The sequence below is a fragment of the Zonotrichia leucophrys genome, chromosome 1A (genome assembly GCF_028769735.1).
Source record: "Zonotrichia leucophrys gambelii isolate GWCS_2022_RI chromosome 1A, RI_Zleu_2.0, whole genome shotgun sequence".
NCBI lineage: Eukaryota > Metazoa > Chordata > Aves > Passeriformes > Passerellidae > Zonotrichia > Zonotrichia leucophrys.
The window spans coordinates 28,652,196-28,792,949 of NC_088170.1; the positions used below are offsets into that span (position 1 = coordinate 28,652,196).

The 140,754-nt window shown below is 37.6% G+C and overlaps 2 protein-coding genes across 4 annotated transcripts; one reads left to right on the plus strand and one right to left on the minus strand.

The window, feature by feature from the left end:
- Positions 1-61,658: 61,658 nt before the first annotated feature.
- On the minus strand, positions 61,659-66,986 carry CCDC59 (coiled-coil domain containing 59). The gene is made up of 4 exons (XM_064731526.1): positions 66,848-66,986; positions 65,341-65,563; positions 64,495-64,594; positions 61,659-61,896 (listed from the first exon to the last, which is right to left on the minus strand). The coding sequence occupies exons 1-4, from the start codon at positions 66,978-66,980 to the stop codon at positions 61,735-61,737; spliced, it is 618 nt and encodes a 205-aa protein (XP_064587596.1). The 5' UTR covers positions 66,981-66,986; the 3' UTR covers positions 61,659-61,734.
- A 63-nt stretch (positions 66,987-67,049) lies between these two features.
- On the plus strand, positions 67,050-112,920 carry METTL25 (methyltransferase like 25). 3 transcript variants are annotated; one of them, XM_064702011.1, is made up of 12 exons: positions 67,050-67,302; positions 71,084-71,248; positions 75,803-75,903; positions 81,553-82,185; positions 84,441-84,585; positions 93,839-93,933; positions 96,389-96,418; positions 97,507-97,580; positions 99,708-99,801; positions 110,321-110,395; positions 111,019-111,090; positions 112,664-112,920. In XM_064702011.1, the coding sequence occupies exons 1-12, from the start codon at positions 67,050-67,052 to the stop codon at positions 112,760-112,762; spliced, it is 1,836 nt and encodes a 611-aa protein (XP_064558081.1). In that variant the 3' UTR covers positions 112,763-112,920. The 3 variants fall into 3 exon arrangements, with proteins under 3 accessions (XP_064558081.1, XP_064558082.1, XP_064558083.1); XM_064702013.1 differs by lacking the exon at positions 67,050-67,302 and adding an exon at positions 68,360-68,411; XM_064702012.1 differs by lacking the exons at positions 110,321-110,395; positions 111,019-111,090; positions 112,664-112,920 and adding an exon at positions 109,494-110,064.
- Positions 112,921-140,754: the final 27,834 nt, after the last annotated feature.

Consider the following 140,754-nt stretch of genomic DNA (forward strand, 5'->3'; position numbering starts at 1 on the left):
TGTTTAGTTCTGACAGTGCACTGCAATTTTTATCTTAAAAAAATCTTGATTTAATATTTTGAAGGGGTGTAAACTTTACTGCCAAAATTTTTGTTTCCCTGCTGTGAAATGTTATAGCAATTCATTCTGGTTTAGAAGAAGAAAAAGGTCATAAACTGCAGTTTCTCTGCAACAAATTTGTTAAATGAAACTAATATAAAATAAGTACAATTAGCTAAAAGCTTTAAATCAAATTCCAGAATTTGGCAGACATCCCATTACCCAAAAACAAGTGCTGAACTCAGAAGAATTCATTACAAAATCTGACAAGAACCTCAAACTGGTAGCTAAAACATGAACAATAATAATTTGGTATCAGTCCCACAGTCAGTCAAAGGAAAAAAAAAGATATACTTATTACAAATCAATAAAATATAAGACATTGCTTTTCTTTAGCTGTTATTCTTTACATTCTCATGCTGTAATGGCTCACTGCTAAAACAATGACATAGGAATGGAATGACAACTGTTTTTGATAATAATCCCTAATTTCTTTTGCAGAATCTCCATGTATAAAGGGTGGTTACACATAACTTTTTATTTCATGTATTTTTGTCTGTGTACACATGAAGTATGTACATATGTGAAGTGGTTTTAATTTTAAAAACTCTTGTCAAAAAGTTAATTATAGTGTTCTAGTTGTCTAATAAAAACCAAAAGAAACTGACATTTCGAAAGATGCAAGAGCTAAAGATAGAGAAATTCCTTCAAGTCCCAGTGGAATGGGTTAATATGGCAGCTGGCATAGGCTGGGTTTGGTCAGTCAAGTTGAATGTTGGAGCAGCCAAGTTCTAAAACCAGAGGAGCAGCATGCAGGTACGTGGAGTCACAGATGCTTGGGGCATGCTGCAGGTGCCTGTCGCAGACATTTTTTCACAGAAATCCTTTCTTTGGGATTTGTGCATCTTCTGGGAAGCAAAGGCCCCAGAAGAAGAATGTAAACAATTGTTATCGGCTGCTGTGAAATGTAGCAAGTGCCCCTGTGATTAGTTCAGGTTCCATGTTTACCATTAAGGGCCAATCACAGGAGCAGCTCTGAGACAGATTCCCTAAACACAGAACTTTGTTATTGATTCTTTTCTATTCTATTCTCAGCTTAGCAAGCCTCTGCAACTTCTCTCTTTATCTTTTTTAGTATAGTTATAATGTATTATATATCATATATCAATAAATCCAGCCTTCTGATCATCAAACAAGATTCTCGTCCTTCTCTCTCACCATGAAGACCTCCTCAAGTCGCAGTAATAGGTGCCCATGGTGGCAACAGCCTGTGCACGAGCAGGGGCTGTGGCTTTGTGAGTTGGTGCAGAACTGGGTATCTGCTCACCCAGCCCACCATGCATGGTCTCTGGTGTCATTCATGACAGAGGAAAAATGGAGAAGCCCAGCAGAGGTGCAGAGAAAAACACAGAAGGGAAAGGAGGAGAAGCCAGCTGCAAAAAGCAGATGAAGAGGGAAGTTCTTTTTAAAAAATTGCAAGTTGATTTGGAGGCAGGGCTGATTTTGTAGTAATATGTAAACAAAGAACAAAAGCCTTGAATTTATTACAAAGGAGAGTTTTCAAAGTGACAGCTTGAGCTAAGTGTAGTGTAGTGAGAATGGGGCAGGTTACCCTAGAGAGGGATTCAACAGGCATATATCCTGCTCAAAGAGTAACCAGCATGTGGCCCCTTGGCTGGGGGTGGACAGTGAGAAGACAGCAAGTTTTGAGGGAGTGTTACCAAGATTAGAAATGAAACAGAGGGGAAAGAACAGAGGAAAGACTTTCCATAATAAGAGAAATGTACTTGATCTGTGGGTAAATATATAGCACACAGGGTATGGATGTCCCTCCTCCCAGCCATATCATGGAACACAGGTGAGGTGGCTGGAGTGATAAAAGAGAAACCAAGCAAAGATGTTGGAAAGGCAGCAGGAGGTGTTTTTCAGGTTCAATTTCACGTTGGTCAAAGAAATGTCCATTTTCCAGATTTGAAAATGTGAGTGTTTAGCATGTTGTCTCATGGGTAATCAAACACACACAGTGTGGATCAGATTGGAACTCACAAAAGGGAACCAGAGCGGCAACAGCCGCTTCTGCTGCAGTGCCAGCAAACTAAGGAGCAAAGGTACAGAACTAGAGTGAGATCTACCCCTAAATAAGACATTCTTTTACTAGCTTTTTTTTATGTTTAGTGGGCCATTGCTATGCTAAAACAAAATAATATGCAAGAAAGGTAATATGCAGTGTTATCAGAAATAACACTGATCATACAGAAGGCTTAAATATTAAGATTAAATATTAAATATTAATGAGCAAAGCACCTTAGTGAGTTACAGAAGTCTTTTAAAATGGCTCTCAACCCTAGGACTCAGCTGTATATGATCCAGTGTCTAGGCTGCTACAACACATTATTTGTTCTCTCCTACTCAGGAAACTCTTATGAAGATAAAAGAAAGTATGTGAGTTAAACCATGAAAGATGAAAAACTGAAAACACACAGGCTATTAGAAAACAGAGAATCTTTAGAAAGCAACAGGACAGAGGAGAGGTGAATCCCAAGGAGCAACCAGAAATAAACCTTTCCTTCTTTCTGGCAGTAGTCTGGTGAGGAAAGGCTCTACTACTGCTTCAGTGAAATAGGAGTGAATATATATAAATGCTTAGCCTAGTAGCTTGTTAGTCTTTGTTTCCCTAGTGTATGCAATAGCTGATAAATAATGGCTTTCTCTTAAATTACATATAGCCAGCTTCTCTCTGTGCAAGGTAAAAATCCAATGAAAGTGACCCAGAAAGAAGGTTACATCTGAATTGGTGTTTCAGCTCAAACAATAAAAATATTGTATGGGATCTGTATTACCAGTGACTCAGCTAGGAGAGCAGCACTGACTGGGATCTGCTGTAAGAGATACAGAAGCAGGAAACACAACTGTAATGAGACACTTTAATTACTCTCTGACAGACTAGACAAATGTCATACCCGGATGTGAAGCAGAGAAATTTTAGATAAGATCAGTGGCTCCGGGAAGGAATAGAGAGGAATAGAGAACACTGGGCTGGGTTGTCAGTAATGCACAGGTTTGTTCCAAAGTGTTCCCAGCAAAGGGCATCTCTGTAGCCCTGCCATTGGGAAATGGCATTTGGAAATACATAAAATAATGATAATAATAAAGCCCAATAGTCAATTAAATTGGAGTGAACACAAAACTCAGCAGGTTTTGATAGAACCTGTTAGGGGCTGTTTCAACTGTCACTGCCTTCTCCACTGAGAAGACCTCCACTGGGGAAGCCAGACTGTGAGCACACAGAAAGGCTCAGCCAGTCTCCAGGCCAGCAAAGCTCTTACCATGGGCTTTTCTGAAGGAGGGTCAGGTACATAATCAGGGTGTCCTGTGCTTCAGGGAGTGTATGGGCTGTGTGACTCCTTGATTCTGGAAAATATTTCCCCTGATAAAGTGCAGGAGAATGCATTTAACCCAATATGAAACTAGTCGGATAAGAGCAAAGAGAAAACCTGATTATCCTTTATGTTCAATGAAAGCTTGTTGTCTATAGAAAACAAAATGAAGAAACAAAAGCACAAACAAACAAACAAACAAACAACTACTACCAAACCAAAAACAAACCGAAGAGACTAATCTCTAAAAGCAAAATTTCAAAAGGTCAAGAGTGATTGTTCTCAAGGAGGTTTGCACCAGACAGTTCTGTGTTACTATGGAGAGGCAATGTTTCGTTCCAGCTCTGAGGCAGGGCCACTGGTTTCCCCTCTTTCATTCCTTCCCAGCCCCTGTGGGGCGGCCAGAGCCCTGAGCAGCACCAGGCATGGCCCTGCAGAAGGCAGCTGGCTGAGCTGTGTTCTGCTGCCATCCCCATCACTCTGCGCTGCCTTCCCCAGGCTTCCCTGCTGCTGCTGCTGCACACAGAGCTGAGCTCCCCTCAGCGTGGAGCCCCGAGCACGGCTCTCCCCTCCTGACAACCAGGGACAGCAGAAGGCTGAGACAAGAAGAAAGGAGGAAATAATGAAAGGGATCTGAAGAGGTTTTGAAGAAGCACCTCAATGTCAGTTTGCTGTATTAATCCAAACATTTATGAATGTAGTTCTAACACAGTATGGGCTTAGGCATACTTTTTTTTTTTTTTTTTTTTTTCTGGATGGATATTACTGACTACAGTTTAATTTTATATAACATCTCTCAGGTCTCTAAATAATTTCTAGTAATAAATAACAAGGGAAAAGCAAAAAAAATATAAGTACAGAGAAGAAAGAATTTGGGTGGGTGAGTAGGCAGGGAAATAAAAGACACATTTTTCAGCTGAAATTTGAAAATTGAGTTGATGAGGCAGAGATATAGAGAAATGCTTTCTACAGTGTATTTGTATTACAGGAAGATATATAAAAAGATCCATAAAAAGAGCAACGTGACAGCTATCATGCTTTCCAGGCAGTCAGCTGTCTGACTGTGTTCACATGGGAATCTGTACCCTTCGGAAGCTGAAAGAAAATCTATGTGAAGTTGCATAAAGTTTTGCAATGTAATCTGTTCTGCATCATCTCTGTTTGCTTTTCTTGAACCTGTGTTTCATAATGACATCCATCATCACAAACCACAGATATTTCTAGTTAGATTTTAATTTTCTCTTGATTGCATAATTCCTTTTTTTTGGTTGACCACAAGCTGTTATGTCACACAGCCAAGTAGAAATTTTGTAGAAAAATCATGTCTGAATTAATGCTAAGGATCTGTAGTAATAACCAGATATTCAGTGCCATACTTTGGCAAAGATTATATGCTAATATTATCCATTTCCAATCACTTCATGCACAGCCACTCATTTATTCAGGAACTACTTGACAATTTTAAGCTCCTTTATACTGTGTGTTTTACATCTGGGTAGCTGTGGCTGAATCTTCTATTCAGTTGCTGGAAAATGAGGCCAAGCCTTTCCCCAGATTTATGCTCATTCCTAATTATTTGAAGGCCTATCAAGTAGTGTTAAAAACACCCTGTCTTTAAAGCTTCAGTTCTGAGCACACTGTATTGAACAAGTCTCTGGTTTTTTACTGTGTAAGAAACCAGACATATTTCTGAGCTCTGATACAAAGTCAATAAATGGGGGCAAGGCAGGGTGCCAGGCTGGAGCTCTGTGTGGGCTCTTCTTGATCACAGACTGGTATAAAGCCCATCACTTAATGCAGGGCAGTGCTACAGCTGCTTTTCTCTCCAATTCACCATGGCAAGCTGGTTGCCAAGCAGGTGGCAGGTAAGGCAAGCAGCAATACCTCATGTGGCAGGAGGAATTGGAGATGGGCACTGTGCTTGAGTTTAGAAGATCTTGATGTAGAACATGTATATGAACATGCCAGAGGAGCTGGTGTGGGTATCTCGCATGAAGGCATACTTGCATTCAAATTTGTTCTGAATATTTCAGGACTCATCTGATTTTCAGGATTTCACTCCTAAGAGTCTTGAAATGTACCCCACTGTCAACTCCTCATTAACAACTTTCTATTAAGTCTTGTGTATTTAATTTCCTGATGGAAATCTTCTTCTACATTCAGACGTGGATCTGCAGCTCACCCCAGATATGCACCTTTAATCCTTCTTCATGGTATTGATGTGCTGACTTCACCTTCTGTACAAATTAGCCAACAGAATATTTACTCAGGTCCTGGGCTGGTTTTGCAATTCGTGCTGAGCTCTGTACTGTAGCAGCATTGCTTTTCCTGTGCCTGGGCTTGCTAGTTTCTGTCTAGCATGCATATACCTCCCTCCCTAATTATATTATTTTTTTGCAATTTAAAATGACACATCTTTCATGATCCTTCCCCCCCTTTTTTTTTTCTTTCCTAGTTTTCAATGCAGTTTGCAAAGGATATCTGGTGTTGTCACTTCTACTTTATCTGTTAGGAAACTGAGGCCAGGAGCAAATGCCTGTAGTCATCTGGCAAGCCACTGGCTGAACCAGAAATAGCACCCAGAAATCTTGCTTGCAGTCCCAGCCCTGGTCTTCTGGTCCATGTAGCCTCCCACACAGATGAAGAACTACTCTTCCGCAAAAATGAAAGGCTAAATAATCCATAATAGCTCTAAAGTTGTGTTCCAAATATTCACCTACCAATAAAATAAATGAATAACATGCCCAAGTGGTGTGTAATATGCGTAATTCACAATTTTATTCCCTATTTCAGTATAGCAAAAAGGAAGGCAACAAATCAAAAATAAGCAAATATTTTCCTTTATTGCAGAGAGGCTTAATAAAATCTGGAGCGTGAACACAATGTTTCATATGTAACTGATCATAAAATTCTGTAAACAGAATCTGTATTACAGAAGAAAATACAAGTTTGTCACAGAATGAAAAACACATATCCTGAAAAAAATGTGCATACCTCCAAAATTACATACCTGAGCTACTCTTGCTATCAATGTTCACCTGTAATTCAAGAAAATAAAACTGTGTATTTGAAAAAAGAAGCAGATCTTTCTTACAGTATTTTAGCTCAAGGTTCATTGTTTTTTCTACAGAATCTCACACAGCTCAAGGCATTGCAGGAAGTTGCTTTTTCAATACTATTTTTGGTACTTCTGATTTAAAAAATAAATCACAGAACTTTGACTACATCTTCTATTTCATAAGATGCAAAATTGTATTTACTTGTCATCAAAAGACTGCACTTGCATTGAAAGGAATCAACACTTTAAATCAGTATTATTTAGTTCTTTTTCAAAAGCATTTCTATTGGCTTTTAATGATTTTATGGGAAAAATAAATATTCTGAAATTTATTTTTTTATTCATTATATAATACCAACCAGGATAGCCAGTGTGCTGTCCAGCTTGGCAGTAACAACTTTGGAGGGATCAACTGCCAACATACAGGATCATTTCCTGTGCAGGCCTTGTTTACACCTGATTTTGTGGGACAAGAGATGAACAAAGTATTTCCTTCCCTTGAGGGGATATATATATCTCTTGCCAAAGAACTTTCCCTGAGCAGTACACACATAAGTGTACCGAGCAACAGTTCCCATGATGAGCTATTATGATGTATCAAAAGGAGCTGCACAGACAGTACAATGGCAATTGAAGGTTTTTCAGTGGTGCCTCATGTATTTGCACTTCATAACAGAAACTAAAAACATGAAGTGACGCACAGAAGTGCAGTGAAATGTCTAAAATATGCACTGACGTTTTAAGAATATGCCCACAGAATATTAAATAAAGGCCAAGTTCATGCTGCTGCTGAGTAGAACCAACTTGTGTTCTGCTTTAGAAGCCATGAATGTCCTGTAAAGGGTTTGGACCCTGAAGCACAAACACCAGTGAAATGATGGTTCCTGCAGAGAAATATGGAACCTTTTAAAACATGACAGAAGTTCAGTTTTGAGAAATGGTGTCTAATTTTTAATAGCAACATTTCTTATCACTTATTAAACTGCATGCAGCAGTGCAGACAGGAATGCTGCTGGTGGATGAGTGTGGAAACTTCAAATTCCTTCTTTGCTAAAGCTGAGATCTTGATCTATAATCCCACCTTTCTTTCCTGCTTTGACCATTCCTTGCCAGTTTCATTGTCACTCATCTAAAATTGTAGCAGGAGGTCTGTACCAGGGTTTGATTGTCCTTGGTCCCTTCCATCTCTCCATTAGACAATCATCCCTTAGAGCACCTTCAGCTGCCATTTCTCCATGCCTGGATTTGGTCTTACGGTTGAAGTGACGTTCCACTACTCATTCTATTTATATATTTTTCTGAATTCACTTCTATTTTTGTAAATTCTTGTAAGCCTGGAAACATTATTTCCCACTAGAGGATGACCATTTAGAGCAGTAACCAGAGAATTCTTGGGCAGGAATTTTCCAAAACCAGTCAGTGCTATCCAAAGCCTTCCCTTGCCACAGCTCAGCAGCTGGAATAGGGCAGGGACCACACTCAGTTGGCCACAGGCACTTTGCAGGCCATTCACCAGCATGGACCCTGTGCTAGTATGCAGCCACTGAGTCTAATATGTTGTGTTGACAACAGAATAGTCCCTCAAGAAATTATTTCCAATTATACCATCTGACTTTTTAAACTAATTTAATTTTTTGTCACATTGCACAGCTTGATATTTCTTTCTATACAGCCTGTGTCATCTACAAGTGCAGAGAAATTAGCAACTTCAGAAGTACATCCAGTCCCCATCATCTTTACTTGCATCCTTTTTCTCTTGCATTTCTCACATTCATTGATGCTTCATTTCACTCTTGCGCTGTTTTCTATGGATTTTTGTACTAGTCAATTTTTTATATCGCTTCCATCAGTCTTTTTTGTCTCTTGTCTCCCCTGGCATGACCTCTCATCCCACACTGTAGCTTTTTGTCCTGGATTCCTGGCTAGGAATATGTTTCATAGTAAAGACTCACTCTTCTCCCTGCTCTGAGATAATTAAGATCTTATTTGCCTTCTTCCACTCCTTGCTACTGCCTTCCATCAGCTTGATTGCAGAGTTTCCATTTCCTTCGGATGATTTCCCTTTGCTGTTTTATTAATTTCCTTTCTTTTTGCTGAAGTACTGCAGTAATAGAATCTCCTGTCTCAGTAAGTTACTTCTCATAACTATTCATTCTTCCCTTTCTTCTCCTGTTGTTCCACAGTTGCTGTGATCTGGGTCTGCAGAGGCTCGGATTTAGGCATTACAATCTGGGCCCTGGATCAGCTGGAATAGTGACTTCCACTTTGGCTATTGATTCTCCTGCTGCACCCTATGCCAGCTGTGGCTGGTACCACATTTGCCCACTCAAAAGCTGGCTGGTAACTGAGCTGCCCTGCTCAGTTTCAGCTACAAAAAAGGCTGGATGCATATCTGTGGTTTCAAACCTGCAAGGATTTTCATATAAATAAAAACTTTAGAGAGGCCAGAAAGAACTATTGGATGATTTATGCAAATCTGGTTTGTGCTCAAGGCTTACAGACCTTCCAGAAATGCCACTAAAGAGTGAAAATAACATATTCTGGACTCTATGGTGCAGACACTTCTCTTATTTAGCCTGTATTGAACCTAATGCTAATATTTGGCTATGCTACAGAGAGACATCTGATATGGTTTAAAAACAAAAGAAGATAAGAAGTCATATCTCCTCCAGTATACTTTAACCTTGTGTTGCTTTCACCTGCCAGATGAGACTGCTGTTATTTATTTATTTAGATTTTTTTTACTATATACAGGTATACAGATGACAAGTCTTTCTGTCATGGTATCAAAACACACAGTTCACAGTACCCTGTTTGGGAATGCTTAATTTCACAACAAACAACGACAAAGGGCTGGAGCAGATGAAGTACAAAGAGATGCTTACAGAGCTGGGTCTTTTCATCCTCAGCAAGAGAAGGGTGAAGGAGACCTCACTGCTGTCTTCTGTTGCTTGATGGTAGGGTGAAAAGCAGACAGAGTGAAATTCTTCTCAAAGGTAGAATAGTGGTAAGATAAGAGGTAAAACATACAAGTTGCAACATGTGAAAACCTTTGTTGATCAAATAAGTGTGTTTTGAGCATCTGTCATATGTCTGAGCCAGATGTATTATAAACATGCAGCCACTGAGGAATCCTGCAGAGTTTTTCTTCCACCAGTTATAAGATAGAATTCCATACAGACAGAGGGTCTCCATGTTTATATATCAGTGTATATGTCCATATATTATATGTATACATGTATATGTATTTATATATGTATGCATATATTTATATGTATGTATGTGTGTATGTACGTATGTATGCATGTATGTATGTATGTATGTATGTATGTATGTTTGTATGTATCAACATTTTCACTATAGGGACAAGATTCTTCCTGAAAAGTTCTGAGAAAAAATTGCTTGCAAGCTCTTAGTATTCCATGTATACCTTGGACTCGAATCATAGAATCATTAGCATTGGAAAAGACTTCTAAGATTACTGAGTCCAGCCATTAATACAGCACTGCCAGGTCCACACTAAATCATGTCCATAAGCACCACAGTCATACACAGAGGTCAGGTTTCTTGTAAGGGTCATAAGTTGTCCACAATTTATCAAAAGTTATAAAATTACATATATTCTCTAAAGACATCCTTCCCTAGACATCAGTCAAGAAAAATCAGTGAGAGATTTGTCCATCATTCAGAGCTGTGTCAATTGTTTTTCAGTTCCACTCATGAAAACTGGACAAGCAGCCTTACACATAGCCCAAACCCCAGCAGTAAGGCCAAGGTGGAGCTCCATGTTGCCCTGGGCAGGAACACATCACAGATCTCACTGTCAAGACTGAGATGGATATCAGTTTTCATTTATGCCCTTATCCCCAGACTGTTTTGTTTGTTGGCATGATCCCTCCCAAAGTCAAGAGCCCAGGAGCTACTACAGGACAGCACTGAGAGGCCATCCAGTGTTGGACAGGTCTCTCAGGTGTAGTTTTGCAACTCCTTTTGTAAGAACTTCTTAAATTATGTCATGGCCCTTAATATGGGATTTGCAAAACATTGGGAAGGAAAATTGCACTGCATGTCCAGCAGAATGAATCTCAGTTACCTCATTCAGAGGATGGGAGTGGAGAATGGAAGCAAAAAATGTTTCTTTCAAGTCCTGCTATTTAATCTTTTAACTATTTTTCCTGTAATATGATTTCTGTTACATATATAAACTAGAAAAATATATAGCTAAAAATTGAATGTAGAGATAAACGTATCACTAGCTCAATCTGTCCTAGAAGGAAATTGCATATTTTTCCTAGTTCTTCACAGAACTGGAAGTCTATCTGTAAAGTAACTAAGCGGATTCATAAAGAACATACCAGAATTCTAAGCTCGAGAAATACTCAGATGCTGAAATGTCTAAAAAAAAATTTAAATATACAGAAACCAAGTTCTGTAAAAATGAAACCGAATGCAGTAAGTGAAGAATGGCTTTTTCTAGATGTTTCACTAGGTTTACCATGCCCTTACAAAGAGGTCTCTTTTTTCCCCACCTTCAGTTTGGTGAGGGATAGCGTAAACTGTCATCACAATTTCCCAAACTAGCTTCTTCAGGTCTGTAATGGGGTAAATACACCACATCCCTAGGGAAAGAATGCTAGGATTATGCTGCTCCTCCACAAAATTACCCAGCTGTCTGGCATTATTATAGACATCTGCAAAAGAGTACATCTGGTCTTGCTGAAGGGAATTCAGACTCTTACAAGTCTCCTTTAATAGAACAAACATCATTTAAATGAAAAAGTGCACACAAATAAGTCAAAAAATGAGCTGTCTCTTCCATACTGTAAACCCACATCACAGTGAGTGAATACTGATTATTAGGACCTGATGTGGACAAACAAGAGATCCATAAAACAGAATCAGTAGCAGGCTTAGGGCCAATATTCAGCACCCAGGCAGGACCACTGTCTTGGTAATAAGTGGGTGAGACTTTACTGAAGCTGATGTGCTATCTGGGCAAAGTCTGCTGCATTGTTACAAATTTTCTCTGTTGAAACCTAAGGGGAATGGGAACCAGTGGATGGATGCCAGTATGTTGACAATGTAAAGCTAACACATGTGAAATTGGAAAATTGCATTGCTCTTTAGTGAAAAACAGCCTAGAAGTGGTACAGCAGAGTGTGGCAAAATCCATAACAGTTGTATGAGGTATAGACTGCCTTGGGAAGCTAATTTAGTTTTAATATGAGCCATAGACATCTGTCAAGCCAGTAACATTGGAAACAGATGCGAGCTCTAAAAAATCCACTATAGGATGAAGAGCTGGCTTACATGACATTACTCCAAATGCACAGAATGAAAAGAAAAAGGTAACCAGATAAACTAAACAGATGGATTAGGAACAAGGAAAATTCTTGCTTCCTGACAGCTGAGAAAAGCATAAGCTTGAGGCAAAAAGATAAAATGGAAAACAAAATTCAATGGGAAGTAAGGCTTTTCATTAACACCAAGAGTATTTCTCCTCCAGCAGAAATATTAAGGCAAACCTCACACAAAAGTGTGTTTTTTAAGATGTTTTTTTTTAAATTGGTACTCTGTTGAGGTTCAGAATAGGTCTGTAAAACCTATATTAAACAAAAACACATACCGTATTCTGAAGATTTTTCCTTATACTCAGGTGAAAAACAGACAAAATATGTAATAGAATAGGGTGGCTCAGGAACCAAATCCAAAGGGTATATTAAAATCCCTTCTCTGGAGCTCCTTGTGTCTAATTTACTAAATTTCCATCCCATGCTGACTGTGTTTACTTCCATAGATTCATGTGAGCTGAGATTTTTCTTATCTTAAAGTCTTTTAGAGAAAATAGAATATCTGTTTCCATGTTCTGAATGGACTATGAAATTTCTTTCATTTCTTCTGTGTTTTACATCTAAATAAGTTATGAACCAGACATACAAACAAGACAAACCCCAGACATACTATTCAATTTAACAAAGCTTCAATTTTACTGATTTGTTTCAAAAGCTAGGGCTGGAAGCCAAAGCCTGTGTAACACCATGAATCCAGGGGACATGAAAGTTGCATGATAGATCCTCATTTATTTTCATCCTAACCCTAAGTAGCTAAAGCTTCTTTCCTGCACACATTCTTAGCTTGTTTACTTTGAAGTTGCCTGCTAGTCTTTCAATCACTGGTTTATGCACATGAAACCTTGCCTGTTTATTGCAGTTGTCTAAGCTAATAATAGGTATGGCTTTTCCCCTTTGCAAAATGTCTCTGGCATTTTGGAACTTTTAAGTATTTTATTCTCTACTCCTAATAACCTTCTTTTAAGATAGGGTTCCACATGTAAGAGGTATATTCATCAACAGGAATTCATCTTGGCAATTTTGGGACTACTGCAGTACTACAGCACAGCAATAATTCTGTTAGGTTACAGAAGAATGTACTATTAAAGCATGAAGTTCTTGCTTCTATCACTGGCTGCTCCTGAAAGGTTTTACAATTGCACATTTGTTTGGACATCTTCACAGGGATGTCACCCTATAACATTGCTGCCTTGAGCTCCTAAAAACCCAAGGGATTTTGGCAGAAAAGCTGTCAGTTTTTTTCTACAATGCAGTTTATGTTAGTGAAATAAAAGCAATTTTTTTTTTCCCCATAGACCTAAAACCTTTAAACTGGAATCTCCATGTTCTTTAAGAACATTATTTTGGGTCTGTAACTTTGAAGTTTTTGAAGACAAACCAGGAAATCATACAGTGTACCACAGAGAATATTCTCGGTTAAAAGTAATTTAAGACTGAAAGTGCATTTTTGTAATTAATAGGTTAAAGAATATGACAGATATGTTGTTACTACGTGAAAGGTAGCATTAGGAAACCCCAAATCTCGGAAGTAAAATTACTCTTAAGTGCACAGTTGTTACTTACTCTGACATGGATTAACATCAGCATGGGGAAAATATTTCTAAACTCTTTCATTAAATTAATTTAATCTATTTTGTAACTATCTACAACAGACATGAATAATTGATTAAAGATATTATATGCTGTCATTACACGGAATATTTATGGAACTCAGATGCTTTATCAAGCATTGATATAATTTCTTCCTTGCATAAATGTTGGTTTTAGATTTAGAATTACATTTATTAAGAACTTTTAACAGAATACAGATGATGGAGAGTGGTGCCCAGTGCCAGAGCCAGCGGCCATGGGCACAAAATGAAATATGAGAGGTTCCCTCTAAACACCAGGAAACATGAGAGGTTCCCTCTAAACATCAGGAAAAGCTGGCACACGCTGCCCAGAGAAGTTGTGCAGTCTCAACCCTTGGAGATATTCAAAAGCCATCTGAACACAGTCCGGGGCAACTGGTCCTAGATGGCCCTAACTGAGCAGGGGAGTTGGATGAGATGCATTCCAGAGGTTTTTTTCCCCACCTCAACCAGTCAGTAAATCTAACTGTCACTTTTATAATTCAGTTCAGTTCTGGTCATTGTAACTCAGAAATAATAATCATTGAAATTTTTAAAAAAAGGAAAAATAACAACAGTGATGGAGAAATTCTAGATGCAAGAGTCAAAATGATTCTACCATTTAAACCAGAGTGAACACATACATGAAGAAAATGGCAATGGGTTTATTATTTATATTTTCATATATTGCAGGAGCTGACTTCTCTGGCATCTATTTACATGATGTAGAGGACATTGCTCCCTGTATAAATTGAGGCTCAGGACATCTACTGCTTCTGTAGCCTTAAGTAAACCAAATAACAAGACAGCAAAAAACCCAGATGAGCTGTGCAGATGCTCCTTCCCTTCATATCACTTTAGTGTCTTGTACCATAGTGCTATTTATGTAAATTTTGTCTTTCAAGCATTAAAACTAATTGTATCTAAAGTTTTGATCTAAAGTGGTGTTAGTGGCATTGGATTGTTCTGGTCACCTGCCCCTGCAGTGCTAATTTAGGACACAACACAGCAAGAATTAAGGATAAACAGAGTATTTTAGCTCTATGAACTGTAGGATGGCATCTTTCCAAAACCTCTATGCTCTTCCTATGGTTACACAATAGCTGGTATACCTGAGTTGCCCATATTACCTGACTGCTGATTAATTTCAGTCTTTGTTACACTCTAAAGATATGCAGGGTACCCAAGGGTACTCTACTAGGAATCAAATGCCACCTTATCATCCAGCCACTTGATTACATTTCTTTAAAAAATATGCAAAACAGAATAATCCATGGAGGAGTAAAACTGATGACATTCTGCCTTCAGTCTAAAGATGTACTTGGGCTTGACTAAGTGCTGGATGAAAGAATATGTGGGAATTGTCCATGAAATCATTGTAAGGATAGTTAAGAAGATCCTTAAATGTGAAAATCATTGGGGTAGAATAAATGTGTTGTACAAAACACCAGTGGAGAAGGTACCACTTTCCACTAGAAAATTTCTTTTCCTTCAGACAAGTAGAAATAGAAAAAATGATGAAATAAATTTTCTAAAAATTATTGCACCATCTTTAAAAATAAGCAACCTTTCAAGAGAGATCCTGTAAAAAAGAAATCTCTATAAAATAAATAAGAGTATAATTCTTGTATATCATCAACCATATAGGTGATGTAAATTTATTTTTAATTCAAATTAATTTTAATTTACAAATTCACTATATGGTTCATTACATATTCTCCATCTACATCTTACAAATATGATAATTTCACTTGGAAGTTAACAAATAAAAGAGAATTTCCTGATAATCTACAGAATGGAAAGCTCTCTTGAGATACAAGCATTTGAAACACTTGGCTAAATGTATTTTTTTCATTTAAAGTGTGCCTGTATGTTTTGACCTTTAACTGACTGACACTTAAATATTGAATTAAAAACATAAAGGACAAAATTTCCTCAGCCCAGTACAGTGGACACAGACAAGAAGGATTGGGATTTTTATTTCCACATACCAGAGTACAACTCAGGATCACTGACGCGATCCTCATCTGACCTCAGAGAGAAAAATGGTGCCTTTTAACTGAAAATATGTATGTAGAATAATAACACAAATATTGGTAAGTCTGACTCATTGTTTACTTTCTAGGTTTGTTTTTTATATGAGTTTTATAATCTGCTTTATGTAACCAGCTTTAGGCCCCCCAGCTTGAGTTTATTTGCACTTCACCCAGTGTTCATGGCTAGCAGGGACTCATGGCTAACAGCTCCTTAATGTGAAAATAGAGAGTAGTCCTGGGTGCCAAATGCACTTTCCTTTCCTGTTTGGATTGAAGGAGTCACGCTTCCTCTTCTTCTTCTGGCTTAACAAGGCATTTTTCTTTTGATGTGAGACTATTTTTGCATGAGGAGGCTCAAACAACCTTACCCTGCCTGGTTCATCTGCTGGTTATGGCACTTTATCAGAAATGAAAAATAGGGATCCAAATTTTGAAGTTATAAAATCTAAATTTCCTTCTAGTGCATGCTGCTGCAGCCTCTAGAGCACAGTAATTACAGACAAGGAAGTAAAAAGAATGAGATGAGCCCATTTGCTGGTCCTTCCCATGAGACTCGTGTGCTACTCATATTTGCAGAACTGCAGTTTTGCTCTGACTCCCAGGCCTTATTTACTAGATTAACAGAGCCAGAGAAAAGCTGCACAAGGGCTCTGGAGATGGAAATGGGGGCCAAAATGTAGCAGGGGAAGAGGGGGGATGAAGAGGGCACATAAGACCCCCAGCAGAAGTTCCCACCTTGCACCCAGAAAAACCCGGCCCCAGCTGTGTGCCCAGTGATAACTGGGGAGAGAAGGACAGGGAGGAAAGCAAGCTCAGCACCCTCCTCCCTTCCACCCCATTAATATCAGGATATTTTTGTGCCCACAGCTGTGTTGCTATACTTGCACTGCCTTGTGTGGAGTCTAGGGAAAGGCACATCTCCTGGGATGTGGGAAATTTGTCATGTACGATTAGCAGAGGCATCAAAACCTAAAGTGCCCAGATTTGGAAAATTACAAAGATTAATTTACTTGGTTTTGGAAAAGAAGAGTGAATCAAATGTCACACATATAATTTTTGGTAAAATACTTTAGACTAGACCTTAGCTCTGAGCCTTACTCCTTTATACAAATTTATCTTTGGAGTTAAAGAGGATTCTTGTGAGACTGTATGCATATTAAATGATTCTGTGCCATCTTCCAAATGCCACCTTTATGACTTCCTTATTACTTTCCACTTACTCAGAAAGTCCATAATGTGTTTTAAATATCACATCAGTAAAGATTTGTATAAGAGTACATGCATCATTAAGTATAAAAAGAACAATTGTGAAAGAGTGTATTAGTATATCCAGATTCTGTTTTACAGTACCATGAAGTGTACACCGTTACAAATTGTGGGTTCTCAGCCTGTTTGTCCTAAATATGAATTACCATCATATTGGTTACAAACCACAACCCAGTAATTCAAGAACACAGACATTTTGGGAGGGAAGTAAATTGATAATGACTGTACACATAATTTGATATTTAAAGTCTCAAGCACATATGAAGGTATAAGCACATGTTATAAACTTGTTAAGGTAAGGAGCACTCATGGGTATCCTTAGTACTCATACTCCAGCTATTAGATTTCTAAATTAAGGATCTAGGTGATTGTTTTCATTAAAAAAGCGCTTGTGTGCAGCTGTCACCATGCTGCATTCATAAATCCGTCTTGGATTATTTATAGGTTTCCAGCTTTTTAATTCTGCCATACAACCAATAGTAATTTTCATATAGTTATCAAGACTGTAGGTCTCAGGAAAATGAATAACCTTGGAGGAAATTCCCCACAAACCTTAAACATTCAACCACTGATTAGAAGACTTGATATATGCAGGAAAAAAGGCAGTAAATGGAGTGAAATGAGAATTATACCACATACGATACAAGTATATGAATACAAGTATACAGATTATGATCATGCATATACATTCATAGAGGCATATATACAAATATGTATGTATGCTTATATGTACATGCATACATTCTTGCTTTCTGTGAGTTATAAGGTTCATGTACTATTCATGCAAAAATATAACTGTCATTCTAAAAGAGAAAGGAATGGATTTAGTGATATAATGAACTGTTATTATTGTCTATTCTTGCATTTAACTATACAGAACCCTTTTAATGGCAAGAAGAAAAACATCTATCTGTGGAAGAGGGTGAACACTGTTACTACAGTGAAACAACCACAGTGTGAAAGGAATCTCTCATTTTCTGTGTGATGACATCCTTTGTCTTCCGATGAACCAACCTTCAGTTCATGGTTGACCCATTTTTGACAGAATTTCACATTACAGAGTATCTGAAATGGCTACAGCCCTGAAAGGCATTTTAACTGTAAAATCTGCTTCACAAGACATTTCTACAGTGCTATAAAAATATGAAAGAATGTAGGCAAGCAGCATGAAGACTAATGTTTGCCATTTATCTGCAAGACATACCTTGCAGAATTCAGCATCGTGAATTTAACATGTTTCATTTCTGTCAGGGAGAGGAATAGGTTTTCTACCACAATTAGGACCCCTTTATATTTTACATGTAAACATGATTGGAATAAACATTCTGAAGAGCAATTCATTGCGCTGAAGTGCAGCTAAGAGCTTTAAAACATCCCATTATGCTTTTTTCAAGGTCAATACTCATTGTTATTTTGCAGAAAATGCTAAATTCAACATCAGATTCTGGTCAAGGTTTTGTGCTTCTGAATGTATTCCAGCATTTCCTTTACACAAATGCTGTGCCAAGTGCAAGCAACCTGTCAAACAAGGAGCATCACACAGGAATAAGCAGGCCTTTCATTTTCTGCACAGTTGTACTGCATCTGCATTTCGCTTCCCTGTCTTTAGTTCAGCCAGGTTCCCTTTTAGACTCCTCTCTAAAGCAAATTGGCTCAACTACAGGCTTTCTGTTAAGGATGTTTTAAGATGTTATTTCTTCAAGCTGGACTTTAATTTTTTATTAGTAAAACAAGAGCAGGCACTGGAGCATTTAATAATCTATCCTCTATTTACAAACCTTTCAACTTGCATTACCCGTTTCTGGAAGATAGAGAAAACATGGATTCTTGATACTAATAAAAATTTCATATCACTGTTATTTTGATGTTAAAAAAGCCTTTCTTTACTCCGTTTCTCTTTTTAACTGGATTAGTCCTGGCTGGGTAACTAATTTAAAAATATCTTTGAAGTGTGACTATAATATTGCCTCATATTAGTTAAATATTTTAAATATCTAAAAGTGACTCAAAACATTAATCCTATAATACATTCACTTCTGTGATCTTTTAATGTGAGAAGCTGATGTGTTTAATCCCTGTGAACCAAACTGAGCAATTATCCAAAGCTTTTCTTGTACTTTTTTCAAATCATAAAAATAGATTTAATGTAAACATGGGACAACTTCTGATTTTGGTTACTAATTACTCATTATGTTAATAAGAAACACTTGAGAAGTAGCCCAGCTCCTCCACCCCCAACTTATACTTGAAAGCAAGGAACAAAATTTTAATTTCATAAATTATTTGAAACCATTTGTAGTTTTTGCTTCCCAAATTGAAGTGTGAATTGACAATATTCTGATTCAAATGAATGACTAATCATTCCTTATAGCTGCCAGTAGTTTGAAGTATGTTTAAGCAAACAGAGTTTAATCAAACACATTGAGGTAAAGGCTAAGACCAGAATGGTTATGATTAAATAATATAAAATTCTGTATGTTTTCAGTCTGGTGGGAAAAATAATGAGATATTTTTTTGCAAATACACTTTGCTTTAGTGACACAAAATATATTTCAGTTTCTGAAGGTGTTTAGAGATCTTAATTCAAAATATCTGCTCTGCCTCTCAGAAAAGACACTGTTTATTCATGAAGAGCTTAGCCTAGGACTGTAAACTATAACTGTCTTTAACAAATGCTTGTGACCAGTTTTTCTAAGTGTCAGGTGGCACTTTGGAAGACATGGTGAAGACAGCTGAGTGAAGGCTTTTGGCCAGACACAGTCTATACCTGAAGGAGTGTGACTGCTATACAATTTTCTTAGCCTGTCCTGAGCTATCGCCATTTGATGTACCCACTCATTTAGCAGCCTGTCAGCAAATCTGCCTATAACACCAGAATCCTGCAAGTCCTGGGTTAAAAAAAAGCCCCTGTCCCTGAGCTTTCTGGTTTGAAGGCTAAGATCCCTTCATTTTTGTCTGGTGATTGAAAGAGTGAAACTAATGGTATAATCTTCTCATTTTTTTATAATTTTTAAAATACATGTCAGAGGGAAACCAAGCAAAAGCTATCCAGTCACTTAAAACAAATGCTGACAGTTTTGTGTCAGTTCTGTACCCTAATAAAACTACTGCAGATGCAGAACGCAATGCAAAATAAATAATAACTCTAACTTAATGTCCTAACTTTCTGAGTAAGCATTGAATTTTGGATGATATCTAATCCCATCTAACCTTATTGGACTTCTGAATTTTATAAAACGCTAACATGGAATTAATCTTCCATAATGATAATAATCTGAAAGCATAATTATTAAAAAGCATGGTATATCTAGGTTTTCCAGTTTCCTACATAGTAAATGGAGAGGAATAAGCACTTCTCAGGAACAATTCATCCTGTCCCGAGATATGTAAGGCATTACCCTATGTCCTTCTGATTCACTGCAACATTTTTTTCCTATTTTACAAACTACTGGAAAACTAATTGAAGCAGTTTTGGCTTGATGAAGCATGAGCATCCTCCAACATGTTTTGAAATTCTGTTTTAATAGTCATATACCTATTGTTTGTATTAAATGCAATAAAATTTGAAATCATCTTGAGAGATCCATTGGTGATGTCTTTGAGACTGACCCAGAAGAGTATTCTTGAAAAGATTACATTTTGCTGTATGTCACATTAGCATACAAAATGAAAGATTCATCACATTAATGGAGATGGTCCAATGGAGAATGCATTTAGCTAATCATAATTCAGGAATCAAATTGCTTATGGGCACATGAGTGAAAGTGGAAGAGTCAGTAATGCAAATAGTCTTTGGGTGATGGGATGACTTGTCTAATGTTAAATGACTGGAAATTTACCTTCTTTACAGATCAAGAACAAGGTCTAAAAACAGAGGAATAATAGCATTAGCAACTTCGAAATAATATTTTCAACCTAAGTTCTGTCCCCACAGTACTTTAAAAACTGCAGCAAAAACCTTGCCAGTGGTGTGAATAGGTTTGTGTGTGCCTGTTAATGTGTGGATTTCCCCCATACTCATCTTTGAAAACCAGCCATTTTTCTATTTTTTGGGGGAGAGCAGAGCACCAGACTGCAATTCATGAATCTCATGAACTCTTCTTTGGCTACAATCATCTACACACAAAGTAAATTTTTTCCATAACGTATGTCAAGATTTTAAAAAAAAAAAATCTTCCTGCTGCAAACTCTTCTGATATTACAATAAAAAATAGCAGTAATAATGGGAATTTATTTTAATTCTATACAATTTTAAAAACCCAGAAAATTTGACAAGAGTGAAAACCACAACTAACAGCTTCCGATATAGGTGTTATTTCATTTCAAAGCAGTTTAAGTCCTATTCATGCTAAAATTTTCTTACCATGCCTGCAGAAATAGCTGAAGGGACTGCTCCAACACAGCTGAAATAAATACTAATGGAAATTATGGAAGTCCTCTAATCTGTAAAAATCTGAAGTAATTTTCTTGTAAGTTCAGTAGTGATTGACATTTTCAAGTACAGATTTACTTTTAATTAACATTGGTGAAATATTCAGGACCTTATTACTGTGTCAGGGGAACATTCTCTGAAAGGGTACTGGAGCTATCTAGAAGCCACGAGCAGATAAAGCCTTACCAAAATTAACCAGTTCAAGCTATTCCTTCTTGCTGTTAACCCAACAATACTCCATTAAGTACTGGCATAGAAGACAGAGTAATATGGAGCTACATTCCTGGTACCATCTCATTAATACTTTTTTACTTAACTTCTAAAACAATTTAGTGATTCTTTTTTTCCAATACATTCATTTTTTTCAAGGTATATGCAATTTTCTTATTATACATGGTGTATGTAGGTATGTATGTAAAGACTATACAATTTGACACATGAATAAAGTTTAATCATTGATTTCATATTAAACATTCTGTAAAATAAAGGAAATATTGTTCTGAAATATGAATCCTGCATGAAATAGAAATCATTAAATATTTGAAGTCTCAGGAAGCGATTTCTTTGGTTAGTGCCAAAATTCACAGAGGCATAAAAGGGTTCTTTACCCTTCTCAGCATTTCCAGGCAGACCCTGGGGAACTTCATAGCAGAAGGGATGGGAAATATAAGTGTGAAGTTTCACAGTGCCACTGAGAACTGAAAGCCTTAAAAACCTGATGGTTACAATTCACATTTTAGCACTTTGGCCTTGTCCCATCTAGAAGACTTCCAGTTCAGGGAAATGTTATCAGTATGTTGAAGATAATTGCTCCCCAGAGACAGATATTACAATCCTCTTTCAAAATGGTTCAATTTTCTGATCTTACTGTACTTAAATGAAAAATCCTTATTGCAAAAATAAAATTACAGATTTCTGTAAGATCTTTCACCTTTATCTTCAGTAAGACATAATAAGTTTCATTTCATGCTTTACGTGCCTATTTTGATTTAGATTATTTTATTTATGATTTGGAAAATATTCAGATAAAATTAAATGTGTTTAGGGTCATTTATTTAATGTCTTTTTCCACATGGAATAATCTTTTTACATACAGAAACCAAAGTCAACAATTTCTTATTTTTTATAATACATATCAATACATAAACCAAGTAATATCCTATTATAAGGAATAACAACAGATTTTTAAAGTCATATATTATTGTTTCTATTTTTAGGTGTTCTGTAGGGCAAAACTAAGTTTATTAAGTAGATTATTGTAAGTACTTACAAGCACAAATAACACCACAATTCATTGGCAAATATACAGTGCACACTGGTAAGTTATACAGCACCTTTATTCTGAAGTATGCCCCTCAGTGCCCCAACTGACATGAAAAGAAACCTTTTATTATTAAAAGGCATAAAATAATCTTTTAACCTGACATGTTTGGAAGCTAAATAAGCCATCAATAGTACAAGGAATTACAAATACACATCACTAGATATGCTTCAGAGCTTGCTTTCTGCTGTGATTCATATAATGACTCCTTCCTAATTTTGAAGCCATACATGCATAGGGCATGTGTGCACATATATATGTATTATACACGTGTAAATGAAATTGTAGACCAAGCAAATATGTGCAATATCTTTTAAAGGGAACCTCAGGTGAATCACTGCCGGATCTAAATGTCCATAATTTTCTAAACTTGGAAACCCCGCCAATAGTCTAAAGGAAGGACTGCAAAGCACTGACAGTGAAGCTGGCAGGAGGATACCCTAAACTCTACATTGTGACAGCCAAGGCACCTGCAGATGTCTGCCATAGGACAGGGAATTTGTCTTTTTAAACAACTAACTTACAGTGAAAACCAGAGAATGACAAGCTGTCTGTCACGCTATTTTTTATCATCATTTGCTCTCCCTGATGAGAGCCTTCTAATGGATTTTTTTGTCCCATGAAAAGCCTGATTTCACTGTTTTTCCCAGAATATGTATTTGCTCCTTGCATTAATAATTTTTGGAGTTCCTATTCATAAGATGAATAGGAAAATATATGTAATATTATAATGAGAAACTGTTTTCAGAGTTTATAAAAGGCAGTTAGTTTAGTATTTCATAACTACAGTTTTATTTTCAAAGTCAATTTATATACAGGAAAAAGTCTTTTTCTTTTGAAAATCTCTTCCTAAATTTTCTAAATCTTAAGCTTTACAATATTTATGCAGTGAGACATATATTCAGCTAAAAATATGCCAAAGATAAGCCTTTAGGTATGTCTGAATTCAGTGCAATTGCATATGAATTTTATTGATAGCACAGTAATACTGTTTGAGCTGCAAAACTGCTAAGGAGACAGTACATTTATTGACAATTTATTTTGTGAGCTTCTGATGGGGTGTGAAGGATGAGTATTTCCAGTCTGTTGACAAAACCACTATGTCTGATGCTGGAAAGTAAATAGAATATAGGAGTTTCAGGTACAAATATGCAGTCAGGTAGACCAAGACTTACTGTCTAAGTCTATTATGGGGAGTAAGTAGCATCATCTGTTTGCCAGCAGTTGGGTTTATGTAGTTCTGCATCTCTTCCAGTCCTTACTGTGCTGCCTACTCATTGTGTTTCAGTATTATAATTATTTTCAGTATTATAGTATACACAGGGCACCTTGGATTAACTATAACAATATACACAATATAGTCCTCCTTGCTTTCATGACAGCTGCACACAAGTGTTTATAAATTGATGCAATCTAAATCTAAAGATTTAGCAGATTCACATTGTGTTATTTTGACTATCCTGCTTGGGGACAAATTATGTGCTTAGAATTATGCAGTGTAACCTGTTCAAAGTGTCTGAGCTGAGGATTGCATTGTTTTAAACTAAGTCTATTTAAAAACAAACTAGCTCAATGAGCTTGTGCTTGGGTCACCTTAAAATCCCAAATTGCTGTATAAAGTATCAACCTATTTCTTTATTCCAAGCACACGCCAGTTTCCTTGCACATCAAAAGAAGTAAGATTGATTGGAATCTAACATGGTGTTGCTACATTTGCTTTCAAAAATGTGATGCAGGCTGCAGCTGAAAAAAAATTTCCCTGTACACTAAGCTCTCCATTGTACACTAAGCACAAACCAGATTCAACAAATGCCTTCAAATTTTTCTTTTATTTTTCTTTACAGGATGTAGCTCATCTGAAATCACATCTGAGAGTCCGTCAAGGTTATTTTTCATTCTCTGAAGTCTGAAATTTTACCTCTGTGTGATGTACCACACCCAGTTATGTCCTCACACGAACTGACTGATGTGACCAGGCAGAATTATAAGGGCAATGACTAGTGAGCCTGGGAAGTCTAAATACAAAACTAGTGCAGACATCACCCTAATTTCTTGAGGATGTAAACAGAAGTCGTTGCAAGAAGCAATTTAATGGTGTTAATCATTTAATCGATAGCATTAATCAAAATTTTTACTTCTAAATAGCAAGAAAACAACTTCTGTTGAATTACATACTTAGTATCAGTGATAATAGGTTAAACAATCATTGATTATCTCTCCTTGATGAAGAATTATTGCATACATTCTAGATTTTGCAATGGGTCCTGGCAAATCTCATTCAGACCCAATGTTATAAAAATATACATTTCCAAGTTTAAATGAATTGTACAAACTGTATTATAATGATTTACAGAATGACACAATGATTCACTGAAAAACAAAGTGCCTTGTGTTATGTGTTTGACATTAATCTCTTCATGTACACTGAATATCCATACTTCTATGTAGATTAGAAAATATGTATTAGAAAATTAGCCATGCTGCCATGAAGCACTGCTTTGAAAAAGAAAATGCAACATGTAATAATAAAAAAAAATGTAAAACCACCTCTACCCTGAATTAAACAGCTCTGAAAGTTTCCTTACTCAGTCCTAAATTTTTCTTCCCACATGCACAGAGACATCCCCATGCCACAAGATGAATACAAAGCTTTTATGCAACAACCAGGAGAGCTTTGAGAGACATTTTTGAAAGCACAAAAGAGAATAAGGCCTAAAGACAAAGGTTCATATTCTGCAACAGTTTTAAGGCATTGTTGACTCTCCCTACCCTCCATGTCTGTTTTAGGATGCTGCTCCCTCAGAGCCCCCAGCACAAGAGTTTAAGGGGCTGGGCTCTCAACCTAGTGATGTTCAACTTTAAATCAAACCAGACAATTTATAAACTTTATAGTTTATAAAAAGAAAAATCCTAATTTCCCTTGGTTATATTTTGGCCTTGGAAATTAGTTATTGGAAAGCAGGGGGAGTACTGAAATTATTTTAGACAGTGCTGTCACTGAAAAATCGCATGTGGAACTACATTACGGTACTCAAAAGCTGACATGCACAGCTAAGGACCCACCCTTAGGGACATCTGGGCAGCTAGAAGCAAAATTTTGCAAAATGCCACTAGGAATCCACTGATGTTTTCAGGTTATTAAATACCTTTGCAAAAATCTGCCTTCTTTTGGTAATGGAAGTATGTGACACTCAAGAATTTTAGTCTCAGTGTAACCAAGAAGTAGTCAGACATCTCCTGTCCATTTTGGAGGGTTTTAGATCCGTGTTGCATTTCCTGGCAAAGTTTGACTTTGATGGCTAGCTTGAAGTTCTACCCTCATATTATGGAGTCAACCTTTGTTCCATAGAAGCTGGCATATGTTAGACTTGTGCTGAGAATTTGTGTCTCTGTTAAAAGTATAGCATACGTATTGAATATTCCCTATATTCATGCTCAGTTCACTGTTCAGTTACAATGAAAATAAAAATTGCCAATATAAAATATATCTCTATTTGTGCAACAAAGCCCTTCTTTCAAAATTGTATTTGCAATAAGCTTGAAATACACAGTTTTACACTAATCCTTCAAATATGGATATGTTTACTGATGCGCAAAATTAATAAAATATTGTCATTTGCACTGAGTATATTAAACATGATATCTGGAATTTAAAGAAAAGACACATCAAGCGGTCTCATAATATCTTGATCAGTTTGAAATTTATGTAGGAAGTGTAGTATTTTTTAGTTTAGCAAGATCAACAGAAGAGAGAAAAACACCAGTTCTGCTGGGTTTTTCATGTTAGACATAAAGCTGTGAAGCTGTACTTGAACCTGATGAGGTGAGATTTCGGTTGTCATGCTGACTTGGCTGGACACACTGGGGAAAAGTCTGATCATCCTGTATCTACAGTGCTCATTTTGGCCACTTCCTATGCAATGTGAAGGCTTCTGTGAGAGTAATCTTTCAGGAATACCTGCTCCACAGATCTATGTGACGTCCCCTATGCCCCACTGGCATTTACACGGTATCCAGCTTGACATTTACATGGTGTCAAGAAACTGCATCAGTGACATCCTCCATCAGCTGCTCTGTCATTATGGAGGATGTCAGCCCTTGGGTCACCAATTACAGATATGCACAACATCCTCACATTCCTGTGGTGAGCAGGGACTCTCTCCAGATTCCCTGGCACCTCTCTGAGTGGCTGGTGCAGCACAGCATTGTTTGATGCCTGCCCTGGGATTGGAGCGGAGCAGGAGAGAAACAGGAGTGATCCATAGTCTCAAGAGCACACTGGGACAGTGAAGGACCCAGTGAAGTGTTGATCTTCTGGTCTGCTGCTCATGCACAGACATGGCTCCTGGAGCACTGGAGAGTCCAGCAGTCTTCCAGAAGGCACGGGACAAACAGATCTGCTTGGGCCACAATTAGTTACAAAGTGCCACGGGATTGAGAGAAAGAAGTCTGCCATCATCACAGCTATAAGATTTTGCCAGTCTTCTGGGGAGGATTATAAATCTATGTGAAATAAAGCATGTTCTCTCCTGACTGACATAAGTAATTGAACTACATCGAAAAGGCACTGTACTGTTAGTCAGAAAAATTATTCTGGCTCCTATGTTTAGACAGAAATGTTTAATCATGAAATATATTTCTGTGTGGTCATCCATTATTGATGTCAAAAATGAATGCCTAAAGTTAAACAATCCCTTCTTCTATTTGACAACTTTGAACTACTTATTTTCTCTGGTTAAGAAAACTAATGGGGCAGTCATATTTTCTGAAAAAATCCCTTTGCACAGGATTCTTCTCCTGGGAAGCTGAGAAGCCTCGGGGAAAAAGGAAGACAATAATTATCTGGTTTGCTTCTCCTGTATTTTGCTGCTTTGGAATGTGTCTGGAGATTGTTTACCAGCAGGTGATTGTTTCATTGGTTTCATGTGAATTGTTTTGACTTATTGGCTAATTACAGCCAAGCTGTCTCAGGGCTCTGGAGAGAGTCACAAGTTTTCATTATAAACTTTTTAGCCTTCTGTAAGTATCCTTTCTGTATTCGTTTGTATAGTTTTGTTTAGTATTCTTTAATATAATATAGTATCATAAAATAATAAATTAGCTTTCTAAGAACATGGAGTCAGATTCATCATTCCTTCTTGCCACGGGGGACCTCACAAATACAATAAACTAACATCAAATTCATCAACACCCATGTAATACAAACTGTGTTAATTATCTACTGGTACTATATTAGAAACTATTTCAGTTCATAGTGCTACACTAAACAGCGTCAATCTTATGTTATACTTTATCCAGTTCTATTAAAAATTATTTTCCTAATCTTCTAGAAGTCAATTGATTTCTTCAGTGATGAAGTTTATGAGTTTGGATCATTTTCAGAACTCTTAATCCACATACTTATCTAGATAGTCATTTCAAATGTTGTCAGATACCAGATATATGTCTTGAAATCTTGAATTCTGGGCTAGGAGATATTTAAGGAAAAACTTATTGATTCAAATGGCTAGGGAATTTCTGACTCAGCAGAATTTGAGAATATAATAGAATACATGGAATAAAAAGATGATTTTTAAATTATTCTTTTTGACTAGTTGAATGTACTTTGTGCTTTGAATAGATGTGCTTTCCTCCAGCCTCACTGTTTGGCTTAGCATGTGACCCAATATACAGTAATTATATATTTCAGCATATGTGTACAAACCCCTTTACATGTCCAGTTTAAGACATTCAGTCATGTAAGGATATAAAAAATTTCTATTGCCCTCAAAACATATTATGTTTTTTCAGGCAAAAATACAGAAAAGCTTTTCGTTGGCATTTTTCTGTCTCTCCACTTTTGTATTAAAATTGTTTATACAATATTATTTTATATTTACCCTTGGTCTGATCTCATATAATTTTCAAAAAAATTCCTTTGATGTTAGGAATAGCATTGTAATCATCATTTAAGAGACAACATGTAAGTTTCCATGTGATAACATTCTTGCTTAATGGGTTGCAGAAGAAATACAATACAATAAATTAATTATGAGAACTTTTGGGAGTAGAACACAAAGTTTCCTAAATAACTCCATTAGCTGGAGCCAGCACTGTGTCTTTGCAATATTCAATCAATGTAGACTTCCTCTCACTGTTTCCTCTTTTCAATCAGTATAATTGATAAAAGGAGCCTTCTAACTTGATAAGCTCTTCTTTATCTGCTGTGTATTTCGTACCCTTGCAGTTCTTCTAAGGCCCAAAAGCAATTAAAATCAGAAATAACCAAATGTATAGGCAGCAATTGGAATATCCACCTAAGTTTTATAAGCATTTCAGACAGTTTAGTCTGAAACTCTTTCTTATCTGTGGTCCCTTCTTCTCTATTTTTCTGTGGAGAAAGAAAATTTCGAAATCTTTATAATAAAGAAATCTTTAGTCTCACCTGCATCTGCTCACCCAAGAGGGCTAAACTGGTTTGGGGTGTTTGTCACTGTATTTCTTTAGCTTTCATCACTAATAGGTGCAAGAATGGAGTAGAATGGAGTAAAATAGAAGAGAATGGAGTAGAATAGAGGAGAATGGAGTAGAATAGAGGAGTATAGAGTAGAATACAGGAGTATAGAGGAGTAGAGAGGAGTAAAGAGTAGAATAGAGGAGTATAGAGTAGAATAGAGGAGAATAGAGGAGTACAGAGGAGTAAAGAGGAGAATGGAGTAGAATAGAGGAGTATAGAGGAGTATAGAGGAGAATAGAGGAGAATAGAGTAGAATAGAGGAGAATAGAGGAGGAGAATTGAGGAGGAGAATAGAGGAGAACAGAGGAGGAGAATAGAGGCGGAGAATAGAGGAGGGGAATAGAGTAGAATAGAGTAGAAGAATAGAGTAGAATAGAGGAGTAGAATAGAGTAGAATAGAGTAGAATAGAGTAGAAGAATAGGGTAGAATAGAGGAGTAGAATAGAGTAGAATAGAGGAGAATAGAGGAGTAGAATAGAGGAGTAGAATAGAGGAGTAGAATAGAGGAGTAGAATAGAGTATAATAGAGGAGTAGAATAGAGTAGAAGAATAGAGAAGTAGAATAGAGGAGTAGAATAGAGTAGAATAGAGAGGAATAGAGTAGAGTAGAGTAGGAAGGACCCCTCAGGAGCATCGAGTCCACTCCTGCCCAGGACATCCTCGAGAGTCACACATGTGCCCTAGAGCATTGTCCAAATGCTTTTTGTACTCTGTCAGGCTTGGTGCTGCGACCATTTTCCAGGGAAGCCTGTGGCAGTGCTCAGCCACCTTCTCAGTGAAAAATCTTCCTCCATAGAGATGGATTTTCAAGGTTTTTTTTACCTAGGAAGATCTGAATTTTAATCTATCAATCACCAAATATTACCTTACTCTTCTGTACTTGCAGCTTAATATATTTCAGCTACCTTTTTCCTTCTCAAAGAAAAGAGAATTCCACCTCTTCTGGTCTAGCCATAGCAATGTCTCTTACACAGGTGGAGTTTAATGTGGTTGTATATAACATGTCTACAGGCAAGAGCATCTATCACATTTAAAAAACTCTCCCACACAAAAAAAAGCAGCTTAGGCAAACCAAATTTATTCTTAAGACTCACCAGATCCTAAGACATATTCTTTAAAAACTAACTGATGGTTATCAGGTGACGGTGCACTTTTGTCTTACTTGCAATAGAAAAAACATAGATAGGCAAGGTGGGCTGACACCCTAACTTTTTAGATGGCTGAAATTACATGTGGTCCTCTTTCACTTCTGTTCAAAGTTATAAATCCAAAGTGTACTGAAGCTAATGCACTTGCAGCTGTGAAAAGTACCTACACAGCAGGGGATTTGAAGGGAAAAAAATCCCAGACATTCACTTCAGAGGGTTCAGCACAGGCTCAGAAATCCATTGAGATAGGAATTACTTCATCCAATGTCATTTAAGCCTGCAATACTTCAGAATTAAACAGCATTGGATCAAGTAAAATTTTATATTTATAGATTCAATGGATTTCATCCAGACTCTTCATCTGTCAAAATACCTGAAACCTGTAAATGAGGGTTGGGATGCCTGTCTCAGACTTCAGTGCTAGTTTGTTAGTGCTGAATCCTACCTTTTAACTGGTTTCCATTTTAGGTAATCTCTTCTTTTCCTTTTTGGGGGTTGACCCTTAGTCAAATTAATAGTAATTTTCTGCTAACAAGTGCACTGGCTTCATTAACTCAGCTGGAATTAATGCAATCTCTCAGTTACTTAACCTGGACCTTCCCTTGCTAGCTCAAAAGTAAAATTTGTTTAACTAACTGGATTTGTTATGTGTTAAAACCAGAAGCCTAAAATCATGCAAGCAGAATAGAAGGAGTTTTTTTAAGAGATTAATATTGAAAATCTATCACACAAAAGTGCAATTCCACAAGTAATGAAAAAGATGAGCTAATTTTCAAGTGCCAGCAAGGCCTGCAAGAGAAAATGCATGAGGGCTGAGGAGAATAGATTAAAAAACCCATTGCAACTAATATATTGATTAAGTTAAGAAATTAGAATTAGAAAGTACAAATGTTTCAAATAAGAGTTATTACTTTAGGCTTCTTGGAAACCAATAGAGACGGATAAATAATGAATATGGTTAAGATAAGTATCAGAGCAAATTATTTGGTGACTGTGAAAGGAAGGAGACTCCCATGTCTCAGTCACTGTTCTGAGTGCTGGAGCCTTCATGGTGCAGACCTATTTGCTGCTTGTCACATTTGCTGTTTGGTTGCTGTGAGATTAACCCAGAATTTACTTTTGCCTTTTAATTCTATTTTGGTTCAACTACTGCATTTCTCATTGTATTTCTTGATATTTTTCAAAGGATTCTAATTATATCCACACATCTCAATGTATTTTTTTGTCTGAGGTTGTTACATCTCATGGCAAAGTATTGTTTACATTGTGCTCTATTTTGGTAGCTATTTCATGTAGGCAGTTCCAATTCTTTCAAATTGTTCTGAAGCTGAATCTTCTGATCCTGCTGTCAGCTAGTATATGTGGCCATGTTTCCACTGACTTTGATGGGTTATAGCAATTTTCAGCAGCTGACAGCAGCAACTTTTCTATGCCAAAAAATACTGTTGATTTGTAAGAGAATCAAAAATCCCCAGTGATCACAAAATTGCATTATCCTTCTGAAACTAATACACTGCTCACTAATTTTTTTTATCTCCTTATGAACAAGTAAAGACAAAATCACTAACTAGAAGGTGTCATTTTCATCTGTTTTTAATAGTGCAAAAAATATTTTCAAAGTAAGCATAAATAATCATTGAGTGAATTGTTCTGTTTAGCTTTTAACAATAGTATGTGGCCAGAATTATTGTCTAGCCTACTTTATAGCCTGATTTTTTCCTAATCTGTTGCAATTTTTAATGACCAGCTGCAACCGGTAAACAGGAGGTGTATGTAACATAAATATTAGTCATGAAAACATCAGTCCATGAATTTCTTATTCTGATATCTTCTGTAACCCAGCATATTAAACATCACATGTCAATTCACACTTTGAATTGGGTTGGTTTACTTAACTACAGATTATATTTTCTTTTTTAAGGACAACTTCAGTAGCTGTTACAAAGAAAAAAAAAACACTTAAAAATATATGACTGAAAAATAGCATCTGGTTTTAAAAAATGCAAAACTTCATTTGTGTACCATGTCATATTTTTAAGTGTGTATTGGATTTGTGTGGCAATGCTTTGCCAGTACAAGGGCAACAGAGGTGGTTTCTGTGAGAAGCTGCCCGAAGCCTCTCCCAGAGTCCCTCAGAGCCAATTCCAGACAGCCCCTGGATGGACTCGCTGCTGACCAAGGTCGAGCCATCAGCGATGGTGGCAGCACCTCTGGGATAACTGATTTAAAAAGGGCAAATACTGCTGGACAACTGGGAAAGAGGAGTGAGAATAAGTGAGAGGAGGACCCATGCTGGCACTGTGGGCAGGGCAGGAGGAGGGGCAGGAGGTGCCCCAGGCACTGGAGCAGAGATTCCCCTGCAGCCCGTGGTGTGGCCCAGGATGAGGCAGGATGGGACCCTGCAGCCCATGGAGGAACAGAGATGCACCTGCAGCCTGGGGAGGGCCCACACTGGGGCAGGTGGAGGCCTGAAGGGGGCTGTGACCCTGTGGGAAACCTGTGCTGGAGCAGGGGCCTGGCAGGAGCTGTGGCCCCATGGAGAGAGGAGCCCACAGTGAGCAGGTTTGCTGGCAGGAGTGGTGACCCCATGGAGAACCCACTCTGGAGCAGTGTGCTCCTGAAGGACTGCACCCTGAGGGAGGGACCATGCTGGAGCAATTCAGTAAGAGCTGCAGCCTGTGGGAAGGACTCACTTTGGAGAATGTTGTGGAGGACTGTGTCCCATAGCAGGGGGAGAGTATGAGTCGTCCCCCCCCCCCCGAGGAGAAAGGCATGGAAGAGATGACACATGGTGAACTAAACACAGTCCCCATTCCCTGTCCCCCTGTGAGCTGACAGAGGGGACGTAAGGAAAATCAGGAGTGAAGTTGAGTCAGAGAAAAAAGGAAGGGTGGGTGGAAAGTGTTTTTAAAAACTTATTTTATTTCTTATTACTGTACTATGAATTGATTGGCAATAAATTGCACAAATTTCCCCAGATCAAGTCTGTTTTGCCTATAATGGTGGTGGGTGAGTATTCTCTCCCTGTCCTTATCTTGAGCCATGCAACCCTGCTCATGTTTTTTCCCCACTATCCAGCTGAGGTGTGAAGTGATGGAGTGGCTTGGTGGGCACCTAGTGTCTGGATAAATCCACAGGATAAATCCACCACAGACCATTTCTGAATTTAAAGTTTGGAGGTTTTTATTTCCAAATTGGCTTTCAAAAGTTAAAATAATTTAACTGAACTATTTCTAAATTTCAAAATCACAAATAAAGTATATGTAAGAAGTTTTAATACTTTTTAAAACTTTTTATTTAATAGAAAATTCTATAATTTTTTTGGCTGTAAATCCTTGTTCTCATCCACTTCTATATTCAAATACTGATTACCTATGAACATATGATTGTACTACATAGAATAAACTAAACATGTATTGCAGGCATAACATGCTTAAAAGTAGATAAGCAGGGTTATAACTCCTGAAAGATAGCTATGTAAAAAATTATGCTCTTCTTCCCCTGGAAAAGCAACTACTACAGCTGCTGGTTTCTGTTGTTAAGTATTGCAGGGAAGCATGGCCTGGTTGGAATCAAAGGGATAAGGTGAGGGGCGACAAGGTGCAGGGACTGGTTCTGCATAGTTCCCTGTTTGGCTGGCTGCCCTTTGCACAGCTATCTCGTCCAGCACTGGGCTTCATGCCTTTTTGTGCTCTCTCTGACACTCCTGCTGTGGTGCCTAACCACCACCACCATGCTCCTCTTATTCTCTTTTTAAACCACTGGTAGGGGTAGACTCTCAGGCCATTCTGAGCTCCATGAGGTGTTCCAGAGATGTGGGTGCCTGCTCCACTGTCTGCTGGCACAAGCCCTGGTTGTCTCTGTAGTATGATCTTGCTGGGTATCTCAGGATTATCATTGCTATTAGTAGTATTATTGTCCTGCCAACCAGTCCTTCCCCCACCCACCACTCACTGCTTGCTGAAACTGAAATTATTTCAATTTCAGAGGATGTAGAACAACTGTTTTTAACCTTTGAGAAGCACCCTGGTTTGAAAAACGGTCTTAATAGATGCAACTTTTCCTGGCAAAAGCAGTCAAGTAATTATGAGTGTGCTGGGTTTTAACCTTTTTTTTTTTTTCTGTGCAAGTTCATTACCAGTGAATGTAACCCAGAGCAATAGCTTCTGCTTAGCTTTACTTAATTTCCTGTGGGTTAAGCAGCTTAGTTGTTGGGCAGTAAGCTGTACAACTACACTGGTGCCTTCAGGCTGACCAGTGTGCTCATTCTTTGCCAAGTTTCCATCTCCTCTGTGAGATGCCATGCCTTGGTGGCACAAGTGTGAGTGCCATCAGGTTTGTGGTAGACTCAAACTCCTGCTGAGATGATCTAAATTTACTCAGTTCCTTGAAGCTGTGCAACATACAAGAGCTGTGTAAGTTCAGCCTCTCAACAAATTCTTGTCAAGATATGGTGCTGATGCTTTCCTGTGTCTCAAACAGCAATAACGTGGCAGTGCCTCAAAGACATACAGCAATCAGCTCATTCACGGCTCTGCTTGCTCTGCTCAGATATGGGTATGTGTTTAGGACTCAATGAGTCCCAAATCTTCTCCACCTTTCAGTCTTCCTCCCCTGAGCATGTCCTTAATCAGCAGAACACAAGCCAAGTTATGGCAAAAATTTAGACAGAAAAAATTGAAAAGGAACTTGAGAAATTTTTAATGTTTACAAGCGATAGTTAAAATAACAAATAGTTAATGTATTACCCAGGAAAAAAAAAAAAAGGTTATTTTAAGCAAAATCCCTGGTTAAATTAGTATTGAGCTTTATTATGACAGCTATTGTATTTTGGAATTTAACAAACCTAAAGTGAAAGATTTCTTTAAGCCTGGGAAACTGAGATTTAACAATGAGATAAACAGGCTACATTCTGTCTAGCCATGAAAGATTTGACAAAAAGAAAAAGCTATCTAAACATTCCTCATTTTATTCTGATTGGAGCACTGTAAAGCAAACTACTTAAGAAAAATCAAACTTGCTGCATATTGAGAAAAATCTTTGTGGCTAATGAACTAAACCAAAACAAATAAATACAATTCATTGAATTTTTAGTACAAAAAAATCTCATGATAGGCATTTGGTTTTGACAGCCTATTTTAGCTGTGTAATTTGTTACTATTAACAGATGCAAAAGTTATAGATGGCCATCAGACAAATGTTTTCTCTTTCAGCTGGTAAATAAATAGGTCTGTCTTTCCTTTGTGTCTCATTAAAATGGTAGAAGGCATTTATCTGGCTTTAACGTGCATGTTTATATGCATTATTGCTAATTAATAGCATTAAGTGTCTGAGCAGTAGAGAGTGCAAAGTAAACAGAACTCTAAAAACACTAAATCAGGGAATTGAACGCATCCAAGCAGAATGAAAATAACACATTGAAGATGTTCTTCATCAGCTGTAAAATTTTTTTTGAGTCCTGGGGGTATAAACTTGTAGGACTGTGTTCCAATGTAATGGTCTTAGTGGCTTGCTTAGAATGCTACATTAGGGAGAAGAGAGCAGTTTGCCCTCTCTTCAGAGGTGAAACTGGCTGGAATGAGTGATCCCAGGTGGGTTAGTGATAAGCAGCTACCAAATGAGTTCCAAGGGCTAAATTCAACGTCAAAATATAAAGCATCAATTGAGACCTGTGCTCTGTACTCAAAAGCAGAAGGAGCCACACCTATTAGCTGTACTTCATGTTCCTAGCAAAAGACATTTTACAGCAATAACAAAGAGAAAAAAATTAAAAATAATTTTAAAAAATTAAAAATAATTAAGTGCTGTAGAAAAACTACCCCTACAATAGAATGTAAATTATTATTGAGGAGCCAATTTTCATTTCAGTTCTTGCTCTAGATTTAAAGAATTATAAAAAACATTAATCTTTAACCTCAACCTTATGATTTTGAATATTTAACTTAGATATATGTATCTTTGCAATTTTTTCAGCTTACATATACCTAAGCCACAGTTAATTTTGTGCCTTCTGAGTTTAGAAAAATAAAAACCAAGGCTCTCAAGACAATTAGCTCTCACCTTCCTTCAATATACTTCCACATGAAATTCTATATTAAATGTAGCTATTGTCTACAAGAGAGTGCTCAGCACAAGGTCCCAGGAATTTCTGGTTCTTTCACTGTTAAAACAAAGAAATATTACCTCAAATAAATTGATTGTGACTGCCCTGGGAAAGTATGGATATCAAAGAACAAGTGATAAAAAAATCACAATGCAGCAAATATTAAAACTTGTTTAATGCATGTGCTTTGTGAATTTTCAATGACAGCATTGCTTTCAAAATTAATTGTGAATTCTGAGATGTTGCAGCTTGGATGCACACACAAAAATTGCCTATTTGAAAGCAGCTAAAATACTCTAAGCCCTTTCCTTCCCTTTTACAACTTCCACTAAAATATTTCAGTATACCTACTTCAAGTTCTCCATTTACGATGTTTTAGCAAATATTATCAAAGCTGAGTATTTCAAGGGGTTCAGCAGCTTCTGTCTTTGTCAGTATAACTTTTAAAAGCCAGTGTGTATACTTTATGGACCAGATAATTCAAAAAGCATGGAAGGCTTTAAACCAAATGCCAGATACAATCATTAGAACAACTCCTTCCAGAGAACTTGTGCTTAGTAGCAATGTAACAGGGCTTTGTGTCTTAGAGAGCATGTTGATTTTCAATTTCAGGAGCAATATGTTCTCAAGTTAAGTCATCAGTACAACCTTTTATTTCTTGTTAATTATGTATTTATCTGTGAGAACCAGGTTTCCACACAGACAATATAATTTGGATTGTACCTATTGCTCAGCAGGAACATTTCTGTCTCTCATAAAGCATTGTTTAGGTGCACAGATTTCAGGGGCTTTCCCTGTGGACCAATGTCTATCACACAGCAACATCTGCTAAGGAATATGCTGCAAAGCTCTCTTCATATTTTTCCTCTCTTCCTCAAGATATACTTGTCCACTTCTGGGAAATGAATCCAACATCTTCACATTCAGTGTTACACACAAAATGAACAGTTAAAAACTGCAAACAGGTAACTGGCAGGCAATTTGTACAATGCTCTCACTCATTTAATAGAAATGGAGGCAGTACTGAATATAAATTCTCTGTTATTTGCAAGTTCATATTTTAGCAGATTTTTGCAGCTACAGATAACCATGCCTCTTAAAAGTTCTAGTACTAATAAATACAAGATTGGATGTCCAAGTATTTACAACTTGGTGAAAAGTCTTTGGTACCTAGAAAATGTCTTTAACTTGTAAAATATGGAAAATCAGACTTAAAACCAACCAACAAAAAAATATATCCCCCAACAGTGTAATTAATTTAATCTCGTTTATTGACTTAGGGTTTTTTCATATTGAGCAGCCCTCAACACAGTTGCAATAGTGGATGTTACCCTTTTATCATCCTTAAACATAGCTGGTTCATCTCATTTCTTGAATGTTCAGTATGGATTTACTCCTTAGAACTCAGTCTTTTTCTCCTGTGCACCAGTTGCTTAATTTCAGTTTCCTCAAGGGACTTTTTTGTGATATAAACAGATTCATTGGAGCAAAAAGAGTTCTGATTTCAGTGCTTGCTATTAAAAGACAGATTTGTTTGTAATTGGTTCTGAAATCCAAAGAAACATTCCTATCTATGTGCTGAAAACTCATTGTTGATGGGAAAATCATTAGTTTGGGTTTGGCATTTAAAATAAACATTTCAGAATTTCGAACCTTTCAGTGGTTACATGAGCTTGCATGTGACACAGGGAGCTATTTGTTTTACTGTGGTATCTGCTGCTTGAATTAATACAGCAACAAATGTATTCATGGGCTTTTACCTATGAAAACAGAATTAAGTTGACAGTGAGGTCTTGGTGCCAATGAGTCGCTTTTGTCTGTGGCCACATTCAAGAGTCAGCTTAGTGCACAAGAACAGGAGTTTGTATTCTTGCAAAAAGAAACACTTAACCCGCTATTGAACAGGTTTACATCCCCTTCAGGTAGCCCCTGGAAATAATGCTGCCTCTGGCAGTTATCTGTTCAAGAATGATTGCAATCTACCCCTGCCTGTATGGCAGGTACATTCCAGGCACAGCATGGCTCACTGTCCTGTTTGAGGAAGTTATAGAAATAACACACATATTTATGATAAAATGTGTAGTAAAAGTGTACAGAGCTGTAAGCAAACTTTAAAGCAAGAAAAATACAACACCCCCCACCCTACCCCCCCTAAACATAGATTGATCCATTTAATCAGTAACTTGTTCATTATTTTCCTGGAAATTCATTCATTTAAAAAAATGTTTGTGTAAAAGCTAATAATCAAGAATTAGTAACTAGAATTCTAAAAAATCTTCACTGGAGAACATTAAACACTGAAATACTTTAGTAAACTGTTAACCTTTTTATTGTGAAGAACCAATATTAAAATTTCTAATAACTACAAAGCAGTCACGAGCAGCAACAGCCAGGAAAGAAAATCAAAGCAGAAGAATCCTTTTGAGAGCTAAATATTTTCAAGGAACCACTCAAAATAAAAATGGCAAGAAAAGAGTGTCAGTATGCAATACATGTTTGCTACCAAGGTAAATGGAATAAAAAATCATATGAGACAATCATCCAGAAACTGACAGGACTAATTCCAACAAAAAGACTGCAGTGTGATCCTTCAGCTGTTAAGGAATGCTTTGATTACAACTTTATGTAGAAGCTGTTACATTTCATTGCACCATATGGCACTAAGGTGGAGTACAACATATGGAAATCCAGTCAGGCAAAGAGGAACGTTAGAGAAGGAATAATAAATATATAGTGGCACCATGAATGCCTCTCTGTAAGGAATCATTTTGGGTCTCTTACTGTCCATGCCAACGAGTACACAGGTTTTAGCTCTGCTCTTACATTTAATGGATTTTTTTTTTTTTGTACATCTGTCAAGTCCCACGTTCTTGTGGCACTCACCTCAGGCCATTCAATATCACTGCTCTGGAGACACTGATGGAAGGTTGCTTAATGGGGATATTTTGTCTTCCTTTCCTCCTATCTTATTTTTTCCCTTTCTTCACTTTCTTTCCACTAGTAGCAGCTGCCTTTCCTGCAATTCCCTTTATCTAGTCTCCACCCCCACACTCACACAGGCACTAAAGATTTGAAGCATTTCAAGCAAACATGTTTTAATGAATGTATTGTACATGTGATAATGCTCAATATCTGTAATGTTACGCTTTAAAATCTTTATCTTTCAAAGTGAACTGGTTAGATATTTTGCAGGTCTTCTCTAAGCAGTCACTGTACAAATAAAATTGATGTTTATTTTAAAATTACACCTGCACATATTGAAATCATCACAAAGACTGTTGTTTTAATATCATGAACATTAATTTTATTGATGAAAACTGCAGCATTTAAACTGAAGAATGGCTAATACTGTCAGATTGGAGATATTGGATAGAATATGTGATATATGTTTGAGTACAGTCCTTGCAGCTATCTTTATTGCAATGGAACATCATACAGCTGAAAAATCCCAGTTAACAGGATAAGGAACCTGTGGAAGGTAAAAGTTTTCCTTCAGTGAATCAGCATTCTCTGTTGAAGGCAGTGTAATGAGCAAACAAATTATTTATATTACAATGGCATCCAAAAGCCAAAAGTCCATCTACAATTAACAAACCTTCAGCTCCTGATGAAGGATTTAATCATGCCCACTCAGACAAAGGATGAAATATGGGAAAATAACATAACATATAAGCAAAGTGTCAGTAGTGTCAAATAGGATGTATTTGCTCAATTGTCATAATTGCCAAATTCCTTTAAATGCAGTTTGAACAAGAAAACAAAGAAAAATAGGAAGAATTAGGAAGTGAGGAAAAATATGTTGAAAAAGAAAAAGTTTGATAAAACTCAGAAAATTTTAGCATAAAATAATCAGGTCATATTTATCCTAATAAATAAAAAAAAAATGTGCTATTGGGCTTATTTTGGTACTACAATTGTTCCTCTGATTCATTTGAACATCCAAGCAGCAGAAATGGGTGACAAAATAAAGAAACCTGAGTAACAGAAAGACGGAGGAGGGAGGGAGGGAGGGGAGGGGAGGGGGAAGGGGAGGGGAGGGGAGGGGAGGGAGGGGAGGAGGGGAGGGGAGGGAGGGGAGGGGAGGGAGGGGAGGGGAGGGGAGGGGAGGGGGGGGGAGGGAGGGGAGGGAGGGGAGGGAGGGGAGGGGAGGGAGGGGGAGGGAGGGAGGAGGAGGAGAGGGAGGGGGGGGGAGGGGAGAGGGAGGGGAGGAGGGAGAGGAGGGAGAGGGAGAGGGGGGAGGGAGAGGAGAGGAGAGGAGAGGAGGGAGAGGAGAGGAGAGGAGAGGAGAGGAAGGAGAGGAGAGGAGAGGAGAGGAGAGGAGAGGAGAGGAGAGAGAGGAGGGGAGAGGAGGAGGAGAGGAAGAGGAGGAGGAGAGGAGAGGAGAGGAGAGGAGAGGAGAGGAGAGGAGAGGAGAGGAGAGGAGAGGAGAGGAGAGGAGAGGGAGAGGAGAGGAGAGGAGAGAGAGGAGAGGAGAGAGAGAGGGAGGAGAGGAGAGGAGGGGAGAGGAGAGGAGAGGAGAGGAGAGGAGAGGAGAGGAGAGGAGAGGAGAGGGGATATGGCAGGAACCAACAGCAGGTAGTGAGGGAAACAGCCAATTATGGGTCACTGGTGCTGATAAATACTGCTTTTTGTTTTGTCTTCTTTAAAAGCAAAACATGTACATGGGGCAATTCCTGCCCAGATTTTAAATTGTAAAACTATCCATAGGTGGCAGAGTTCATATTTTTCCTGTGTAAGATTTACAGAAACAAGATTTCAAAGCCTATTTCAGCAGCCCAACGTAGTCATTTTTACAGTTTGGAGATTAGCCAGTTCCTAAGATTGAGCACTATATGTAGGGATTACCTCAGCCATGTTGACATGCAGCCAGCACTGTTGGTAAGGAGCCACTTCATGGCTGCAAAATATTTTTAAGATGGGGAAGAGAATAAATCTTTTTGCCAGCTCCATATTAAAACCATGAGAGGGGGAAATATTCAGGAATTATCAATAATTTTAACACCTACAGTTTCCAAAAGCATTCAGAGAGCTCTTTTTCAGGACTAGGGGAAAATGTGTACACACAGCAGCCATCAGTATGACTGCCACACAGGTATATATAGGAAAACTTCTTTTGAATAGAGGAAGCAAGAGCACTGATAGCAAGGACTTTACCATATCTCAAGTTGTAAAGCAAGAACTCAAAATCCGTGAGTGGATTTTTATTGTTCTATCTGTTCTATCATCAGACTCCTCATCTTTCTTTTCTTTCAGTGTAAAAATTAATTAGATCAAAAGCAGTTCAGTTATGTCAACTCAGGCTACAACTACAATTCCCATTTCTGTGAAAAGATTTGAGCTTCTGACTGACAATTATTAAAAAAAAAAAAGTAAATTAGTTCATGGAGTATTAGTAACTGGGGAATGGAAAGAAGTGACACAGCTAGAGCCCAAGAGAATGTTTATTTGCTCTCAGATCTCTGATGAGTTGCATTGGAGTCTGGAGGTAACCTCCAAAGAGTGATTGCTCCTGGCTTTCCAAAGCTGATGTGTTAGCTTTGCCTGGCTGGGTTCTGGCCAACCATCTGTCAACAGAGCATGCCTTGTTTAGCCTAGCAAAACAAAAGCTGAGAGAGATATAGTCACTCTCTATAAACACTTGGGGGATAAACAAGGGAGAGGAATAAGAACTATTGAATCTAAGGGATGATGTTGGCATAAAAACAAGTAGAAACAAACTGGCCATGAATAAATTTCGGTTGGAATTTAGATGGCCTTTCAGCAGAAGTACAGTTGTGAAATAGCCTTTCTACAGCTGTAATTGGAGTTATGAAGCTTCAGGATTTTCAAACTTGGAGTCTTCTCTGTTTACAAAGAGAATTTTGTTACATTGTCTCCAAAACCTAAGTAAAGTTATGCCTGCACTGTACCAAAATATTGAGCAGTGATCATACTCCTATTTATACTGCCACAAAACAGTTGGCTTTGCAAATATCTGAATATTTGTTTCATAAGATCATTAAATGGATGCCTTTCTGAACATACAGCTTAGACCATCTCATAATCTATTTTTTAGCGCAAATTCTGGGGACCAGCTTAGGCAAACAAAAATGACTTTTGTTCCAAGTATGGACTGTGTCAGGTAAGTGGCACTGCAGCTCTCCTTGCATAATTGGTGATGCCCTCACAAGTTAAACACCACCTTTACAACAAGTCCTGTGGTACTTTAAAGGAGCTTCTATGTCATATGACCAGGACATATATGAAATTTAATAAAAAATGATGACTATGAGGGACTGGAGGGAAGATGTACATCCCATTAATTTTTTAGGTAAATCCAAATTCAGCTATACAAAACCTTGATCTAACACAACAGGTAAATTCATGATAGAATACATCTGCAAATAAGATAAAAAAGCCAGAGCATAATTTCCTAATCTATTTTATAACATACTTGGAATCTCTACCTTCAATTATCAGCCTTGTTGAAAAGCTACTCTGGTTGTGCTTTCTTCATCTCAGAGAAAATGATAAAAGATGCAGACCTAAATGTTTCCTGTTCTTGGCTCTGGGCTTGAAGAGGGGGAAGAAGATTTACAAAAAGTATGAAAGTCTGAAACAGTTCAAATATTTGGGGTGCTCTGAAAAAAATATGTTTGTATCAAGAGAGGCTGAGCAATTCAGATGTACATAATGAATAATTATTTGTTATAAGTTTCTGTGACCTTTCATATAGAAATAATTTTCATGCATGAACTGCATGTGAAAAACCCTTTCATATATTTTTTTTAATTTACTCAGTGTGGAGGCAATGTGGAAGAACAGAAGACTTGCAGGTTTCCTGAAATTAAAAAATAAGGGTTCTTCATTTGCTTAAACAGGGATTTTCACATATCCTTTGCAATTTCTTGCTATGATCCTGAAAAGGCATTTTCATAGAAAACTTTGCAGCGCATTAAACTCCTCTTACTTACCTTATTGTGACAATCATCCTGTAGCACTCCATCTCCTGTACACATTACACTGTTCTTGAAGGAGACAGCAAACACCAGTTTGGCACTGATGTAGACAGCCCTGAATGCAGAGAGAAAATGATGGCCAGGGCTTCCTGGGATGACCTTACCTCTTAGTGGGAATCTGTAATAGCTCTTCAGAACTTCAGCTTAAGGGAATATTTCCCTGTAGTTATCAAATCCGATATCTTCCAGAAAAGTCTCCAGCTTCTCTACCACTACTGGTTGCTTTTTCAGCTGGCAGACAAAACTTACATTGCTGACAGGAGTTAAAACTCCAGTTAGAACTGCTAGAAAAAAGGTAAGAGTTAGAGTAGGACCAAAGCACCTTCAGATATGAATAACTCAATCCTGTGTTACTGCTGCTTACCATACTTAACATTTGCTGATGGTCTTTATCAGTGGGTCCAAAAAAGCTCTAATTCAGTACTGTGGACCTCATAGGAGCTAAAGAATTTGGAAACTGAGTTCAGTGATGACTTCATACTTGAAAATAAATGAACTTGAACTTACCTATACATTTTCTATTTGGAAATGCAATGGAAATCACTTTATTTGGGTTAATTAACATGCAGCTATTTGAACTCATTATTAAAATTTAAAATATCAGGTAGAAAACAGGTGCTTAATGGATCTAAAGGCGTTCCATGGAGTCAGTTGAAAATATCTGACATTTCAAAGTGACTGATGAAAAGGTCGAAGTAATCTTTAGCACTGTTATGTGAATCCCACTTTTTCCTATCTTTGGATCTCACTAAGATGCTCCCATTTTCCGTGATGGTGAGATGCTGCTGACAGTCCAAGCTTTGGAGAACACATTCTTTGCTAATGATTACTCCTTTTTTTTTTTGTTTGCACAGTTAAAATGGAATGAAAAAAATATGCAGACATGGGATAAAATGTAGTAAAAGGTCTTTACACTTTTTTCAGAAATTATGTGTTATAAAATAACCCAGACACAGCAGTGGGAACATGTGGCTCTGACTAGAGATGTTAGCCAACACTACTGTCAGCTCCTGGGAGGCTGAGCCCTGGCTCAGAGCCCTGCCCATTGGGCAATGGGTCCCCTGGGATCCCCATCCCTGCACCTGCTCTGGCTCCTCCCTGGCAGCTGTGTCCTCCCTCTAACCCAAACCGCACAGGAGAACCAGGAAAATTTACTGCTTGGCAGGTCTTGTTAAAATGGAGGAGATATTTTATGAAGCCACTAAATAGTTAAGGTAGTTTTTGTTCCACATCCCATTTAATCCATATGTACAAGCTATAGACACGCAAGAAACTGGAAGGGACAAATGCCGTTGCTCAGCAACAAGAAACTGGCAGAAGCTCAAATACTCCACGTTTCCAGCAGACAATGGCTCTCTGAGCTCACAATCAATAGCATTTGATGCAAAGGAAATGCCCAGTTTATCACACTTGCCATCTAATAACACCTCAAGTGTATTTGTGGCTGGCATACATAAAAACATATCTGAACTCCAGCTGTTTGAATAATGTATTGAAAAATTCACTCTTTTTTTGCTTGAAAGCCGGTTACAACAAATGAGTTTGTTATTTGTAGGTATTCAGTGAATAATTTATGGAAACAAATGTCACTCTATAGGTTATTCAAGAGATTCAGTTTAACTATTCATGAGCCGGGCTGTTCAAAGACAACCCAAGTCCATCATAAAATCTGAATTATGCTTCTTCATTTGTTCAACAGCCCCTTCCTTTGTGGTTCTTTATCTATCACCTTGGTTTTAAGCATACACAAATAAGTCTCACATTTTGTTTCTTCTGCTATACCTATCATTTTCCTGTTGCTTTACTCCCCTTCAGTCCTTTTGTCCTTCAAGTTTTCTCTTGGCCTTTCCATAATTTCTCATCCCCTCTTTGGGGCTACAATTACCTGCTTAGAAGATGAATTTTTTAGCCCATCCCTCTATGCAGCAAGTTGCTCCTTTGGGGCAGTGAGTTCCTGTCTTGGCTCCAGGCAGAGGCAGGCGTGGCCCCAAAAGCCACCACGAAGGTGGAGCTGGGAGCAGCAGCAGCAGACTGGAGCTGTGGAGCTCAGTAAAGTAAGTGCTGGTGCTGGTGCTAGTGCTGGGGTACAGCACACAGAGAGACTGTCAGGAATGTGAATTTCCTGGTGTTGAAAAACTATGGTGATGAGCACTTCATCACAAAATGAGTTTTTCTGTCCTTCATTTTTCTAATAGAAATTTAGGCATCATCTGCTTCATGCATCTCATCGAGCTATGACCACACTGTCTCTCCTGCCTTAGACATCTGTCTTAAAGCAGGATGACTCCATTCCTAGCACTACTGATTTTCTTTATGGAATATAGATGATTCCTAAACAATTAACTTAAACAAGGTGCCCAAACTTAAGAAATTCAAAGTTGGCTGAGATTAATCCTCTCCAATTTTCAAAATGGCACCAACAGTCCACAAAAATTAATTATTTACTCCTTCATGTCTCATACTAGTACTGGGGTGAGAGTGTACATTTTAGAAAAAAAAAAACAAACCTTGAATTCAAATGTTAATTAGCAATTAATCAGAATCACAGGTATTGAAAAATATATTATATATATATAAGATAGATAAGCATAAGGGGCTAAGAATTCTGTGACCAGCTCTCCTGGAAACTTACAGTGGTGAAGAACAAGCTTTTGTAAAACATTTCAGTTGTTAAATTTAGCTTCCTTGTCATGGCTGAGATATGCTGAGATTGACAAAATATATTTATGTATATATGTTTAATTTAATTTCATTCCAGAATAATGGAAACAGTTATTCCAATGAAAGAAAAAACACAGGAGAGTCGAAGCAGCCTAGCCTTGTGGGGATTATATTTTAATGTAGTGCATGAAATTGTCCTAACAAATATGTTAGTGTTAAAAAACCCCTTTGCTCCTTTTATCTCTAAAAAAAATTACAATATTTTCATGCCATCCAACTTTTGGCTATTAAATTATTGATATTGGCAATATTACTATTCTGTAAAAAGATCTATAACTGGTGATATATCAAACACATTCTGGTTTGTGGATAGACAGATTGCCTAAGGTAAAAGAATATCTTTTAAAATTTGCTACCTTCATAAATAGTCTGAAAAATGCAAATTATATAAAGGATGTAAACTAAGATAGCACTTCTCAGTCTTCATTTCTGTTTCCTTGCTTTTATAATGAAAAAACCCACATTCATATGCAAGACTAGAGAATATTTTTGTTTCCTTTCACTGAAACAAAATTATGTGTCTTGAAAAATGTCATTGTTTGCTACAAGTGTCTTGGAATTTTGATCCTGTATCACTGAAGATATAACCTCAAAGACACTAGGTTACAAAAACAGCTATAAAAAGAACCCCGTGAGGTGATTTTTATTTGTTTTCTGGAATGTGTGTCCTTACAGGCTTTTAAAGTCCTATTTTCTGGTTTTTATCTATTTCTATAAAGACAGAATGCTTAATAGAGAAGACAAACAGAAAACTTGCATCTGAAGCTCTTACTTACCCACAAAAATCCAGGGGATGGTTCTGGAAAAGCAGTGTGATTAAATGAGGAGACTTTAAAAGGCATGATTTAGGGGAAGCAGATCAGGGATGTTCAGTATTTGTTTACAAAATTTCCCGTCACCAATAAAACACAATAATTACTTGCAGAATCAATAAGAAAAGATAAACCAGAGTTAGGATTTGAGTTGATGCTCAGCATTTCAGGTGCAAAGTAGCTCTGATTTGGATGCTTCCCTGATGATCTAAAATATTGACTTCTTAATAGAGGTTGATCTAGTTGATTACTGAAGTAACATGCCCTTATTAATGAACCTTAAGGGCTCAGGATTTTTCTCAGAAGCCAGTAATAAATATAATGAAGACCATAAATATAAATTTGCTTTATATTGACACAGAGGCTTTTACAGGACTGATCCCACAGGATAGTTCTTTTCAACAAAATACTTGCTTGATTTTGTTCAGGTAATTAATGTTGTGGGAAACAGTGGATTTTTTGGTTTGTTTTTGGTTTTGTTTTTTTATTTTTGTTGTGGGGTTTTTTTTAAGATTTTTGTGCACTAACTTTGTGGAAATAACAGTTGAAGAATATTCTAGTCCTAGAATATCTGTCATTAACCTTTAGAAAGACATTAATTCCCAAAGGTGGAAACTCCCAAGAATGTAGGACAATAATTCCTGGTTACTTGGATCAAATTCTGTTCCTTCTGCTTTTATTGGTAAAGTTGGCTTAACTAACTTACTGACATTTTAATCTTCATCCATTGGGTATTAACAAGCATTAGCATGCTGGAGCTACGCCCATAAATATTCAGATATTCTTCAATAAAACTCCATATTGTTCCATCATTTGTTTCAAAGTATTTACAAATAATTACCTGTGTTGAGGAACATTAGCAACTCCAGGAGTTACAGAAAAATTACGGGAGGCATCATCAGCTTCTTTCATTCAATTTTTCATAACTTTGGTTTCCATGACAACAAAGGAGGCAATTCCTCAAATTCAGCAGCTCATTATTTGAGATAGTTTGCTGTTTTCTCTGGAGAGGAGAGACTTCTTTTTTTTTTTTTTGTAAAGTCCCTTGTATGAAACTCATAATTCAGTGGATGAAATCTGAAGGAAAAAGTAATTGAAGTGAAGCCTCTCTTTGGGTACCTGGTATATCTTGTGAAGAACACTTACTGAGACTTATATTGGTTCTTCCTCCACTCCCAACTCACTGACTTATGTTACCAATATAGCAATATAACTCTCTTGGTTTTCTGAGACAAAATTTGACATAATTTGAACTCTCACTAAGAAAAAAATACTTGTAAGGTGAGTAAAAGATTGTTTTCCTTTTTTTTTTTCACCCTTAAGCACAGCATCCAGAACTCTGCAGTTCCCCAGTAAGTGGATGAAAGAACTGTTAATCTTAGCCATGTATGAACTCTCATTATGTTAGGAAATACCTCTTGAAAATGCAACTAAGCAAGATCTCATGTTCTGCTACTAATTTTTTTTAAGACTTGTTTGTTTTTATATGTTATGTTTGAGAAATCCACCTATAGAGAAGCAATTTGCTGAAGAAGGCACAAATCAGGCTTCCTATAAATTTACAGGCAGTATGAAAAGGTATTTTACCAATGACCTAGATCTGTCACTAGAAAAATAACCTTTTAGAAAGGGTACTGGTGTAGGGAAGAATATGGTATGCATATTTTTCACTAGTTCTCTGAATGTTCCACATGCAGGCAAGGCAAGAGGAAATATAAACCAACATGAACATTTAAATCACGAAATGTAAGCAGAAAATCCTTTAAGAAGAAGCATTTCTTGCTATTATCCCCATTTAAAGTACAATATCATAATATATGACTATCCAGTTTCAGTATTTGGGTCCAAATTCTTCCATGGGTTTTATTTAAAAGGTCACACTAGCATTGGTCCTGATGGAATTAGTTCTTGTAGGAAATTGTGATTTTCTTCATAGTCTCAGCATATCATTACTGAGCAGTGTTTTATGGCATGAAGTTAGGTTTCTTCTGGCAACTTTAGAAATGCTGAAAGCCACACACTGTTAAGCAGTAAACACGCTGCTTGCAATGGTGCCTGCCTTTTCTAATTTAGCATCAGACGAGATTAGCTGCATAGAATTTCAGGTCTGTCAAACCTGTATTCATCCACAACTTGTGTTTCCTGGTACTGTACAAGGTTCTTGGAATCCAGAAGTTTTAAGTAGACAACAGAAAAAAAGAATTCAAGAGCTTCACCACAGAGAAAGTATCTCAAATATCCTAGAGTGGCACAGCAAAGTCTTTCAACAACAACCAAACTACCAAACCAAACCAACAAAACTAACAAAAAAACCTCCAAAAATTTAGTAAAGTAAAATGGTGCATGCAAATGTCTGAAGGGTCACAAGTAAAGCAGCAGCAAAGGAATGCATGAGGGAACTGACTCTTACCCTTCACCAAGAAAAGTCCCAAAATGATAATGCTTACCCCCAAGCAATTCCTAACTTCCCAGCTGATTTTCTGATGTGGCAAAGGACTCCAGTTCTGTTTCTATGGAATCACTATATTAAGAAAAGAAATAAATCTTAAGAAAAAAATTAATTTAAAAGAAATCCATCAGGAAGAAAGACTTCTGTTCAAAAGAAATAACTAAAGATTTGATATACAGCTGTAACTTTATTTTCCCTTGTTTCTGAATGTGATCTGTAGCTGCTCTTTTCAATGCTCCACTGTTTCTGGTTTGACTTTAGCATCCAGACCCCAGTCATAAACAGCATTTTCCAACAGTTAGGAAAGTTTTATAGCTTGTGATCCACACGGTCATAAGGTTCCATGAACTACATGTAGCAAGCTAACAAAATATTTCTCAGGAAACCCAAAGGCCATATATTGTCCTGCAGCAATCTGTTTGTGTCACAGACATCTTTTGTGAAAAATCCTTTCTTTAGCATTTTTCCCCTTTCTGAGAAGCTGTGGCCTCAGAAACAAAATGTAAACAATGGTTATCTGCTGCTGTGGAATGCAACAGGTTCGTCCATGATTGGTCTTGGGTGAATGTTTGGATTTACTGACCACTCATGGCAGAGCTGCTCTTGCTTTCTGCCTGGACACAGAACTTTGTTGATTCATTCTTTTTCTATTCTTAAGCATAGCAAGCTTCTGAGAACTTTCTCTCTATTCCTATTAGTATAGTTATAATGTAATATATAGCATAAAATAATAAATCAAGCCTTCTGAACATGAGGTCAACATTCTCCTCTCTCTTCACCCTGAAAGACCCTTGCAAGCCCTATAACATGTTTGACTGTTTTGTTTTTTTTTTCCAAAGTGTTTAATGCTATCATCGGAAAATTTCTTGCGGTCCACAACTGGACACAGTGACACACACCTCACACTCCAGCATAATGCAACTGTAGGCTGTAGCAGGATTGTGGGCAGTAAAAATGCATTACATTACAGTGCATAAATAACCTAGACATATCATTATTTTTGACTGAACTTACACTTCATTTTACACTAGCATGAAATCCACTGGTGAATTTAAATCCATGAAGTAAAATTAGTAACTACAGAAGGACTGACCTTCCTTTGTAGAAGTGTGCAGTTTGTTTTTAGAACTGAGTTTTGTAAATGTTTTATTGACCTAGTGGTTGAATGGAGAAACACATGTTTATTCAGACTACACATTTGTTAACACTGCTTTGAAATGACAGTTTGGCTTTCTCTCAAGAAAATGTTGTTTGGGATACACAAAAGAAATCTTGAATGATACGATTTCTGTTAAGATTGTTCCTTTTCTTTTGTGAAGGATACAGAAAGTTTCATTCATCTCCCTTTAAAGTGAACTGAGGGCATCAAAACTAGGAGTTTCTGAAATGCCCTCTCTGTGCTTCATGAAAGCTGCAGGTTCTACAGAATGTTTTGCTGAGCCATTGTCAAATCACCAAACAGTTTTGCCTTTCAAAGACATGACCCTGGGTGCACATCTGAGGTGATGCATTTGTTTCTCGACACCAGAGGGAAGGTGACTTATGCTAGTTATAAGATGAAATACTCCCTGTGCATTGTTACATGGTGTTTTCAAGCAGAAGTCTCTAGCTGTAGCTATTTTAAAAGCAGGGGTGTAATGAGAAAAATCAGCAGTTCACCATTAATTAACTGCATTTTTCTTTGAGTTCATAAAAGTCTGTGTGTTCCCTATTACAGAGACAGCCAGGTCTTGAAGCACTGTGTTTGTGTTACCATCTTCATATGCTAGCAAAAAGAAATAAAACATGTTCATCTGAAGGTCTAGTGAGCTTGCTTTTACAGCTTAAAAATTACTGACACAGCAAATAAAGGGCTGTGGTCCACAAGATCTATCAAGTGTTGCAATCAGATCTTTGAACTCCATCATTTCAAGAAATGAAAGACTGGAATGGGAGCAAAAAAGGTTAACAAAAGAAACAGAGGTTGAAAACACAAGGTGAAAATCTGATTGCCTTCAAAAGATCAAAATTTTATTTCAAGAAGCAATTAAATAAAATGAAGTTAATACAAACTGTTTCACTCATGACTAATCATCACACTTAAATACATGCCTCCTTTTTAAAAATTAAAGTATCTGGATAATTTTACTAGTACTGTTACAACTATTACTTCTATGATTTTATTAGAGAAATTTCATTCTCTTTTAATGAAACAAATTTTTAAAATATCTGATGTTTTCTTATTAGAATAGCTCTAGTGTGTTTAAAAACAATTGAATTATTTGTTGCTGCTTTATTTTCTGGGAGATATAGTTGCTATGGTATGTTAAGATACAATGTGCCAGCATCTTGATATGTTAACATATGTTAACATAACAGGATGCTGACTCCATAGGGCATTGCTACCAAGTATGACTTTTACTTTGTTTGAGATCTACCTGTTATGAGTCATGGCCTCATCCTACACTGAGATTTGCCCTACAGACTCTTTTGATTCAGGTAACTGCAAGGAAGAACTCTGGCAGAAGATCCAACAGTGGAGATTGGATCCAGAGAGTTGGGGGTTTTCTGTGGGTTTTTTTTATTATTATTATTTGGTTTTGGTTGGTTTGTTGGTTTTGGGGTTTTTTAGGGCTCAGGCTGCACACCAGTAAATTGCAAAGCAAAAATTGTAATATATATCAGTTTCAAATGTGTCTGCTTCATTCATTTTTTCCACATTGAAAAAAGACAGAGGCCAAGAAAGCAAACTTTGCTGACTTGAAGAGGAGCCCAAAAGAAAGCTATCCAATTCAGAAGAGATGCTTTGTTTTAAGGCTCTCTGGAGAAAATACTGTTGTGAAGCTCTATGGCAAAGGGCTATTAACAAGAAAAGTGGTGGGAAGAAAGTGCTCATGTTAATTCTTTTTTACTTGGGAAGACAGTAAAACCCCAAAACAAGAAGCATAATCAAGGTAGTGGCTTGGAATGTATACTCTATTCACTCCAGAGAGCTACTAGAAACGTCCCACAGAATTATTCATTTTCTGTTCCCCAGGGACTTCATTTGACAGTTACTTTTGCTCTGAGACAGGCTAAGGAAAGATCCTCATGTGATGGTGAGTGTAAAAAAAGTAGCATCTTCAGACTTGAACATCAGTTTTCCTGACTTGCAGTAGAACAGTTGCAGGCTCTGACAAATCCAAATGAAGAAATCTTACTCCAATTTTCAGATACTGAAATAATATAACCAGTGTAGAGGAAAAGTACCTAGATATTACTAGCATCAAGTACTGCAAGAAAAATAACAACAGCCTTCAAAATAGATGGGCAAAGAAGGATCATCTGCTTCTGAAGTATGGCTCCAATTGTACCATGGTTTCTTAGTATCTGTTTTAAAACCGTACTTTATGCCTTTGTGTAAAGAATGTGATTACTTACCTGGAACTGATCACTCTTAAAACAAACTGGTTTATAGATCCAGGGTAAAAACCAGACAGTGGAAAGTATGCAGCAATGCTGAGTATGTAAAATCTTGACATTTTAAGGATGTACATGCATGTTTATGTATGTACACACATATGAATGTGGGTATGAGCACACAAAACCAGTGTTTTTATTAGTCTCACACTGCAGGTCAAAACTGCAGGGATATTGTAAACTGTGGAAGAGATAACATTACAGACAATACTAAAATATTCATATTCTTTTTATGAAAGTACAGAATGAAGAATAAAAAAATCATTACTACCTACTACTTCTCAATCATCCTCCAATTTAAAAGGTTTTGATAGAAGAATCAGAATGTACATATGTTGTATCTGATCCTATTGCACTATAAGTGGAAGAAAATGTGCATAATGTGCAGGCTGAATTGTGCTTCCATAAAGCCCTGGATAAAAGGTGATGAATGAATGATATAAAAGAGCAGAGTCACTTTTCTGCCCCACTCTCTCCTGATGCCTGCTCGTGCACTGGTTCTGCTGGGTACTGCGCGAAGAGAAAAGAATTCTCAGCACCACACAGGAGAAAGTGGTGCCAAGCCAGCATCATTCGTGTAACATTCACACCTTAATATTAGCAGCTGTTTAGCAGGGAGTGATTTACAGAAAGGAGCTGAGAAGTCAGCTACCTGTCCCTGTTCTGACTGACACGACTCTCGAAGCTCCACATGACAGACACGACAGTGGCTGGCTGGGTGTGCCCTTCTCACCCTGCCTCGCTCCAGCCCTGCATGTATTGCTGCTTTACTGCCTCAGGTGTGACTCTAGCCTACAGATTCCAGCCACAGTTATTACCCAGCACAATTCTCCTGAGCAGGCATCAATGAAATCTCAATCTGTAGAATTCAAATTCAATGGTCTGTCAGGACTGTGTTTCCAAAAGCCATCTGGAACAAAACCTAACATTTAACAAGCACTTATCGTTACATAAAACATTCCCTGTTGTACATACACTGCTGTTGTTAGAATACTGCTAGAGCTCCAGCAAACAAAGTAATCCCTTCAGTTATGCTTTTCCCCAGGAATTTTTTCACAGTATGTGAGTAATTGTACTGAGGTGTTTGTCAATCATATTATGTAAACAAGCTCTTGGTAATTATTTCACTTGGAAAACATCCATTTACCCATAAAAATCACAAGAAAAATAAAATTTGTAAGTTGACACAACTTGTATATATTATACATTTAGTCTCAGGAGAGTAACAGTCAAGATAAAATCTGCATAAATGCACAAGGGTACTTTCTCTTGTAAATTTTTGAATTGGCTTAGTTCCTCATAAATCTACAAGACAAAAGTATCCAAAGTCATAAAGAAGCTGTCTAGCTATTTTACAACCTTATATTGTAATAACATTGTATTATTTGCTGGAATAAAGAGATGCCTGAATTGAAGTGCACGCCAGGGTCAGTCGTTCTTTCAAGTATTATTCCCCAGTATGTAATTTGTAAATAACAACTATAATTGAAATATAATTGAGACATGGTTACTGGAACTGAGCTACAAAAATTTATAATTCTGTAAGATAACTCATCATCTGTCAGAGTGAAGGATAAGACCAAATATTACTGATCTGAATCAAGTTATTTTCAAAATAATTATGTACGACTTTTAGAATAATCTTGGTACAGCTGATAACATTGAGTTTAAAATCTTCAGTGAAAGGCTTCTTTTTTTCCCCTTAGAATCTATGCATACAAGATGATATAGATTATTTTAGAAAACAGGATAAAATACTTGTGAAAATATTCTTGTACTTCAGGACTGTTAGGCATTACAAATATAACAGCTATTGCTATTTTTATATGGAGCATCTCTGCCTCTTTATGATGCTCATTTTTTTGAATAATACTAAATGAGATGAATTTATGCACATAAATTAGTACTTTTACATTTTAATTTTTATTACATATATACATCACAGGGTTGCACAGATTAATAAAAAAATCCTTTTTATGTTCAACAGAGCAGAAACAAAGGAGGATAGTGAAATGAATATCAATAAGAAATTGTAGAAAATCAATAGAGGAAATTAAAGGATAACAAGGGAACTCTATAGCTGACAGTAAGGAAAATAAAACTAATTTAAGTTCTATTTAGCACACAAGGAACCCTATCAATTCTATTTCAGCAAAAACTGATTAAAAAATCATAAATGGCCTAAATTTTCAATAAATATTTCTACTTGCTACTTGGGGAAAAAGGAAAATGGGATACAAATTGTGTATTTACCATTTAAAAAATATTACTTATCAGGTTACAAGATGGCTAAGAACTTACTGGATGACTGCACTCCGAGGGTCATGGGTTGCTGGTTGGAGACAGTGAAAAGTGGAATAACAGAAGGGTCTGTCCTGTCTTGTCTGACCTATTTATTACCAACCTGGGGATACCAATTGCCATGCTCAAAGGCAAAGGCAGGACTTGGATTCAGACCTAGGCAGGCCAGAGGAACAGGCAAAGAGGGGCAAGGACAAATGGGAGTCCTGGACCTGGCACCACGTCACACCATGCACTCCTGAACTTTAGGGCATCCTGCCCTGGGTGAAAACACTGCTTCCGTGATCAAGTGTTTCTGTACTTTACACTGTGTTGTGAAAAGCAACAGAACCAGTAATGCTGGAACCCAATTCTGCAGAGAAGGGAACTCCTGCCCATCTCTCCTTGGGTCAGTGCATAGGCTGAAACCTTCATTCTGTAACCCCACCTGAAGGCTGCCCTCACTCTCCCCAGTGGACTGGTTGGGCAAGACTCAGGTCTCATGTGACACAGTAGAGTAACCTGGGCTCAGACTGCCACTAAAGTGCTGTGAGAAGGTCTGTAAAGTGACAGAAGAGACAAAAGTCTCATGGAGGGGTAGTATTATTGATACAGTATCAATAGTAACTCAGAGATACAAGAGAGAAAATACCAGGACAAAAATATTAATTGTCCCGATGGGAAAACAGGGAGGTTAGTTGGGATGGTCCCTTTAGTTTGGAATGAGTTGTGAAGCATTGGGTCAAACTGGCAGAGTTGTCAGTGTTGATGCTGCTGGTGGCAGACAGCATACTGAAGGGGTGAGGATGCATGGTAGTGTCCAACCCTTCCTCCTTCCTTCTGAACCCTTCCTCCTTCAGACTGTCTGCCAAGGTTTTTCACATCAGAGGTGGTGGGCACACTGTTGTTTAGGCTGAAAGCTCATTCCTAGCGTCTATTTTATGTTAAATAATACATTTTTGCTGTTTTACTTTAAAGGTGCACCTATCCTGACTTCAGGCTGTCCTCATGCCTGGCTGAAGATGCCCAAGTGAACCAGCCCAAAAGGGAGTATAACAGCATTGCAGCAGCGCAGCATCACATGGGTTGACCTTGGGGCACTGAATTGTCTCACAGATGGGTCAATATTTGCCAAAACTCTGCTTAGTAATTGCAATTCCTCTGGAGACTCTCCACAAGCATTTCCCAGGAACAAGGAGTACAGAATAGGCATCTGTAGACAAAATTACAAAGCCTGACCTTGTGGTACTTGTGCCTCCCCTAACTAGAACTGACTATGTGGATATTAGTCACAACTCTAGCTAGATCTCGTTTCACTATTTTTTTCCTTCCCACACAGTTCTGCAGAAAAGACTTTATACAAAGTTGCTTTGAGAGACATCAACAGAAGAACAGTCAATGACATGTCATCACCATTACGGCTGACAGATAGCGTCCTGGGCTGAAATTGTGTCCAAGACCCAGAAAAGCAGATTAGGCAGAGATTATCAAATCCCAGAACCTCACAGTGCTCCATTAACAATCCGTGTGTATATATGTAATGGATGTCAATAACCAGCTTTTGGTCCTTTGTGGTATTCACATTCTCTAAACATAAGTCCTTTGCCCAGGGTTTTTTCTCCTGGAAAGCTGAAAGGCAGAGAGAGGCCTCAGAGACAAGAAAAACAATTCTTATTTCATTTGCTTCTCCTCTGTTGTGCTCATGTGGAATGTGTTTGGAGATTGTTTACCCAAGGTGATTTCTGGACTGGACTCCGGTGTGAGTTGTTTTCACTCATTGGCCAATGTGGGCCAAGCTGTGTCGGGACTCTGGAAAGAGTCACGAGTTTCCATTATTATCTCTTTAGCATTCAGTAAGTATCTTTTCTGTATTCTTTAGTATAGTATAGTTATAGTATTCTTTAATATAATATAATAAATATAATATAATAAATATAATATAATAAATATAATATAATATAATATAATATAATATAATATAATATAGTAATAAATTAGCCTGCTGATAAGGTGGAGTCCTCCTCATCATTCTCTCCCCTTGCCAGGGTTGCCTGAATTTACAATAGCCCTTTACTCCCAGTTCTGTCTGCAAGGTCACAGGCCCCCCTGAAGCAGCTCCTCCAGGAGAATCACTGCAGGGGGATGCAGGCACTTCCCCTGTGGCATTTTGGATTGGCCTCCTAAAGCAGAGGCTCACCTGGCTAAAAGTATTTGAGCTGCCTGTGACACCGGGGCCACCACAATGCTCAGCCACAGCTGTCAGCACCTGCAGGAGAAAGCTGAGCCCAGGGAAGCTGTGGAATTGTGATTAGTTTCTGCTGTAAGAAGGGTTTTTTGCTGATACTACTAGCAGGGCAGCAGGTGGGAAATGAGGGATTGTGGCAAAGACTCTTAGCACTGGATAAGAGTATAATGTAGTAGAAAACAAGGTGTTGTGTAATGCACAATGCTCAGCTTTCATGCCCCTATCAAGAGAAAAATGTTGATAAACTGGCAATTAGCTCTGAGAAGAGTCAAAAAATTACTGAAGCAGATTCTATACTGTAAGATTCCAGGGTTCCATCTAAGTATTTCAGGAAGGATAAATACATATGCAACTATTACAATATTGTTTGTGTAACTGGCAGGATATGGCCAAAATTCTAAGAAACAGCATAAAATTAAAACTAAGGGATACATCTGAGCAGTTCAAGAAAGTTTTCCATTGATTCTGTAATGCAGACACAATTCCACAATTCTAAACTATAATCACAAAATTTTAAGGAAGATGTGCTCAACTTCAAATAGCTAGCAAGTTTTAAAGACCTCATAAAGCAGGGCTGCTGGGTTTTGTTCTTAATGTCCCTTCCTTTTTTTACATTTTTTTATCTACAAATTGCTGTCTCCTGATGAAATTTAGCTCCATGCCTCCACCCAGTGGGCTTTTCTTAACCACGAACAAAAAGAGACCCTAAAAGTGCATGCACACATTGTACAGCACCAGCAGCAACATTGGTCATGTGAATTATTTCTTTCCATCTTTTCTGTAGAGTGGATCAGCTGAAATGTAGACAGGTATTTGATATTACCTTCTGCAGCTAAATAACCACAAATGTGAGATCTTTAAAAACATTTTAATATTACTTCTATCATATGTTTGCCATTGCTATAGAAACAGTAATTGGGAAGCATCCAAATCCAATTGTCACAAGACAAAAACTTAAATTTCAGAGTGGGTTTTTTTTAATCTAAAAATCTGAAATTAGGTTTAATTTTTAAAATAAATGAGCAGATTACAACACTGGCTTGTGATCTTAAATAACCCTTTACTTTTTAGTACTTATTTTCCATACGTAAACTAAGGAAAAGTATTTTCTATATTTTTTCTTTCCAAATGAGATTATTTATTGACTTGCAATGGCACCTCTGCCTTAAACTGGAAGAACTATCCTGGATATACATCCTAAAGAGCTTATAACAAAATTAGTTCTGTAGATGTCAACTTCTTGGTTAAATTACATATGGTATTTCAGATATATGCACTGATTTTTTAAAACTGTGGTTCATATAAACTGAATATTGTTTACACTAAGAAACACATGGTTGTTACCAGTTCTTCAACTGTCTTTTCTTTCCATTCCTTTCTTTTCTGTCAGGCCTCCTACTAAACTATGATGTGTTACTATACATTAAAAAATATAAACTTAAGACGAAGTGCACATTTAATATGTCAAAGAAGAAAATACAGTTTAGGGAAATGCCTTTATGCCAAGCCATGAAGAACAAGATCCCTTCCTTCATTCCAGACTGAGAAATAAAAATACACTTTTATGATCCCCCACCACTTTAATGACATCTTCCTTACTTCTAATGCCAAATCCATTCCAGAACAAACCTCTTTCCCATGCAATAGCTCTACTACTCTCTGCAAAGATCTGTTTACAATTTACTAATACTACCATAGAACTGAAACTAAAAGACAATGAAATTAAAGATAATGAAAAGCTTTTCAGCCTGTAAGTAATCTTCAGCTGTTAACAGATAAGAAAATCTGCAATCTTCAGTACAAATTAGATTTTGGTGGAGTAGGAATAATAGCCCAAACATATTAGATAATGATTCAAACTGCAAAGAAGTCATACACTAATCTTCTGCTCTTACATTGCTCATACCATAGGTCAAAGAATCATTTCTATATCAAGTGCATAATTTTCTAGGAGACTGCACTGTTTTGAGAGATACCTAATACAAACTGACAGACAAAGATGCTTTGAGCTATTCCTGCTTTTTGGAGGGGGGAGTGTATTGGGTTTTTGTTTCATAATGTTGTGGATTTTTTACAGCTGCTAAAGGTCTGAGATAGCTTAATTTCACATTTGCCAGATGACATTCTAGGGAAATGGAAAGAGTCCTACCTACACATTACAGTTTCAGGTTAAGTTCACTTCTGATCTGTTTTTTCCCCTTTCCTTGGTTTTCAGTTACAAGCTTTTCCTCCAATAGTAAATATCCAAACTTCACCATACCAATGTTTTTGGTTTGTGAATCAAAATCCAAGGAAGGTAACTATCTTTTTTAAAAGTGTTTACAATACCACCCAAGAATCTTCAGAAAGTTAAAAATATTTTAAAATTGTCTTAGTGCCAAAATTATTACTATATTTTATTTTTTAGAATACCTGTGCCTTTCAGAATCAAGGAATTTGGAAAAGACTATTCATTTGGATTTTATACAGAGAATGAAATGTAGGTCCATCTTCGAATCAAAATCCTTAGGCTTTCTTCAGTTGTGAGTGCTGAAGGTATGAACAATATTCAGAATTTACTTGGAATTTAAAACTTCTTTCGGTGAAGTTTTTTCGGTGAAATTTTCGGTGAAAAATTTCTTTCGGTGTAGAATTATTCCCTAATATCCAGTCCAAACCTGCCTGGTGCAACTTGAGACATGATTTCCTCTTGTCCTGTCACTTGGTACCTGTCACTGGGAGAAGAGGCTGACTTCCCTCTGGCTACAGCCTCCTCTCAGGCAGTCTTAGAGAGGGATAAGGTCTCTCCTAAAAGAATGTAAAGGTCTTGCTAAAGTTGAGGTAGTTAACATCCACACTTTCCCTTATCCACTAAGCACATCACCTTAACACAGAGTGAGATGAGGCTGGCCAAGCAGCACCTGCTTCTCATACTCCCATGCTGGCTGGGCCTTAGTTCCTGGCTGTCCTGCACCTGATGTGCGATGGCAGTCAGGGCGATTGGCTCCATGGCCTTCCCTGGCACTGAGGTCAAACTGTGAGACCTATAGTTCCTCAGATCCTGTTCTGGTTCTTCTTGTAAAATAAAAAAACAAAAAGGAAAAAAGAAAACTACTCTGCCAGAAATTAATAAGGCTTAGGTTGCAACTTCAGGGGAAAAACTAAACTAACAAGCCGTCAGAGAAACAATGAGGTAGCTTTTTATTTTTCATTTTTGTTTCTCTTACTTTATGTGATTAACATCAAGAAAGTGCTTAAGCCCCACTGAATGAAGGTGCAGCCCATTCCTGGCAGTGTTTCTTCTGAAGAGCTGCCCTGCCCCCACTCATGAAGTGAAAATTGGACAACTTGCTCCAATCCAAAGTATGATGCAGAAGTGGAAGGTGTTCCTGTGCATGTTGTTAACTATGTTTAGTACTCTATCTGCATGCCCAAAGAAAATATTTGTTAAACACAAAGCATTTGTAAGTTTTGGCATGATTTATTGCTCCTAGTACAAAGGCAATTTATCAGCGTACCTCCACTGCCTTCGGAGCAGATTAGTGTATGGATCAAGGAGCAGCAGCTCAAACACTTGAACATTCAGCAACTGAAATTACCACAAAATGATATCTATATATAGAAGATTGGTTTTAAAATAACATTGACAACAGTAATCACTGCCACCTGGACAAGAAGACAGTTTTAAAATAAGAAGTGATCATAAGATATTGCCTGAAAATCAGACCAGTGTTGACAGGTACGTACGTGAAGATATGGTTGTGTAAATTATCCACAAAGTGGGATCCTCAACTACACTTTCTCAACTGACAAATGTTGTGTTTTCCCAACTGGGTTGATGGCAAGATACTAAAAAAGACACAAATGTAGAGAAAATCTCTCTTTTCAGGAAAACACATAAATCCAGTCTTCATAATATTAATCCAAATTGCTATTAATTAAAAGCTACATAGAAGAAAACAAATTTCATGACAAAGCTGTACACAAAAGGTAGAGCAATTCACATGTTACCAGTTACAAAGCAGCTTTACGAATGGGACAACAACTATTTTACCAAGATTTTTATATCCAAACCACTTCTGAACCTTTGGCAAGTTTTATTCTTTGTGGAGAACGAAAAATAAAACTAGCCATCCAAGTATAGTATATGTACTTTGTTTTCATATGCCAAACCTATCCAGGAGCACACAAAACATGCTCCTAAAACTGGCTGTTCTTGAGATATCAAACACGTCACATACATCATTTTAATCCTCCCAAGTGAGTGCAATCTTAGCAGTCACAATTGCAGGAAGTATTAGATTCATGGTCAGATGGTACTACAGCCTATTATTTTGAATTCAAGATGTCACACAGCTAATAGAATTTAAGTTTAGAAATACAGACCATTTATTTTCAAGGTACCAAATCCCTTTCACTCTCAGCATAGAATACATATTTTCAGGATGAATATGTCATTACTGGACTGATGAGATAAATAAAGGCAATAACAAAAGTAATATGGAAGCAAAAAGACATTATTTATTAAATGTAATATAATAAAATGTCCACAGGTAACTTAAATATATGCAGGGGTTATGTATTTTGCTGTATTTTCTGAAGAAGAAATTCTACTTGTAAATTTAGATTTGGCTGTCCTTTTTTTGTCTTCTTACTCAGTATTTTAAAAGCTTCCATTTTCTTTTTCTTGTACAACCGTTGAGCTTCTTCTCTTTGTTGTTTTCTTTTTTCTGCTTCCTGAAATTAAAAAAATATGTAATATTGTGAAACAATTATAAACCCTCTGTGACTGTGAAGCTATTTATAAGCAATAAAGTTCATTTTTGTATAGGTACTGGCAATTAGGTATCGTACTGCCAATAGAAACACCATTTCTCTAAAGCTGAGTCAGGATGTTCTTGCAGCACATACTGCAATCAGAACAAATTATACAGTTTCAAGTTTCAAGAGAAAAACCAAGCTTTCTTTAGCAGAACATCCTACAATAAGGCTTGCTGCTGCAATGTATACTCCTTCCTTTCTGTGAAATGTGCTCCTTGAACACTCTCTTTAAATGACAAACTGGAAAAAAATTGCCCACTTTCTCCTCTTGAGTGTAAGAAAGAAAAAGGTGATGCAGCAGCTGCCATGTGAATATCCTGCCAAACCAGATGTGCTAGGATACAGGACACCTCTGCAAGGTTGATAGGATATGGGACCTATCTGGACCATGTGTTGGGGAGGTTTGTGATACTAGGACAGCTTTATCTAGGAGATATTAATCCAGACCAAACTACTAGTGACCTGCTCTCTTTAAAGCAACACAGACTCTGTCCTTACTTTTCAAAGAGAAGGAATGAAAACACAAACCTTAATCAAATTTTTACCTGTAAAACCTTTCACAAAGCACACATGCAACCAAACTACTAATGGAGCATTAACTATATATGGATGGACTATTAACACCATACAGATTATCACCACAATGTTACATTTAGATTTTATCTCACACCCCCTTCTCCAGCGTTGTAATTTTACTCAGTAATTTGGGCAAACATCCACAAGCCAGATAAACAGCTTACTTCACTCATCTCATGTCCTACCAAAATATGCAAGACATCACAAACCAGACTGAAAGACTGCTTCAGTTCTTTGGATAATTTCTTCTCATACAGTTTGTTCTTTGAAATGCAATGCCATGCTGATCACATAGACAAGCATTTCTGCAGAACGCCTGAACAGATGATAATATATGGATCATATTTTTGTTTTCCACAGCATAGATGGCTTCAGTGATGTACAAAAACTAGTAAGAATTGCTCTCTGATATAAAATTTACAGGATATAATTCAAGGAAAGATTTCTACACAGAAATCTAAGAAGCCTCAGAAAAAAAACCTCCAAACATTCAAATAAATATGCACACGCAAAAATATGCATAGATAACCTCTCTCACAGATAACCTCTTCAGAATCCTTGACTTATTTTACCATAATGACTAACACAATTTATTCCCTCTTTTTAAAAAAAACAGAACAGCACCAGTTCTAACTTACCTGTAATTCACTTTGTATCTAATAATTTTTCTGTTGTTCAGTTTATTCTTGTAAACAACACCCAAGTCAAGCTACCAACCAAATGCTTACTTCAAAGCAAGAACATTCATCATACTTAGACAGTTGTATTTACATTCATATTTTTTCTGATCTTTACTAAATACTAGCTTTTTTTTTCATCATGTTCCACCTAAGTACTCTACCTAAATGATTACTGTTATTGGGCACTTAGCTCATGTTTTGCCTAACTATCTTTGACAAAAAAAAAAGCCAACATCTGCACTCAGGCAACTACTATGTGCTGGGGTTATGCTTGTTCCCATCTTCTCTAAATAAGCTAGTCATAAAATTAATTTCTTTTGACACAATCTATAGCTAATACACAAAAAAGCAGCCATCAGCTGAATAATCATGTAACTCACCCAGAATCACAGATCAGCTCGTATAACACTAAATATAAAAGTGTCATATAAATATAACACTTATATATAACTTATATAACACATATAACATATATAACACAAATATAACAAAAGTTTTATATAAATATAAAAACACTAATACTGAAAAAGCAGTATCCTTTATACAGCTATATATTCAATATTTATACAGCAGCTACTGAAATTCAGTATGTCACCAGGAAGTTACACAAATTCTACAATGTTACACTGTGTGCCATTTTACAGTACAAGTGTCCTGAGAGTGAAAAAACTAAATAAGGACCACTCAAATTAATAATTCAAGTGAGCTGATTGACAATGATGATATTAAAATATGTCCTGTAATAATTCCAATTAAATAATTCAAATTAAATTCAAATGAAGGGAATGACTAAAAATTTTAACTGTGAATACTATTAAATTTAATTGTTTCACTGTTGGTCAAAGTTCATAAAAAAGTAAAATGAAGACTGCGTTATGATAATGCCATAAGAAACAGGATGGGTATTTCATTTTTCATCATAAGATGATGGTATTGCTATTACTTCCCCTTCTACAAAATTTAAGAGGTCTAATATAATCCACTGGGGTATGCAGATCAAGTTCTAAGCTTTTTTTCATGTATCAACTGACATAATAAAATCCTGCTACAGGCAACTGTAAGATGAAAATAGTAAGAACAAAGAGAATGATCCTTTGAACACCCATGTGCCTGAATACCACTGTCAAGTTGAAAAAGACTGAAAGAGTTCCAATACCTCCTGTGGTCTTCCCTGGGTTCAAATGGAAGACAGGGAGGTGGGAATGGTATTAATCTGCATTTTGTTTAACAGGAAGTAAGAACTCTGTTTAAGATTTACCTCTTTCTTTCTAGCATGCTCAGCCTTTATTTTCTCATATTCTTCTTTTGCCTTCTGATTGGATGTTTTATTTTTAAACTTCTCTCGAGTCCCAACTGACCTGGGGGAAAAAGTACACGTTCTTGAGACACTGAGTACCATCAAGCAGACATAACCACAGCAGAGTCTTCCACTGCTTTTTGCATATTCAGGGAAGTTACCTACAAATACAGGTTTCAGAACACTCATTCTTCTACACAGAATGAATTCTTTGCACTACTGTTACATGACACCAAAACCATGCCAGGCCATACATGAGCAGTCAGCAAGAAAACATAACAAACTGAACATCTTCAATGCCAAATGTACCAAAGACCAGAGTGCACACAACTGTTAGTAATGCAAACACCATATCTGCTGCATCTTCACATGGATGATGTTAAGCTTAAAGACTGCCTAAAACAGTTTTCCCCATCATTCAAGCTCCTCAGAACTAGAAAACCTGAACATACTCGCTTAGGGCTGCATTCTCTCTTTCTAGTTCCAACACACGGAAGCAAGTGCAGAGAGATGAGAACATTAATTTAGAAATCTCACTCTCTTATGAAAAAACAATGAAAAATGTTTCCTTTATTCTCACCTCCATCTGCTGGCAATACTGTGCAACGACACCTCACTGTCTCAGGTACAAAACTGTTACACTGCCATTTATTTTTCTAACAAGCAGGAAAAAAACTTTAAGACATAACAGCATTTTTAGTAAAGTAAATCACCCCACTAAAGTCCATGTGAGCTTTTAAGATCTAAAATATTTCTTTAGTGATGGAAAAAAAATACTTTTTTTAAAGACATGCTTTGAAAACTTACTCTACTGCTTTATTAAGCTTTTCTTCTGATGGCACCGAATCATCTGGAGTCCTGCGCCGCTTCTTAAGCTTTTCTTCCTCTGCAAGGTAAAGATGTTTCAAGTGCTCTGGGTAGGTATCTGCAAACTGATCATCCTGCTGGGAATGCACCTGCCTTCTCTTTTTCAGCAATTTCCTGTACTGCCGTTCAATCTTTTGTTTCCTCCGAAATGCAAATCCTCGTCCTGAAAGCACAAGGAGAAGGCAGTTACACACTCCTGCACTAAAACAGCACCAAACCTTTCCGTTTCAGCACCCTCGCCATCTGTCTTCTTCCCACACTGAAAAAAGCCACAATTTCAATAAGGACCAGTCATAAGCTCAAGGAAAGAACCACTATGATTAGGTTGTTCCCTAGTGCAGCACTGCAGCTTGCACAGATTCACTGAACATGCCTGCCCACAGCCCCGGGAGAGCCCTGCAAACACTGCGGGTTAATGCCCACCCACCACTGCACCTTTGCCAATGCTTCTGAATCCAGTGAAAAGGTGTGTTACCATTTCACTTCACTCCTGACAGCTTCTAAAGCAACACGAAAATAGATTCTAAAATTAGATATCAAGATAGATTCTAAACTAAGCTCCTGAAGGTGGTCTCAGGAAAACACTGGTAATAACACTGGCAGCCGCAGCTGTGACACAGGAAAAAAAGTCACTAAATCATCCTATCACTCTATATCAATAATCCTCTAAGTCTTTTCACTTAAATAGTATTTATTTATTATTATATTATTTATAAATAATATATTATTTATTATAGCTACTACTTTTTCTCTACACATGTCTAGGAAGAGCTTTTCTACAGCGACATCACAGAATCATTTCTGCTTAAAGGAAAGCACAGACTTTGGCTGTTTCAGGCTCGATCATTAAAGAAAACTTATCAAAGTTGAAGACACTTTTTTCCTAATGCCTTATTTTTTATTGCAGTAGTCTTAAGATCTACTGACTTACACAACATTCACTAACAAAACAGTTTTGGAATGGAAGTCAAATTAGTCCCAACTTCTCCTTTTATTCTTTCTCCAAAGCTGCCACTTCAGCAAAGTGCTGCTGAAGGCCATGCTCTCTTTCCTATTCATTTTTACATCTGCATAACTTTCTATCAATAATCTGAACCTCTCCTCAAACATGCTTCTGTTTAAATCTACGCTTTTCTATGGAGAAAGCGAGTCCTACACCCGAAGACCATCACCACGCGGCCCAGGGGCTGCAATCCGAGCCCCGGAGCTCCAGCCCACACAGGCCGCCATAGGCTGCCCCAGCCAGCCCTGCAGCCCCCAGCCCCGAGCCCACGGCCACGAGCCCCGGGGGCGAGGCGGGGCTGCGGGCTCCGCCAGCCCAAACCCCCCGTCAGGCCCGGCAGGGTTGGTCCCAGCCGGGACGCTCGGGTCGAGCCGGCTCGCAGCTGGGCCACGGACTCGGGCCTCCTTCGGCGCCACCTCATACCCACCGGCGGCCCCGACTCACCCTCCTGGACGCTGCCGACAACGCTGCTCAGCAGGACGGGCCTCCACCGCCGCTTTCGGCCGGGCCCGCGGGGCGCCGCACCCGCCTTGGCCGCCGCCGCCGGCCCGGGCCCATCGCGCCTCGCTGCCGCCATCGCGCTTCCGGCGCCGCGCACCGAGATGACGTCACCGCGCCGCGGCGCGGACGGGCCGCGCGCGGGGCCATGTCGCGGCCGTCGCGCGCGCTCCCGGCGCAGCTGCCCCCGGCGGCGGCGGCGCGGGCTCTGCGGCGCGTGGCGCGGTTCGTGGGGCGCGCGCTGCCGCTGTGCCGCGCGCACACCGTGGAGTTCTTCACGCGCGGGCTCTGGCAGCGCCTCGTGGCGCCGCCACCCGACGCCGTGCTCGAGGCGCTGCGCGCGGCCGGGCCGCTGGCGCGCCCCCTGGTGGCGGGCTCGGGAGCCGCGGCGGCTCCGTGCGGTGAGTGGGGCCGGGCCCGGGGGAGCGGGGGGCGCGGCCGTGCCGGGAACGGGACGCGCTCGGAGCCGCCCCGCTTCAGGGACACCGCAGCCGGCCCTGGAATTCCACGGCCGGGGCTCGCGGTAGTGCCGCCCGTGACGGTCCCATCAATTTCATCCTGTTCGTTTGGAAAGGGAACTCCAAACTGTCAGGTTCCTGCGCTCTGACTGAGCCCTGAGGAACACAATTAAAATTAAAAGAAACCAAATCAAACAAAACATCCAAGAAACCTCCACGAGTGCAAAGATGTAACGTTAAAAGTGAAAAGAGTGTTGGGACTGGAGATGCGGAGGACAGCTGGAAAAGGCTCAAACGCCGCTTTCCTGTGTGACTGTAATGGTGTCTGGCACGGGAAGGCAGCTGCTTTATTTCTGACGAGATCTGTTTAAGAATCACTCCATATTTTTAGTGATTTTCACGAAACTGAAGAAGAAGCCAGCTCGGCTGCTGCGTTGCTAAATGTGCTGCAGTGCAAGGAGGAGGGGAACGTGGCAGTAATGCTGCTTCAAGCAGGGCACAAAATGAAGATAAAGCATCTGAAAGCTGTGGTGTTTGGGGGGACTGAGCCCAAGCAGGGAGATCACTTTCAAATCCAAGGTGAAATCTCTGACAAAGCACTTAGCTGAGAAAAGCCAGTGTCGTGCCAAAGCATATGGAGTGTAGATAGCTGTCACATTGCGTTAGCTCTGAAATGCTGCGGTAAATGGCACTCGAGGCAGGAAAGTGTGTGCAGTGTGAGAGGAGGCTCCACAGAAAGTAGCATGTGCTTCTTGGCATAGCACACCAGCTAAGATAATGATTTGGACTCAGAAAGAGATTGAAGAACTGTGAATTGCTACATCACTAGCAACATTTCTCTGTTGGATCTGAAGACCTCTCAAAATATTAACTGTAAGACTCATTTTTAAAGGGCTGAGTTATTTGGGAAAAATCCCACAGAGTTTATTTGTGTATGGAAAAGACACTGGATTATGAATTACCTTGAAGAGCCAGGTGGAAACAAGATACTGGTCTGGTCAGCCAGCAGAAGTGTTGGGACGCAGCAAGGACAGGCATAATGTTCTTGACAGGTAATGTCAGAGTCAGAACTGATTCAGAGCAATAGCGCATAAAATTGAATGTAAGTAGAGGCTGGAACAAGACTAATTATCAGATGTAGTCATCATAAAGAAAACAGTAAAGAAACTTGTTTCTATGGGAAAGTCCAGGGAATGATTCAAATACCGAAGTGGTGGCCTGTAGAGCAGCATGAGAATCAGGAAGGCAGAGTATTGTTTTGTAGATTTCAGAATTGGGTAATAATTTAATAATCTGTATTCAAAACGCATGTTACAGAATCTGATGCAGAGGTTACTGTAACAAAAAGACAAGCACGTCTTTTGAAGAGTAAGAAGCTTTCATGCTGTGACTAAAATATGAAATTTCTTAATTGGTTTCTGCAGGAATTGTTTCTGCTAATTAAAATAAAAAAGGAAGAATTGCCCCTTTTTTCCAACTTTAACATTCTAGTATGCTAGTTAACAGAACGCATTGTAGTGGAGTGGGCATATGCTTGCTGGTTTGTTGGTTCATGCCTTACTCATTTGACTGCATGGTATCTGTCCATCCCGTCATATGATGAAAATACTTCATAGTAAAATATGAGTTTTTCAGTGAAGATACCTGCAAGTGTCTACTTACATTTTCAAATCAATGCACTGCTAGCCTGTATTGAAATTAGGAGGAAGAGACAGAAATGTAGCATCATAGCTCACTTGAGTGCATTAATGCAACTCAATAACATTGGGGATCAGAAAACGACCATTAGAGATCCTGAAACCCAATGTAAACAGAAATTACTCTTCCTTGTTCAAAGTCATTTCCTTTTAATGACCATGTGAAGGATGGAACCCTTGTTTTCACTTGCACTCTGCAGAAAAATGTAAGATCCCTTTTTAGGTTCAGAAACTGGCTTGAATACATCAAGAAGCTGACACTTGCCATATTGCATTTTGTTTATCACGTCATTGCTGGAAATTGGACACAAACACAGACAAATCTGTGTTTAAGTATTTTCATATTTTACTGTAAATTACTGTTTGTTCTGTGATTCCAACTTTGGGGCATGTATTTCTTTCCTCTCAAGATTTGTTTGCAAATGTACAGACTGACTGGTTAAAAGACAAGCTGGATTTCCTCTTGTGAGCATCCAGAGCAGAAACGTGTCCAAAAACCTAACATTTTTAATATTCATAAAAAATGCAAAGTTCAGCAACTGCCATTCTGCAGCTTGAAGTTAGGCTTTAGATGCCTTAATGCAGTTGGTTCCTGTTTTTTAGTTATCAAGCTGGGACAACAATTTAAGTTAGGTGAGTGTTATTATAGGTGATCTTATATGAGAGTTTGTTAGTTCTGTCATGTTCTTAACCAAGGTAAAGAGTGTTGTAGAACATGGACATTGCTGCCTTGGATTTCAGTTAAGTGAGATTTGTAAGAACAGTAATTATATTTTATGTCAGCTGCTCAAAAAGTGAAATCACATCTATTTTCTTATCTTTCTGTAATAAATCTTACAGAGGACACATTGTAAAGCAAAGTTGCCCCTTATTCCTGAAAGCTGCCGTCTTTATTTCTCATCTCTAATATCCTGTTACAATCTTACCCTTCATGAAGACTACACTAACTAAAATTTGTTCAAACAAGGAAGCTGTTTATGGAGAAATGTGGCTTTCTTTTCAGGTTTTGCAGTAGAGAGGAGTGAGAAGTGCTGTGTAGACAATGAAACCATGTTAATATTTATGCTTTCTTAGATACAAAATTTGTTTGCTGTGCTTGTGCCTTTGTAGTGTCATATAATGAAAATTACCATGATTTGGGACTGTTTTCAGTGGACTGTAATATATGCATGACCTTTCATTGTAGTCATGCAAGGAAATTAAGAACATTCAAGTTGAGGTCAATCCAAACAGCTGTATTCATTGTCATGCCAGATTCAGGAAAGCCACTGTGCTAGGTATGTCCTTCCTCATAATCTACCTATGACACACAAGACAAACCAGGAGACTTTTTCCAAATGTTTGTAATTGTTTGACTGCTGGACTGGGTGCCGTTTATATATTGAAAAGAATTTCAAATATATAAAAATTATTAGCAAAATTATCACTTAAAAATAGATGTACATTTTTGAAACTCAGTAGTAGGCAATACCAAAATTAGGTATTTCATCATGACTCTAACAAAATACACGTTGGAATCTAACTTTGGCCCACACCTGGTTGGAAATAAAAAAATGAATTTAATTCTCCCAGTGTTCATCAGTTACAAAGCAGCTTGGAAAGTACGCAAATTGAGTGATTGTAAATCCAAACATTTCATATACTAAGCAGTTGCATTTCTTTAAAAAAATCTAGCAGCATGTATTAGCATGTTGGGCTGACTAGGACATGTATAATGAGCAAGTCTGTAAACAGAAGAGAAGTGATAATGTTGACTGAATTAGCTTGTCAGTTATACTGAAGTAGGGCTGCTGAAACAACAGATTTTGTCACATTTACACTGGTTCAACTAAGAGCAAAATTTGACCTCGGTTCTGGAGGGAGAATGCAGCTGACGAAAAATTATGAGTTTCCCCACTTAGGGAAACAAGATAAATGACCAGTTGTGTGTGATACTAACTATTTATTACCTGTAGTTCTCTGTCAGCAGTATCAGAGAGCTGTTAAGCACTGCTTACAAAAGTCTTTCCCTTTTCTTTTATGTGCAGATGATGACATCTTTTCCAGTGCATTTTGTGAGAACTCTGAGAAGCTTATCAATGTACATTTGTTTGCCCTGGCTGCTAAATATTATTCTTTGTCCAACCTTGGAGTGTGCACCCCATTAGAAGATGTGCTTGAAGCACTGAAAGGAGACAGTGAAGGAGCAGCAGGTATATTTACATTTGTGTTTTAATGTTTACTTATTCACTCTAGGACTATACAAGAGTTTTGCTTTTGGAGGGTAGTTTGTTGTTTGAGGATTTTTTCCTACATTATCCTCACCTCCATTTTAATTTGTTCTTGGATAGTTTCTTTATTGCCCTTGTTTACGAAATGCATTCTCTTTCTAAAATTTGAGCATTTGGTGTCTGTAGACCCATCATGGGTTTCAGTTTTAAAGTGGATGGGACAGAGAAGAGGGCACATCACTATATGAGATACCTTGTTATTCTCTCTTTGTGTCTTGTCCCCAAGTGGCAAGAATCATAGTTGCTACTCATGGCTTTCTTAGAAGTATCACCCTAAAATATGACAAATATATGATGTCTTAGGAAAAAAAAAAAGATTTTACTAATTCTGTATTTTTGGGACTAACACCAATTATATGTGATAAAAGAAGAGTAATTTCATTTTCTGTAGTTAAAGAAATTGAATTAAAACACTCTTAAATTAGCATCAAGTTGGACACTGGGAATCTTACCTGATTATAATTTTTGAATCAGATGATAAACTAACATTTATCCTTACTTGGACTGCTGTCATTTCACTGCAAATGTGCTATTCATGGAGTCCTCAGCCTTGCTATATTTTGAAATTTCTCATTAGTTTTCAAGAGACAGACTGAGCAGCTCTCTGCCTTTGCCTTCTAGTGCCTTTTATCTCTGGGATGCATTAAAAACTACTGACATTTCTTATCCTAAGTGATTGCACCATTATACAAATGTTGTGCATCTCTCCCATTTTCTACAGTGATCTCTTTCCAATTTTGCCATTTTTCATGGTTGGCTCCTCAGGTTGTTTTAGAAGTACTAGAATGCCATTGCTGAGCTACTCCTAATGATTTGTAGTGCACTCCTCTTCCTTTCTGGCTTCTTTCCTTATGCCCTTAGTTCATTGGAAACCGTTTTTTCTTCCTTGACAACTGTATGCTTCTTTTCTTTCCCACTAGCTTTTTCATTATTTTCATTTTTACTATATTTCATTCTCCATGTTCCTCTTAATTTTCTGTAATTCTCTAGTTCTACATTCTTGTACTTGATTTCATACCTAGATTACCTTTTTTAGCCAAAACTTTGAGGATTCTTTCATTTTCTTGCCATGCAGAATGGAGCATCAGGAATAAGGGAGTTGCTGAATATCTTGATTTCTGTGTTGCAGGAATGAGACTTGGTTGGGTTACTGGGGCCTGGGATTGTATTTTTGCAGGACTTCTGAGTTGTACTTCTTGGGAAAATAAAATGTCTTCCAAATGTGTACAATAGAATTATAATTCAGAACCTTTGTGCTGAATTGGCAGTAAATATCAGTTAAATTAACTTAATTGAAGTTCCTGGTAATCATTTGGCAGAGGCAAAATACCAACTAAGGGATTCATAGTGTGGAAGTTGCCAAATGAAAGTTGAGATCATTGAGGTATTTTAGATATTTTGAACTAATTTCTGTATTTCAGAAGATATGTTTGTTCCCTGACGTGCTAAAGCTTGCAAGTTGAAAGAAATGTAAATCTGAGAAAACCAGCAACTTTATGATGGTGTTGTTTATATTCTGAAAAGTATACATCAGGATAATTCTGTTTATGTTTCAGATGTTTTTAGTTTGTTTTCTTCCTCCAAGACAAACAGACTTTTGAGCCTATTCCCACAGTTTGCATACTTACATAGTTCTCTAGCTCCTTTGCAGTCTTAATGTAGATATATTGCTGTCCTTCCTGGGAATGACTGGGAAGCACAAACATTTTAAGCATGTTGTGGACACAGCTGCTCAGAATGGAGTTCTGAGTCTGAAGGCTGTTCTCTTTGCTTCATAACCACCCACAAGAGAGGGCTGGATTAAGAGTACTCCACCTTTGCAGTGTGTTCAGGGCCAAGGTAATAATCATGCCATGCAGTGAATACTAATGGATCCATCTTCAAATTCCATGTGCTGGAATATCACTCTCCTCAGAATAGGCTTCTTTGAGTAAATGGTTAGTCCAGTTCCTCACTCTGGATCATGGAGTTAGATCAGCATAGTAAACTTCTGTATAGATGGTGTTTTGTGGTGTGGACTATGGATTTATACTTCTGTATCTGGTGTATCTGAATTTCCACACATCTCTGGGGTGTAAAACCCCTGCACCCTGCCATAGGAGATCTTAAAAACTTCTGTGTTAGCTGTATATAAAAACAGTCTCTCCTCAATGTGCTCAGCTTCACAACTCAAGATGCAGCTGTAAACAGCACTACAGAGTTAAAGCAGTTCTTCAAATGGAGTACAGGTACTCATGCTAGGGATTCCCAGTGGAAATGAGCAGCATTTCATTACCAACCAAAACTGGTAACATGAAGCTTTCTGTTACTCTATCATATCCAAGCTGCTTCTGTAAAGCATTTGAAGCCACACTATATTTTTTTCATCACAAAGGGAGATGGTTCTCTAAATTTCTGATGTTTTTTGAAATTAGTATTTGTTCTGCCTGGATCAGTTGTATACATAATAAGGAAATGTACATGTATAAGGTACATGTGTAAATTTTTGATAGCAGAAAGAATTTACACAGTTTGAGTCAAACTAATATTTTTTTTTTAATTCAAATTTTCAGTTGTCCAGGCAATATAAAACATTTGTTTGCATTAGTTTGGAATATGTGCTTGTTTTTCAGAATAATGTAAAAACCTATCAGAATTTTGCATAAAAAGCAGGGAAAAATTTATTTTAAAAACCATAATTTTCTCCAAAAGATAGAGTTTTCCCTGAGCTGAAATATAAACAGTGTGTTATCCTGCAGGAAGTAGGGAAAGAAGTCAAAAATTGCTTAAGAAGCTTTTGTAGCTAAGGTGATAAATAAAGTATATATGTAGATATAAACAAATTATGTCTTTTCTATCTGGAACCTCAGCTTTTGTAAGTTAGGTAATTGTTCTGGATTTCTACCATGTTTGAAATGCTTAATTTGGATTAAGTACTCTCTGACATAATACTTCAGCTAGCATTACCCCATTCAGTCTTTTGAGTTCTTAATAGAGAAAAGAGTAAAGGTGCAGTATGTGGTCATTGTCCAAAGTGACAGTGCTGCTTTGGAGAAAAAACAACTTTTATTTCTGTCAAGAAGTTAAATGTCTGTTTCTTCTCATCCCAATTCTGCTTCTTTTTCTGATGAACCTATCCAGACACAAAAAACATTCAAACATAAACAAAAAGAGATACTTCTTTTCTTTTTAAATTTTTTTCCTGTCTGTTTTTCTTTAACCTGATATGTTACAAATTAAGAGCTTTTTAGGATGCTGTATAGACCTTAACAATTTTAAAGTTAAGGAAATTCTTCAATAAGATGACAAACACTTGTTTCTGCTATTTGTATTGTTTAAGTCTTTTAGTCTATTTTTCCTTTTGTCAGTTCATAGAGTCTATATTAGATTTTAAGTACTGTCATAACAGTTTATTATAAAAACCCCAGATGTTTAAAAAATAGACAGATTCCTTGGGGTTTGGGAAAAATAGAGAAAGCACTGGGTTTCTTATGAGCTCAGTTCAATTCCCCACTCTCTTTTAAAGAAGTAACACACTTGGTTCTGCTCCCAGCATGATCTGATCAAGCAATGAGCATGGTTTTTGCCTAATGATCAGTTTCTGGACAGATGGATACATACTGTGCATGAAGCAGAAAATGGAAAAGTGTATTAATCTGCCTAGTCATGTAGAAAAGTCCTGTTTCCTAGCAGCATGCTCATCAGTAATGATCCAGTTTCTTCAACCATCACTCAGACTTAGCATCAATTTCACTAGATCCAGCAGCATTGGAGGTGTACTGCAGCATTGGAGCCCTAAGAGAAACATGTGGGTTCTTCCCAGGGGAGTGACTTCTGAGCTCCTGCACAGAGGTTGGCAAGTGAGTGCTTGGTGTTCTCCACAAGCTGTTAACCCGTGATGGAGGTTGACTCCATCTCATTAACACATTCTCCAGCAACACTGAAATGAGTGATTTTCTGCCATAAAGGTGTAACAGCCCTATAACCAATCCATAGGGTAAATAAAGAAAAGGAAAGTTCATCTTCCTCTGAATCTTCCTAGGATTGCTCATAGCTTTTAGTAGAGATATCTCCCTCTTGATATTGTCAGCAAATCTGCAGCATTAACCAGCTGTACAATGTGATTATTTATTGTCCCTGCTCTTATATTTCATTTATCAAAAGGTAAATGTGATAAATTAGACAAAAATAAATATTTTTCAATAAAAAGGAGGAAATAGTACCATTTTATAGTTGTAGTCATTGTCTAATACCTGGTCAGGTATTAAATATGCTACATCTTAAAAACACCTGAGTTTTACACAGTGTTGAATGTTGCTAATTCATCCATAGTTCAGAAGTTTACTCTTGTAATAATTTAGTGAGTTTTTAATTAAAAATTACTACCCTAAAAATATATAAACAGTAAAGTCTATATTAGCTTTTTTTTTCCTGATTGATCATGAATGATTATTACTGGTTGTGTTAATGTGTATTTATTTTCTTAATCTGGTACAGGTATCAAACCAGATGAGTTTATGAATAATAAGAAATCACATGAAGTGCAGGTGATGTCAGAGCTGGTAGACAGCATAGCAAATTATTGTGGGATAAAGCAGGTAAGAAAGCATTTCTTACTTTGTGTTACCAGGCACCTTCTGAGTTATTCTCCTTTCTTTGTGCAAATACACCACTTTGATATTCTGTCACTGCTGTTCTTATTTTTCCTGTACCGAATTGGAGCTAAAGGAGAGCTGTTGGGACCAAACTGAAGGACAATTTTGTTTACAAATGTATTGTTCCAGAGGAACTGCCTTTCAGTGACTCATAATCACTCATGAGTAATTTTAAAAAGTTAAGATCATCCTCCATGTGTTGAGCAGCCAAAAACTGTTCTGCTTTATGCAGCAGTACTGCCTTGTTTGTCAGTATTGTATTGCTGGCAGTGTTGCACATGTGTCAGTAGGAGAGCTGCCTTGTGTCATGCACACAAGGGTGTCACACAGAGACAAAGCTGAATATCTTGAGAAATTTTGAAAGCTCCTCTTATTCTGACACAAGATTTAAATAGTTTCCTATTGTTTAATGCTGTTCACCTTTGTTTAACATGGATTGAGATCTATAAATTGGAAATCTAGTTATGATGTTTTTAGTTTGAAGAGAGACCAAATTAAGCAGAGATTTATGTGAGTGTGTATGAAATACATTTGGTAGAACATGTATGAGGCCTGGACACCAAACACCATTATCACCAAGCAATTACTGCCAGAGTTGGCTGTTATGTACATCAGATGCTAGGTTTGTCTTTGGATGGTGAAGAATTGCAGGATTCCTTTCTCAAATTTGATTGTAGCTTAAACCTTTTTTTAATATACATGTAACTATGACTGCACAGTGCACTAGATCACTGTTTTAGTAAAACCTTGTAGAGGTTTATTTATGTATCTGTTGACAAAACACGAGCACCTCAGCAATACTTGGCATTTTTGAGTAGCATGTTTCACATTTTGTTAGACAAAGTGCACCAATACCATTTCCTCAGTTTACATGCATGTGCTTTTTTGTTAGCTTTTTCAGTGGTAAGCCTTATGTTAAATTCCTGCGTTTAGGCCTGCATTGTGGTAAGGCTAAATTTTTCAGGTGAGCTGAGTTCATTTATTCATTTTAATCTCTGTAATGCTGGTAACTGGCCAATGTAGCTTCATCCTTGCTTTAAACTGGAGGTGACATGGGACTCTCAACAGGCATTTGATTCCTTTCATCTGAGCTGCACTTGCTTTCCATGCAAGGGGCTGTAACTGTAAATGGAGACTTATTTCCTCCAGGCTAATATTCATTCCCAGAAAGATTTTTGGAGAACAAACTATATTTGTTTAAAACCAAAGGTTAATAAGGTACCTGCCCAGATTTTATGATGAGGGTATTTTCTCTGAGTATTCTTTTCTTGTAAGTAAATATCTATGAGTATAGTTTTAAATGAATGTACCTGCAGCAACCCTGCAGCTTGCTGTTGCTCCCACCACAGGGAAAACCCCAAAACTTGGATTCAGCTCTGAATTGCTGAAGCTGAACTTTGGTTAGGAGATTATTTGGCTCAGACTGAATTTAATTTAGATAAGTAAATGATGCTGTACTCTTGCTAGATTTGGGTCAGGCCTTTGTGGCATCCTTGGAAACAGATATCAAAATTCTCAGTCCTGACCATCTGTTTTGTGAGGAACAGCTGATGGAGACAAAGTTTTAGGCAGTGTTCTTACAACTGGGATTGTCAAGTAATTAGAGAGCTTTAATTAAGGCCAACCATTTCTGGGTGAGACGCAATCAGTTTGTGAGCATCGGCAGTCACTTACAGCGATGGAAGGGGCTCTCCTGCAGCCCTTGAGGAGCCACCACAGTGACAAGGGTGGGTGCCCTCCACAGCCCCAAAGTGGGGGTGCTCTGTAGAGAACAGAAATACACCAGCAGCACACTTGTGAATGTCTTGTATTCTCCCATGAGCATGTTGTTTTGCCTTGTTTACCTTTTGTTTCAGGCAAATATTAGTTGTTCAGTCCTTTCATGTACTGAAAAAGCTGCAGGAGGGTATAGTTTGCTTACAGAGCAATAGTAAGTGGTCTCTGCATTTGCTGGGAAGTGGAGTTTCATATAGCGTTTTCATTTAGATTTAAATAGTTCCTGTGAGATTCAGGAATGAAAGGAAAGCAAAAACCCTGTTCAGAAAGTAAAAAAGTAAAGCCATCTTAATAACTTAACCAAAGTTTCGATGTAGCTGGTTACTAATAAAATCACAAACTAGTCCTTACTAAGTATTTGTCAATATGCTGCAGTTTCATCCAGGGATTAATACTTTTATCAGGTGGCTTGGAGTATCTCTATACATGGGGTTATTTTCTGTTTATTTTTTTTTTTAATTATAACATTAAATGAAAAATATTATTGCAGTATCACTAAATATGAAATGCTGACTGCTCTGTAATAACTTTTTTCCATTTTAGTCGTGCACTATAACAATATTTATTTGTTCAAAGTTACAAATCTCTAATATATGAGAAGAGCTTTCCTGTTACTTTTGAAAATAAAGAAAAGCCTCCTTCTTAGTCTTTAAAAAGCAGCTCCTTTTGTTTTTGTTTTCTTTCAACTTAAAAAAAAAAAGTTGCAGTTATAAATTTTTAGGAGCTTTTCCTTATTTATTTTTTTCTATCCTTCTTGCAAAACAAAATATATGTAGAATTTAATCTAAAAATCTAGAACCATGAAAACACACCACATGTTTTACATGTCCTCAGGGTGTTTCTTTCAGATAATACAGATCACTGACAGCTTGGAAAATGCCCTCCATTTCACCTCCATACCCATGTTGTATAATGGGTGGTAGAGGATATTGCTCTCTGTTGGTATTTTATATGTACAATAGTGAATAGCAAAATAAGAATAAAAGCAAAAATTTTATTACCACTTTAATCACTTCTAGGTTTATGATTTTAATTTAAACATTAAAGCAAAATAACTAAAGGGCATTTTTTTTTCCAGTAGTTTGCTGACCCTTTTAAGCGCTGTTCCTATCACATAAGTGGAATTTTTTTTTAAGAAATTCTTGATTAAACTCTGAAAAGAAGCCAGTGTTGACTCGTCTTTGCTTAAGCACACATTTGTTTTATTTAATGTATTGGTCAAAGTTTTTCTTGGAAATTGCAGCATGTGCAGCAAGACTTGGAGTGTATAATGTAAGGATGATATAATTCTGCATTCAGCATCCATTACATTTGTGATTTTGTGCTGGGAAATGTTGGAATGCTTGATTGTGCCAGAAACTGTGTTTAAACATAGGACACAACTCACTGTGGACAAGACCTTTGGAGTTTATTATATCATGGAAATTTCATTTTAAAGGTTCATGCTTGACAGATATGCTATGGAATGCTTATTACCTTTCCCTATGTAATCAATGGAAAGTAAAGCAGGGACTAATTTAATTCAGTTTATTTGTTTAGTGCAAGATCGTTGCTTGCTATTTTTAGTCAACTTTTCCTTTTGTTTCTAAATCCCAGTGCTAATTTAACAATGTGTTACTATTTTCTATTTACTTGAGAAACTTTCCCGAGCTGCAGATGGTCTCTACAGCCACTAGGGGTCACACTTAGGAATGATTCACTACCCCTCTCTTGGGTAACCAAAAGCTGCTTTTTACGGAAAAAATTCAAAACTTGAAGTGGAGGTGTGCATATTCTACACAATTGTAATAGCTGTTAAACAAAAGGGTGGGTAAAATTATTCCTTCCACACTTCTCTTTCATTTCAAATGACAGAAACACAGAATGGGTCAGGTTGCAAGGGACCACAGTGGGTCACCTGGTCCAACCTCTCTGCTCAAGCAGGGTCATCCTAGAGCACGTGACGCAGGATGGTGCCCAGATTATTCCTTAATATCTTAATATTCCAGTGCTCAGTCACCTGCACAGTAAAGAAGTTCTTCCTCATATTCAGGTGGAAATTCCTGTGCATCTGTTCCCACCCGTTGCGTCTTGTCCTATTGCTTGGCACCACCGAGAAGAGCCTGGAAACCTCCTCTGACACACTCCCTTCACATACTTATACTCTCAGTTGTCTCCCTTCAAAACTGAACAGGCCCAGCTCCCTCAGCCTTTCCTCATAAGAGAGGTGCTCCAGCACCCTCATGATCTTTGTTGCCCTCTGCTTGACGTGCTCCAGGAGCTCCAGGTCTCTCCTGTGCTGAGGTGCCCAGAACTGGGCACAGTGCTCCAGGTGTGGCCTCACTGGCACTCAGTAGTGCTCAATATTGGTGATGAATGTGACAAATAAATGACATTTTAAAAAGTATGCCTAGGTTATATAGATTCCATTTCATTTAATTCATTCCTGTACAGATTTATTTAAAAAAATTTTATGGTTGTAGCTTGTCTAGATTGCAAATGTTCATCAATATCACATGATGACTACCCATGAGAATGCCATGTGCTACTGAGTAAACAATTTGTACCTAATAGTATTCTCCACTGTTTTCCATAGTCCTTAGTGACATTGTCTCAGATTTTTCTTTCTAATTCCATGGATGTCCAAATCTTTTTTATTACAATAATGAATAAATCTTTCTCATTGACTAAGAATATTGCTGTATTGAATATTTGTACCTGGTAAAAAAAACTATGCAGCTGAGCTTAAGATGCATCAATGTAGTGTATGCTGCAATTTAGGTTTAACAGTAGCAGTGTAAGATTTCTTATGAGTGTATGATGGATCAAGAGCAAAACATAGATGTTCTTGAATCAAACACTTCCAGGAACTTCTACACAGAAGTCATTATATCTAGTCAATATTATTTTTTAGTAGATAACTGGACAGAAGTGAATGTTACAATTTTCTTTCCTTAGAGAAATGTCACTCTGCCAATTTTTATAAAATGTTGTGTTATGTATTTATTACATATTAAAACATACATTATGTAAAGCTGTGATTATGTACTGAAAGGTGTCAGGTTACTCTTGTTTTTGCTAACACTTTGTAAGGGTATTTCCCTCCTGAGTTATATCAGTCACTGAACTAGCATGATATCAGCTGTAATACAAATTCAACTGGTACCTATCACTCCTTCCTCCAGAATGGGCAGTGGAAAGTACATGTGGATTATGAACCTCTTTGTTTATTAGAAAAGCATCCTCATGTTAAACAAAACTGCATGGGTTGTTTTCACAGAATTGGAAAGCAGAATAAACAAGCATTCTGGCATAAAAGAGTATCAATATCACCCATCTTTAGGTCAGATCTGAAGGGATTAAATTAAGCACTGAAACTAAAGATGCTTTTTGCTGTACACCCACTGTAGGCTCCTGAGTGTGGGAATTAGGTGCCTAAAGCTGAATACTGTGAACTGTATATTTGCTAACTGTGACCCTGTTCAGCAAGGGCAGGTGGAATTGCTGGTGGTTTATGGTTATTTATTTTGGCAGAAGAAAGGTCTCTGTCAAAAAATGCACTGAAAGTCTTTACAAGAAGCAGGGCATGTGAATTGCATAAACATTGCAGTGTCTGTTTTCTGGAGCACATCAGTTAAGTCTTAATTCTGTGTTTTGAAGTCAGGAAAAAAATCAAAGAAAGTAAAAGAACTAAGTGCATTGAGAAGTATGATGCTAATAAGGTAACTATTCAATCCATGCTTAAATTTTTAGGGAATAATTTTGCACTTAAAGTGTGCTTTGTTGCTCATTAATATAGCAATTTTATTTTCCTTTATTTTTTTCTCCATTATCTAGGTGATTGATATAGGTTCTGGGAAAGGCTACCTGAGTTCATTTCTGTCCATGCAATATAACTTAAAGGTTTATGGCATTGACTCCTCAAGCTCCAACACAAATGGTGCTCATGAAAGAAATAGAAAATTGAAGAAACACTGGAGAGCATATCAGAGTCGAGGAAAAGAAAGCCTCAAAAGCCGGAGTTTGGAAATGGCAAATGACAGGCCAGTGGAACATGAACTTAATTGTAAAACAATCAATGAAGAGCTCTTAAATAATGCCAATAGTCTTCAAAATCAGGGCCAAGTGATTATTCAAGATGTAGTTCCTTCTTGTGGTTTCACAGAAATGGCTGCACTAGAAACCAACACAGAAACTGAAGCTGATGTAGGGACTGGGACACAATCTCATGAGACCAAACTTTCTGAAGAGGTTCTTGCTGTTCTAAATGTTCTTCCTGTTGATGCCGTAGAAGATTTTTCTTCATCTCATTGTAACTGTGGGGAACTCTGTGAAGAGGAAAAAGTACAAAGAAAAATGACATCTCTCAAGACTAAAGCAAGAAAGTCAAGTGAATCAAACCTGTATCTTCCATTGACCTCTTGCATAACTGCAGAAACAGAACTCAGTGACATCATAACAGATCTGGAGGTTATTTTATTTTAAATATTTACTGTGTTTACATTGTCTGTTGTCTTTATATTGCCATTTTAATATGTATGTGTTTGCTGAGTGTACATAGAGTACTATGTCCGGTGTAAATGAATATTCTGGCCCAATAATGGTTTTTAACCAGATAGCAGAAGTATGTCTACCATATAAAGATTGTATTTCTATTTGGCTATATGTGTTGGGATGTTCTTGAATCAGTCTTTAGAATTTATGTGGTAGATGATAATCAGCTGGCAAAGTTAACAGCTTATTCAGTTATTTTACAACTGTCATTATAGATAAAGTCTAATTATTATGAATTTGTTATTATTTACCAGGTAGATGCATATATTAAGCATTGGAGTTTCAATTCTCCTAAAAGTTACTTTTTCAAGTTACATATTTTTATACCTTCATTCACACTGGGAAGGTATAGGAGAATTTATTGTGTATAGTATTCAAGATGAAGAATTTGTAAAGAATTATTATATTTTGACTTTACAGAATTACTTTAATTTCATTTAGTAATTTACTAGCTGGCAGGGTTTGTGTCTACACCAACAAGCTCAAGTTCAGCTGCCAGTGGCACAAATCTAGAAACTCTGAGGTTGTATGTTTAGTTTTTATGCCTGAACTAACATACATTGATTGAGTAGATGCATTCAGTCTTTTATTGAATGATAAAAACTTCTCTGTGTTCAGTAGTGATCAAGCTATTTTATTCCAGGGTGTAATAATCTCTGATTCAAGACCATTAGTTTGTGCTAATATTCCTATAACTTGAGCTATAAATGCAGCTGAGTATCTGAGAACATGTGGAGCAAACTCATGTCTGTCTGCAAAAAACACCCTGAGCAGCAGGGTTTGTTGATGAAGCATATGCCTATACATTTGCACAGCTGGATTGTGCATCCTCTTAGTGTGTAATTTGTACAATATTGAAGGTGGAAGAAATCCTATATCACTGCCTTTTTTGATATAAAAAAATACTGTCAGGGAACATGAAAGAGGAAAGCAGAAGTTTTCCTGTTTCAGACATGAATGCACTATGTTATACAGCTGGGTGTGATAATCAGATAAAATCAGAATTATTATAGAATGATATCGCAACTCAGTGACCCTGGCCTAATTTCTTGTTGATAACCTGGAAAAGTGAAGGCTCTGGGGAGACTTTATAGCACATTCCATTATAGTACCTAAATGGGACCTTACAAGAAGGCTGGAGAGATAATTTTAAGAGGGCATGTAATGATATAACAAGCCTTAAGATGAAGTAGGATAGATTTAGATTAGGTAGACACTAAAAGGAAATGCTTTACTGTAAGGGTGATGAGACACCCACAAAAAATTGCCCAAAGAGGTTGTGTATGCCACTAGAAGTGTTGAAGGCCAGGTTGGATGAAGCTTTGAGCAACCTGGTCTTGTGGGGCAGGGCGGTTGGAACTAGGTGATCTCTAAGGTCCTTTCCAACCCTAATGATTTTTTGATTCTATGACTAATAAATATGTCTGTAATTCAAAGCACCACCATGTTTGCCATGTGGATCCCAACCAGTAATGTCAGAAGGGAAATATCTTGTTATGAATGGTTAGAAGAGAGAGAATTTTCATGGAGAAATGTAGGCAAAAGCAAAGGAAAACAGGAAAGTAGGAAATAGAATGGGCAGAAGAGCAGAGCATCAGAAGCTGAAATTCTTACTTTGTGCTGTAAAGGAGAATGCCCACTTGTTGTTGAACAGCAGCGGGCATACTGAGAAACTGTCAGTGATGGTGTTTGGAAAATGACAAAGCTGCTCTTCACCTTAAACCTGTATTTAGGAAGTTGCTTTGATTTCAACAACTTAAACTAGCAGAAATGCCTTAAATAGGTGCAGCCAGATTTACAGCAAGGAATCTTTACTAAGAAAAGTAGCAGTGGTACTAATAACAAGAACAGGAAACCTAGGAAAGACTAGAGAAAATGGTCTGTGCCCAGTAAGCGTGTAGATATTCCCTTCCCTGCAGCTATGTTACTCATAGTCTTGAACTTCTGCATCATGGCCAGTTTTCACCATATTTTCTTAGCACTGAAGAACTTTGATTAGCATTGAAAAATTCTAGCATAGAACAGCAGGAGTCCTTGTGGAGTTGGGTATTTCTACCTTACAGCACACTATTTGCAGCACATTCAGGTTTTGGAGTTTGTTTTTATTTGTGCTTTATCAGCTGATGAAGGAGATGATTTATTGTTGCCTTTTTTTTTCTTTTTCTTCTTAGGACTGTATGATGGTGGGTCTACATACATGTGGAGATCTTGCTGCAAATACTTTACGAATTTTTACTGCCAAGCCTGAAATCAAAGCCGTTTGCAGTGTGGGCTGCTGCTACCATCTGCTGTCAGAACAGTTTGAAAACCAAGAAGGTAATTCTGAGTTTAACATGTGGCTGCCAGTTTGCATGTTAAGAGTATTATGCCTTTCAATTAATAATTTCCTTGTGCTTGTTCCTTTCCAGTGGCTTATTTAGTACTGGTTTTATTTGTTTTATGAGGGTCATTCACTCCCAGATGCGTTGTTGCTTTTCCATTATGCCAGTGTTCCTAATATTTTTACTGAGATTAAGGACATAAGTGCATAGTGTTTTTATATGGTTATAACTACAGCTGGTTTTATTTCATTAAATTAATTATAAATGTATAGACTGTTTTAGTCCAGTATGTTTCCATCCTTTTGAAATATTTTGTACCAGATTTTGTCCTCGGCTATCTGTGTGCAACATCCAGTTATGTTAATTTATACATATACAACAATGAGCAGAGTTAAGATTTTGTAAAGTAAGGTAATACTCAACAAAACAGTCATCTGGGTGCTGTGCCAGTCTTTGCCCATCATAAAACAGTACATATATAAGATTTTTTCTTGGGAAGATAACATGAAAATTATTTGTGGATCCAGAATATATTTTCCTACAAATGGGAAGTAGGGGGTTTCATTTTTGAGAGAAAGTTGGTATTTTTACTTGAAATTGTGTATAATGGAAAAGATTTAAGGAACTGGCTTTCTTGAGACAAGTGGTACATAGCTGATATGTCTAAATGACCATCTGCTGACCTGCTACAACCTGATCGTCATATCAGTAAATCTGAAAAAGACTTGGCTTGGCAAGATGTACTTCAGCTCTTTCAGGGAACTTCACAGACACAGGGGCACGTGGGACTCAGCTATTGCTCTTAAGTAGTCACGAGCACAGCTCTATACTGACCATGACACATGCTAGCTCTTTCTTGCTTTAATAATCTTTTTATGTTGATTTTAATTAACTCTGCAACTCTTTTAAGAGTTTTTTTCAGTGTATTAGTCTTAGTAATTTTAAAATACTTCAGCTCACTCCAAAAGCAAAGGAAAAGAAAATACAATTGAAATTTCTATGCTACAAAAAAGCAGTTAGAGAAAAAATACACAATTATTTTACATCAGAGTTTTAAGACATTAAAAACTTTTCAGGTACTTCTCATTAAGTCTGAGTGTCTGAAACATTTGGTTGTTTCTTATTGCAAAGAGGACACGGCTTCCTGTGCTAGCTATATAGGATTACTTTTTGCAGACCAGTGCAGAAACTCAGACACCCCCAAAGGATCAGGCATGATAACCTTTCAAAGTTCAAATAAACAGATATGTGTACGTGGTTAGAAGAGATACTGCAGTTTCATAGCAGTATGAAAATGAAGTCAAATTGCATGTTGAATTGATTTTACTCTGCTTGAAGGACAAAATTATTCTCAAAGGAGAACATTTGGACAGAACAAAAGGATATTACAGTATATTTTTTTGGGAAAGAATATATATATTGTCTTAATAATGCTCAAAAATAATTTATTTTTTTACTATTACTATGAGAGTGCATATTCTAAAATGTATAATGCTGTTGTATTCCCCTACTAAGTCATCTACCATATGGCTTGTTCTTTAATGTGCAGTGGAGGGCGAAGAGAACAAGGACTGACAATATCTAAGATTTAAGATTTCTTCAAATGGAAAATGGGAAAGAATTCAGACTGTATCTTGTGTCTGCATTTCCTGTGCATGGACTTCAAACTGACAAAGCATTCTGGAGGGTGCTAGGGGACTCTGTCTCTTATCAGATGGTATTGGTCCAACAATTCAAGCAGTAAAAGAGCTCCTCTTGTAGCTAGCAGAAGCAAGTGGATTTTAATACTGCTTCCAGAATGGGCCAAATAATAGCATTTAAGTAGCAAGTGAAGGTCATCTGGGCCAGATCATGGCACAAAGCAGGGCCAGCTTAGATCATTTCAGTTAGGGTCATATTTTGAATATCTCCAAGGACAGTGATACAGTAGCCCATTTCAGTGTTTGCCCTTACCATGAATTTCTTTTCTTCATATCCATTCAGACTTTGTAGTTATTGTGCATTATCTATTGTCTTTTTCATTTTGCACTGCCAAGAATAGTCCAGCTTAATCCTTTTTGTTGTCTTTCCTTTAGGAAAACAGCAGTTAGATCCCTTCTTGGCTGCAGCCCTTTAGTGCTTTTGCCACCAATAAATTCATTTCAGTCATTATACTGGGCTGAAGAGCCCAGAGGAGCACTCCAGATACTCTCACAAGTGCTAAAAAGGGAGAATAATCACATCCCTTAATCTGCAGGCTTCACTGTCAAGCTTCAGATTACTATTGATATTCTACCTGTTTTTGAATAGGTAGAGGTTTGAATAGATTTGAGTCATATCTTTCAATTCTGCCAATAAAGATACTAAGGAAACTTTGCTGAAAGACTTCATAAAATCAAGATAAACTAGGACTCTGCTGTCCCTTAGTTCATGGAGCCAGCCACTGCCTCACAGAAGGCAGTAGTTTGTCAGTGCCTGGTGAATTCCTGCCAGCTAGTGTCAACCTTCTTCTTACTCTTCGTGGGCCTGGACATGGTTTCCAGGAAAAAGTGCTCCATAAACTTGTTGAGACTGAGCTTATTTAGGGGAAGATGAGTGTGGTTTTCACCTTTTTGCTGTAATCAGGATGGGCATGACCCATCAAAGACTATAGAGTATGGCCTTCATGGGGCACCGGTGAGTTATGTGGTCCTGCAATGCATCCCATGTGGCCACATGCAGATTTTGTGTATTTCTGGTTGGCCTGTGTGGTACCTCAGCCAGTATGATCTCTGCTGCAGATAGGCCTTTGCTTGCCCAGGCTCTGACACTGAACTCAGGAAAGCTACTGGCTACTCCAGGCCATCAATCAGAGATGGCAGAGACATGCAGATGCTTTGTGGGGAGAGACTAGTTTGAATGTTATCAAGCAGGTTTAGAGCCACATCTCTGCAGTGACAGATCTTCCCAAGAAGCAGAGAATTGGGCAGAACTTGATGTAATACAGGAATTTACTTACTCACTGGAAATCAGCCCAGTAAGCGAGGGCTTGCCTGCAAGGATGCAGTGGGAAGTTCTGTTAGAAAGCATTCTACAGTTCTTTTATCTTGACTGAGTAGCCTCGAAGTTTTTCAAAATCTGGTAAAATGTCATTTGTTCTCTTCAAAAACTTTTTTTATTTTCTTGAGATGCGCACCCTTGAAGTCAAGGTTGTGGCAAGTCCACCTCAAAGCTCTTGCCCCCAAAGTAGCACATTTTCCATCTTTGCTGTTTCTTTAATGTAAACTCAGAGGGCTGTGCTTGTAAGCACAATTGAAGCGGAGGAGCCAGCTCACAGAGGAGCTGCAGTGGACTTCTGGTTGCCATAAATTGGTATGACTGGACAGTATGTTCTTTGGCACTTAAGATTTAATACCAAGATCAGTCTTGTTTGAGGCCAATGAAAAATTACTTTTACAGTTCATATTATATTTTATATTAACTGGAATTAACTGGTATTCATTGGGATAAAATTTACCTGTTATGATGCCTAACATAGTGTTTATAAGTCTGAGGTGTTGAGTTGACAAAATATCAACAAAATGTTATTATGGTGTTTTTGTTGGACTGCTGAATTACCTTGCTTATCACAAGCTAGGGATTTTTTTTTTCTTTGTTTCTGAGATGACTTCAGGGAATAATGCATTACATTTCTCACACACTCTAAAAATAGTACAGATATTGCAAGATTGGCTGATTCAGTTTGGTGTTGGACCTGCTGTGAATACTTTGTGAGCATTTCTGATGAAAGAAGGTGCCAGCAGTCACAATCATGAATAATAATGCAATCAGTATATAGTGTCCTTCTGTGTGTCTCTAAATAAGCTGAATTCATCTGGAAATTTTTGTAATGGGACCACATTTCCAATTGTGCTGGGAATAATTTTGAACTGTTAAGATCATGAAAGTATTTGCTTTGATTTATTAGCAGCTAAAACAACCAAGAGCTGTTGTGTAACATCAAATTTGAACTCAGTTTTAAGAAGCTGAAGCCAATGTCTTTTAACACCTGTCTTTAAATTTCACTGCTGTTATAAGCAGTATGAAATTCTAAGTTTCAGTTAATAAGGAATAATATGACAGCTCTTGGAAAATTTTAAGTAGTTTTACTTTGGCTCTCTCTAAGGAGAATTGTCTGTTTATACAGAGATTCTTGTATGGATAAAATATACGTAGCCATTAGTATAATTGATTCCTGTGGGGGTTTTCTTCTCTGTTATTGCATTGGGTAGTCAATTACATCAGAGTAGAAAAGATTTGACTATTTATCAGAGACATTTTACATAAACCTATTTACATAGTGAGCCATTATGTCAGTTTTTCTGGGAAAAAGATCAGTTTGCTAATGATTTTTAGGTTAAAACAAACTCTGTGTCTCAGTTCAGGAGATATTCCTAGGATTTTGGGGAGCTGTTTTATCCTACATTCAGCTAACATGTTTTTGGGGCAGTGTACCAGCTGGTCTATGATTATCCCTAAACAGAGAAGAACTGAAATTTAACATATTTTTTAAAAGATTTTACTTTCCTTGAAAAGGAATTTGGGTTTCTGTGTTCTGATTCTCTTTTTTCCATCCTCCATATCACCAAATACATCAGTACCAGTCTATTTTGAGGAAAAAACACATGAATGTTGTTCTTGCTTTGGAGCTACTGTTAAGACCCACCACAGAGATGTGGTAACTGAGAATTTTTTTAATATATCCCTTGGGGTGGAATAAAGTGAAACAAATGACAGGTATATATATAAATGTGTGTGTGTGGGTGTGTGGGTATATATATTTTAGAACAATTGGGTTGCAATAGAAATGTAGCCATTTTGGTTGTTATCTATAGTAATATGACATTATAAAAGCATGAAAATATCACTGAAGAAAATATACGAGGAAGAAAAAGAAATTATTAGAGTAGCTAGCAGAGAGGAAAGATTCATGACCCATCATTTTTGCACCTCAGATGTCCATTGGTTGAAATGATGGTCACAGTCTTGATCTGCCAGGGGTGGGGCAAGCCATGAAACAAACACCTCAAGGCTCAGGTTCAGGTGGAAATGCCCAGGTACCTCCCCTGTGGGGGGAAGTTTTCACCCTTTGGATCATGTGCAGTCCTCAGCACACATGGTCACAGCACCAAGCCTGACAGAGTTCAAGAAGTGTTTGGGCAGTGCTCTCAGGCACATGGTGTGATCCTTGGGGATGGTGCTGTGCTGTGCTGGGCTAAGAGGTGATCTTGATGATCCTTTGGGTCCCTTCCAACTCAGCATATTCTTTGATTCTGCAATTTGAAATAAGACATAGGTGTAGTTGTATAGATGCTTTCAGTGATAGCTGTCTGATAGAAGCTCTTTTGAGGTTGGCTTAAGTACGACAAAACAAACTCCAGATTGTGTAAACATTTCCAAAGTCAGGTCACTGCTGGGTAGAGGAGCAGGAAGCCCTCCAGGAAGCTGGGGAAAGTAGCTTCTTAATAAGGCACTCTGAAAGAAGTCAGCAAAGCTTTTGCAGAATAAACTTTGACTATTAAAAGCCATTGAACATAATTAAGGGAACCAAAAGGGTTGCAAAGAGTAGTCAAAATTCACATACAGAATTTTATTAGACTTGTGAAACATGGAAAAGCCTTGAGTAAGGTGGATTCAGAGGACAAATACTATGAAACAATTTTCTAAACGATTACTTACATAAATATAATGGCTTGGTATCATTCTGTTACACTCAAATATAAAAGATTACTCACTGTTTCAGGGTATTAGAGTACAGATGATTTATGTGTAGCCTAGGTATATTTTCAAAGATATTCCACAGCCAATGTCTTAAAATAGCTACCACTGATACCATGGCAACACAGGAAAACACTTCCAAGCAACAGATCAAAAAGCTTAATTTCCTTCCCAAGGCATCTTTAGATATTGCTGCATAGGGAACCTTTCCATGTATTTGTGACACAGCTAACTAGTCACTAAACCCCAGATGTTTTCTATAAAAATTGATTCTGAAAAAAATATGAAACTTGAAAAAATACTGACAAGGTAAGCTTTACAGATGTTAAATGACACTATTACCTATTGAAGTTATTATGGTATTTTTCATTAATTAATGTAGCAAGAATATATTAAAACCTGAAACCATCTTACATTTGTACTTTTCTCAGTGTGTACAAAGTATGAGGTTAGAATTGAGAATGCCAAAGTTTTAATGCACATAATTAAAACATAATCTAAGTTTGGGTGTTGGAAGTTATTTTGGTGACAGCTGATTCTGTTTCCTGGAATTAGAGAGCATTTTTCTTCCCCACTGTCCTCTGCTTCCCCCAGCAAAATCCTGCTTAGTCAGGGGACTTTTTTTGAAAAATACAAACTCAAGGAACAGTGAATTACATGGCCAAGGAAGATTTAGTCTTTTCCATGAAGGAAAAAGGCAGGTTAGTAGTTATCTATTTTTTTGGGAATAACGGAAGTAGACTGAAAACCTACAGTATTGTGGAAGATAGAGGCTATGGAGGATCTGAAAAAGGTTATTTGTGTTTTAGTACAACTTTGATGAAGTTCACTATATATACAATGACACAAAGTATGGTGTATGTGAAAAAAAACTGAAGAGGGTAATAAAGATTACTTTCCACTGAAAAATCTCAGAAGAAAAAATGCCATTTCAATCCATTGAATTACATGATCAGCCAAAAGCAGCAATTAGGTTTAGGGTAGGGATTCAGAGATTCTGACAAAGCTTACAGCTCCAGGTACACCACGGCTAGAAAAGGCATGCCAAGGGGAACACGATGCTGCACCAACATTGCTGGCTCCACAGCTTTCTGATCTGGCTCATCCCATGGAACTTAAGCCAGGCTTATTTTTTCCAGTAACATTAAAGCTTGTTGGTCCGTTGTTTTATAATGACCATATTTTACTGTAAAGCTTTGTGAAGTAAAATTTGAATATTAGCACAGTAAAAATTGCAGTATTATTCTTAGAAATGAAAATCGATGGATGGACTAATATTAAAGGTATTGGAGAAGCTTGTCCCGTTCTCTTTAACTTCCTTGTCATCATTTGTGCACATACAGAGTTGGCAAATGTGAAAAGGATTTTATGAAAAAAGGATTTTCATAGAAGGAATTCTGTCTGATTGGCTACTCTGTACTGAATTATAACGTGGTTGCTTCATGCATTGTTGGACACTTGAGCTGTTTCCTGTGAAATGTTCCATTGAATACTAAAAATATACTTAAAATATTTCTTGAATATTTTTTGAGATTTATACAGTTTAGAACTGCTGTTGTGTTAGATAGAAGCACAATATAGTGAGCTATATAGTATTAAGTATATCTGAAATAATTGCAGGCATTAAAAAAATTCCAGTTTTTTAAAATGTAGCTTGTAAATATATGAACTTTATAGCAATATGTTAATCCTAAAAATTTTTAAAGTGTGCTTGAGAGCAGACTGGATGTGAAAAAATAAATAGAACTTAAAGCAATATTGTAGAGGTGTGGTCAACTTTTGATATATATGAAAAATTTATTTCTAACTTGAAGCATTAGTTTCCCTCTCTTTTTCTCCTACTTTACAGTTTCAATAATTTAAGTGAAGATGATGTTTTGACTGATAATCTTTCCCAAAGATTATCTGAATTATGCATGAACAGTGCACTGATACTGAGATTGTAGCTGACAGGGTAGTAACTGTAACTTGAATGAATGATTAGTTTGCCTGGAGGACAGGGTATAAATTGGAAGAGATTTGCTTGAAAAGATCAAGGATTTAATCTTTCTAACTCAGTTTGCAAATTTTTGTTTTGAAATATTTTAACAATGATATCAGAAAGACATACAATAGGAACCATGTCAGTCATTGTTTTCTTGCACTCAATAAGTTCTTACTGACATCCCTGCAGTAGAAATATCCACGTATTCCATGTACTCCATAATTAGACTTGAAGTTAATTAATATTTTAGAGCTTGTCATGAGGCACTTAAAAATTCTTAGTACATTTCTAGTGCTGAAACCACTTGCAATCTGTTTGGTCAAATTTCGTCTTTATTTTTAAAAAGTCTTCTTTCTCGTTCTGCTAATCATGCTAATAATTAAAATCCTATTCTAAATCATGGTTCTCAAACCAATATTCAGCCCCTAAGAGCCTCTGGCATCCCTCAGGGTTAAAAGGAGAGCAAAGTGTGGGGTTGCCTGCAGAGGTTTCTTGCCTGATTGCTGTTACTGTCTAATGGTCAGCTGAGACTGGGCACTTCTGCCAGAAAGCCAAAGGCTTTCCCTCCCTCCCATGAGTTGTGGGGAGGGTTCTTTATAGTTGGTTTTTTTTTCTTTGCTTGACTTTTATGGAGTGAATTCTACTTATATATCTCCGACTGTTGGTAAATTTTCTGCTGTTCCCTCTTTTTAACCACATTATATGATTTATTCTGAAATGTGCCCCAGTCCCCTTCCTGTGCTAAAAAGCCAGGATCTCGGCCAATTTGTGTTGGTTTTTTTTTAAGAAAGCAGTAAATCTTATTCACTGTTCTAAAAATCAGCTGACAATGTGTTAATGAAAACTCTAAACATTTAGAGTTTGTGTACATTAGACGTGACTATTAAGAACATCTATAAAGTAATCTCTGTACCAGTTTTCCCACATTTGCATTAGGGCTAAACATGAATAATTGTCTTGTTATTCAAAATACAAATGATACTGAAACTGAGCACAGATTGTGAGGCAAATGCTTCTTGGTGTTTTGAAGAAACAGCAAGAGTCTTTGCAGCTGCTCTTTTCTGGAAAACAAACATTCTGCCTTACAGCAGAATGTTGTTTCAGAACTAGAATAAACAAATACATATTGTTCTGTGTGATGTTTGAAAGATGTTTGGGATAGAATAAGAAGACAATGAGAAGTGGTACTGAAGCCCTGCTGCATGGAATGACTGCTTGGCCTACATCCTGTGATTCATGGCATGGTGTAGGTTGCCATGAGTATCTGCAGACTTTTCTCTTGTCCCTTTGACTGTTTTTTTCGTGGATTTTTGTAAAGGGCACTCACTTAAAATTGTTTTGGAAAATGTGAAATTATCAGCAATTCAGCATAAACCAGAAACATCTGTTGCAGGGAAAACATGTTTTTTGTGGCACCACCACAAGTTTTGGTACTGCATGAGAGTAGTTAAGTGTTTCTACTACATTACCTACTGTTCATCTTGCTCAGTCCACTGTGTAGTCTGTAAGAGGAAAAGCTGTGCCTTTGTTTTTTAACTCCATATTGCAGAATGCCACGACCAAGTCTGGGGATTTCCCATGTGTCAGTACTTGAAGGACAAAGGCTGGTGCTGTGGTCGCAATGCTCGGATGTCAGCATGCTTGGTATGATTCCCCTTCCTTTCTTTTTCTACTGAGAGCTTTGTCCAGATGTTACAGGATTCATTGTTTTTGGCTTCTGATCCTGAAGCCATGACTTTAATCCAAGAATCTACAGGATAACATCATTAATGCTGTAAGCATGATGAATTATATCTAAAAAAATATAGTATTGACCTTCCAGCTTTATAAATTTTATACTTGCTGGAGGCATGAAAAAATGAGTATTGATAGAAATGTATTTTAAGAGTGGACAGAAAGGCCAAAGCTTTGCTGAAACCTAAACAAGGCAACCCCTTAGGATTATAGTTCTTGGCCAAGGACTTAGGGAGAAACAAGGTAATTTTAGAAGGATTGCAATCAGTAACTCCCTCAATGCCTTCATGATTCACAATATTGAATGTTCTAACTGTTTAAAACCTGAACAACCCTGCCTATTCCAAAAACTAGAGGAGCTCTAAAAATCCATGTAGTTTAAGAGTCTGGAAACTTCTTTTTAACATTGCACCAAGAGAAGAAGTACTTTTTTAAAGACTTAGCCTCATCAAGATAGAATGATGAGCTGTTGTCTAATTTGAAAAAACAGGTAGGTACTGAAAATTTTCACCACTGTTTCAGTTAGAAGACTACTATTCCTTCCCTCTATTAATTTTTAATTTATGGTACCCAGATAAATCACATCAGGTTCTAGCTAAGCTCTGCTGCTAGGTCTGTACCTCCATTACAGAGAAGAGTATAGACTAAAGACTCAGTGTGGACTAATGTATTGAGGTTATGTAAACTTGAACTACCATGATAATTAAATGCTGTCAGGAGAAAATATAGGAGGACAGTTATTAAGGATGCATAAAGCTTAAATGTGTTACCCTTGGCAAAGTAAAGGAAAAGAATTGTTCATTTTAGAGATGGAGCTGTAAAACTCTGCAGAAGTGCTTTCTAAAGGGATTTGCCTTTTCTCTTTTTCTTGTCAGTGTCATACAATACCAGTCCTTCCTCAGCTGACACATTAGTTGTTTCCTATTCCATTTCTTTTGGAAAGAAAAAGGTTGGGTTGTTTTTCAGCAGTGGTAGGAAGATAAATTTTAAAAGCAAATGGCCCCCAAGAGAGTACTGATCTTCCTGTATATATCTATTTTAGATTTCTCACAAATCACAGAAATTTGGCAATTAAAAACTTTTTGTTTGAATATTCACAAAAGGCAAAGAGTTCTCCTGTGTAACTAGATACTTCTCCTCTTATGTCTGTATTTGTCCATATGCATTTTTCATGACTAGGATTTTCCTTGCCATGTAGGATGTACAAGGGAGCCAGCACAGAGCCACTAAGCACCCACATTTCTTGGGCTAATGGCTGGTTAGCAGAAAGTCTGCTGAGCAATGACACTCAGAGTTCAAATAGGTTGAATTACCAAGGCCCAGAGGTGTTGGGCAAGAGTTCCAGCTTCAGAGCCTTACAATAACATATCTTGGATGCCATATCCATCTCCTCAGCAGCAGCAGATGGATGCTGCTGTAAGAGCTTATGCAGCAGAAGGCAAACCTGATAGCTGGCCAAGACCATGAATGGAGGAGCTGCAGCTTATGTGGACTTTGTTTCAAGAGCAGTGTGAAATACCAGATCAGTTCTACCACAAAGAGAAGGAAGTGTGGGTGGTTGTGTAACAGGCAGTCTTATTTACTGTAGTGAAGTTTGGGAATAAAGGTGATAATAATCTGTAAATGATGAGGCATTTTTGGTTTGCTACCTATTTTGATGTAGCATCAGATAATCAGATACTGAGATTTTGTCTTCACTTCTGCTATGATCTTTAAAACTGTTGAAAATTTTGTGGGCACACTATCTTTTCAACTGTGAAGGAGTATTACATGCTTCTAAATATCTGTTGTTCTTTATCACTATGCATGATAAAAATCAAGTAGTCTCACATCTACATCAGCATTTATAGTATGAAGACTCTAGTGAAAAATAATGCACAGTATTTTAAACTGCAGTCTCTCTGAAGTTACTTTATTTGCCTGTATATCAGCAGTCTGAGTAGTAGTGATTAAAACTAATATTATCTATTGAACTAGTATTTACTTTTAAATAATTAAATATGCAAAATGTATTACTTGTACTTCGGTAGAAATATATTCAAGAAAAATGCATTTGCTTTTAACACTTTCACAGAAAGTAATCCTCTGAAACTCTTGTACAATAGAAAGAAAAACAAGCCAATTTTCCATGTATATATTTCCACACAGTTGGATGTCATTGCTTCTCCTATAAATAAACCAAAATAACAGGAGTAGCTGCTTATGAGTGCCTAAAGGTATTAACACTTTAAAGTGTGCAAGCTCATGTTATGTCACACCATTAATCTTTTTAAATGTCATCTCCTCTGACTTTTATACAATGTGTTTATAAAATGTTATGATAAAGAATAAACATATCAGCAATTTAATTCCTTGACTCTTAAAGGCTTTGGAGAGAGTTGCAGTTGGCCAAATGGTAAGTAATACTGTTTATTTTAGCCATTCTAAGATAAAATGTGTTTTTCCCCCTTGAATGTTCTTAATCCATGGCCTTTTATTGAACTTCTGCATATCTGGAATCTGAAATACTGGCCTACACTATGTCAAATCCTGATAGATAGCATGTGTCATCACAAAATCACATTTTTATTGCTGTGCTTGTACTTAGTGAATCTGTTTTCTTTTTACAATTAAGAGTCAGAGAAAAAAAAAAGCACAGTTTAAAATTTAAGGCATCAAACCTTCCTAACTTCCTTTGCTATCTTTCAGCTAATGCATAAATTCAGTGCAAATGTCCTTCTTATATTCCTGGTTTGGATCACTCTATCCCAATGTTTTATCAACTAATGTAAAAATAGACATTGTTATGACAAAAGCTTGAACCTGTTAGAAACATCATCATTCTCATTTTTAATCCCTGTATATTTTTTGTCTGTGAATATTTTGATTTATTGTTGTGCAAGTTATCCTTAAGGGATGGTGGGCACCAACTGTTTAAGTATTTAAAAGGCCAGGCTGAAAGACTTCTTTCCATATTCAGTAAGCCCACTGACCCCAGCAGTCTTTTTCTGTGTATTTTTAATTGGCAGTCATTAACTGGTTTTATGCAAACATATTTTCCATAGACAAATGTATGAAATTCTTAGTATTATTTTTTTTAGCATAGTACTTTCTACATGGTTCAGGCTGCAGTCTGATTGCAGATCATTCAGCTAGGTAATTACTCCTTTTGTCTTCAAAACAACCTAGATAATTGTTGTTTATTTTGCATATTAGAATTCAGATCATGAACAGCGCATTTTCCTCTGTTGTCTTTCCATCAAGAGAGTCTGGGGGTTTTTTTCTTTTTTCTTTCTTGCATTTATGGTTATGTTAGAATCTGACTTAAAAACATAATTTTGACTGGATGCAAGAACATTAGTAAATTATCCTCTTAAATCTGGTATGACCAGTTGTAAAGTATATAACTCAGTAAATAGTTAGGGAAGCCAATACTGGTTTTGTTACTCTGATCCTAATTTCAGTGCCAGTTTTAAATCCTTGCTGTTGTAAAACTTTTTGCAGCTGCCTACAGAATCATTGTTTTATCGAGCTGTTCTTCAGGTTATTATAGAAGAAATTTATGGTGTCACCAAAAGGTAGGAAGCTCTGAATTCACAGAATACCAACTAAAGATTGATCTGATTCTCTTCCACCTCTGTGTTGTAGAGAAAGTATGTTTTGGAGAGTAGAGGGATGTAGGAATCAGTCTCATCAGGTTGTATGTACACATTGGTATTAAAATGCAAGATAGATTTGCTCATCCTCAATCCACATCACAAATGTATTGCCCTTCCTTTACCTGTAGCTGAAATAGGCCCCCTTTGCTACTGGGTACACAGGTAAAGCACATCTTCACCTGAGAATACTCAGCAAATGCACTGAAAAGTCAGCGCAGTCCTGGGCTACCCTGTCATGCAGAAGTCCTGGCAGCTTTGATAGTGCAGATGGAAAAAGGGATTTCTGTTTGTCCTGAGTAAAACTGCTGACAGCTTGATGGCCATCATGGCTCTAAAGAGCTACTCACTGCCTGTGCCTACACTGGCAAATGCTGCTTCCTTGTAGGAATGGGATTTGGAGAGCTGCTGCTGAGGATCTGACATCTATATTATACTCTTCTGTGGTTGCAGTTGGATTAGATTTTATCTTATTCTGTGGGATGTATGCCTGTTAGCACTTGGAGCACATCCAGAAGCACACCTTCCAGTTTAATTTAGTTTGAAAATAACCCATTTTTTGAGCTCTGATACTATTTCACGGTGTGAGCCAAGGCATGAGAGGCGGGAAAAACCAGAAAATTCACTTCAGAAGTATACTCCTGATCTAAAATAAGTGCTAATGCAAATACTCTTAAAACTTTTGCTGGATGTAGAGTCAGTCAGACAGCTTACCCTTCAGAAGGTCAAATTCCTGAAAGAAGAAATGCTTCTTTATTTTAAAATTGCATCCAATATCACGCAAAAAGTCATGGCTTCTGAATTGCAGAGAAAAGAAAAACTGTGGTAGATTTTTCAATTTTTGAAGGAAGTATAATTTGGAGGAAATAATTAAGATTATATGTCTGTAATGAACACAATGGCTACCTTGGAAAGACCTGTCTCACCCCCATGTTTAGGTTTTTTTTCTGAGCAAGATCTTAAATGCCCATCTTCCTAGGAATGATGTAACAACATAATTATTAACTGATTCTCAGTCTGCATCAGCCTAAATGTTTAGGTGCATTTGAATATTAAATATGACAGCAAAAATTCTTTTCAATGAATGAGGGTCCTTGACAGCTAAACAGCATTAGAACTGCCACTGAGTGAAATCTTTTGAAATCTTTCTATTGGCTTCAGCTGTTTGCTCTGGGTTTTAGGTAAGGAGATAGGTTTTACTAAGACCAAAGAGGGAGAAAAGTAAGATACTAAGATACTTCTGTTCAGTTTTTCACTGAGAGGGTGCGAGGAGAGTGTATTTCTTGTTAAGTTATTCAGTAGCTGAAAATTCTGTACCTGAATATTTCACCCCTACTCTAGAAGAGAAATGTTAGACTCAGTCAAGAAAGTGAATTCAGACATAAAAAAAAAACTTTTGTGTTTTTTCTCCAAGATATTTTAAGCACAGAGAAGAGAGCAAATATGAGTGGTCTGCTAGGATTCCTTCTTCCTATATGTTTTTTAAGTTTTTGTGAATTATTTTAGTGTATTTTTTGAAACAACACACATTTTTGTCTGGCTTGAAGTGCAAGCTATTGAGTTGTGAACATGACAGAATTCTGGCATCATTTAGTGCAATAAAAATTGAAAGGATAAGAACACCAGGTAACAAGCAAAAGTGACATTTTTTCAGTTCAGTGGTTGCTATTAAAAAAATTACAGCAGGATCATGGTAGATTATGGAAGTAATTTAGAAGTATAGAAGGAAATGTGTCATTGGAAATAATAATTTTGTCATTCATATAAGGAAATAAAAAATGTTAGTGAAGAATTTAAAAAGAAACTTCAACTCTCTCAGAGTTTTAGGTAAAATAATAACTGTATTATAACCATAATACAATTACACAGTTGCTGTGTCTAGAAGTTACTTCAGTATTAGCTAGATTGTTTTAAGTGGAAGGAGGAAAAAGAAAAGTTGTTACTAACTTGGCAGTAGTAGCCATCCAACTGATTCATTTCTCCTGATAAAAATATCTGAACTTTGTTGTTGGATGTATAAAAGCCTACACCTCAGTACTGTGTTTGCAGTGATCGACATGTTGGAAAAACCTTCTCCAAATCATCCTCCTTCGTAGATTATGTCAGACGGTCTCTGAAAAAGTTGGAACTGGATGATTCAAAGGTGAGTCACTAGTGACTGTATGAAATTGTTATATCCATATAATTTCTTAAGTCAGCACCACAATGCAGTGTTTGAGCCATTGAGTTGATTTATGTCATATATTGCTGTGTGAAATTTATATTTGAAGACTTAATACCTTTAAATTATTAAATGTTAAGGAAACAGATGAAGATTTTAAATCACTTTGTTAGAGAAAAAGAAGTAAATATAAAGTAGAGATTGAAAATAATTTTGAGATTTTATTTATGTCCCTGAGTATCTTGTCTTATTCTTAGTCGTACAACTGCTCAATTGGTCAACAGATGGCAACATAGCATTAGGCACAGAATATGACTGTGTGAAGATCACAACCATGTTGTGAGAACAAGTTGTGCAAAGGAGACACTAGAGAGTACTAGACAGATTGTTAACAAATTAAGTACAATCAAAGGAAAAGTGGGAGTGGCAAGCATGTAAAATATTTAAGGTAAATGTTGTTGCAGTCTCTGGTAATGTTTAAAACCTGTAGTCAAAATGTCAAATCACTTAAAATCTGCCGGGCACATCAAAGCATGAGCTAGGAGAAACAGGCAAAACCAAATAAGCGAGTAAATTCAAATGACATTGAGATCATCCTAACAGCATTAAGAAAAAGACTTATGCCTGAAGTGTGCTGTATTTTAAAAGGATTGTATTTAATTCTGTAGTTAGCTAATCATAACTAGAGAATGTAGTTACCTGTTTGCTTTTCTGTATGAATAGTACTAACAAGATGCGTTCACCCCAGCTAGAAATAAAATGATGTCTTTCTTCATGTGTGTACAGTCACCCAAAAGCAATAGTGGACTGTTTGTATAATAATCAGTTCACAAGATCATTGATTGAACTCTGCTACTGCAGATTTGTTCACTGTTTTCTTTAAAACCAGTAAGCATAGAAAATTTGTGTCAAGAGGTCTGATTTTGATATGTTGCCTTTTGCTAAGAAGGGTCTGGACAAATGCAGGTTGCCCTGAGACAAAGATGTCTGTCAACACTACTTCAAGCTGAACATTTATGTGGTTGCTAAAGACCTGATTCAAATAAATGCTTACTTTTGCTCATGTTTCTCCTCATTTTATGTGCAGCTGGCTGCATACTGAAGACTGGATTTTATGCTGATGTAAACAATATTATTTTTTATTTCCCAGCTATATTGAAATCTGCAGCAGCACAAAAGCAGTGCTATTTTGATACTACTGAGAGGAAAGTTGTTACTGCTCCCTTAACACTGGTTCTGACCCTGCAGTTTTCATGGCGGAGTCAGCACTGTATCTACACAATATTGGAGAATGTGTTAAATGCCTCTCTTCAGAAAAAAAAAATACTTACATAGGTAGAAATGTGATGAAGCCTAAACATTTGCTCTGAAAGACAACAAAATCAAAGAGAAATTTATGTGGAATTTGGGTTTTTAGCTCTATTTAGAAATGAACAAAGGAGCAGCTGTACTGCACAGACCAAATGTGTACTTTGTTTCTGGCAGTGGACAAAAACCAATGCATTGGGAAGAATATAAGGTGGGAGCAAGCATATATGAAGCACACTTCCAAAATAATCAAAAATGTCTTTGTCATTCACCAAAAAAAAAAAAAAGGAGGCAATCATTTTCTTAATGCATAAATGTATTTAGGTTATATTTAAAAAGCAAAAACTTAGTGACATTGTGTAATACAACCAGAGAACTATGAGAAAAAATTGTTTCCATATGGGTCTCTGTTTCACATGTGCAAAGATGTTTTCTAAAATACAGAAGTCAAGAAACTGTGAGTCTCCAGTCTTTTACTAGGCTTATCAGAATATTAAACAGAATTTCATCTCTGTATGATAATAAAAGTACTGGAAAGGAAAATAGAGAAGTAGAGGCACTGTTTTTAGGAGTCCCTGCCAGGGTTTGGTAGCTTGTCATGTATGGTAAAATCTTGCATGGTTTTTATCACTGAAGCTGAATCTGTACTGTGGGATGTAAACACTCTTCTAAACTTAATGGTTCATGATAAGCCTCACAGCTGCTTCCTTTATACACACCAATACCTCTGTTTCTGATCAAAAGGTAGCCCTGGGCAATCCAGTCATTTTCCAGTGTGGACAGTTGTGGAGGCAGGATAAAGAGTGCAAGTATATAGAGCACCTAACCTGCCTTGATACTCATTTTTGTAAGTGTGTGCCCTTTGCTAAATGTTACACTGGTAAAGACTCACCAGGCATAATTATCCAAATGCTAAGGTTTTTTTGGCTGTTGATTTTAAGTAAAGATAAGTTCTTGACTCCTGCCAGTAATTCATGTGAAGAAACCCCTCTGTGTCTTTCCTTTGTGAAATAGATATGAAGTTTTTGCTTATGTGAAGCAAGAATTAGACTCTTTATAAAAAGAGTCTCAGTCAGAAATGAGTTAGAGTGAGACAACATAGTATAACAGTTTCTCTACCAAAAAAAAAAAAAAAAAGGCATTTATCAATAACCTAGCACCATTCACTGTTAAGAATTACTGTTCAAGGGCTGAAGTTTCCTATTAAGTGAGCCAAAATAATTTCCTCAATCCATGGTGTTTCTTTTTTAGTGTGGGAGAGTCCGTCAATTAAACACGTAGATGCAAATGAAATCCTTTTTTCTGTCTTGGTAGATGCAAATGAAATCCTTTTTTCTTGTCCTTCTGAAGGACCATTCCCTTCACACATCACTTCAGTAGTAAAAATGAGGTTTAAACCATGACTACTGAATTTCTGACAAAACATTCTCATTCTGTGAGGGCAGGGAAAGGTCTTGTAGTGTGAGCATGATGCTTCACAGGTATGGTTATATTGCTTATAGTTTCAGAATTAATGGAATTGCTCTCTGAGCCATGGATCATAAAATGATGTTAATGATAATCTAGTTCCAACCCCCCTGCTGTGGGCAGGGACACCTTTCACTGGTTGCTGAAAGCCCCATCCAGCCTGGCTTTGCACATTGCCAGACATGGGGCATCCACAGCTTCTCTGCACAACCTGTGCCATGTTTGAGCACCCCCATAGTGAGGAATTTCTTCCTTATGTAATCTAAACTTATCCTCATTCATTTGAAAGGCATTTCTCCTTGTCCTGTCACTACATGCCTTTGTGAAAAGTCCCTCTCCACCTGTCTTGTAGGTCCCCTTTAGGTGCTTTTAGGTCTCCTTGGAGCCTTAATTTCTCCAGGCTGCACAGCCCCAGCCCTCTTAGCCTGCTGGCCACAACTCTTTTAGTGCAGCCATTCTGCAAATTCCTTACCCACCCAGTGGTCTCCAGTTTAGAGACGAGGATGTCACGTGGGATAATGGGAAATGTTTTGCACAAGTCCAGGAACTGAATGATGTCAGTTGCTCTTTCCTTATCTACAAATGCTGTAACCCCTTCATAGAAGGCCACCAGATTTGAAGGCACAATTTGCTATCAATGACCATGTTGGTGTCACCAATCACCTCTTTATTTTCTATGTGTCATAGCACAGTTTTCAGGAGGATCTGATGCATGATCTTAGGCATCAAGGTGAGACTGCCTGACCTGTAGCTACCCAGGCATTGAGTATTTTTCCTTTTTGAAAATGAGTTATGGATTATGTTCCCCTTTTTCCATGGGAACTTCACTAGGCTGACATGACTTCTCAAATATGCTGGATAGTGTCTTAGCAACTTCTGCCAGTTTCTTGATATATCTCATCAGGTCCTATGGACTTGTGCATCTTCAGGCTCCTAAGATGTTCTTGAGCCTCATCTTCTCCTACAGTGAGCAGTTCTTCATCAGTCCCTGCCTTTGTATTCTGAAGCTCAGGTGGGGTGGCTGAAACTCTTGCTGGTGAAGACTCAGTCAAAAAAAAAGTTGTTATCTCAGCATTCTCCATAAGCTGTGTAACCAGTCTCCTGTTCTGGAGAGTGTGCACATGTACCTATAAAAGCTTTACTTGTTGCTCTTGATGTCAGTCAAGTTTAATTCTATGAGAGCTTTGTCTTTCCTAACTCGATCCCTTGGTGCTTGGACAATATCTCTGTGTTCCTCCCCGGTACTTGCTCTTGCTTCCACTCTTGATAGCCTTCCCTTTTGCTGTTTAGTTTGGCTAGAAGATCATTGTTCCTCCCTGCTGCCCTCATGGTACTTTTGCCTTACTTCCTCTTTAAGCTTGGAGTATTAACCAGCTTTAATGGGTCTCTTTTCCCTCCGGGGGTTTATGCCATGGTACTCTGTCAAGCTGATCCCAGAAGTCTGGCCTCCTGAAGTCCAGGATATTTAGTTTACTGTGTGCCCTTCTTGCTGCCCCAAGGACCTTGAATTCTACCATTTCATGGTCACTGCAGTCAGGGCTTCCCCTTGAGCTTCACATTCCCCACCAGGCATTCCTTATTAGTGAGAATGGAGAGCATTGGCTCCCCATTCCTTCTGTGGGAAGGAAGTACCCATCAATGCATTCCAGGAACCTCCTGGTTGCTTATGCCCTGCTGTGTTGTCCCTCCAGCAGATACTGGTGTGAAGTTCCCCATGGGCTTGTGAAAGTGAGGCTGCTCCTTTGGGCTTGTAAAGGACCATATCTAGGGATGTCTGCACAGGGATGCAGTAATTGGATACGTACCAAAGCAGTATTTTGTTCTGATCGTTTCCTTTGTCATAGTTCACTCTGTTCCTACAGACTCTGTGTTGTACAGACAGAGCATTAAGGGTCACATAGATTTTGGAGACATTATTTCTATCCCAAGATTTCTTTTTCCTTTTGTTCACTGTTTTACCTAATTAATGTGAATGGAGAACTCTCTTTTGGGAGAATGGAGCATTCATTCCTGTCCTCTCTCCTAGTAGTAGCTGGCCCCTCTGATACTTGTTAGCCTTTTTGCTTTCAAGCAACAAGAGCAATTCCTTTCTCTTCAGATCGGAACATGTTTCAGCTGTTTGTAGCTGCTTTGCAAATGCATTTAAAATTAAGCCTCTTTATTAACAGATCTGATTGCTGCTTAAGGCAATAAGTGCTACAAATAGCATGCCAAGGCAAAAAGTCCTCATATACGTATTTATGTATTTCTAGAATTTTTAAGAAAGAAAACTCAAAACTCTTTAGGTTTCCTGGTGTCCTGTTCTTACTGGAGTAGATTAGCAAAAGATCTTTCAAGGGGACTAGCTTAAGGTGATTAAATGGAAAAAGTGCTTACAAAGCTAAGGCCTGGATATGTGTCTGACAGCCTTTGGAATCTATTGACTTGGTGCTTTTGGAAACTCCAGACTATTTAATTTTGAGTGTGAAAGCTGGTAGACAATACTGAAATAAGAATTTGTGCAAAAATACTTTTTTTCCCACTAATTGCTTAATATTTATCAGACAAGTTTGGGGTTTTTTTACATTTGATAAGTGGAGATGGATTACTCTTAGCTTACTATAGGCTGTCCTTGACTTGTAATTCTCCACAGTGACTCGTGGAATATCATGAAATGCAGTTTGCAAGTGAAGGGAGATAGCATGAAGCTTATTGTGTGGTTTAATTTTCTCTTGCTTTAAAAAGTGTTGGAAAGCCACTCAAGACTGGGAAACTGTCAGTAGTGGAATTGTGTAATACATTAAGACATGAGCTAACCTGAATATATGCAGCTGTAGTGGGAACTAACAAGAATTTTTGCAAGAAATGGGGAAGAGAGGGACTTTTAGCTTAAGATTTCTTACTATCTTAAAGTCTACCCCACAACCAGTATCAGTGTGGATATCTTGAAATGACAGTGAATATCTGAAACTGGTTGGTCTTTGCTAAGAATATTTGTAATTTGGTGTGTTTTATTGTGTTCAGCCATTGGGCAAACACGGAGCCAAAGCCAAAACAATGCTCTCCACTTTCTCCTGAATCCTGAAACAGCAATTAACTGAGACAGTCAAAGCAGTCAAAAAATGAAAGTACTACATGGATTTACACACTTAATGCATTTTACAATTGTTGAAGAGCTGACTTTCTTCACTGTTTTCTTGGACAGAAGGAATTCCATCTCACAGACTTCCTGTGTCCTTTGTTAGTTAGGGAAGTACTAAATGAGGGCTCAGGTAGCACTTGCATAGCACTCTATAAAGTGTAATGCTGTTTTTAAGCATAACTGTTTTTCACATAGACAAAATATTATCCCGGTTGTGGCACTGTAGCATTTTACTCTGACAAGGAGTCCTGAGAGATGTGACTTGTATCTCAATTAGGTATAATTATAAATAATATAGATTCCATTCATTTGAAGTGCATTTTAAACAAAGTTCTAAACAAACTTAAGTCTTTCAGTAATTTCATTATCTGTTTTACGTTGTTTTACAATATATAACATTACGTTATTTTTAACTACCTTAGTCATGGAAAAGTTATAAAATTTCCTGTTAGGTATGTTCTCCCAAATGTTTTGAACTGATCTAAGTCACTGCTCTGCTAGAAGGATTGCCTTACAGTTCTCTTGTTCTCTCATTAGTGTTCCTGATAGTGCTGGTGCAAGTAGAGAGAGGAAACATGGAATTGTGCAGTCAGTGCAGGAAGAAGCAGTCCCTCTGAGGTAGCAAAGAGGAATTTCATCTAACAGACTGCAGAATAGCATCCTTAGGCTGTTGCTTCTCTGGAGGACATGTGCAGCATTGAGCAGTAAAAGAGACTTTGATTCAGTGAAAATACTCTTAGTCTAGGAAAGGATACAGAGCTGAAAAAATCCTCTCTGAACAAACATGAAGTGTGGTATCAGTAATTGCCCCACACCTTGTGCCTGAACATCTTCTTTTCAGCCCGTGCTCTATCAGCATGCCTGTGGGGCTGCAGTCTAAGGTGGCTGTGCTCAGGTGTGTGGTATCTCACATGCTCTCAGAGCTCTGCTGCTTTCACAAGAGATCACCGCATTCACAAAGGATCAGTCAGCCCTATGCCTCATGCTTAGTGCCATCTGCACCACATGGTATTTAAGGTATATATATGGTATACCTATATGGTACTGTTACAAGTAGGTCACTGGAAACCTTGCCAGGTTGTCCTGCTTGTTCTGGCTGTTGAAGTGACCATATCAATCCACAAATAAATCAGTTCCAAAGAAAGCTTGCACCACCATCACAATGCAAAGAGACAAGGCCCTTTAGTTGACAACCTGATAAAGAGCAGGAGACATTGTAGCTGTATCGGGGAGGAAATACTGGCCAAAATGAAATGAAGGTCACTTCAGTATCAGCAACAAAAGCTAGATTTTGAATGCAGTCATTATTAAGATAAATGTATATATTTGAGTTTTGTCATATTTATGGTATCAACATCAAAATGTAAGAAAAAAGTTCAATGCATATATATGAAGAAATTTTTTTTGATACACAAATGAGTGACAACACAGAGAACAGTTGCTTGGACAACTTCAGTGGCTGAATGGGGCTTGCTTTGCATGTGGAAGTACAATTCCTCTTCAAAAATGCCAAGAGTAAACTACTCCCACTTCACCTTAGAAGGAGAGCTGAAGTTTGTGTTAGCTACCGAAGGCAGATGGAAAGCTGTTGCAGTTTCAGTCAATGGACACTTTCTCTCTTTTCCAGGTGAGCTATTGCACTGAATTGGTTTGCTCACCAAACTGTTATGTGAGGCACAGCTTGAATAGTACCTAGTCCATGTCCAATGCAGCAGGATGTGTTCAGTCAGAATGTGTGGTAGGCAGGGAAGGAATGGAAAAGCACATACTTGAGTACAGCAGTGTGCAAGAGACATTTTTGACCCACTTTTTATTTGCCAAACATTTCACAGCTTGTTTTCTTTTAATTTGAATGCTTCATCTTGAAAAATGGAGAACATAAAGGAAGCAAAAGCAGAAAGGTTCCAAGATCACATTTTTCCAAATATAGATCTTTGTATTTTAATTCCAAATAGTCTGTAATTTCAAAAATCCATTATACTAAAACCCTATTAATACTCAGTTGAAATGAAAAGCTTATAGGGCAGAGGTTAAATAAACTATTTTGTTTATTTCATGACCAGTATATTTTAGTTGGTTTGACTGTTTAGAGGGGAAGAGAAAAACAAAAAGAACTCTAAAATGTTTGCACAGCTTCACAGGAAATAAAATAGCAATAAGACCAAAAATATTCTTGTTAGTCCACATTAGTACTGCTGGATAAGCTACTCAGCCTTGCCTTTGCAACTGGGAGAATGTACTTTCTAAATTAAAAAAATAAGACTGAAATACTACAAAAGTTTTTTCTGATATCTTCTTTTAAAGCAGAGTTAGAATTATGCATCATTCCTGAAAATAGTATTTGTCCGATCTTTTAAAAGCTTCTTGTGATTGAGACTGACAACCTTGCCAGTCCTTAATTAACCTCTAAGAGAAAATGTTTCTTCATGTTTTTGGCTGACTGGTTTGTTTGGGGTTTTTTTCGCTGCAATCCAAGCCCATTAGTTCATGCCCTATCCACTACAGACACAGTGAACAAACTGTTCCCTACTTCTTGGTGATAGCCTTGTAAGAACTGTTATTATCCCCATTCTCAATTTTGTCTCATTTAGCCTCATCAGTTCCAGTTCTCTGAGTCTTTTTTCATAGGTCATGTTTTCTAGATCTCTGATCTATTTTCCCTCTCAGGGCTTTTTCAGACAGTTCATTTCTTTCTTTGAAATCTGATGCCCAAAAATGGATGCAGTGTTCCAGCTAGAGCTTTTCCACTGCCAGAGTTGAAGGATTACTTCCTGCACTTTGCAGGCTGCTCTCCCATACATGTCACAGAATGGTGATTGGGGTTTTTTTGGATTTTTTTTTTTTGCAGTATCACAACTGTGACTCGCACTCAGCTTATGATCTGCTCTATCTTCCAGACTGTCCTTTGGTGCTCCCCATCCTGAACAGCTGATTATTTCTGCCTGAGCCTGGTCCCTTCTGCTTTTCTGCACAGCATTTCAAACTTCTTCCCTTACCAATGCTCCAGTTTCCGAAAGTTATTTTAAGTTCTGGCAGTGCCTTCCTGTTGCACATTTGCAGACTTAGCTAATGTGGTTTCTGTTCTATTGTCTGAATTCTTAATGAAAATATTGCATTCCTTAATGGACCTCCAGTTCTAGTTGCTCAATGACACATTAAGAACCACACTCTGGTTATGGTCGTTCAAACAGTCTTGCTGACTTTTTGTACTTTATACTGAAGTTTGTTTCCCAAATTTGCTTATAAAATTATATGGGAAATGTTATCAAAAATCTTTTTGAAGTCAAAATATATGAGAACCAGTTGTTTTTGTCTGTCATTAATCCTTTTACTCTCCTTACAAGTGAAGTAGACTGACTTGTGATTTATTCTTGATGAATTTGTGTTGATTATTACTCATTTGCTCATCTTTCACTGGTTTAATTCTTTATTTGTTCCATTTTTTCAGTGCATTGGATCTAAAGTGTCTGCTCTATAATAAAAGACATATATATCTGCTATCTGTCTGACATATTCTCTTTGAGAACTTCTCAGTGACAATGAGTAATAGTTCGGAGGTCACTTCAGTCCCTTCTTGGCTGTCCCAGGATAAAGTTTATAATATTCACCTGATTTGAAAACTTATATATTTTTTAAATGTTTCCTGGTTTGTTTCCCTATTTTAGACAAAGATTTTACTTCTTTGCAACTGTATTAACCACATGCTCTCAGATGATTCTTCTAACAAAATGTGCAAAAATTTATTAGGCACTTCAGCTTTCCTCATCTTTTGTCACAGAATCATTTAGGCTGAAAATGACTTTTGAGAGCAGCATTTCCAGCTGTTAACTCAGCACTGTAAGTCCACCACTAAGCCATGTCCCTCAGTGCCACATCTCCATGTCTGTCAGAGCTGTTACTTTTCTGCTAAGTTTGGACTCCCTCGTTCCATAGCCATGACAGAACAGCCATCCTGCAAAACTCCCAGTACTGCAGAAGTGCATCATGCTCTTCCAGCTCTGCTCTTCCCAGCAGCCTCCATCAGCACTAATGCTGCAATCCTACCTCCCACTTCTTTGGCCAGCTCAAGTGTGTTGTTCAGTGTCCAGGACTGTGGCCAGCAGAGCAGACACATCATGACCTTCAAAAGCCAGGAGATGTGGTGGTCTGGCTGCCCTTTGGAGAACATGCTTTGTGAAGAGCACTCATGGTCACAGCTGCAGCAGCTGCTCTGCTGCACTGGCCAGCAAGGGCTGAAAAGGCTTGGTCAAGTTCCTGGACTGTCTGTGTATGAAATTCAGCCCCAAATTGTGGCATTTACAGTCATAGCAGCAGTGCTGGCCACTCTCCACTTCACTGTGTAATTCTCATTTAAGGATGACTGGAGTTTTCTGAATAATGGATATATCTCAGTATTTCATGTCAGTGGAAAATGCTGTGTGAGGAACAGTTACTCTAAATAAAAACTGAGAAACTGCTATTGGAAAATTATTATAAATATTGGCAAAGTGCTAATTTAAAAAATGAAACAGATTTCATTTTGTAGTGTGACAATATTTAATTCTGAAGTTCCCTTGAAAAAGTAACTACAATAACTCTGATATCTCTGTTTTTAATCCCTTGCAGCTCCCAGACAGCTGTATAATGGATTACTATGAAAAGTACAAGGACAGAATGAATGAGCTTGAAGCATTTAATATGGTAAAAGTTGTAGGATTAATACTACTACCTTGCATATATATGTTCTAGTCTAGAACAAAACCCTGTTAAGTTTTATGTGGAGGTGGACTGTCTCACACTGTGGTATGCAATCTCAAAAAACAAAGCAGTTCCCCCTTCCATACTTTGGAGCGTATCCTATTCCAGAACTATATTAGGTGTAAGTAAAGTAATAAAGTGAACACATGGTAGATTCTTTTTCAAGAGGGATTATTGCACTGGAAAATGGAATGTCAGTCTCCTTTTAAATCTAGACTGGTCTCCATGCAGTTATTTCATAAAAAACTCTTTTTATTGAAATTCATTATTTCCCTCTTTAAAATTGTTCTGCTACATTTAATATTATTTTCTTGTTGGACAATGTCTGAAAAACAACTAAATAACATAGTTCCCTGACTTTATGGCATTCCATGTATTTTTGATCTTTAATATAAACTGTTTTGAAGATGTCCATCCCATAGGGAGAACTAGCAAGGTGACATTTATACAACAGAATCCCTAAAAAATGATTGACCTTCCTGGAATTCTTGTGAGGAAATGTAGCCGTTTGGAAGTGTATTGCCTGTCTTTCCCAAAAGGATTATAGCATCTAATCTTTCTTTCAGTTGAAGGTTGTTCTGGCTCCTTGCATAGAAGTTTTGATACTTCTGGATCGTCTTTGCTACCTCAAGGAGCAGGTATTTTTGCATTCTCTTTTATGATACCTAAAGGCTGCATCACAGAAATGAGGCTATTTCAGTCAATTTATTACTGTGCAGACAAAAAGTCTCTGTTGCGGAATTATTATTCTCATCATATTTGCAAAAGTATAAGCATTCATTCCATTTAGTATAAACATAAGCCCAGCAGATGTTTTTATTTTCAACAAAGCAGCAACAGTAAAGTTTATGCTCTTTTAATTATATGGTAATTACTAGTCAATAGATAGTAAAAAATCAATTAATTAAAGATGCATCAAATCTCATTTTATACACCATAATGAGATATTTAATAATTTAAAATTTTTGGAAATGCTAAACAAATACTGTGCTGTTAATACTCGAACTTTCAAATAATGTGCTTTGGAACATATTCGAAAAAAATTTTGAATTAGATCCAAAATGTTTATGATTTTCTTTTACTGTTTCTTAATTAAGATCAATAATGAGAGAGAGTGCACTTTTTCTAACTGAATGGGTCAGCTGAGGTACATTTGACTAACATACAGCCTAGATATATTTTACAAATATAGATCTGGGATATAATAAGCAAATGCTACTACATTTACTCCACAATGACTTCCCTTATTACACTGTTTCTTCTAACACTGATTTGGAGCTTGGCCTGCTTAACTTGAAAGCGCTGGTAATACTTTTTCTGCACCAGTAAACATTTTTCACACAACTAATAATTTCCTAAGAGGAAATGGTAGCATCTTCCAGCTTCTGTTCTGGGCCATGGTCAAAGTGAAATTTTAAAATAAAGTTTAAACTCATTCATATGAATAGCTGTGGTTTTCCCCTATAAACCTTTCATTTTAACAACTCCATTTTATCATAAGTGAAAACTCACTTTATTCTCTGTCACGGTGCACTTGGAACAACTGAATTGTAGTAAATGTATGCCTTTGTTCTAACTGGTATTTTTACAGAGAGGCAATTTGAAATAGTTAAATAATGATGTATTTTCCCAAATGCCAACCGTTAAAAATGGCATAGAAATATGTATGATTTCCAAGGTGGGAGATCAAACTTGCTGCATATAGCACTAATTCACCTTTTCTAAATGTAATTTATGCATGGATTTAATCTTGTACTGAATGATTCACAAAATGTCTTTAGGAAGAAAAACAAAAGTTATAAAAGCCAAATGCAGCATGATGACCAGATCCAGCCAGCCTGATTCATTTGAAAAGTCAGTTAATTAGCTTCAGTAGTAGAATGTGCAACCTAAAATGAGTTTGATGTGATCCTTAATTTCTTTACTCTAATTCAACCAAGAAGCAGAGCTTTATTGATGAAGCAGGTGGGAAGCTATCACTTGATAGCACCAGAAAGAATTAAATTACTTTAAAAGTGATCCTGTTATGGGTGTCCTTTTTTCACCACAAACTTTCCCCCCATTTTCTTATTATATAAGTGGTTTTCCTGCTTTGCATTAGGATAATTCTATTTATTTTCAATTTTGTATTTCAAAATGTGGACTTATTACAATATTTTAGCTCATAAGTCAAACAAATTTTTCCGCACTTCAATCATGTGTCATTTTCAGGAAAACATTGCCTGGTCTGGACTTGTGAAGTTATTTGATCCTGTGAAGTCCCCGAGATGCTATGCAGTTATTGCCCTGAAGAACCAGCCTTGTTCTTAAGTAGAAGCAAATTGCAAAGAGATTGGAAATTCTGAACTGATAGTGCTGTTTATTCCCTTTTATTCTGTTATTTTTTATTGATTCCTCAAGTAAAATGTTTGCTTTTCAGATGCAAAAGAAAAAAGTGCAATGCTTCTTTGAATCTTCAGAAATAAATATCTCCTTTATAAATATGATTGCTTCCTTATGTCATTTATTAATGTCGAACATCTGACTTAGTTATAAATGTTATGTTATAAATGTGATTATTATTTTAAATAGCATTTCTATTTCTTCTTTTTAAGGCATTATGCTTATATATCCTTTCTCTTGATACTTCCAATCTCAAGATAACCTCAATTTTTACCTGTGGCTGGTATCAGCAGTCTCAGACTAGGCTCAATTTTTCTTTTCTGGATTCAGATGGTGCAGAGTATAAACAGAAAAAAACCCTGCACCGTAAACCAGAGGCTTGTGGTAACTGGGAGTGGGGCTGTGTCCAGCCTCATCCCCAGTGGGCTGCAGCTGTGGAAAGCAGGTGAGCAGCACTGACAGCAACAAGCCCTGGAGTGCCCAGGGGCACTGAGCAACCACCACAAGGAACAGAGGGCACACAGGTGCAGTGCATCAGCATCAGGGGATAAAAGATTGGGTTAAAGGACAAGAAGAGCAGATGCTTGCAGCCTTCTGAAATGATATCAGTCTGTATGGGCATGTGCCTGATGCCTTCTGATGGGGTATGGTGTTCCTCTGTGGGGGTGAATGCTTAAAGCCTCTGAAATTGTATGAGGGTACTCTGTGTGTTGCGGCCATCTCAGCTGTGCCATATGCTGTGGCAGAGGCTCACAGGTTAATAGGATCTCTGTACTGCATCTTCTTCTGGTCATCAGGAGCAGCTTATTTATAGAAGAGCCTAAGTAGTGGCCACCTGCAGAGGACAGTTTTATATCAACCCCTTCTTCATTCAGGCATTTTCCTGGCGTGCACTTGCTTGCCTGTCACTCTGAAAGTAAAATATGTGTGCTCTAATCCTGTGGGAGATTTCCCAGTGCTTAAGAATCAGCTGCCCTGCTGGGGTTCAGTCTGTAATCTTGGGGTTGTGTTGGAAAGCTATTATCTGGCCCAAATCTGTTGGGCATAAATACTTTGGTACCCAAATGAATTAAAACTTCCCAGGCAGTTTCTTTTCAGCTGTGCTGTGTTCATGAGTGGGAAATTTATTTGTTGATGCATTTATCTCAATGGGTTGCCTAATTAAACTTGCAGATTTTCCATCAATTAAAAAAGAAAAAAGTTTGTTTTCTAAGTCCTAGTGCTTTTACTAGAATTTTCTAGCATATGTAAAATATAATTAACTACTAGTGCATAGAAAAAAAGGACAACAAATAAGTAATAAAATACAGCATTAAAGAAAAAGGGGGGAAAGAAGAAAGGAGGATACACATGGAAGATAAGAATAACAAAAATATTTTTGTATTAATTGTATAATGACAGTAATGAGACTGAGATGTGGAATGGCTTTTACTCTGATGCACTTTGTGAAATATTATGAGAGCCTGTGGACATGACCACTCAAGAAAAGAGAAGTTAGGTAATTTTCTAACAAGTCTCATCTTTCTTGATATATTCATTCACTTGGAAGAAATATTTTGTGTCTATATCTGTCTAAAATCACTGCTATCTGTTTTAGAACTCCAGTCCTTAAGTCCATGGTTCCAGTATGAGATTCTGATATTTGTTTGGTCTGAGTATATTCAATCCCTAGAGCTGCTGAACATCTTCAGTGCCCAAGGAAATTAATTGAAGCTGCTGGTTTGGAGCAGTAGAGCTAAGAGGAAAACGAGGGCTTCCATATATGCTCCCTTTTGTTATACAGAGAGTACTGAGAAAACTAACAAGCTGCTGAATTTTTTTCCCAGGAGAGGAATCAAAAGAAAGAAAATCGTTTCTTAACCTCTAAGCATCTGGAAGGAAGAAACCAATAATATGATACAAAAAGGCACTGTAAAGTACACGATGTTAAAAAGAAAAAAGGTGAACAAAAATTCTAGAAAAATAAATTTTGTTATATTATGTTCTGCTAAGACAGGATGACTAATTGTTACTGAAGCATTACAGTGTTGTCATCCCTATCTTACGTGCTGTTGAAAAAGTATACTTGGGGAAGAAATTGCCTTTTTTCTGTTATGAGTCTCTTCTTTTTTGGACCAAATTCTAAAAACTGGGCATATATGATGTTTAAACAAAGCAAGCATGGTTTTCCCCTGAAAACAAGGGCTTGAAAGTACCTTTTTATGGCCCAAAAATATTCATTTGAGCAAGCCCTGTCTGGTTTAATCTGAAAACAGTTGAAGTTGCAAAGAGTACACAGACTAGTGTTAATTTTATGTGATATGTGTGTGATGCTAGGTAAATTCAAAGATGATTTTTTATTACTCTCTTAAGAGAACATTTGCAACAGTTTAGAAAAACAAGCACATCCCTAGGATTAGCACTAGTGCTTGTCTACTGTTTTAAAAGGGTCTGAATAAATTTGCATTCCCTCCCCCAGCAGCTTCTCAGGCTCTTTCAGTACTTTTCATGCACTTTGTAGTCTATGCAGGCAAAACCAGGCAATGTGCTTCTTAGAATAATAACTATCAAGAGGATTATATGATGAGTTTGGATTCAAGCAAAGTCAGTTGCTGTCTGCTCTCAAAGCTGTTTCAAAGCTCTGGGTGCCTGAATACCTATGAGTTATTGTTTACACAGTGGAAAAATCCCTGACAGTAATCAAGATGAATAAAACCACTTTTCTTCATGGTTATTGCCAGAAGTTCTCCCATAAAGAAAACTGTATCCTAAATATGATGAAGTCTTTTGATAGGAAAGAATCTCCATTTTCTTTCAGTGTGACAGACCATTTTTTTGCTGTGCTCCCTAAGGAACAGAGGAGATACCTGCTTTCCATCAGGTGTTTGCCTGATTCTGTTTGTGGCACAGCAATACATTCCCTAACAGATTTAGTGTTTTATTCATCTTTCTTAGGGTTGAAACTTGTTCTTAGATGGAGGAATAAGAGTATATGCAGGGGGTGTGTGCAACATTAATATTCTACAGGTCAGTGCAGCCCTAAAATCTCCAAGCCTATTTTTGTGACAACTGTAATTGGGCAGGTGGAATGGGGTTCCTCAGGGGCTGGTGCTGTTTAACATCCTTGGGATGGAGTGCATCTCAGCAAGTTTGCAGGTGACACCAAGCTGTGTGGTGTGGTCAGTGTGCTGGAGGGAAGGGATGCCATCCAGAGGGACCTGGACAGGCGTGAGAGATGGGTCTGCAAGAAGCTCATGAAGTTCAGCAAGGCTGAGTGGAAGGTCCTGGACCTGGTTTGGGGCAATCCTGAGCACAAACACAGGCTGGGCAGAGAATGGATTGAGATGAGCCCTGAGGAGAAGGACAAGGGGGAATGGTCTCAAACTAAAGGAGGATAGGTTTAGATTAGATGTCAGGAAAAAATGATGGGGCACTGGAACAGGGTGCCAGAGAGATTATGGACTCCTCATCCCAGGGAGTGTTCAAGCTCAAGTTGGATAGGACTCTAAGACCTGGTCTAGTAGAGGATGTCTCTGCCTGTGTCAGGGGGTTGGAACTACATCTTCATGGTCCCTTCCAACTCACCCCATTCTGTGATTCTAGGTCTGATTTCTCACTTGTAACATCACGCCACAAAAAAATGTTGTGCTGTTTTAGTTCCTGGGATTTTAGTTTCAAGGGTTTTTTTCTGATTAAATATTTGGTATATTTTATGGTAAGTTGTCTTCTTCATTGACATTATTCATTACTGTTAAAGTGCTTAATATCTGTTCAGAGTTAACATGCTTTTGCTATGTCTTGATGGGCTTAAAATCTTGGAACTCTATGTCCTGTGATGGCATGAAATATGCACAGGGGAAGCATGCTAAATATATTTAGCTTTGTGGCAGCAATATGTCTTTTAAATGACTGGGGTACTTATTGGCTTATGTTTACTTCTTTCCTAAAAACTATCCTGAGTGTGTCTTTATATTGCCAAATATCACTGGTACTAAGGGCAAGTGGTAAAACAGGATTGGCACCAAGGAAGTCCTCCCTGCCTATGTGTGAACTAGCCAACTTGGTGAGGTGCTTGAGACTTTCCCAGGGAAGTAACTGAATACCCAGCATTGTTAGCATCTTTAAATCTCTTTATCCCATGCATTCTCACTGATATCTCTTCTCCTTCTTCCTGATGTGTAGCCTAGTGCACTGAAAAGAGGAGAATTCGTGCTAGGCTGTGTGCCATGAAGAATTTTCAGTATCTGTAAGCAAATCAGAACTGAGGTACAGTTGTCCAGACACTTAAACCAGCCACCTAACCTTTAGAACTGTACTTTAGCTCCCTAAGTTTCTGAAATCCATTGAAAATTTGAATTCCAAAATCCTGCCAGATGGGGGCATGGCCTAATTCTCTGGGAATCCAGCTGCAGTTCTCTCCCTATCTGAAATAACCAACTCAGATTGGTGGGTCTATATCCTGTATCTCCAGACAACTGCTGAATAAGATGGTTTCTTTGAATTTGCTTATCCGTGCTTGTTATCTCTGTCAATATTGTATTTCAGTGCACTTTGAGATAGAGCAAAATCCTTCTGAGATTTAGGATGCCTCAGAGAAGCTATACCACAGTTATGCTTCTTGTTGCTTTCTGCCTTAAATTAATTCCTGATGATCAGAAAGATTAGTAAGCACCAGACATCCTGAGAGGCATAGGCTATTAAAAATTACTGTGCACAATATCTTCTCTTCACAAGTCTTCCTCAATTCAAGAGCTCCAAAGCATTTTCTTCACAGGAATTCCAGAGCACATTATCATGAAACTCAGACATCTAAGGAAACCCACTAACATAATGAAGATTGACCTCAAACTGCTAAAACATGCTGCTGTTCACCACTCTTCCCAGTACAAACCTACATTCTCTTCAAGGCTGTTTGCAATAAATGTCTGTATCAAACTGGAAACAAATAGACACTTGTCTCCCATTCACAGTGATGCTGTTAATGATATCACAAGAGAATGACATTCTAGTCTCTGCTTTATGCTAAAAGGCCACAGAACCCTTAGAATAGGTATGCCAAACATTCAAAGATTTCTTCTGATACCATTATTGAAATCCTTTGAGCAGATGTTTTCAGTCAGTTGGGTCTGTTACTTCAGTCACTGCAGACTGTCATCAACAGGTCTGCAGTGTCCTGTGGTTTCTCTTCCACAGGTGGACCTTAGACCAGGAATACACTTGTCCAAACAGTGAAGTATTTCAACTAATTACTAGGAGTGGTAGCTATTCCTAGGTTTATTTATGGATTTTAGAGTAAATTTAAGTGGTTTTATCCAAGTGGAATCCTGCTATATACCATAATTTTCTCAGAAATGTGCATTTGAAGTACTCCAGAAAATAGTTTCTAGTTACCAATTAAATGTAAAAGAAATTGAAATTGTACTGTGTGTGTTCTTGGGTAGGAAAGCACAGTGTATGACAGGTTAAATCATGAGGTGCACTGTTGGCCAGAATTGGATAATTCACAAATACAAAATGCATAGACAGGATTACATGGATTTGCAGTTACCATAAAGTGTATTTCTGGTCTTTATAAACCATAGGAAGAAATGTAATTATGTCATTTAACTGGAATACAGGAAAACTGGAACTTTCAGTAAGTAAACAGGAGAGTCATATTTTAAATTGCCTTACAATTTAGGAACTTGCTGCAAAAGTGACAATTTTCTGAGGGGCAACCATCTGATATGCTGTTTGTCCCAGGAAATCAAGTTGTTTTCTACACAGCACTTATTTTATACCTGTTCTATAATTCAAGTCTGTGCTTGTTTTGGGTTTTTTTTTTTTTTTGGTTTTTTTTTTTTTTTGTGTAGTAGTTGATTATTAAATTATCTCTTTTTAGTGTTTTGCAATTATATTCACAGTCGTTATAAGGACTTTTTATTTGTTCTTGTAGCAAACACATGCTAACAAGATGCAATTATTTAATATCTTCAAGATTAACAAAGACTGTCCAAATGCAAAATATCACTTCTGAATTTAGCTGCACTTTATCTGTGGATTAACAAATTCTGCATGTGAAACCTGTGAAACTCTTATGCTTTCATTAGAGAATTCTCAGATTTATATACATCTATTTCTTTTTGCATCTTGACCAGTATGAGCTTACTGATGTAGATAAAGATGTTGTCAGGGTAGCTGGTATTGGGTTTCACATGGAATTTATCAGGAAAATCAAGATGCACTAAATCTACTGAGCCAACAAATCAGATTGTTAGACTGAAGCTGAGATGGCCTTAACACACTGTCAGCTCTTTCACGAGTCAGTGATGAAAAGAGTAAAGCTGTCTGCTTGCTGAATAACTGGGCAGTGTCTGGCACTGGAGGAGAAAATGCCAAAGCAGAAAGGAGCAGTGATCACCTCTCTCGATTATGGAGACCTTCAGAAACAATAATTAAAATGTACAGTTGTAAATCCATGCTGTTTATTACACCTCCTATTATTAGAGTAATGAATAAAGACTGACAGCAGAAGCAACCATGCTGTTTCTCAACTATAAATCCTAAATGCACTTGTTAGTATTAGAAAGGCTAAAGTCATCAAGAGGGCACACACATGTTAAAAACAGCAAAAAGAGCTGTACATTGCTTGACTAAATGTGCCATTTGCTAAGCTTTTTATACTCTGAGGCATAGGCATCAATTCAAAGAACACAATTCGCAAAATGCTCAATGAGCAGCATATAAAACAAGTTATATCAATTTTAAGTTCTCTGGTGTTTATTGACAGGCTATTATTAGCTAATACAGAAATGCTTTCATTTCACAGAAATTTTAGTTTTAATTTGAGAATATAAATAATGGTAGAGAGTCACATAGTAAAAATGCATATCATTAGGATTAAGGTCTAGACAAATTCTTGATTTAAGTTAAAGATGTCTGTCCAACAATGTAGTGAAGATCTGCATTGTCTTTTGAATCACTGGCTAATTTCTGTTGATTACCATGGGAGCAGGCTTGGATACAAAAGCATGTGCTGAAGACAAACAGTGTGGATGATCAAATACCTTTTGTACAAGGACAGTTCCAAATTTACATTTCTGAAGGTGAAGAGATCGTGTACACTTCCTTTATCCAGACATATTGAAGTTGAACAGTATAGAAATTATTGTGAATGCTGGTTCATCATTGAAATCTTCCTGACATATACTGAGAGAAGGCTTAAATGGCTTTTTGTTCTTTTTTTTTTTTTTCAGATTATATGTTTGAATACATCAAAACTGTCAGGATTTTCTCTTCTCTCACTAGTCCTTAACAATGAGGGCACTGGATACAGTAACAGAGTTAAATGGCACTTTTTGTTCCTAAGAACAACTGAAGTGTCACAGCCTGTACTTTGACTGAATCCAATGGTATAATTTTCATGAACACCATTTAACTGATTCTATGAACAAGAAAAGTAAGATTTAGCCTTAATTCTTAAAAAAAAGCAACATTTGTCACAGTACTTTAACAGAATATTTTCATAGTAAGATTTTACTTTGTATTCACTTTTCATTTTCCCCTGTATTTCCCTTCAGTCCTTCTTCTATGCAGAAATTTTATAAAATATTGCAAAACAAGAAATCAAATTTATCTGAGTGATATGTTTCACTAGTTAGCCACCTCTACCAGCTCTTCATAGGCAGCACATCCCTCATTCATGAACCATGTGTTAAAGATAGGAATGTTAATTAATAACTCTTTCTGCACAGCCCAAGAATTCAATAAAACCTATAAATGTTGACTGTCAGACAAAAATTTTGATTGATTTTTATAATTCCTTTTAGGATGTGTTTTAAGCATAGATTTCTATAGAAAACATTTTTAATTGGGATTTTATGAAAATATTTTACTGCAGGATAATTGACTTGAAAATTATGTAACTGGAAGTAGAATCTCAGTGGAGAATTAAAATACTATTTCAGATTGTCTGTGGGGAAAAGGTAATAAAAATCCTATGTGCTATGAAAAGATGTCTGCGACATTTCTCCGTACAAAAAAGCTGCCAAAACAAATCTGAATACATGCAAGAGAAGATTACAGTTCACAGTAAGCATTTAGTTTCTTTATCAGTTTGTCATCAGAAGTAAATGTCTGCTTAATTCAGTGCTTTTTAGCTAGTTAAGGTTTGAGACCAGCTTCACATTTTGAATCTCCATCTGAGGAAAGGGAAGATAGACTCACTTTACACCAGGTAAAATGCTGTATTATTACCTTGTTTTCCAGAGGCCACATATGCCTGTTAGTCTGGGATTCCCCAAATTCATTCCGTGCTCCGCAGCATCACCAGTCTGTGCTGCAGTGCTGCCCTGATATGGTTCTACTCGTGTATAGCCCAGGGGAGAAGCGTGTATGCTCTGAGCATTATCTGGGGATTTTTGACAGGATAAACAAGGAAGAAGGAAGAAGTTTTATTACTCCTCCCACCCACTGCTTGTGTTGTGCCTTCAGGCATTCTAGGCTGAGCTTTCCCTTGCTGTCTAAGGGTAGCAGTGAACAGCTCACACAGTTCTTGAGAGACAAGCGTTGCTCCTGCATAGCTCTTCTGTGTTCCTGGTACATGCTGCCACCAAAGGCTGGCTATTTGTACCTGTTATGTCCAGTCCTGGCTGAGAGCAGCCTGGTTAATGCAGTGGTGTGGTCAGTGAGGGAACTGCTTTCTGCAGGAAATGGGTGCAGGATTTACTTTCTCTTTTGGAAATGTCGCTGTGCATTGCAGTGTGGTGGGGTGTGCTGTTCCAGGTTGTTCTGAGCATTTTTTCTTGAACTGGAGTTCTTCCTTTGAACAGTGGAATCACAGGCTTGTCATTGAGCACTGCAATACATCTTATCATTCCCAGGTTGCCTAGAGGACATTATTAAAGAGAAACAAAACCAGTTTTTTGTTCAGACAGGTGAACATTTTCATGTGTGATAAATCATAAATATCCCCCTTTGTTGGCAGAAGAGCATATTCACTACATGCCTTATCACTGCATTTGCATTCTGACAATCCTCTCAACAACAAAATGCTCTTCAAAGTGCTTTTCAAAAACTGACCTTCACTCTTTAAACATCTCCTCAGGGCAACTATCATTTCTATTATAAATGTAGTTTTTATCTCTAATTTCCATGGACTTCTTACCTATTCTTTTTTTTTTTTTTTTTCCTTCAGTTGCGGGATAACAGTGTTAGAAAGAAGTACCATTTTCCAGTTGAAGTAAAAGTTTGTAACATATTTTGGAATAATTGAAATAAGATTTCATACAGATAAGAAATATTTTTTTTTTTTGTAAATGCTGAGAAGGTCAGTTCCCACTGCAAAGTATTAAACTTAGAAAGTTACAGTGTCAATATACAGAGTCAAAAATGCAGTTTGTATGGCTTTCAAAAACAGTGATGGGCTGAGCAACATGAATTCCAGTGCTCTGCATTCCCAAAAACCTAAGGAAATTATTCTAGACAGACAGTTTTATGTAACAAAAAAATCCCTTATGTTTGTTATGAAAGCCAGCTACAGATATATTAATATTTTTAGGGGGTTTTCCTTTTTTGTGTGTGTCTAACCAATGTATCTTCTGTTGAAAGTGACCTTAGAAGTGTTTACACTCAATTTCTGAAAAATTGTGTATTTGTTTGTTGACTTAAAATGCCAGGGTTTTTTATCTCTGCAATTTGTTGCTAAGTTGCCCTAAAAAGCAGACAGGTAATAAATTACTTCCCATAAAAAACAAGGATTCTTCAGTAAACCCTTCCAGAAGAATACTACAAAGCATTCTCATTTTTTAAGTGAATGTCACTTTTGCTTGTAAAAAGAATATTTTACATCAAGTGTCTATTTCCTGCACAGAAGAACAGGAAAACATTTCAACAGACTGATTAATTTAATTTTTCACTCATAAACGACGGTTTGTGTGAATTCTGATCCTAGATATAAAATACATTACCTACTTATATCTAATTTAAACCCTATTTGAAGAGCTAAGAAGCAGCCTGCAGGATTCCCACCTGATTCTGTCTCTTTTTTCACTGTGATTCCTCCCTGATGTGAATTGTACTAACAGATCCTATTTGTCTCTCATAATTGTTGTCTTGAAGGATACGTTAATTTCTTCAGGGAATAACTTCACCTGCAGATGGTTCACAAATGGTAGGTAACAATTATTTTCCACTGCTTTGCTTTCTGACTGGATAATTTTTGCCATGAAGCAAGATCTGTTTGTGCAGACATTGGTTCATCTGCTTTCTCTCACAACTTCAGTCCAGTCTAGGTCACGAGGCATTGTGGTATAAATAAGTGGATCATAAGCTAGCAACAATGGCAAATTAAGTGTGGATTAACAATAGTATATGAATATGGACTGCATTTCCTGCTACTAAAAGAGTATCTGATCAAAATTAGTGGTTGTTACTACTCAGTGAAGAGCATTTACAAAAGTATTTATGGAACATGTACGCCAAATAGGCACAAACAAAGCTAAAGAAATGCATTTTTAAAATAAATTAGATAGTTAAAGAAAGTAAACATTTCTGAAACATATTTACCCCAGCCTTTTCTGCAAGTTTAATATGGCATGTGTAATATACACATTTAATATTTCTGTTTGTATCATGATCAAATTAAGTATGCTGTGAACCAATACCAGAGAATCTAGGAAGGAAATTCAGACATTTGATGCCAGAAAGAACAGTGCATGATAGCAGACCGAACACTGACAGAAAGTGCACAAAAAATAGCCAAATATGTAGCAAATCAGACATACCACAGGATGTTTTGGAAACACAGCAACAGCAACAATGGAAACCTTTTAGACTTTGTTTAGCTAAACCAGAAAAGCAAGAGTGATTGAATTAATTAATGAAAAGAAATATGTTGGCCATTTGGAACGCAGCAAATGTAAACCAAAAGAATTGAACAGAATATAAATTAGAATTGTTTCTAGTTAGTGTATCTATTTTTATACATTGTATGCTCAACAGACACAAAATTTTATAAATAATTATCTCTAATGGGAATACTCAAAGCCAGCTTGGTGAGCATTAAAGATGTGAGGCTACATGTTTGACTCAAATATGCTTGAATGTAACTATCTAACAAAATTATCATGTGTGTACAGTCATGGTGTATAAATAAACCCCTTGCAGCATTGTGCTTAAATGGCACAGAGTGATGCATTTCTGTAATTGATTTTACTGTGTCTAGATCTGTCTTTCATTGTTTTTACAAATATTTCAGGATTTGATGAAAGTTGCAAATTAGACAAAGCCATAATCACGTTTCCATTAAGTTTTATCTTGTTTCTCTGATTTCATTTTCACTTTTGTTTTTTCAGTTCTGGACAAGAAAGTCACCTTACCTTTTTGTATTGTTTTAGCAAGTATTCTCACTGCTGTCTGTTGAATATGAAATGAAGTAATACTGTCATGAAAGGAATATCTTCCCAATTTCAATCTGTTATGTCAATCATTAAAACAAATCTAAGTGTTACATGGTAACCCCAGGAGCTTTCAAATTCCCATTTCCCATTCCCTTATGCAAGCCTGTTTTAATGCTGCAGTGCTCAGGGAAGAAGCAGTGTTGAAAATCCTTGTTGGCTTTTCTTGGAATGTATTTCCTGCCTGCTTTTTTCCTAACCATTCCTGTGACAAATCCAGTGTCTGAGCATGCTGTTTTGTATTTATTTGGCATGAGTGAGTCTTTTTGCATTGTTCTCCTGCACTAACAGTGTGAAATACTTAAGGAGTAGCAGTTTCTGCTCAGATCTGAACAAAGACTGCTTTGTGGTGTCCTATCAGGCATTTGGAAGCCAGTATTATTAGTGGTGAGAGCAAAAAGTGTTATTTATTTGTTTAATGCATTTCCTGCTTTCTTAACTGCATGGTTCACCTCCAGCACTTCCCACTGTTTGAGTGGGATAGTACTTGTTAAATTGAAGAGATCCTCTGTAGCCACTTGACTCCAGGCATTTCAAGGAAAGCTGCCAAATGTGATTTCTTAGGGCTGTACCTTAATGCAAAAAACACTGGCAGGAGGAAGGAAGGGTGGGAGTTCACAAGTAACTTCCATGTACCAGGAAAGTCAGCTTTACCTTCTGGAGATTATAGATGAAGTGTTGCATATTAGCAAGGTGTGGACAAAGACATCTGTGGCAATATTTTATAACTACTTTTACCGAGGATGCATAAGGATACAAGATTTGACCAGTTGCAAAGATTTCTATTATTTTTTTGGGAAACAGAGGTAAGTGGTTAAATTCCTCAGATCATATCCTTCCTCCAGTTATGTGGCTACTGAAAGGAGATTTTTTGAACCTTATGAAAGAGATCCATTATATGTAGTTCTTTGATATTGGCAGTAGTTCTCTGCATGCTCTTCTTCAAGAATTTATTCATTTTCTTGAAGTGTTTTTAGGTTTTCCTTTATTAGTATGACAGTTAATCACCAGCCAAATAATCAGCATTCCTACCTGTATTCCTACCAATCCAGAATTTCTTGTATAGCTTAAGAAAAAGTGAATTGATGGTGACAGTTCTCTGGGTGACCTGTATAATCATAACTGCATCTACTCAGTGAAAAATATAAGGAATTTTCATTATCTCTGTACCATTTTTATGGCATGTAGCAAGGATATCAATACATTTTCTCTTACAAACAAGTATCAACAATCCAGACTAGTCCTCATACATATTTTTCCCCAGGAAGTTAAATTAAAGATTTTTGTTAATAAAATGTTCTTTTTATTGTAGCAGGGAAAAAAAAAAAAAAAAAAAACAAACCAAAAAACAAGGAGAAAATTGCGGAGGGGAACGTATGTGGCCCGAAGTTTAGAATCCGACTAGCTGAGGGCGAAAGGCCGACGCCCCTCTGCAATTCCTGGCCAGCACCCTTCGGCGTCTGATGGCCTCGGGCTGTGCTGGCTGCGGACTGGCGTACCTCGCTGGTATAGGAGAGGAACGGAACTGACCATTTCCCGGGGGTTAAACATCGGTTTATTGACGGTGATGCCGCATCCAAACACCGGGAAACCATCCAGGAAAAAGTTTTTTCATAGGGGGTGAAAACAGGATTATCAAGCAAGGGGGGTGGGTACAGACAGAGCCAATCAGGAAAGGTGAGGGGATGAACTTCACAGAACTGACACTCCATGGAGACCAATAATCAAAAGGTAAAGGAGGTGTCCTGGGACCCCAGCCAACCACCATCTCTAGAGAGGAGAAGGTTCTCGAAACCTGGGAGGAGGAAGGGAGTGATTGACTGGACAGGGAGGAAACAACTTTCACTTATAAGGGAAACCAGGGGAGGAGCAAATACATATCGGCAACTATGAATAGCAGTTGCTATAGCAACTTAGCTGACAGGCTAGCAGTGGCGGGAAAAACTGGGGGAACGAAACCATTTTACACATAATAGGGGAGAACAATACATAAATTGGGGGAATAACACAAGAAACTTAACAACACACTACCACAGAAAATCAACCAATTTGCACAATATATTTTTTACTGTATAAACCGAATTTTGAATGTCAGTATCAAGCCTTCAAGACATGAACTCTTAAAGCTACCACCCCACATTAACTAAGGAATGTTATAGTTATCTTAGCAGTAAAATGCCTAGATTTGCCAAGAAAATAAGCTTAAATTTTGTCTGCTAGGTTTCCCTTCTTTCAGATTTTACTCTTGGGTCTATGAAGACATAAACGTGTCATATGCTTCTGTATTTTTAAAGTCCTACCTGGACTTTAAAAGTCTTACTGGAAAACTGAATTCCAAGTGTTGAACTATAGGTTACTTTTGGTTGACTGGAATTGGTTCATGTATGGTTTTGGGTTCCATAAGCCCCTCTGTTAACCTCTGACTTACTCCAAAGCATTGTCTACACTGTAGATTCCTGAAAATGGAAGTGCTTGACAGAGGCTTGTTGTACAAACTCAGTTTGGATTGTTTTCTCCTCAAAAAAACTCAGGTTATGTTGTACCACAGTAATTGCAGAAGGATGACGATGTCACCTTGCCAGGCTTCTGGCAATTTTTCAGTCTTCTAAGCCTGCAGACCTCAGAAATCCATTTAGCTCCCCACAGAATATAAATTTTAGTATTTGCATGTGGATTTAGCTCACAACTGAATGTTTCCTGTTCAAAATTGTTTTTCCTCCAAACACAGGCAGAATACCTGTGAAGGTTCAGAGAAAATCTGCAGATTTCTCTTCTGAGAATAAGGAGGAGAGACGCTACAGGGCCATGTAACAAGGGATGGAGAAAAATGATTTTTGTACTGATGTGTGCTGTAAATCACTGACTGTCACAGATAATCAGTTTTTCTCTGCTATCACCCCAGGCCTCCTATGTCTCTGTAGGCACAGGGATCCACATCTCCCATCCCATCTTTTGTAAGGTTATCTTCCAGCCCTGCTCACTGTAACTCACAGCCCTTCAATGCACACAGTGATAAGCACAAAGCTGGCAGGAAGATGAGCATTAATATGGGATGAATGCTCACTTCAGCCTTTCCAGTTCAGCATTGTGTCTGTATCCTGCTTGCCACTTCACATTCACTCATCTGCATCCTCATCTCTCACTGACTCCTTTGCTTACGCATCCAAGGGCACTCAGGCTTCACTGCATTAGGATGTTTTTATGTAAAAATGATGACACAGGAGATGTTCAGTTGGCAGAGAGCCAGCTCAGCTCTGGCAAAGCTTGATATCCAGCCTAATTGATAGGTGACCTCCACTCACTAGAATTAAAAGAGCTACATGATCCCTAGAGACCCCTTCCAGAGCCATGTCTTTACATCTTTATCCCAGTGTATCATCTTCCACGTGTTTTACTTTCCTTATCAAAGAAAGAAATAGCAATTTACACAATGTCAGGTGTCAAATCTTCCCAGTCCTCCAGTCAACCACTGAAGCCTTTTGTGAATTATGAAATAAGGTTAGTACTGGCACTGATAGCAGCATAAAGAATATGTTCACAGGTGCTTCTTCCTAGATTTGATCCTAAGAATATTGAAATACTTTTCCATGCCTATTTTGCAAATGAGAGAATGAAGACAAATATAATAAACTGTGTTCTGCAGAACAAAGTGGAAATAGATGTGCTCTTTCTACATGTCAGCTTGCTCACTTTTAGGACAATTACATTCACCTTTTCATGACTGGGCTTCTGATGTGAAGTTGGTTAACGTGCAGAGACTTCATAGAATAAAACTACAATAAAAGTTACAGGTATATCTTTCAGGAATAAAAAAAAATCAGTAGTATTTAAAGAGCACTTTAATATTTGAGTTTGAAAATCAATTTAAATATGTACTGACATCCATGAAATGTATATTTAAATTTGCATTCATTCCCAAAACTATTGTGATGATGTGATTCTGGACTCTGAAATATGTAGGCAGGGGAAAAAAATACAGATTAATGGCAAAATAGAAAATGAAAAAAAAATTAAAGTTTATATTAAATATCAAGAGTATTTGATTGTGTATACACCTATATCATTGTGTATCAAGAAAAATACGCAGCTACGCATCTTCAGCTTTGACTGAGGCTCCTTTTTGTGAGTTGCTAAACTAGCAGGGAGCTACAGATTTCACAAACCCTTCAAAAGCTGCAGGGAATGTATTGTGCTCTGCTGGGGCTCACTTTCTGTGTGTGCTGCCAGCTTCCAGCTCAGGCACTGAGGTCATGCTCTGACTGCACACTGGAGTCAGGTTCAGAGTCTACAGTGCAAGATCAAGAACCACACAGTGTAAAGGCTGCATTAACACCCTGTTGAGTGCTCTTAGTTTTATAGAACAGTATTTGTGTAGTCATACAAATATCTCCATCAATATATTACCAGTGATCTGGAAATGCACCGATTCAGTGTTAATGCCTGGGAGATTACAACCTAAAGCAGGCATTTGTCAAGCACTTTGATACTTGCGCTTCCTAATGGATGCAGGATGCCAGAAAGGAAGCTAAAAAACACAAACACCAGGGCAGACAGAAAAGGCACACTCTGAAACTCACAGAAGTGGAGGAATGCTCTGCTTCTTGTTACATGAAATGGTAGAGAGGTGTTAATCACAGAATGAAAAGAGAGGATACAAGACTTTCGGACTTACAGAGGGTTGAAACACCTCAAATTATGGAGGCTAAGTTTCTGTATAGCAAATCACATTGGAAATCTGAAACAGAAGATACTAATTAATAGGGGATCCAGCTTCAAATCTTTAAAAATTTACTTGGATTTTTACCTTGAAGAAGTGAAGGCAATTTTGACCCAGAAGATGCAAGAGAAGATTAACTGCTGCAATAAGGAAGAAATAAAGTGTGTGGAGATGAAAATCAGCATACGTGGAACAGTTCTGTGCACTGCAATAAACAACACAATTCCTGGCATTCAGAAAAGAATGCAGACACTGTAAGTAATTACACCACATTGTAACAGTTTACTGGTGCCAGAAGAGAATGAAGAAACAGGAATTTTTAGACGTCATTGCATCAGAAGATGAATTAACCAGCAGTCCAAAACAAATGAAACATTTATCTGTTTTAAGTTGGGCACAGGTGCACAAGCCTGTGGGGCCAGAAATCACAATATTATGACTGAAAAAAAGGCCAGAGTTAGTAGAAGGTAACAGTTGGAGTCAGGATTAAATAGGTGTGATCTTTCACCTATTAAGAAAGGAAAAACGTATGTGGGTAAAAATTATTTGGAAGCTTCACAATTTCTGAACCCCAAAAAAAGTATTCATTTTTTAAAATTATCTTCTTGAGAAGAATCATTGTTGAAAGAAACAAAATACTGAGAAAGAGTTTAAGGATGCTTTCCAGTAGATAATATATTTCTCAAAGGAGTACCTGCCAGGTCTGGCAGAACTGACAGTTCACACTTCCAGCAAAGTTCTGCTTACTGTTAGGGATCCACAGCATCTCTTAGCTGGCAGAAATAGGCCTGTGAGCAAGACCAGAAGCTTTGTGTTGTGCCAGACATTACCAAAGACATAGATCTAAAACCTCACAGTTTAATTTGAGCATAAGGAACAGAAGCAAGGGATGAACATGCTAAAGCACGTGGGTAGCCAGCCCCTTGCAGGGGAATATCAGTCTTCTGTAGTTCCCAGAAGCATCTGTAGACCAGAGGAGGAGTCCATGGGGATCAGAGGAGGAGCCTATCCCCACTCGCCACAGCCAGAGGGTGCCCCTTTGCCCCACCACCCAAGAGCCCGTGGCGTTTGAGGTGGCTCTGCAAGAGGTGCATCTGAGAATTGAGTTAGAAATACATAAAGACCCAGGCCTAAGGTGTCAGGATCCTGAGGGCAGAACCTTTTGGACTGCCCATGGATACTGAAGATAAGATGATTCATATGTATGAGAGCAGAAACTTACGACAGCTGTTGTCATGGGACATTTCCAGGATATCTCAAACTACGTCTGTTAATTGGCCATTCCAGTGAAAAGGGAGAGCTCAGGCCTGGGGAGAAGGTCTGCAGACCTTGTAGCCATATCACTAACAGCTCTTCAAAAAACATGGCCTCATCCCTCCTTTCCTATTTGGAACAGGAACATTTGGGATGTTCCATGGCACCGTGGTCCTCAGGATCCCGGTCCCCTTCCCAGCGCTGCCCCACCCTGCCTGTGGCCTGTGACGCCATGTGAGCCCCAAGTCAGCAGCGTGTGCCCCAGCAGCATCACTGCCCAGCAGCTCACAGTCCTGCCAGCAGGACCATGGCTCAGCCCAGCCCCATCCCCAGGGAGGGCCCAGCACCCTGGGACAGGCTGTCCTTGGCTGGGACGGTGGGATGGGGCTGGTGCCCTGCTGCACCCTGGAGCCTGGCCCCACTGCACCCCAGCTCACCAAACAGCATCCAGAATCAGGATAAATGATACAGCCCAGCCCCTCTCCAGGGCTGCTTGGCAGGAATTTATCTTGAACCTGTGTCCTCTAATTTCTGCCTATGAATAGAGACATGACCTCCAGTCTAGTTGTGCTCTGCTGGTATCTTGCAGATGGGTGGGACAAGATTTTGAAATTTTTAACATGGTTTTCAGTTATTGATTTTCAACTGGGTAAAAATAGAGGTAAGGAATTAAAACCTCAAGAAGCACTTTTATAACCAGAGCCATAATCTGTCGGCATGACAACTTGGTTCATGGCTTGCTGCTCAGCTCGAAATGGTGCAGGAGTGAAAAGAGCTCTCTGCCAGGCTTCTTTAGTGCAAAACCAGAAGAGGAGTTGCTGAATAAAGGATCTCATTGAGAAACTGAAATGCATTTTAGCTGGTATCTAAGTGGCTGGAGTTGAAGTTCCTTTTCCCCAGAGGCAATCCTGTTGGTATCACATCTGAATTTTAGGGACTGAAATTTTAGGCACCCAGGAGATCTGGGTACTACTAAGTAGTACCATTAAGGGATGGCAGAATCAAGCATCTATATGCATAGTAAACCATCTGCATCTCACCAGTGTGAAAAACTCCACAGATAGGATTTACTTTCCTTAGTCTTTTATATTTATTTATACCTGCTCCCTTATTCATTGTAGAATTCCCCAAAAAAAGGTCTACAATTTTTCTTGCAGAAAATTAGCAAGGACTGCTGCTGGCTTTTAAAATATGGGTAGCAGGTGTTATTGTGTTATAATCACATAACAACTTAGGCTGGAAGGGACCTCTGAGGGTCAGCCCCAAAGCAGGGCTAACTCCAAAGTCAGCCAAAAGCTAAGATGAAGAAGATGTAGCAGTCTCCATTTGTCATGAGAGTGGCCAGAACACAGCAGGTGGTGGGGATGCAGTCTAGCCATCCTCACATCTCTTGGGCTGCTGAGATCACAACTGCAGCAAAAAGAGAAGGAAAAAGGGAGACAATTAAACACCTGTTTCTCCTGGCCATGTTCTGAAGGGATTTCTTGCTTCACCTGTGCGCTGAGTGGACTGCAGGAATTTCAGATGTGCTCTGAGAACGTCTCCCAGAGCAGTGCAACAGCCTCGGGCAGGGGCTCCCAATTCCATCCCTCCAGTCCTAAATTAGATGGAGCACCAGGCGCAGACAGCACGGCTTAGCCCTGCCAACAAGAAATACGTGAGCACATGCCAAGAATAGGAGCTACAGATATCAATGGAAAGTCTGTGATGAAAACAAAAGTGCCTACAGTGTTTAAGCAAATCCAAGCTCTGTTAGCAGCTGCACAGAGATGCACAGGATTATATTTTTGTACATTGGCACTTACACACGACCTAAATTTCACCTGGAACCATGTCCTTTTCTGGTGCCTGCATGCCACATTGTTTCTGGTTGTAAGAGCACAGCCCTGTGTTTATGCAGGTTTGTCTCTGCAGGTCATTAGCAACACTTGATCACTGCACTTTCCCTTCCAAATTCTATTTTCAAATTATAATTTACAGAATAAGTTTCTGACCTAATATATTTGGAATTACTTTCGTGAATGATGAAAAAAGACTGCTTTTTCTTATAAGTATTAAATTGCTTGAGATTATGTTCTTCATTTTTCTTAATTATTTTATCATTGAAAAAAAAAAGGACAGTTTTTATTGGAAAACCACTAGTTAAAGTCTTTCAAATTGCTTCTGCAAAGGAATTGTGTACTGCTTTCTATACCTCTAGCACCTGATTTGTGTGCCCAGAACACATGCTTCATTAGCCCCTTTCACAAGCTAAGCATCTGCAGCTCCAAATGTAATGCAAATCACTTTTTAATGGTCACATTGACTAGATAGGAAATGCTTTTGTTGGAGCTATGGCTTGTAGTTAATTAAGCCAATTAGCATGTGATATAAGCACTTCTGAGAAGACAAAGCTCAAGAATAGCTCTTGAAAAAAGGTGGAAGACTTTCATGCAGATAGAAAGGCTACAGAAGAGAAAGGGAATGAAGCAAGAGGAAGTTTAAAAATAAATTCTAAATGTATTCACTACTTTATCTAGTTTACAGCAGTCTCAGCTGATCTTCTATAAGAAACGTATTTGTGGGGCTGAGAATCTACTTACTATGTCCATGTAAGGACATAAAAACAGACTTTTTACTCAGCAGAGGTGATGGGCAATAACATTTCTGCTGAGATCTTGCTTATATCATGAAATTATCTGATTTACCAACTGCACTTTTGACTGCGATCCAAAATAAGACTTTTCTGTTTAACACCAGCAAAGAGTCTCAGAGTCTGGCAGTGAGGGTAAGGACTGTCCTTCCTTCAGAGTAACAATGAAGAAGTCTCCTGAGCCTTTAAAATGGAAATGCATCCCATTCCTTCTAGCACTGTTTCTCAAAGTAATGGTTAACAGTGAGATATTTTATAATTTACCCATCCTAGAAATATGCAGCCTATATATGAAGACTTAAAAATAAGTTGCATTGGTCTCTCAGATAGTCTGCTAAATTGGGTCCATATATGATCTGAAACATGCAATGACCAAGAGCTGTGAGTTATGATACATTCTTTTCAGTGTGCATGATACCTGGGTTTCATTTGCTGGGAATTTTTAATGCTTTTGAGAAACCTGCTTTTGCTCAATGTAAAATAACAAATCTTTTGCAGTCCTTCCTAAAGAAAAGAACCTTGAACCTTGTTATTGTTTTGCCAGTTGCTTTTTCCTTTATATCCTGGAATGAAACATGATTATCAAAGAAAAATCTGATTCTGTCAGATAAAGTTCTAGTTCATTAGGATGCTAAACTACTTAATTGCTATTAGTAGTTAATTTTTATGCCCTTCTAATTAAATTAATAAGAGAAAAAGTGTCAAATCAGTTGGCAGGATTTTGAACAAAGGAAATGAGCTTTTATGCCTACATTGCTTTCTTACACTTACATTGAAAATTTGCTAACTTCTGTAGCAAAATTTCAAACTAGAAAATTGATGACTATCCAGTGTTCCCTCCCTCATGTAATTTTGTTGCATCATTCCTCTTTTTTTCCTCTCTTTTTCTTCTTTCCACCCTGAATACTGTTTAGCTTAATTAATCATAAGCTTGCAATTGGCTTTATGAGACCGGACCTGACAGTCCCCAGCTGATGTAGAATTTCATACAAATACAAATGATTAACTGTGTGAAAGATATCTTTTGCAAGAGGGAAGCTTGGACCATTCTAGTTGTTCAGTCTTCATCTAAAAATGAAATAGACTCTGCTCTAGTTCTGTCATACGCATAAAGCTGCCTTGCAAAGGCATTCCCTTATCAACTATGTTCCATAGTTGCTCCACAGCTTCCTTTCTGTTTTCTCTTATGAAGATGTTAGAATGGCCATGGTCATTTGATCCATAATTTTATGGTGCCCAGTAGCAATGGCTAAAAGAGTTTCTGTTCCTCACCCTTTGGATTTAGGAATGGAGTGTTTTGGTTTCTCTAAAAGTAAATAAAAAGGGTGGGTTTTTTTAGGAACATGTCCTAATCAAAGAGGTTATAGTGAAGATTCAACTCCTCTTAAAAACTCCTATATGGTTTTTATAGAACAGTTAATTTTCTTTCCTCACAGAATTATCCTTGATCTTATCATTCAGTTCTGCAAAAGAGCAAAATACTCTTGACTTATATTGACTTGAATAAAATGGAGGGGACTCACTGCACTACAGAATTGTGACCAGAATGTGGTAAATCACTGTTGGTCTCTCAAACCTTGCCTATAAACACAGTTAAATTGTATTTAAATGTGTTAAATTCAGTAGCTGACAAGATTCTGTTCATCAGTGTAATTTATTCACATTCTAAGGCACTTTCTATTACCAGGCCATCTACTAGATAAAGTCTTTTCATTTTTAGAAAGTCTACAAAATACTAAACTGAACCTCTGTTCTTCACTGAAGGATCTCACAGTGCAAATTAGTTTGGATATTTTATCCATGGTGCAATACTGCTTACAAATCAGGATGCTAAAAAATACTGTACTTGTAGTTGTTATGTTACCTATTGACAGTGCTACTGTACAATAAAAGATGTTTGGGCATTCTAATGCACTACAGGAAATTACATTAGGAAAAATAATTACTTAATTTTAATATCAGTTTCGATTAGAAACAGACTTATGCAATTAAGGAGAAAGACAGTCTGGAAGAAAATATTTCAACCTGCTGAGTAGGAAATTAAAATCAGCACAATGTAAAAATCACCAGCAAAATAGTTCATCATATTCAAAGCTAGTAACTTTTTATAACACTCTTGCACATCCACGCTTGAATTTTTGTGCCAGCTGTTCCCATGGTGCTGCAGCTGCACATCCAGCTGAGACATGCCCTAGGATTTGTGTTGGGCAGCAGAAGGGAGTAGATGTGGACCATCCCTATGAAGTCACTGCTGCTGGTTTTTTCCCTGCACCTCTGCAAGAGGCTGAGCAAGAAGGGGCTCATGGAGGTGACAAAGGTCATCAGCCAGCCAGAAGGGGTTCAGAAATTACGTGAGTCATGACATGTATTTACTCTTGGAACTGGGTGCTCTGACAGTTCAGCACACCCAGCACCTGCTGATTTTGCAAAAAATTGGATGACTCTTTTGCACAGCAGACCTTACGTAAACAACTGTGTGCTGTTAAATTGTTGGCTCTCCTTCCATATTGACTGGCTTTAGAGACTAAAGGTTGAATTAAACAAATGTTTTATTCCACTGTGGCTTACACCACTATGATATCTTTACTTCCAGATGTCCGTGTTTTCTAAAGCTTCCTATTTGCCATTAATCTTTCTCTTACAGGCTTTCCAGAAGAGAAGGTTGGAGTCAATCTGAAATGTAGACATAATAGAATAACTGAAGCCATTTGACTGTTCATACCATGTAGTTTTAGCAAAGAATCTGTATTTTGTATGTAGCAACACTTAAGGACTGGGAAAGGATATATAATATTCCTCTCAAGCCTACCTATCTTATCTATACAGAGGCTGAGATGGACTGTTTTCATGCTGATTGAGAAATCTGAATGTGACAATTACTCAGATTAAGATTTAGGAATATGACAGAGGAAATTTTTAATAGCATTTTTCAGCACACTGGCAACAGCGCTCATCCCAGAAGATAAATGCTTCAGATCCGATTAAAGATTAGTGCTTAATAAAGAATTCTCTTTCCAAAGGAACAGGATAGACTATTAGATGTGCTGACTGCAGAATCACAGAGTGGACCACAATAACACACAGCAGTTTGGTTTAAAAAAATCAAACAAAACAATCACAGGAAGACTGCTTTTCATTTGGACATGCATTTGCAGTAAAAGTTTAAAGTCCCTCATAGAAGCCTTTTGGTGTATCACAGACTATATTTCATTCTAAACTGTAAAGTGATAAAAATGGTTTCACTATTCTGCAATCCTGTGCCTTCTGTCAAGAGTATTTTATAACTTTGTTCATTTCGGTTTCCCTGAATCCTGAAATTGTGAGTCCTCTCTCACTTATGAGTCAGGAAGGACTGGCAGCTGTGAATGACATGTAATTACCAACTCTACATTAGTGATTGAACTGCTAAAAGTCAATAGACAAATCAGAGCTTCTCTCTAAGTGCACAGTGACCAACATGTAAAGAATTCTGTACAGGGTAGGAACCAGAGACTCAGAAGAGAAAAAATTGGAAGTGGTAAGTTGGAGGAAAATAATTATCAAAATCATTTATGCTCTTACATGCAAATAGTGCAGAGAAACAAAGTGACTGGAAGGTGAGAAATTGTGTTGAAGCCACTGAGCAAGATGCTGTTCTGCTGTTCAAGAACGGTAGCTGTAGATAATTCATCAGCAGATGAGATGTTCAGATATGTACATGCACACCCAGGTTTGGTAATGATATTATCTAGCTAATAAATCTTTTTAAGAGGTTTAGCTGTGACTAGAAAGGTAGAGTGATCAGGTCACAGATAGTTGTTCTCTTAGTCTTTATTAGTGTTCATCACTGAGCACACATCACACCAGGAAGTGTGATATCACCCTTCCTAGCTATTGTTAACTAATTAGTTTAGATTAGTTAACATTATATATATAATAATTATAGATTTCTATAAATATATATATAATAATTTAAGATTATTAAGAAATATATATATAATAATTTAAGATTTCTATCTTGAGGAACTTTCCACTTAGGTAAATTCTTAATTTAACTGAAAATGCACATTAAAACCTGTGGGACCTGGCCCAAAATGGTAGACATTAATTTCAAATGGTCATTTAAGCTCACGATTTTGAGTTAATTTAAAAAGAACAAAAACAAAGTATGAGAATCTGAAATAACAGTCTTCACATGGTTGCAAGTGATTGTTAAAGGTTGAGTAAATTAGTGTGACTTTCTCATGTGCTAAGCTGTGGCACCTCATCTAACTTACATGGGACAGTAAAGAAAAGCTATGGAGTAGGGGAATTTTTACTCAGAAGATGGAATTTTTATGTACCGACAAACCCAGATGCAGTCTACTTGTGTTTTGGGGTTTTTTCCAGAAGATAGGCTGTAAAATGGTTTCACAAATTAAACTTATTTTTTGTTTTCTGGGAAGGTAGAAAGGTTTGGCTGTGGGCTGAGAAACTCTCTGCTTCCATTTCTGCTCCTGCGGAGTCATATGATAGACATTAGAATATTTTGAAGGCCAGACTTTGGAGTGTGAAGTCATCTCTGGAGAAGATCACAAGGGAAAGTTTCTCTTTTTGTATAAATATATATATCCCAATCAAAGGAGTGTAAATGCCTTGCTAACATTCTACCACTGGTATACAGATGTTACAAATCATGTTTATATTCATGAATATTCATTGCCTAAACAGTAGCAGGCATGAGAAAGTCTGAATGGGAAGCTTAATAGGAACAGTGTTGCTTATTATTATTATTACTTATTATTTTTAAAGTTATTTAATTTTAAAAGTGACTTAAAATTCTCTTTTAAAAAATCTTTGATAACTATGAGCACTAGTATTATGGGGTATTTTATTACTGGATATTACTGGGATTTTTTCCTGATCTAAGTGCAGACTATCAATCTAAAGCAACTGCAGTGTCTCAGAGCAGTGTTTTTGCACTAACTTCTACAATGTTTCATGGAAAGCCCTGAAGGATCTTGACTCATATCCTGAAAGAAAGAGGCAATAACAATCTGTCTTGGTTTAAGATGATTTAAAGAGGGGAGCACTCTAAAATGAGTTTCCTCCCCTTAGTTCTAAGCAGTCCTCTTCCACCATAAGGAATAGATACCAGCAGATAAAAGTGAAAAAAAAAACCCATGACAAAACAGTTGACTAAGAAGCAAAACTGAAAATGACAGTAAATAATATCTAGATACAAAATTGCTAAACCTCAGGAACTCCCTGAGAACAAAGTGACACCCAAATTGTTGGGGTACCGGCCCCTCCCAAGACAGCGGCTCCCGCTGCTGGCAGCACGCAGGGAGACAAAGGGAAAATGGCAGCTGGCCTATCCACAAAATGGCGGCTGGCCTACACACAGAATGGTGGCTGGCCTACACACAAAATGGCGGCTGGCCTACACACAGAATGGTGGCTGGCCTACACACAGAATGATGGCCTCCATGGGTGCCTGCATGGCTTGAAAGGCAGAGGGAAAATGGAACCAGCTCTCTACCTCAGGATGGTGGCTGTCACAAGCAATTACCTCCTTTCCCTGTACCTCTCACATGCCCTGTGTGTGCCCAGCCTGTGGGCAGAAAAGTGTGCTGCGGATACGCTCCTTTTTCCACTGCAGACTCCTTACAGGTTCTTTAAAGGAAATGTTCCTGACCTCTTCCCTGCTGCAATAATTTTCTTTTTTCAGAAAACAAAACCAAGCCAAACAAACTCAGAGATCCACAAGCATTCTTTGTGAGCAGCATGGAATAATCTTGGGGATGCTCTGTAGAGGTGTTGCATATTTGAAATCTCCTTTGGCATCCTATAATAATCTTCAAGGGCCCTTGTTGTAATCTTTGAGAATTATTTTATACTGGATGAAGCAGGGTGGAATTAATGCACAGATGAAGGACTAACCTGCAATTAAGCTGTGGAATCACTCATGAATCTTAATCTCTTAGCCATGTGAGAGGTTCAAGATTTAGAAACAAACTTGTTTTTTCTCTCTTCTTTCCTGTCCCGTGATTTTTGTTTTTATCACTTAAAAAGGGAATAGGAACATGTAGAAGAATAAAGCTGCAAAATGGGAATGTAAAGGCGACATCAATTCTTTAAAATATTTTGTCTTGAACAGAATATTATTAAATTATTTTTATTTTGTGGGGCTCTAGTAATGCCAAATGACTTTGTTCAGGCCTTGCATGACATAAAATGTGCCTGGAAGAGATGCAGCATGTCAGATGTTTTAATCTTGAATCTGTCGAGGTATTCTATGCAAATATCATAGTCCCAGCTACTGACTCTCACTAAGCACTGGATGCTGTCATACCTTCTGGGAAAGGATATAAATAACCTTACTAACTGGACAAGGAAAAAGAAAGGTAGCCTGGAAAAGTCTTCTGTTCTAGAAAGAGAGTGAAATGGTAGCATTGTTTATATTCACTAAGGTATTCCCATCTTTTAAATCATGTGTCATTTCAGATTTTGAAAAGAGTCTGAAAGTTGCAACAAAACATACCTGAGTGCAAGTCATGGATCTTGTCCTTGGTGTCATGATTTTGTACTGATCTATTTTCTTTCTGCCATAATATTGGGAAGTGAGAGTTGTATGGAGAATCTAAGCTGTTGATAGCATTTTGCACAGAGAAAATAATTTGTAGCATGCTTCTATAGCTTATTGCATGCTAAATCTTGGAATTTATAATTTAGAAATTAATAATGAAGGTTTTTTTTCACAAAATCAATTACAAATAGTATATTTTATTCAATATGTACAATTTTCATCTGGGTAAACAACAGATGTGGCCAAACACCTGGAGTTACACTGGACAGCATTTTAGCTGAAATGTTCCAACATTATTATAAATCCGTGAAAGAGGCACACCCTCTTTGATAGACACTGTTTTTTCTAGACTCAAGTGGTTTATTGTGCAGCTGGTCATCTGAAACTTTCCCAAAGTAGTCCAAGCTAACATTGCAGAAAAAGTATTCTATGTTTTCTCCATGAAATACTTACATTTGTTTGCAGTGCTGTGCTTTTGTTAAACCTTGTATGACTAGAGCAGCGCACAGGAAGCAGAGGTCACCACGCATCAAGCTCCACCTGCCTCCAAACTTCAGCTGGGAAGTGGGCTGGGCACCAATTCACATAATATTGGCTCGAATTGATCTGAAATTCTGAAGGAGTACTGGTCAGCAAATGGCCCCATATGGTGGGAGGAACACTGTAAATTCTGCAGCAATAATTGACTTCTGGGAAAAGAATACAAACATTAAAGTGTTTGTAATTAATAACCATTTCAAGATGCTTGCCATGAATTGGAAACCTTTTTGCAAACTGTCCTGCTTAACTAATCATCCTATACTAGTCCCTGTAATTTGTCCAGTGCCTCTGAGAGAAATTGCAAAATGTCTGATCCATGCCCTTTAAAAGACATTAATAATAAAGTGAAATCCAAATGTGTTCATTTTAGCTCTGAAGTAAAGCTCAAGCTCCATGCTGAGCACAATTACAAATAATGTATGAACTACCATGATGCTAACTACAGATGTCCAGCTGGTGAAAAAGAGGGTAAGCTGTGTTTGCGAGCACATATGCTTACAAAGTTTAAAAAGTATGATTTACCTTAATGTATTTTGCCTTCCTAACAGTGTACAACTTCTTGCTGATACCACAATGTACTCAGCTGCAATTGGGTATTTTTATGGATAGTCTGTAGAAGGAATATTCTCAGACTAAGGACCCCAATATCCATAGGACTTTAACATATCTACAAAACATAGGGTAAACTGATTTTGTTTAAAAGGGGGAACTCAATAGTTAAATGCAATAGCCATGAAAATGTTGCTAACTCAAAGTTGTCTAAGTAAATGATAAGTTTTCTGAAAATATTGGAGTGAAGCATTTTGTATGTAGTCT

What these genes read in the sequence shown, in the direction of transcription:
- METTL25 (XM_064702011.1), top strand. Translation starts at nt 67,050, where the DNA reads ATGTCGCGGCCGTCGCGCGCGCTCCCGGCGCAGCTGCCCCCGGCGGCG. An exon ending in GAGTTGCAGTTGGCCAAATG is followed by an intron (nt 96,419 to 97,506) that starts GTAAGTAATACT and finishes AACTTTTTGCAG; the next exon opens with CTGCCTACAGAATCATTGTT. An exon ending in TGGAACTGGATGATTCAAAG is followed by an intron (nt 99,802 to 110,320) that starts GTGAGTCACTAG and finishes AATCCCTTGCAG; the next exon opens with CTCCCAGACAGCTGTATAAT.
- CCDC59 (XM_064731526.1), bottom strand. Translation starts at nt 66,980, where the DNA reads ATGGCGGCAGCGAGGCGCGATGGGCCCGGGCCGGCGGCGGCGGCCAAG. An exon ending in TGTCGGCAGCGTCCAGGAGG is followed by an intron (nt 65,564 to 66,847) that starts GTGAGTCGGGGC and finishes TTGTGCTTTCAG; the next exon opens with GACGAGGATTTGCATTTCGG. An exon ending in AAGCTTAATAAAGCAGTAGA is followed by an intron (nt 64,595 to 65,340) that starts GTAAGTTTTCAA and finishes TTTTTCCCCCAG; the next exon opens with GTCAGTTGGGACTCGAGAGA.